This window comes from Colias croceus, chromosome 6 (assembly GCF_905220415.1).
Source record: "Colias croceus chromosome 6, ilColCroc2.1".
Classification (NCBI taxonomy): domain Eukaryota; kingdom Metazoa; phylum Arthropoda; class Insecta; order Lepidoptera; family Pieridae; genus Colias; species Colias croceus.
The window spans coordinates 4,154,054-4,293,447 of record NC_059542.1 but is presented as its reverse complement, the minus strand read 5'-3'; the positions used below and the strand labels follow the sequence as shown (position 1 = coordinate 4,293,447).

At 32.7% G+C, this 139,394-nt stretch overlaps 25 protein-coding genes and 1 long non-coding RNA gene across 34 annotated transcripts in view; 7 read left to right on the top strand and 19 right to left on the bottom strand.

Annotated features, from left to right (window-relative positions):
- The window catches only part of LOC123692867 (traB domain-containing protein-like), a 14,444-nt gene extending 9,433 nt beyond the window's left edge, over positions 1–5,011 (bottom strand). The window contains exons 1-9 of one of the 6 annotated variants that reach the window (XM_045637669.1): positions 4,961–5,011; positions 4,363–4,547; positions 3,823–3,915; positions 3,359–3,534; positions 2,754–2,878; positions 2,541–2,667; positions 2,137–2,276; positions 1,481–1,632; positions 1,050–1,155 (exon numbers count right to left, since the gene is read on the bottom strand). In XM_045637669.1, coding sequence (XP_045493625.1) covers positions 1,050–1,155; positions 1,481–1,632; positions 2,137–2,276; positions 2,541–2,667; positions 2,754–2,878; positions 3,359–3,534; positions 3,823–3,915; positions 4,363–4,540 — 1,097 coding nt within the window. In that variant the 5' untranslated portion in view covers positions 4,541–4,547; positions 4,961–5,011. The other 5 variants (XM_045637670.1, XM_045637668.1, XM_045637667.1 and 2 more) reach the window with 5 other exon arrangements.
- Positions 5,012–16,530: 11,519 nt separating this feature from the next.
- LOC123692768 (protein stunted-like) lies at positions 16,531–17,438 on the top strand. Of its 2 annotated transcripts, XM_045637554.1 has the most exons (4): positions 16,532–16,698; positions 16,778–16,908; positions 17,027–17,049; positions 17,341–17,438. In XM_045637554.1, exons 1-3 carry the CDS (start codon positions 16,670–16,672, stop codon positions 17,038–17,040), a joined length of 174 nt encoding a protein of 57 aa, XP_045493510.1. In that variant the 5' UTR covers positions 16,532–16,669; the 3' UTR covers positions 17,041–17,049; positions 17,341–17,438. The 2 variants fall into 2 exon arrangements, with proteins under 2 accessions (XP_045493509.1, XP_045493510.1); XM_045637553.1 differs by lacking the exon at positions 17,027–17,049 and having other exon boundaries at positions 16,531–16,698.
- Positions 17,439–17,621: 183 nt separating this feature from the next.
- Positions 17,622–19,380, bottom strand: LOC123692822 (probable tRNA N6-adenosine threonylcarbamoyltransferase, mitochondrial). Its single transcript, XM_045637615.1, has one exon. It carries the CDS (start codon positions 18,871–18,873, stop codon positions 17,632–17,634), a length of 1,242 nt encoding a protein of 413 aa, XP_045493571.1. The 5' UTR covers positions 18,874–19,380; the 3' UTR covers positions 17,622–17,631.
- A 1,662-nt stretch (positions 19,381–21,042) lies between these two features.
- LOC123692769 (1-acyl-sn-glycerol-3-phosphate acyltransferase gamma-like) lies at positions 21,043–30,767 on the top strand. Of its 2 annotated transcripts, none has more exons than XM_045637556.1 (8): positions 21,043–21,121; positions 21,596–21,810; positions 21,902–22,074; positions 27,753–27,914; positions 27,996–28,196; positions 28,995–29,132; positions 29,595–29,814; positions 30,027–30,767. In XM_045637556.1, the coding sequence occupies exons 2-8, from the start codon at positions 21,630–21,632 to the stop codon at positions 30,101–30,103; spliced, it is 1,152 nt and encodes a 383-aa protein (XP_045493512.1). In that variant the 5' UTR covers positions 21,043–21,121; positions 21,596–21,629; the 3' UTR covers positions 30,104–30,767. The 2 variants fall into 2 exon arrangements, with proteins under 2 accessions (XP_045493512.1, XP_045493511.1); XM_045637555.1 differs by having other exon boundaries at positions 21,060–21,340.
- A 1,253-nt stretch (positions 30,768–32,020) lies between these two features.
- LOC123692778 (gonadal protein gdl) lies at positions 32,021–34,200 on the bottom strand. The gene is made up of 4 exons (XM_045637569.1): positions 33,989–34,200; positions 32,688–32,848; positions 32,462–32,595; positions 32,021–32,189 (listed from the first exon to the last, which is right to left on the bottom strand). The coding sequence occupies exons 1-4, from the start codon at positions 34,078–34,080 to the stop codon at positions 32,049–32,051; spliced, it is 528 nt and encodes a 175-aa protein (XP_045493525.1). The 5' UTR covers positions 34,081–34,200; the 3' UTR covers positions 32,021–32,048.
- Positions 34,201–41,169: 6,969 nt separating this feature from the next.
- LOC123692253 (osteopetrosis-associated transmembrane protein 1) lies at positions 41,170–43,135 on the top strand. Of its 2 annotated transcripts, none has more exons than XM_045636976.1 (5): positions 41,170–41,381; positions 41,462–41,763; positions 41,856–42,082; positions 42,389–42,560; positions 42,940–43,135. In XM_045636976.1, the coding sequence occupies exons 1-5, from the start codon at positions 41,296–41,298 to the stop codon at positions 42,993–42,995; spliced, it is 843 nt and encodes a 280-aa protein (XP_045492932.1). In that variant the 5' UTR covers positions 41,170–41,295; the 3' UTR covers positions 42,996–43,135. The 2 variants fall into 2 exon arrangements, with proteins under 2 accessions (XP_045492932.1, XP_045492933.1); XM_045636977.1 differs by having other exon boundaries at positions 41,188–41,381; positions 41,473–41,763.
- Positions 42,666–44,370, bottom strand: LOC123692256 (chromatin modification-related protein MEAF6). Its single transcript, XM_045636980.1, has 4 exons — positions 44,069–44,370; positions 43,778–43,981; positions 43,640–43,676; positions 42,666–43,556 (listed from the first exon to the last, which is right to left on the bottom strand). The coding sequence occupies exons 1-4, from the start codon at positions 44,210–44,212 to the stop codon at positions 43,129–43,131; spliced, it is 813 nt and encodes a 270-aa protein (XP_045492936.1). The 5' UTR covers positions 44,213–44,370; the 3' UTR covers positions 42,666–43,128.
- Positions 44,371–45,803: 1,433 nt separating this feature from the next.
- Positions 45,804–47,732, top strand: LOC123692254 (peroxisome biogenesis factor 2). The gene is made up of 5 exons (XM_045636978.1): positions 45,804–46,119; positions 46,218–46,295; positions 46,376–46,801; positions 46,924–47,145; positions 47,553–47,732. Exons 1-5 carry the CDS (start codon positions 46,087–46,089, stop codon positions 47,634–47,636), a joined length of 843 nt encoding a protein of 280 aa, XP_045492934.1. The 5' UTR covers positions 45,804–46,086; the 3' UTR covers positions 47,637–47,732.
- A 61-nt stretch (positions 47,733–47,793) lies between these two features.
- LOC123692246 lies at positions 47,794–53,725 on the bottom strand. Its single transcript, XM_045636967.1, has 4 exons — positions 53,589–53,725; positions 52,173–53,309; positions 49,090–49,189; positions 47,794–48,385 (listed from the first exon to the last, which is right to left on the bottom strand). Exons 1-4 carry the CDS (start codon positions 53,595–53,597, stop codon positions 48,273–48,275), a joined length of 1,359 nt encoding a protein of 452 aa, XP_045492923.1. The 5' UTR covers positions 53,598–53,725; the 3' UTR covers positions 47,794–48,272.
- Positions 53,726–62,207: 8,482 nt separating this feature from the next.
- LOC123692252 (histidine-rich glycoprotein-like) lies at positions 62,208–64,074 on the bottom strand. Its single transcript, XM_045636974.1, has 4 exons — positions 63,937–64,074; positions 63,002–63,655; positions 62,732–62,901; positions 62,208–62,408 (listed from the first exon to the last, which is right to left on the bottom strand). The coding sequence occupies exons 1-4, from the start codon at positions 63,946–63,948 to the stop codon at positions 62,324–62,326; spliced, it is 921 nt and encodes a 306-aa protein (XP_045492930.1). The 5' UTR covers positions 63,949–64,074; the 3' UTR covers positions 62,208–62,323.
- A 945-nt stretch (positions 64,075–65,019) lies between these two features.
- On the bottom strand, positions 65,020–68,022 carry LOC123692245 (TBC1 domain family member 5 homolog A-like). The gene is made up of 4 exons (XM_045636966.1): positions 67,509–68,022; positions 67,306–67,434; positions 67,154–67,182; positions 65,020–67,054 (listed from the first exon to the last, which is right to left on the bottom strand). The coding sequence occupies exons 1-4, from the start codon at positions 67,515–67,517 to the stop codon at positions 65,122–65,124; spliced, it is 2,100 nt and encodes a 699-aa protein (XP_045492922.1). The 5' UTR covers positions 67,518–68,022; the 3' UTR covers positions 65,020–65,121.
- Positions 68,023–68,152: 130 nt separating this feature from the next.
- On the bottom strand, positions 68,153–69,609 carry LOC123692259 (histidine-rich glycoprotein-like). The gene is made up of 4 exons (XM_045636984.1): positions 69,493–69,609; positions 69,145–69,279; positions 68,904–68,941; positions 68,153–68,770 (listed from the first exon to the last, which is right to left on the bottom strand). Exons 1-4 carry the CDS (start codon positions 69,499–69,501, stop codon positions 68,296–68,298), a joined length of 657 nt encoding a protein of 218 aa, XP_045492940.1. The 5' UTR covers positions 69,502–69,609; the 3' UTR covers positions 68,153–68,295.
- Positions 69,610–70,515: 906 nt separating this feature from the next.
- On the bottom strand, positions 70,516–72,595 carry LOC123692264 (cuticle protein 8-like). Its single transcript, XM_045636989.1, has 4 exons — positions 72,495–72,595; positions 72,039–72,284; positions 71,521–71,687; positions 70,516–70,682 (listed from the first exon to the last, which is right to left on the bottom strand). The coding sequence occupies exons 1-4, from the start codon at positions 72,501–72,503 to the stop codon at positions 70,619–70,621; spliced, it is 486 nt and encodes a 161-aa protein (XP_045492945.1). The 5' UTR covers positions 72,504–72,595; the 3' UTR covers positions 70,516–70,618.
- Positions 72,596–75,325: 2,730 nt separating this feature from the next.
- Positions 75,326–76,982, bottom strand: LOC123692261 (cuticle protein 7-like). The gene is made up of 4 exons (XM_045636986.1): positions 76,758–76,982; positions 76,432–76,656; positions 76,046–76,212; positions 75,326–75,583 (listed from the first exon to the last, which is right to left on the bottom strand). The coding sequence occupies exons 1-4, from the start codon at positions 76,767–76,769 to the stop codon at positions 75,436–75,438; spliced, it is 552 nt and encodes a 183-aa protein (XP_045492942.1). The 5' UTR covers positions 76,770–76,982; the 3' UTR covers positions 75,326–75,435.
- LOC123692279 lies at positions 76,043–78,115 on the top strand. Its single transcript, XR_006751511.1, has 2 exons — positions 76,043–76,232; positions 76,440–78,115. It is a non-coding gene; the product is annotated as an uncharacterized LOC123692279 (long non-coding RNA).
- Positions 78,116–79,694: 1,579 nt separating this feature from the next.
- On the bottom strand, positions 79,695–81,808 carry LOC123692247 (sialidase-like). The gene is made up of 4 exons (XM_045636968.1): positions 81,782–81,808; positions 80,622–81,713; positions 80,322–80,488; positions 79,695–79,868 (listed from the first exon to the last, which is right to left on the bottom strand). The coding sequence occupies exons 1-4, from the start codon at positions 81,791–81,793 to the stop codon at positions 79,802–79,804; spliced, it is 1,338 nt and encodes a 445-aa protein (XP_045492924.1). The 5' UTR covers positions 81,794–81,808; the 3' UTR covers positions 79,695–79,801.
- A 5,798-nt stretch (positions 81,809–87,606) lies between these two features.
- LOC123692638 lies at positions 87,607–95,965 on the bottom strand. Its single transcript, XM_045637402.1, has 10 exons — positions 95,853–95,965; positions 95,323–95,562; positions 94,843–95,009; positions 94,539–94,593; positions 91,582–91,758; positions 91,278–91,444; positions 88,541–88,595; positions 88,228–88,404; positions 87,927–88,093; positions 87,607–87,720 (listed from the first exon to the last, which is right to left on the bottom strand). The coding sequence occupies exons 1-10, from the start codon at positions 95,862–95,864 to the stop codon at positions 87,651–87,653; spliced, it is 1,287 nt and encodes a 428-aa protein (XP_045493358.1). The 5' UTR covers positions 95,865–95,965; the 3' UTR covers positions 87,607–87,650.
- On the bottom strand, positions 91,040–91,901 carry LOC123692271 (cuticle protein 7-like). Its single transcript, XM_045636996.1, has 4 exons — positions 91,890–91,901; positions 91,582–91,758; positions 91,278–91,444; positions 91,040–91,109 (listed from the first exon to the last, which is right to left on the bottom strand). Exons 1-4 carry the CDS (start codon positions 91,899–91,901, stop codon positions 91,040–91,042), a joined length of 426 nt encoding a protein of 141 aa, XP_045492952.1.
- A 3,003-nt stretch (positions 95,966–98,968) lies between the features above and the next one.
- LOC123692637 lies at positions 98,969–102,776 on the bottom strand. Its single transcript, XM_045637401.1, has 8 exons — positions 102,459–102,776; positions 102,042–102,383; positions 101,793–101,959; positions 101,259–101,656; positions 99,954–100,015; positions 99,668–99,880; positions 99,424–99,590; positions 98,969–99,140 (listed from the first exon to the last, which is right to left on the bottom strand). The coding sequence occupies exons 1-8, from the start codon at positions 102,468–102,470 to the stop codon at positions 99,074–99,076; spliced, it is 1,428 nt and encodes a 475-aa protein (XP_045493357.1). The 5' UTR covers positions 102,471–102,776; the 3' UTR covers positions 98,969–99,073.
- A 3,095-nt stretch (positions 102,777–105,871) lies between these two features.
- On the bottom strand, positions 105,872–112,103 carry LOC123692270 (cuticle protein 19-like). Its single transcript, XM_045636995.1, has 4 exons — positions 111,984–112,103; positions 111,115–111,267; positions 108,682–108,848; positions 105,872–106,052 (listed from the first exon to the last, which is right to left on the bottom strand). Exons 1-4 carry the CDS (start codon positions 111,993–111,995, stop codon positions 105,998–106,000), a joined length of 387 nt encoding a protein of 128 aa, XP_045492951.1. The 5' UTR covers positions 111,996–112,103; the 3' UTR covers positions 105,872–105,997.
- A 5,395-nt stretch (positions 112,104–117,498) lies between these two features.
- Positions 117,499–120,286, bottom strand: LOC123692636 (cuticle protein 7-like). The gene is made up of 4 exons (XM_045637400.1): positions 120,252–120,286; positions 119,767–120,009; positions 118,376–118,542; positions 117,499–117,757 (listed from the first exon to the last, which is right to left on the bottom strand). Exons 1-4 carry the CDS (start codon positions 120,261–120,263, stop codon positions 117,499–117,501), a joined length of 681 nt encoding a protein of 226 aa, XP_045493356.1. The 5' UTR covers positions 120,264–120,286.
- Positions 120,287–124,394: 4,108 nt separating this feature from the next.
- Positions 124,395–126,506, bottom strand: LOC123692263 (cuticle protein 19-like). The gene is made up of 4 exons (XM_045636988.1): positions 126,477–126,506; positions 126,088–126,390; positions 125,729–125,895; positions 124,395–124,649 (listed from the first exon to the last, which is right to left on the bottom strand). Exons 1-4 carry the CDS (start codon positions 126,486–126,488, stop codon positions 124,601–124,603), a joined length of 531 nt encoding a protein of 176 aa, XP_045492944.1. The 5' UTR covers positions 126,489–126,506; the 3' UTR covers positions 124,395–124,600.
- Positions 126,507–130,337: 3,831 nt separating this feature from the next.
- On the bottom strand, positions 130,338–131,667 carry LOC123692635. Its single transcript, XM_045637399.1, has 4 exons — positions 131,656–131,667; positions 131,406–131,570; positions 130,998–131,164; positions 130,338–130,884 (listed from the first exon to the last, which is right to left on the bottom strand). Exons 1-4 carry the CDS (start codon positions 131,665–131,667, stop codon positions 130,338–130,340), a joined length of 891 nt encoding a protein of 296 aa, XP_045493355.1.
- An 858-nt stretch (positions 131,668–132,525) lies between these two features.
- LOC123692634 (cuticle protein 7-like) lies at positions 132,526–133,280 on the top strand. The gene is made up of 3 exons (XM_045637396.1): positions 132,526–132,537; positions 132,712–132,858; positions 132,993–133,280. The coding sequence occupies exons 1-3, from the start codon at positions 132,526–132,528 to the stop codon at positions 133,278–133,280; spliced, it is 447 nt and encodes a 148-aa protein (XP_045493352.1).
- A 1,097-nt stretch (positions 133,281–134,377) lies between these two features.
- On the bottom strand, positions 134,378–135,291 carry LOC123692260 (cuticle protein 7-like). Its single transcript, XM_045636985.1, has 3 exons — positions 135,279–135,291; positions 134,863–135,165; positions 134,378–134,774 (listed from the first exon to the last, which is right to left on the bottom strand). Exons 1-3 carry the CDS (start codon positions 135,288–135,290, stop codon positions 134,448–134,450), a joined length of 642 nt encoding a protein of 213 aa, XP_045492941.1. The 5' UTR covers position 135,291; the 3' UTR covers positions 134,378–134,447.
- Positions 135,292–136,104: 813 nt separating this feature from the next.
- Positions 136,105–137,110, top strand: LOC123692258 (cuticle protein 7-like). Its single transcript, XM_045636982.1, has 3 exons — positions 136,105–136,169; positions 136,255–136,581; positions 136,670–137,110. Exons 1-3 carry the CDS (start codon positions 136,158–136,160, stop codon positions 137,027–137,029), a joined length of 699 nt encoding a protein of 232 aa, XP_045492938.1. The 5' UTR covers positions 136,105–136,157; the 3' UTR covers positions 137,030–137,110.
- Positions 137,111–139,394: the final 2,284 nt, after the last annotated feature.

Genomic DNA, 139,394 nt, shown 5'->3' with positions numbered 1-139,394 from the left:
GTTAACAAGAAAATCCTCCGCACATACAGACACACGGACGTCCAAGACAGAACTTTTTTAAACTGTTTTTTAACTAGTTTAAATAACAAAAATGACATCAAAAATATCATGAATGTTAAAAATAGTGTTTTTTCTTAATATGTGTGTGTATGTATTATCTTACAAGTGCAATGTATGATACATAAAGACATTTTAAGTTTGAAAAATCAGATGTTTTGCGTGAAGTGACAGTAGTACCCACCTCAACGCTTCGCTTATGAGGCGTGCAATAAAATAACCCTTATTTACATGCAATAAGTATCACGCGTTACAGTTAAATATGTGAAAAAATATGATTTGATTTTAATTTTTTTCTCAGCTTATTTGTAACATTTTGATAGTTTTAGTTCCTACCTTTTTGAGTTGGACATGTCTGCCTACTTAAAATATTTTTAAATAAGTAAATTTATTTTAGTAAATAATAGAAAAATGCTTCTATATTCAGCACGATATTGTCAATTTTGTGTGAAGAGGCAAAGGAAATTATTTTTTACAATATTATAAACCAAAATTTTCGATTAAATAATTCCTACCATTTAAAGATTAAGGAGTGATCTATCTATGGTAATTATTAGTCAAAATTGGTTTTGTATTATTTTGCCGCAAAATGCATCGAAAAACTGCTTATTTTTGTCAGATTCGTAAACGCGTCCTTAATAGATAGAGTGATTCAAGAGGAAGATTTTAGTATATTTATAATTTATTAGGGTTTAGACAAAGCGGGCGGTAATCTAATTAGGTATAATAAAGAAATATTTGAAAATAAATGACATTATAAATAACACAAGAAGTATTTTTTACCCGTTCTTCTCTTCGAAACCGCTTTCTGAAACTGTTGATAAATTGTAATTTTTCTGTATTTTGACGATTTCAAAAGCTCTTCTAAACGAAGTCTAGTTAAATAAATAAAAGTTTGAGTTAATATATTTTTAACTATGTGAAGTGTCACTGACACAACGGCTATCCGTGCGACATGAAAACAAATATTCTCTTATGCTATAAATACTCACACAAGCAACGGCGTTATATCTTGCGGTGTGATCTTGCCCCAATAGTCGACGATACCGGCCACGTGACCGATACCAACCACACCCACAATACGACATGGTTCCCTACCTGCAAATATTTTATTAGATTAAAAAAAAACCTATTTTGGGTATATGAGATTGAGAAAAGTGCAGATTAAAACACAAATAAGTACTGATTGGTTTAATCTAATTCTTATTAAAATCAAAATATAAAACTGAATGAAAGAATGAATTTGAATATAAACAGATTTATTGGCTGTTTATAACATTTTATATAGTACAACCTCAAAAGTATTTAGTTTTAAAATTATTGGGTTTGAAAATATTGCTTAAAAAATTACAACTAGGTAAATTCACTTCTAAATAATATTATTTTTATTTTATTAAATAATAAAATTAATATATCAACTCACGTGTCTGCAAAGCGGCGACTTGCAGCGAGTGACACAGGTACATATCCCTCTCGACGACGAACACGCGCTTGAGCGCGGGAAACTCGCCCGCCATTTCTTCCAACATGTCTTCTAGCATTTTTTTCTGTTTGCATCTCTCTACTTCTTCTAAACTGCAATTGATTTTTTATATTATATATTGTTAGAGTTTATATATTTTTTTACATCCATACTAATAATATAAATGCAAAATTAACTCTGTCTGTCTGTCTGTTACTCAATCACGCCTAAACTACTGAACCAATTTTCATGAAATTTGGTATGAAGATATTTTGATACCCGAGAAAGGACATAGGCTACTTTTTATCCCGGGAAAATGACGCAATCCCGGAACGGGAACGGGAATTATCCGGGTTTGGGAACTTTGACTGCGCAGGCGAAGCCGCGGGCGGAAACCTAGTAATAAATATTTGATAAAGGTCTGACGCGTCACCACGGTAAAAAAACTGACGCGAGTTCAAGCTATTGTTGAAAATGCAATGCAATATAAATTTATAAATTACATTGTAATGCTATAAACATAAATCTTTATTACCTATCAATAATTATCAACACACTATTTTAACAAACCCTTCAATAGAAATAATAATTTCACAGATGATACACAAAAAACATACCTTATACTTTGGTTAGACGTAAGTAAATGCCAAATGAACCGAATTGTTTGTCCCCAGGACAGAGATGCGATTGCTCTGTGCAGGGTGATGTCAATAGCACGATCCCCTAATTGGACTATACAATTTGGAACTTTTTTAGCCTAAAACAAATTTTAACAATTAGATATTTAAGGCTTAAATGGATATAAACACAATACACATAATATTTGTTATAATATAATATTATCAACCCAACATTTTGCAGTTTGGTCACGGAGAGACACAGGGATACATTTAAAATCCATTAAAATTTAAAGTCTTTAATTTGTAAAATTTAACAATATAACTTGTAATTATAAATACATTGTACTAACTATGGTAATGGTATGGTATGTAACTGTGGTAGTAATTGAATTAAATATTACCTCAGCCATTGCTCTTCTAAACTCGCCACCAGGTGCCATTCCCAATTCCCTGGTGATATTTGCCGACATATTTAAAAGCAATATGTACATTAAACCATTGAATACTCCATTTTGAGCCATAGTTGCCCTAAAAACGTAAAACATTAGATGTAGAAAATAATATGTTATGATAAATCATGATTACAATTAATTTAAGAAAAATTGAATTCTTACCTAATTTTCTTAATATTAATATTTTTAGCTTCTCTTAAAATAACCTCTTCATCAAGTAATAAAATATTGGTCCTTTGCTCACAGAGTTCAACCATGACTATGTGTGGGGATACCTCTTGAATGACCTAAAAATAGTGCAATTGTTAACATTTTCCTAACATACAGTAAGAACATCATATTTCATATTACAATATGCACAAATTTTATATGCACCAATGTTTTAAATCCTACTTCCTACTAATATTATCTTACTATCCTACTAATATTATAAATGCGAAAGTTTGTGAGGATGGATGTGTGTGTGAATATGCTTGTTACTCTTTCATGCAAATACTACTGAACCGATTACAATGAAATTTAGCGCACATATAGAGGGTAACTTGGATTAACTCATAGGATAGGTATTATCCCAGAAATCCCGCAGGTACGGGAATTATGCAGGTTTTTCTTTTGAAAACGCGGGCGAAGCCACGGGCTGAAAGCTAGTATTTACATATTTATGAAACTTGATGTTATATTCTTAATTCTTGTTGAAAGAACAAGAATTCTACTTGAACATGTCATTACTATTATTTTTAATTTTAAAATGTATTTAACCAACTCACCCTTGAAACATCCTCTTGAGATTGCAAACTAAAATGTGCAGTTCCAACCAAGTACACTTTACCACCATTAGGTGCATCTAGCACTGTAACAGTATTTGGTAATCCATCTTGTCTTAAATCCGGGGACTCTGCCCCTTGAGCTTTAGCACTATCATTCAAAGACTGTCGGCCATTACCTATAATGTTTAAGGTCATTATTATAGGATATATTTTTATTGAAATTTATACAGAAGTTTAAAATTTGTATTCTTTTATAATCTCTATCTCAAGAGTTTGTAAAAGGATTTTTGTATAATATTATAATTTAGATATGTGATTTCATTCTAGTATAAATGCAGTCTATTAATAATACAGATTATTTAAATTGTAGTTCTAAATATTAAATTATTCCTTAAAAAATAATTAATTGAACATTTAAACACATAAAAATGTTATTCAAATAAAAATGATTCAATGTACTTCACCTTCATTCTCATTATCTGGATTTGAATGTAAGGCTTCCTCTGATGAAATTTCTTTACTTTCAGGCTGCGGTGGATTTATAAAGTTATTTTTACCTGAAAAAGAGCACTATTTTAACTTGTATTCATTGAAAAATTAATCATGCATACAACCAGTTTATACTTTTTTTTCTTCCATTTCTCCTTTTTAGAACCATAATTTATTTTATGCTATAACACTAGAAAGAACTCAAATACTGTTACTGTGATGTCTACTGAAAGACTGTGGGTGGGAAGCCTTATACATACCACATTTAGATAAGAGACATAATAAGCTTATTACTGTAAGACCTTCACAAATTCATAAATTATTACACACCAAACAATCTATGATATGTTATGTGGTCATTGAGTTTCTGTATAGTTTACGAAACCCATATTACCTACTTGCAATGTGTTAGCAGTTCCATATAAAATCTCGATATTCTATACAATATAATTTAATGACATACATTCATTATTCAGTATGCACAAAATTATATATAAAAAACTAAAGTATATTACTTTTTTCAGTCTCTGCTACAATATTATCCCCCATAATTTTGTGTGCATCTCCTCCACCTTCCTCAGCTTTTAAAAACATTTGACATTCATTCACAATATCGCATTTTACTCCAGCAGCCTTGGATGCTTGATTGATTAACAAATGTTCTTTTTCACCATCAGCTTCCATTTTATTCATCAAAATCCTGCAAATTAATAAAATGTGTTCAAGCCATAAAATAATTTATTTCATCAAATTTCGTGGCGGTTGCCTTCTTGTAAGTTTGCTACGTGGATATGCTAAAATTGAAATATAATTTTAAATGCATGTGTTTAGACACGTATCGATAGTTTATAAAATCTAACAATAAATTTATTTCGACTTATGTATAACACTGGTAGGTAAATCATCATTTAATTAAAATAATTTATGTGTTTATAAAAGATCCAGCTTGACGTTAAGAAAACTTTTGTATTTATGTACCAAAAAAGCAAAGCAAAGCAAATAAAACATAGTATATGTAAAATCTTACAAATTATGTAAAAAAAATGCGAGGATTAATTAGGTAAGTAATATTGGAGTCATGAGCAAAAAGAGAAAGAAAAATGTTATTTTTACTTTTCCAAAAATTAAATAGGTAGGTAGGTACCTACGTGCCAGTCACAAAACGACTTCAGACGTTATCCGATTAGTGTTGCAAGTATACAAAATGTTCCAATTCCAAAAACTATTGAAATTCTTGGAGGTTTTTATGTGTGGGAAATATAAGACTTGTTGAAAAGCACTTAAATAAAAGGATACACACTTAATATAAGGTGTTTAAGATGCTAGTTCTACCTTTACCAAAAACGTATGTGTTTAGATTTAGGAATTAAATGTGCTTAAAAAATGAGCTGGCAACACTAAATCTGAATGTAGTGTCACATGTGTCAAGTTTTTTTTTTCGAGTGGCAGCAAGGGCCTTTGGGCGGCCGTATTCAGAAAGAAAGCTGGAAACTCTTGGAAACATTTAACCCTTAATTACTCGCGTCCATATAGTTACACTTACGCTCGCGTGGGGTATATTTAACCCCAATTTTAAAGGTACAATAAAACATATTTTTAATGACATACTTTTATTTTTATTATAAAAATTAGAAAGGGACAACATTGTTCCAAATTATTAACTATCTTTAATCAATATAAATGTAATAAACTTTTAAAGATGAAACTTTAAATTTAGGAAGTTTTTAATCAATACATTTATCACATATCATAGTGGAATGGTCGTGACAAACTTGCTGGTGACATTTGGCACACATAAATCTTATTTTTTTATCCTTTGACCTTGGACAGATATGGCACCTTTTATAAGTTGTCGATGGACCACCTCTGGAAGTGGGGCTAGGATCCTGAACTTGAGCATTTTTTTGCCGTTTTTGTATGGCCCTAGGCAGTGTGGTAAATATAACCATAGGCCATATTTTGTACGTATTTTGCCGACGTTATAGCTAACACACATTTGGTTGAGTTGTGGTCACTCTGGATTACGTCCTCGTCTACCTCATCTTCATCGGGACTATCTATGATGCTTTCTACGTTGTCTTCCAAACGCTTAACAATCTGGTAGTCAGAAAGACGCTTAATTGCCATTTTAGGCGTTCTAACCTAAAACAAATAAACAAAAAACAAAGATAAGTAAAAAACGAACTATTTAGTATATGTACTGCACATTATATAATATAAAGTGAAAAAACTAAAACCCAACTACGACAATAACCGGCGCTGAAAAAGTATAAAACAAGATTTCAGAATACTGAACTGAACAAAGTTGCTAATGTAGTTGCAAGTAAATGGACACAGTAGACTCTACCAAGATGCCTTCGTTGTAAATTGACAATAATGTCATACAATACTATTCTGAAGTATGCAATATTCCACTATGTAAAGATAAATTTTCATGATTGGAAAGGCGTAGTCACACGTTACATAATATACCTATCTACCGTAGCACTTCAACAACGTGTGACTACGCCTTTCCAAACATGAAAATTTATCTTTACATAGTGGAATATTGCATACTTCAGAATAGTATTGTATGACATTATTGTCAATTTACAACGAAGGCATCTTGGTAGAGTCTACTGTGTCCATTTACTTGCAGCTACATTAGCAACTTTGTTCAGTTCAGTATTCTGAAATCTTGTTTTATACTTTTTCAGCGCCGGTTATTGTCGTAGTTGGGTTTTAGTTTTTTCACTTTATATTATTTGTACTATTTTGGTGTTAAAGTGTATTTGAGGGCATAACATTAACAAAAGTTAAACTGATGAACTAATAAAGAAGCTATGGACGAAAAGATGTGAATTATATGCAATCAGCCCATGAATACAGGTAAAGTCACGAGCAAATGCTAGTAATATATGTGGGAATAGGATAAAATATTAAGATGTATTTCATGATTACTAGTTTTATTTTTAGTCTGTGTTTTTCTATTATTTAATCTGTGGACATGTTATCTGTAGACTGTAGATTTTTGGTTGTCTATGACTTGACTTGGTGTTTTTTGGTACGATGTAATGGAGGATTGTTAAAATGTATTTTTGATATGTAACCGGTGTCTGGGAAATAAATCGATTGGGCGAATTTGGCTTTTCATTTACACCATCCCCACATAATTTGGGGGCTCGTCCGGGATACGGGATGGTGGAATAAAGAAAAAACAGACGAAGACTATGATGCCGGTGATTTAACCTGATTAAGAATTTACGAATTACGAACGAAGACTAAGATTTAAAGAAGCTTATGATTATACGATTACGACTTGAAGACTATAAAACTTTTTATTTACATTATTCAACATGCCGCCGAAACGAGTAAAAGATGATGATGATTGTGGTGAACCATCGCCGCGTATTTCCTTCAATGACTTAGAGAAATCAATGACGCCATTTTCGGGTGATGATGCCTATGGCATCGAAACATTCGTAAAAGATTTTGAAGATATTTCCTCTTTAATGCAATGGGGCGAAATAGAAAAACTCATATTTTCGAAGCGGCTTCTCGCGGGAACCGCCAAGCTATTTTTACGTTCACTAAGTGGGACCACCACGTGGGATACACTTAAGTCTGAGCTCCGTGAGGAATTTGGTAAGAAGTTGAACAGTGCAACTGTTCACAAGAGACTTTCAACTCGCCGGATGAAGATGAATGAGACTCATCAGCAATATTTTTTACATATGAAGGAACTTGCAGTACTTGGGAATGTTGAAGATGAAGCCCTGATGGAATATGTCATCGACGGTATTAAAGACAGTGAGTCCAACAAAAATATTTTATATGGCGCTTGTAACATTAAAGAATTCAGAAAGAAATTAGACATTTATTCAGAAATTAAGAAAAAATCATATTCACCTAATAAGATTCAAAGTAATTCAGTATCAAAGTCCATTGGCATGAAAATTCAAAAAACACTACGAGTAAAGAGATGTTTCAATTGTGGAGATTTAGATCATGAGTCGCCTAATTGTACTAAAGGCATTAAATGTTTTAAATGCAACTTGTTTGGCCATAAATCAACTGAATGTTCTAAAAGTATAAAAAAGAGTTTGGAAATTATGTCAACTAAAAATAATATTGATGTGAGACCTTTCAAGAAGCTGAAAATAAATAATATTGATGTAGAAGCCCTGATTGATACCGGAAGCGATGCTAATTTAATAATTATGTCTTATTTTAGGAAGATTCAAGGTGAAAAATTGTTATCTTATAGTTCAGGAACAACAGAAACTTTAACTGGAATAGCTGAAAAGGAAATTTATACAAAAGGATCTTTCACAGCAAAAATTGAAATTGATGATTGTTATTTTGAAACTTTATTTTATGTTGTTGATGATGGCGCTATCCCTGTCAACATTATATTAGGAAATCCTGTACTGAAAGAAGTAGAAATCAATTTTAAATCTGGAACTATCACTGCAACAAGAATATTACACCTTACAATGCTAGAGAATGAAAATGAAGATATCACAAATATTGAAAACAAAGAATATAAGAATAAAATACAGAATATTATAAAAGAATATAACCCCAAAAGATGTACTAAAGCATCAAATGTAAAACTTAAAATATTATTAACCGATGATGTACCAGTTTATCAGAATCCACGACGATTGTCACCTTTGGAGCTTAACATTGTTGACAAACAGATTAAAGAATGGCTTGATGAAGGAATAATAAAAACAAGTAAGTCTGATTATGCTAGTCCAATTGTGCTTGCAAAAAAGAAGAATGGAAACTATAGATTGTGTGTTGATTACAGGAAATTGAATAAGAAGATTATTAAAGAAAGATATCCACTACCACTCATTGAAGATCAATTAGACAGATTAACTTATGCAAAAATGTTTACCTCGCTTGATTTAAAAAATGGATTTTTACATGTGAATGTTCATATTAATAGTCAGAAGTATACATCATTTGTAACACCACGAGGTCAATATGAATTCATTAAGATGCCTTTTGGCTTATGCACTGCTCCTTCTGTTTTTCAGAGATTTATTAATGATATTTTTCAGGATCTTATTGTGGATGGTATTGTTCTATCATATCTTGACGATCTCATTTTACCATTTCAATCTGCAGAGGAAGGATTTGTTAATTTACGAAAAGTATTTGACAGAGCTGAAGAGTATGGTTTATTATTTAACTGGGATAAATGTTATTTTATGCAAAAAAGTATTAATTACTTGGGTTATATTGTTTCAGAAGGTGAAATTAAACCTTCAGTGGAGAAAATTGCCGCTGTAGAACATTTTCAGACTCCTCACAATATAAAGTCACTTCAAAGTTTCCTCGGACTAACAGGTTATTTTAGAAAGTTTATAAAGGATTATTCTTTAATAGCAAAACCTCTGACTGATTTACTAAAGAAAGGTACTGTTTTTAATTTTAACTTAGACTGTGAAAAAGCATTTCAGAAATTAAAGTTTATTTTATGTCAATCTCCAGTTTTGAAGATTTATGATCCGAATTTAGAAACAGAACTACACACAGATGCAAGTGCTGAAGGATATGGTGCTGTATTATTGCAAAGGAGTTTAACAGATAATAAGATGCATCCCGTTTACTACATGAGCAAGAAGACATCCGCTACTGAAAAAAAGTATCACAGTTATTATTTAGAAATATTAGCTATTGTTGAAGCTGTTAAAAAGTTTAGAGTATACTTGCTAGGTATTAAATTTAAAATTGTTACAGACTGCTCCGCCTTGACTATGACATTGCAGAAAAAAGACTTACCTCCGAGAGTAGCTCGCTGGGCGCTCTTACTTGAAGAATATGACTACACGATTGAACATCGGCCTGCAGCAAGGATGAAACATGCAGATGCTCTCAGCCGACAGCCTATAAAGAATATAATTGTACTTACCGATACCGCAGCACGCCTGCGAAGAGCTCAAGATGATGATCTGCAAATAAAACTAATAAAGAAAGTATTAGAAAAGGAATCTTATGATGACTATGTTTTAGAGAATGGAATGTTATGGAAGATTAAGGATGGAAATAAATTAATGGTTGTACCTAAGAAAATGCAAAATGAAATTATAAGAAAACATCATGAAAACGGACATTTTGGTTGTGTTAAGACTGAGGAATTAATAAATAGAAATTATTATATAGAGAATTTAAAGGAAAAGATTAAAACAAACATTGATAATTGCGTGGAATGTATACTTAATTCAAATAAAAGAGGAAAGAAGGAGGGATTTCTACATGTAATAGATAAAGGAGATTTACCATTGTCTACTTACCATATTGATCATTTAGGACCGTTGACATCCACCAATAAAAATTATAAATACATTCTTACCATTGTAGATGGATTCACAAAGTTTACATGGATTTATCCGACAAAGACACTATCCACCAATGAAGTAATAGATAAATTAAATATTCAACAACAGACGTTTGGCTCGCCGCAACGAATCATAAGCGATCGCAACACTTCATTTACATCCAACATGTTTAAAGAATACTGCGAAGAAGAAGGAATTATGCATCATACAATCACAACTGGTCAACCGAGAGGAAATGGTCAAGTTGAGAGAATACATAGAATTATTATTGAAGTTTTAAGCAAATTATCATCAGACGATCCTACAAAATGGTATAAACATATCAGTAAATTGCAAAGATGTTTGAATAACACATATCAGAGAAGTATAAAGATGTCACCTTTCCAACTTTTAACAGGAATCAAAATGAATGATAAAGATGATGATATTTACAATAAAATACAAGAAGAGTTTCAGCAACATTTTTACAACGACCGTGAAGAACTAAGAAGGATGGCGAAAGCAAATATTCAGAATATACAGGATGAAAACATTAAAAATTATAATAAAAGGAGAAAGAAGTCAAACAATTACGAAGTAGGTGATTTAGTAGCGATTAAAAGGACACAATTTGTACAAGGTTATAAACTTTATCCAAAATACCTCGGCCCGTATGAAGTTATTGAGAAGAAGAGAAATGAACGATATAATTTAAGGAAGATAGGTCAGGGTGAAGGCCCTCTGAGAACCTCAAGCTCAGCTGACATGATGAAGCCATGGGTAGCGACTGTTGACTCATCTGGGACAGATGATTCTGCAGGATGACCGTGTGGGAATAGGATAAAATATTAAGATGTATTTCATGATTACTAGTTTTATTTTTAGTCTGTGTTTTTCTATTATTTAATCTGTGGACATGTTATCTGTAGACTGTAGATTTTTGGTTGTCTATGACTTGACTTGGTGTTTTTTGGTACGATGTAATGGAGGATTGTTAAAATGTATTTTTGATATGTAACCGGTGTCTGGGAAATAAATCGATTGGGCGAATTTGGCTTTTCATTTACACCATCCCCACATATATATATTCAAAATGTACAAGAAAAGCGCTTTCAAATGATACCAAACACGGGATATTTATCTTAACTTTATTTTTTTACTTTGTATGTTTTGTCCGATAGAGGACGCCACATTAGATTTTGTGAAACCCTATATAGCCTATAACCAGCGGACAATTAAGACGCTTCTAATGATATGTCATTTGTCAAATTCTGATAAGTAGTTTAGACGTTACGAGGGAACAGATGAACATACATACATACATACATACATACATACATACATACATACATACATAGCCTGTCAAAATCATAACCCTCCTTTTGCTTTGCCGTAGTCGGGTAAAAATAAAAATACACATACTCACTCGTCCAAAAAAAGTTGCACGAATGCTCGCCTGGGGCAATATATACCCCAGACGCGATTTCCTGACACAATCACACGACATGGAGCGGCGCTCGCGACTGATTCGCGGCGGGGAAGGTATTTAGGCAGCTACTAAGAACGGCACGCAGGTAGCTTTAAAAATGGCGGAGATACGACGCTTCAAATACGCCGTGGGGTCAGATATACCCCACGCGAGTAATTAAGGGTTAAGCGCTTACCGGCGCTTGTCATCGCTAGTAACCCGCGCAGGAAATATTAGAGGATCTGGCAACTCTTTAATTGCTACACTTCAGCTCCCAATTCATAGTATTATTTTCATAGTAAAAGTCTATAAATTCAAAGTGATTGTGTTTGCACATTGTTATTAAAGTCACAAGGAATCACATCAGTTATTCTTCAAACAATACTGCAACTGCAAATGCGGATTTTCTTACGAAGATAAGTTACATTTATATACCCACTTTTGAAAAGTGCTGTGAATTCATTCCAGCTACCCTCGAAAATAATTCTAACACATTTGTCAAACTCAACTGACACTGTCAAATCCATCTGACAACGTCATTTCTTGTCTCTGATTGAGCAGTGGGGTTGCCATATTTTAAGAATTTACCAATTATTTGGGAATATTTGAAAAAATGAGCTCCTGCAAAAAATGCACTAAACAAATTAAAACTGGTGACCTCAAAACTTGTTCGAAGTGCAAAGCTGCGTTCCACTACCAATGCTTAGGAGTAACTGCAGAAAATTTCGCCAAAGAATCGAAGTCCTATAAATCTGCGTGGAAGTGTACTGACTGCAAGGTAGTTGACAGGCCTGGCGAGGGTCCCCTCACCAGTCCCTCGCACGCCGCTAATTTATCTAGCGCTAGCTCTCCTATTGCATGTAGCTTCGAAGATATAAAACAGTACTTTAATTGCAAACTTGAAGAAACCCTGAAAAAACACCACTGTGATATTCGCCGCGATCTCTCAGCTGAAATCTCCGATACCCGTGTAAAGATTCAGGAGCTTACTGAAAGTGTCAACTTTATGTCTGCTAAGTACGAACAATTGAGGGAAGCTTTGGAAAGTAAAACTAGAACTATCGAGCAATTGCAATCGGAAAACAAGGATTTGCACCTTGAAGTTGGAGGCCTGCGCACTCAAGTTGGGGACCTATCTTCCCGACTGGAACAATTTGAGCAACAGTCACGTGACTGCAACTTAGAAGTCCAGTGTGTCCCAGAACACAGATCAGAAAATCTTAAGACTGTGGTTTATCAACTCGCTGCCACTGTGGGACACAATCTGACGGAAAACCAAATAGTCAACTTTCACCGAGTTGCAAAACTTAACAAGGACTCTGCTAGGCCTAGGTCTATTATAGTAAAGCTCTCTAGCCCCCTGGTTCGCGATTCATTTATATCTGCTGTCAAGACTTTCAATAAAGTCCACAGTGACGATAAGTTGAATTCATCTCACTTGGGTATTGCCACCGATGAAAAAAGGCCTATCTACGTGTGTGAGCACCTAACCCCTGCTGGCAAACAACTACATGCTGCTGCTAGAAAGGTTGCTAGAGACAAAAAGTTCGACTTTGTGTGGGTGTGTAACGGCAAAATTTTTATGCGTAAAAACACAACCTCTAAGAGCTTTATCGTTAAGGACTTAAGCTCTTTAAATTCAATTTGATTTATCTCCTTTGCTGTTATTTTCACATATTTTCATGGTTTTATTAATCAACGATAATAATAAAGAGTGTAATCTTAAAATATTGTACCAAAATGTCAGAGGACTTAGGACTAAGACCGATGTTATGCTGACCAATGCATTAAAACAGGACACTGACATCATAATATTAACGGAAACGTGGTTGAATGATTCAGTGTACGACCATGAATTATTCGATAACAGGTATTCCATATTTAGACGTGACAGATCATCCACCAGCAGTATTAAACAAGAGGGGGGAGGGGTTCTTGTCGCTATTTTAAGTAAATATGAACCAGTGCGCTATTTTAAATGGGAAACAACTGATGAAGATCTCTGGGTAATCATTAAATTTAAAGACGGCGGTATAACTCGTACTCTATGCATAAACGCATTATATATACCTCCTCCCGCTAATTACGAACGCTTTGACAGAATTTTAACTAATATTTCACACATTATTCAGCATAAGCTGCCCTCTCATTGTCTTCTTCTGTTAGCTGGTGATTTTAATCTACCAAATTTATCATGGCACTTAGATCACAGTACTCATTCACTTTCACCAAGTTGTAACAATTCATCAATAGAAAATCTTTTTGTTGATACTCTCTCGTTTAATAATCTTCACCAAGTAAACTCTGTTCCTAACATAAACGGAAAGACGTTAGATCTTATTATAACGAATGTCACCAACGTTTTCATTGTTCGACAATGTGATAATCCTCTTGTAGGTACTGACAGATACCACCCTGCTCTAAGTATAACCATGAAATTTAAGCCGTCGAAACGAGTTAAGATTAAAGCATAACCATTTCTTAATTTTTCCAAAGCTAATATTTCACGCATCCTTGAAGAGTTGGATACTGTGGACTGGAATACGCATCTTAAATCTAATTATTCGGTTGATGACTCTGTTCATAATTTTTACTCTGTCCTAAACAACATTATACAAAAATATACTCCATTATCTAGTCCAAGAAAAAATAACTACCCTTCATGGTTTAGCCCTGCCTTAATAAAAGCGTTAAAAGAAAAGGCCAAATTTCATAAGCGATTCAAGGCGTATGGAAATCCTAGAGATCACATCACATTCAAAATGTTGCGCCAGCGATGTGACGACATGCTTTCTCATTGCTTATCTCAATTCAAAGCAAATGCTAAATCTCACATTAAAAAGAACCCTAAATATTTCTGGACCTATATAAAATCTTTGAGATCCAATAGCAATGAAATTCCGGATGAGATGTATCACAATAGTCAAGTGGCTAGGGGCGGGCAGCAGGTTTGTGATTTATTTGCGAAATACTTCCAAACAATTTACAACAATAATGCCAATAACTCTTCAGTACGTGTCAGTTCTGCTAGTCATGTTGAATCCCTCGGCTCCTGTACCCTTGCCAAATCTGAGATTTTAAAGTTCTTGAAGAATATCGACGCTGGTAAGGGTCCTGGACCCGACGCTATACCACCTATATTCATAAAAAATTGTGCCTCCCAGTTGGTCACTCCGCTGCATATTATTTTTAACAAATCATTAGATTCAGGTGTTTTTCCAAGTAAATGGAAAACTGCTTACGTCAAACCGATTCACAAGCATGGCGACCACAGTGATGTGACTAACTATAGACCGATTTCTATTCTCTCATCCTTTGGCAAAGTTTTCGAATCAATGATCCAAAAAATATTATATTCCCACTTCAGGTCCCAAATTAGCTGTCATCAACACGGGTTTCTACCAGGGAGGTCTACTACTTCGAACCTTATGGCATACGTCAGTCACATTTACAGAGCTCTTGAAAGTAAATTGGAAACACATGCGATTTACACCGATTTCTCTAAAGCGTTTGACGTTGTCAACCATGACATCCTCATAGATAAACTTGGCCGGGCTGGCATATGTGGTTCCCTCCTCAGGTGGTGTGAGTCCTACCTGCGAAATCGCTCCCAACTTATTGCCATTCGAGGCTATACTTCGCAGCCTATTTTAGTTCCCTCTGGCGTACCGCAGGGATCGCACCTCGGACCTCTTTTCTTTATTGTATTCATTGATGACCTCTGCTCTGTAATAAACTCAGAGTACAAACTTTATGCAGACGATTTAAAGATCTACAGAACCATTCGTGATAGCAAGGATGTTATTGCTTTGCAGAGCGATATTGATAATGTTACTAAATGGTGCGAATCAAATAAAATGATTCTCAATGCCTCCAAGTGTTACCACATCAAGTTCACTAGAAGCTCAAAATTAAATAGTGTTTCTTATAAAATAAACAACACACAAGTAAAGGAGGTCTCGAGTTTGCGAGACTTGGGTGTTATAGTTGATAGAAAATTGGATTTCAGAGAGCATATTGATCATATAACCCGTAAAGGGGCAAGACTTGCGGGATTTGTGATCCGACAAACTAAAGCCTTCAAGGATCCTGAAATTCCCGTCATACTCTTCAATTGTTACGTCCGCAGTCTGCTTGAATATTGTAGTCAGATCTGGTGCCCATCTTACGCAGTCCATGTCAATAGAATTGAAAAACTTCAAAAAAAATTCTTGTACCATCTTACGTATACTAATAACCTTTGCCGACGCTTAACCACCTATAATTCTAGACTAGAACACTATAATATGACTGCCCTAGTTATAAGGCGAAAGTCAGCGGACATGGTCTTCTTATACAAAATTCTTCATGGTTTGGTGGACAGTCCTGATCTGCTTAGTCTCCTCAATTTAAACACGCCAAGAATTGGTACCCGTATTCACACTCGTAAGACCTTTAACTTAATTCTATGTCGCACTAAATACGGCCAAAATTCACCTATCAACCGTATGTGTTCCACTTATAACACTGTATGCCATGATCTCGACCTGTTTAATGCATCGGTCAGTACTATCAAAAAATTTTTTTTTTAACAAATATGTAATTAACTAGTTATATGTTTTAAATTTTAGTTTTAATTATTGTTACAAGTGTAGGTTTATAATTGTTTGCATGTTGTGTTCGCTCCTAGAAGGCCGTCCAACTAAATGTCACAAAGATAAGATTATGATTGTATTTTCACAAAATGTTGGAACGTCCAGTTAGCGGACCGAATAAAGTAAAAAAAAAAAAAAAAAAATGAACACGTGCCGATAAGCGCTGCACGGCGCGGGCGCCGACAAGATCATAAATCATAAACCACGAACAACAATCTTTTACGAGTGAATGGCAACTTTAGAATTTTATAATCTGGGAATATTTTCATAGATTTTAAGTATTCTGTACATCACATCTGTTACATCATAGCGAGGATTCTTTTTTCAAGATTTTAATTTCAGAATCTTTAGACCTCGCTGTTTATCTACTGTACCAATTTATCGCTAAATACAGTAACAAAATTTTAAAATGAGTGCCTGGAGACAAGCGGGTTTAAAGTAAGGGTTATTACATGCTTTTAGTAGCGTTCTATTATTGGAGTTTAGTGAAATAGCCTAATCAAACCTTAATTTTTAGTTACATAAACTACTCAAACATTGCCGCTAAGATTTTGAGGAGATCTCTGAAGCCGCAACTCCGAACGGAGGCATTGCGTCGCGATGAATCCCACGTTCGTATAACACCCTGGGCTAATGGCAAACCAGCTCGTAAGTTTATTTTCATATATAAAAATAAAAATCTATCTGTTGAAAGGAATATTTTCAATTCGCAATAAGTATTCCAACCTTTTGATAGCAATTGCTAAAATTTATTCTTGACTTTCAGATGAGAAAGACTAAACTTCAGGTGTAAGTTAGGCTGTTAACCCGTGTGTTTCGTCAATCTTGTGCCAAATATAGAACTTAGCATGTACCTATTTAATTTTTAGTTTAGACTGTTCCTTACTGAATTGTGTGATTTTATTTTTGTTTAAATGTATGATAATCTTATGTAAAACATTATAACATAAAAATAAAATATGCCCATGTGATATTGTTTTGACAAAACCGATGACTAACAAGTTTTTGTCTTGTTTAACAAAGTGTTCAATATATATATACAGTTTAGATAGAAATGAATATACATATTTTATATTTCAGATCTTCAAAATGCTGCGGCTAAGTAGACTGAAGAAGGATGAAATCGCCATTATATTTTAGTCATATTTAAATAAATCTTGGTTTCAAATGTTACTCTATATCGTTGTTGTTATTTTAATTATATTGATTTATTCCTGATAGTGTATAGTTAAACTGTTGGTAAAAGCCTATAAGGTATACTTTTAACCCTTCTCATTCCTCACTCTCATAGTATGTTATAAACAAAGTGAGATAGGGCAGGGGAACAGTAGAAACAGGAACATAAAAATGAAATGTGCATATACTTAGAGACTACTTATATTTCAAAACATTTTTTAATCTTGTTGATTTTACATGTATGTTAGCATTTACAACATTATTCTTAATATTAATACCTAAAGGTGCAATGGGGTCAATTTCATTGAGAGTAAAATTGGTAGGAGTATATCCTGTTTTTAGTTTTTCTATGCCATTCCAGGCTATCATAATACCATTATCTGTGCACAACCTAGGGGGTGGTCTAAATATATTACAGCCCATACTCCGCAATGATTCTAAACATTCAAAAATGAAATTATTACAAGCAACACCACCAGATACCACAATGCTTTTATTTGCTTTAGGTAGATAATTATGGATTTCACAGAATTGCACAGCTCTTTCTGTTCTATGTACCAAATGCCTTGCAATTGCCATCTGAAACCCAGCACATAAGTCATTTATTTCTGGTATAATTTCATCACCTTGAATGCAATGCTCAGATTCTTTATTCAATAAGTGTCTTGTAAGAGCATCTTTCAATCCACTGAAACTAAAATTACAGTCCCGAATTTTATATAGAGGTAGTGGGAAAGAAAATAAATCTTTATTCATAGATTTTTGAGCAGCTAATTCTACAGCTCTACCACCGGCCAGTTGGGAGTATTCAGGTATATTTCTTAATTTCATTCTCCTTGCCACTTTATCTAATACTTCACCAGGTGCATTGTCTAAGGTTTCACCAAGTAATAGAAAATCATCCACACCTCTCACTAATGTTAATAAGCAATGTCCACCTGATATTAATAATGCCAGAAATGGGAAATCTATATTGTGACACATTCGAGCAGCTAATGCATGTGCTTCCATGTGGTGGATAGGTATAATAGGTTTTTGACTAGACTTGGACAGGTGCATAGCAAATTTTACACCTATTTGTAGGCTGAATAGCAATCCTGGCTTTACTGTCACTGCTATTGCATCAATATCTTTCATACTAAGCTGGGCTTTGGTAAGTGTCTCTTTTACTGCCAATTCTATATTGTCACGGTGCAAATCTCTAGCAATTAGAGGATTCACACCACCATATCTAAGATGAGTCACATTTTGAGAAAGTAAAGTTTCTCCTAGTATTCGGCCACTACTGTTGATTATTGCACATCCAGTATCATCACATGATGTTTCTATCCCAAGAACTATATTCTCAGAATGACTACAAAATTGAAAGAATGGAATGCGAACAAGAGAATTTCGCCTAAATTTTATCTTACTATAACTTAAACCAAAAAATCGCATTTTGTAATTATTTCTTTAAATAAATGAATCAAACTATGCCTACAAGTTTCAGTCAGACTTACAGAAGCCCATTTCAAATACTGATAATCATGAAGGTTTGATGTTTACCTAAACGATTTTATTCCTAGAGGTTATCCAAATGTCGGATTATATTAATCTAACTTCATTCTTTATCTTTTCAATCTTTATCAATAAAGCTTGCAGCAAGCACAGGCGTCAGGCAACAACTTTTTCAATGTTCATCTGAGGTATATTAATGTACTCTGTGTCTGAGGTGCATCGGTCATCCATCAATTATTCATACAAAGTTACCTACCTACTATACCTGTGTACTATACTCTTAACTCTGATAAAAGAGATAAAAACATTTTTAAGTAGGTAGTTATTTTGGATAGGTACTAGTTACTACACGTCATGTACTACAAAACAGTTTAGAAAAACTTGTAGATAATTTTTTTGTTTAACTTCGCAATACTTATGGACAATGTTATAATAAATGAAATTGGGTTATGAATAATTAGGTTTTAAAAACAAAAATAGGAACATGTGTTTATTGACAAATGACAATTGACAATTTCTATTTTGACATCGAGCGAAGGCTTTTTGCCGTTTTTGCCAGTGTCGTTAAAAACCTGTTTTTAAACATACCCAACATAGGTACCTTTAAAGTTAAAAACCACAGAGTAAAAAAATATAACTAAGTAATAGGTAAACCAGAATCTGATGGCAAATAGGGAAATCAAAATTTTGAGTGTGCAACCCTATGGAAAATGGACTGAACGATCTTGATACTGCTTACTTTTTATTTTGACCGCAATATCATTAGTCACATTACATAAGTGGATAATACTGTACTTAATAATGAGATATCCACGAAATATTATGTAGGCACTTATTACATATGTTTATATATTATTTTTATATAGGTACATAATACATATTATTTATTTATACATACCTATATTTGTATATAATTTCATTATGCCATGTGAAAATATGGATTTAATGATAATCCAGATCAAAACTCGATTGTTTATAAAATGTATGATATGATAAGTACGATGTATTATAAAATAAAACAACAATAAAATAAAATCATATTGTTTATTTTCGTTTTTCGTAGTATTTACACATTATAAAATTGAATTGGACTGCTTGGACTTGACAATTAATAGCCGTATTGTAAACGCCTGTAATAAGTTTCCATAAAATTATATTTTAATCAACCAACAATAGTATAGTTAAGTACCTACTTATAATATTTTTAATTTAAAGTATCAAAACGGTTAAGTCCAATTTAGCAATAAAATCTTTCACGCGCTTTAAAATTGAAAATTGTGATGTTTTTGATCCTTCTTCATGGAATGTTTTTCTATATACATGGGAAACAACTCCTATTGCTTGTGATCGCAGCGGTTTTATCGATATTTCGAAGATTTTGAAGACAAAATCCTAAAAATTAATCATCAACACAAATAATTTGACAACCAATTTGATAGTTGTCAAATAAAGTTGCCACATAAAAATCTTTTATTTTTGAAATATAAATATGCCATCAGATTCTGGTAGACCTATAAGAAAAAATATTTCAAAAATCACATACAAAGCAGTAATAAGGCTTCAGACATATCGGTCGTGGCCGAGGGTTCTAAATTAGTCAATCGTGCAGGAAATAAATTGATTTTTAAATATATCTGCGTACTTGGATAACATCATCACTGCTCAAATCGGTGAATGAAAACATAAACCTCAAATGTCTCAGATCAAAAACATATTATATAGCAACCACAATCCGTACTTGGCCAGCGTAGTGGATCTTGTCCTGAAACCTGATTGAAGGCCATGAGCCTGGCTTATTTGCGGACTTGCGGTCGCGACGCGGACGGCTCGAGCAGTCCGTGTACAGCAGTGAATGAATGTCCATATATAGTTCACATGATTGTATGTGGACATACAATCAGGTGAACTATGGATAGTTCACATGATTTTATATGTCATTGATTGAATAATTACACAGTAGGTTGCCTGGAAGAAATCACTCTTAGGTGATAAGGCCGCCTTCTGTGCTGTGGCTGGACTAGTTATAAGTTTTCTTAAATAATTATTATGGTAACTCTAAATCAGATTTAAATTTAATATTCAATAGTGGTAACATTGACCACGGCTAATCATAAATCATTTCATTACAGTAGCAGTGCCCTCTGTGGTTTTCGTTTTTGTAAAATTAACATTAAAATTAAATTTTGAGGTATTAAATTTATGTAAAGATACTAAAATTAAAATAATAAATTTAATTTGTCTTTAATGTAACGTTATCAAGTGTTAAAACTTTAAAGCATATTAAACAAATATATATATCTAATATTACCTTAGTATTACTAATTTGAATATCGCCGAATACATCTAAGTTATTATAAAATATTGCGTGGAGTGTAATAATTGTTATATCTTATATTTTATTTAATAGGTATGGCTAACACTTTGCTGATATTCTTCGTGGTATTAGGTTTATCGGCGTGAAGTATTTTTTGTCATTTAAATAGATAGTGATTTACCTACTTGTGAACTTTATTTGTTTAATAAAATTTAACTTTCATTTAATAATAGATTAGATTTATTACTTTAAATAAGTATTCTTGAATGAATTATATTATTATGTTCATCTTATTGTATGCTAATTGTTATGTCATTAGAATAAATATTAATTAATAATTATTTTAAGGATTACATGACCACAAAAGGAAGCTGACGCAAAAATGTATTTGTTAAGTGTGTTGAAGCAATCAACACTTGTTCATTTATGTTTTGCTATATCCTACTTCACTTCAGGATTACTGCTTAATTTCATTCAAGCTATATTATACTTTGGACTTCGCCCCTTTAATAAATCTTTGTATAGAAAAATTAATTACTACTTGTCATACTCTTTTGCATGCCGTAAGTATATTTGTATCTGTATGTAAATATAAATTTATATTATGTACATTAGCATTATGAATTATATTAAAATGTATTATTATGTTTTTAGAATTAGTGTTTATGTCAGAATGGTGGGCTGGAACGAAAATGTCAATTTACGTTAAAAAAGATGAATATGATAAATACTATGGCAAAGAGCATGGATATCTTATAATGAATCACAGCTATGAAATAGACTGGCTTATGGGATGGCACTTTTGTGACGGCATTAAAGTATTAGGAGTAAGTATAATTTAATATTAACATAATATCTATACTAATACTATAATATTATAAAGAGAAAAGGTTTGTTATTATGTATGTATGTATGGTTTTCACGCATAAACTACTGGACCAATTTCAAAAATTCTTTCACCATTAGAAAGCTGCATATTCATTGAGTAACATAGGCTAGGTTTTATCCCGGAAATCCCACTGGAACGGGAACTAAGTGGATGTTTTATGAAAACGCAGGTGAGGCCGCAGATGGAAAGCTACTAAGTACTATTATAATTAAAAAAAAACCTTAATAGTTACGATTTTATTTCATCATAGTTTTCAAGTTTGATCCAAAGAATAATTGTGCCTAGTTAGTCTTCCAAATATAGTTTTATTCTGTTGCTTATTCTCAACATTATCAACCTACATATTTACCAAAGATTTGGTTGGCTAGTCTCAATCAAGATTGGTCATTGTTGTCAATATTTAGTAAATTGACGAAAATTGATTAAAAATGAATTATAATATTTTGCTTTTTTATTATTTTTAATCATTTTGACTTTGATTTAACATTGATATTCTATTCATTTGTGATTAAAGGACTTATCTTTGATAATATTTACTGATGTAATATTTTGATAATTGTATATGTGTTGTCTTAAGAAGTATTATTACATCGTCTTATTATTACTGTATGTTTCTTTGAATTATACATTTTTAATTTAAGTAAAAACTATTGTCACAAAATACATGCAGGAATTGTAAAATTTCTAGCAGCCAGATAATGATTATATCTTTTGTGTCTTATTACACCTTAAAAAAATACAACTAACCCACTCAAGCTTTTTTTGTGATTGTTACGCAATAACGCTCATGGTCTGCATATAGCTACAGATTTTTTGTCAAGATTTTGTTAGATGGGAGAGTGTAGTTGTTTGTGATAACATTGAATTTAAATTAAAATTTAACTCTTGTCAAATAAGTTATGTTTTTTTTTTGCTAGCGGGCAGGTGATATTATATAGTATTTATTATATAGTAGTTAGTAGGGAGATGATAGTACTTGAAGGACTAAACATATTTCATAACTAGCTTCCGCCCGCGACTCCGTCCGCGCGGATGTCGGTCTTCGCGTGGATGGTTATTTCTCCATTTTTAGTACCTCTGTCAATAACATCTTTTAAATATCTATTGGACCCAATTCCCAAATACGGCTAGGCCTATAATAATACGCGACGTGTGTTCGCGGTTCTACGGAACAACGTCTATGGATAAAACTGAAAAATTAAGATTAATTTTTTTCTACGTATTTTTCCAGGATAAAAAGTTTCCTATTTTACACCCAGGATAATAAGGTATAATTATAACAAGTTTCATCGAAATCGAACCGCTAGTTTTCACGTGATGCCTTCACATACAGACAGACAGACAGACAAAAATTTTTTAATCACATATTTGGGTTTGGTATCGATCCTGTAACACCCCCTGCTATTTATTTTTTCAATATTTTCAATGTACAGAATTGACCCTTCTACAGATTTATTATATTACTAGCTTCCGCCCGCGACTCCGTCGGCGCGGATGTCGGTCTTCGCGTGGATGGTTTATTTCTCCATTTAGAGTAGGTACCTACCTCTGACAATAACATCTTATAAATATCTATTGGACCCAATTCCCAAATACGGCTAGGCCTATAATAATACGCAACGTGTGTTCGCGGTTCTACGGAACAACGTCTATGGATAAAACTGAAAAATTAAGATTAATTTTTTTCTACGTATTTTTCCAGGATAAAAAGTATCCTATTTTACGCCCAGGATAATAAGGTATAATTATACCAAGTTTCATCGAAATCGAACCGCTAGTTTTCACGTGATGCCTTCACATACAGACAGACAGACAGACAGACAGACAAAATTTTTTTTAATCACATATTTGGGTTTGGTATCGATCCAGTAACACCCCCTGGTATTTATTTTTTCAATATTTTCAATGTACAGAATTGACCCTTCTACAGATTTATTATATGTATAGATGTACTTATAGATATGTTAATAATTTTTAATACAAGTTTTTAGGTAAACATTTTTTGACAACCCAAATACAGATCTTTATGTCAATAACTTAATTTGATTAATAATCTTATTGTTTAATTTAAAGTGACTCATTAGTAATTATATTGGACTAGCTTTCCACCCGCGGCATCGCCGGCGCAGTCAAAGAAAAACCCGCATAGTTCCCATTCCCTTGGGATTTCTGGGATAAAACCTATCCTATGTCCTTTCTCGGGTATCAAAATATCTCTATACCAAATTTCATGCACATTGGTTCAGTAGGCGTGATTGAGTAACAGACAGACGAGAGTTACTTTCGCATTTATAATATTAGTATGGATATTATGATGATAATAATATATTATCAATTGTTCATTAATTTTATGTATGTAGGTAATTAAGTGCATTTGGTGAAGATATTACTCAAAATATGAGTACAGTAATACCCAAAAAAAAACGTTTTACGCGAATTCGGAGTTACGCGATTTTACTTGCTGACCGCCGCGCATCATCCAAATGGGAAATAACGAGTCATTTGACACAAAAAATACCATATTATGAAAGTAAACTAAATATAATAAATATTATCATCATTTTGAATGGAAAATAAGGATATGTGAATTACCAAACAGTTATTATCATTATTTTATGACTATCGATTTGGCTTTTCGTGTTCTGTTTGAAGATAAGAAGACTTTATGTCTGTGTATCATTGTATAATCTAATTAGGTACCAAATAGATTACATGCCCTTGTTAAATACTACCGTGTATTAATCCATGGTATCGGTCATATAGAACAGTGACTATGCAATCGTATTCATCGAAGAAACGGTACTTACAAATAAAAAAAATAACGCATGACAATTTAATTTTCTTTTGGGAAAAGCGTTCGCTAGTTTAAGTTAGCTGCTATTTTCTTAAGTTATATGTATAGGTACTTAATATAATATTATTATTATAAAAGTGTATTTTCATTAGAAATAATACAAGCGAATACTTTTACAATAGTATTTGTACATCACTCATTGAGATATACATATGGAGACGACACCGCCTACATCACTTATGTTCCGCTCACCATAAGCCATGGCTTAACTGCACGCTCATTTTTTATTTGTTTTAAAGTGAAACGCATCAAATAGGGTCATTGCGCCTGTTCGCGTCCACCTGCCTATTCGCGTCCATTTTGCGGATATCTTTTAGAAAATTCACGAAAATAAGTATACTTTATGTAAAATTGTAAAAAGAATAATTTCCGATAATACCTCAATGTATAAGAGACATGCACACTTATTCAAAATATGCCTGCGCACCGCCTATCCTATTTAAAAAAAAATATTTTATTTTGGCTATTAAACGAGAGAGCTAAAACGCGCGGGATTTTGAAAAAAAAATAGTGCGCAGCGTCGCGTTTGACGGTAAGTATCTTATTGTTAAATGTGAATTTTTGAATATGTAACTGTTTCTTTACTTTGCTAACAAAACATGGAATAGTGTGGATTATAAATCAGCTTATTTCTTTTACAATTAATAGCTAAAATAAGGTGGACGCGAATTACTACACCGAATTTGTACAACTTCCATTTTGCGTCCACGGTGGGCGCAAACTATACCTATAAGTGCATAACAATAAAACATATTGCGTCCACATTGTTTTTCATTACGTAGCAATGAATTGTTTGTTAAAATATGTAATTTATAATAGATTGTAAATTTTTTACTAAGACCACAAGTTGATAATTTAAATTTTCATTCAAATTAGCAAATTTTTATGCTATTTTTTCATTTTAAAATGGGTATTCCAAGAATGAGACTAGTATCTTTCAGAATGAGAGTCAATAAGTTTGTGGATAAGAAAATAATTTAAACAAAAAAGAAATTTAATTCATTAGAAACTAAAAAATAGGGTAGAGGTGTAGGTTCCAGTTTCCTTACAGTGAATTATATTAATAATAATGTTGATTTTAGGGTTCCGAACCTCAAAAGGAAAAACCGGAATCCTTGTAGGATCACTTTGATATCCGTCCGTCTGTATGTCCGTCTGCCGGTCTGTCTTTCTGTCAAGACGCTTTTTCTCAGTAACGCGTTCAGGTATAAAGCTGAAATTTATATTGAATAGGTACTCAAGTCTACGGTCCCTTGAAGCAGTGAAAAAATCAAACTTATAAGCCAAAGAATTCAAAAGATACAGCCGTTTATGCTGCAAATTTTCGCAAATTTCGACATTCGCAAGGGAATCAAAACCTACAGGGTACTTTACGTGAACACAGACATTTGAAGTTTGGTACGAAGCAACGTCTTATAGCACGAATAAGGGAGATATTGAAAAAATAATCATTTACAGTTAAAACATATGAAAAAAAAAACAGGTTAATACGGAACTCTCGTTGTGCGAGTTCCACTCGAATTTGGTCGGTTTTTATTAAATAACTATATTCGTAAATAAATAATTTATTAAAGTCTAATTTTTATTTGCATTTATCTGATAAAATATCACCCAATACACTCTTAATTCTTTTTCTAAGCTGGTGGACGCGAACTGGTCCACGGGTGGACGCAAACTGGAATTTTTGGACGCGAACTGGGTAAAACGCCTAATTCTGCTATTTATCTAGATAAATAAAAACCACATGATATTTCCAACACAATTGAAAGTAAATCTTATAATAGACTATGTAATGAACACGTTACATAAATTTTGCGTTGAAATTTGTTCTGGAACATTTTTATTTTCTCATTCAAATTTTCCAACTGCACTAAGTGGACGCGAACTGGCGCAATGACCCTATGCCTTCGTGTGTGTTACGATATTGCACAAATAATACAAATAATACGGAAAAGTGACTAACATAACTTTTCATCGGTAAGTAGTAAGTACCTAACTAGATAATAATTTTTAAAACTTAGTTAGAGCAAAAAAATGGCGCACAGATTTTGTTCGTGGTGTCTCCTCCATACTTAGTAATATTATCTCAATGATATCACTACACTATCACGCTATGTAACCAGACACTATTGAGTTGAAAAAATTATCACAGCATTATCAGTCAAATATGAATTTAATTAATTGTAACTTACATTAATCGTTTACCTCGATTTGTTTGTTATTATTATGACTTCGATTAGGTATATCAATGACTTCTTTATTGCAGCCATTAAAAATATACCTAACAGACGCAATATTTTTCCTTTTATTACGCCTCATTTTAATAAGAATGCGTTATTTGTTTATAATTAATCAAGCAAAACAGTATTAAGTTTATTCGTAACTGAAGTTAGTTAAAATCTGCTGATTCTTTCACAGACCTATTTCAGACACTAGTCCTTCACAACGAAAATGCTACACGTTTACAATTTACAAATTTAGTTGCTTTGTAATAGTTTTAAGTTGTGAATGAAAATAAATGAAGTTTTATTTATTTTTATTGTTTATTATTATTAGATAATGTCCATAACCTTAAACAAAAAGCAATGCATCGTTTTTATACAAAATAAAATAAATAAGGACGTCGCATCAAATCACGTACTTAAATCTTGAAAATTAAGAAAATCTTCCTACTCATTAATTAAACACTACTACGGGTCCCTATGCCTGCTATAATATTATTTATCATGAGACAATTTTGTTAAATAATAAAATTGTTTCAGAACTGTAAAGCCTACGCGAAAAAGTCCATTCAATACATGCCACCAATCGGTTGGATGTGGAAATTTTCCGAGTTCGTATTTTTAGAACGATCGTACGAAAAAGATAAGGAAATTATTAAGCAACAGATTGCGAAAATTTGTGAATATCCAGATCCAGTATGGGTGAGAATTTACAAATGAATATTAATTATTATTATGTGTATTTAATAATAAAAAAATGGTATTAATAATCACTTTTTTCAGCTATTATTGACGCCCGAAGGTACCCGTTTTACGGAGAAAAAACATGAAGCTTCATTGAAGTTTGCCAAGGAAAAGAATTTACCACTCCTCAAGCATCATCTAACACCCCGTACAAGAGGTTTCACGACCAGCTTACAGCATTTCCGCGGAAAAATACCAGTTATTTATAATATTCAATTGGCCTTCGAGAAAGATAGCAAGGTAAGATGTGTTTTAATTTAAATGCATACAAAAAATTGTGGTCAGGAATCATGCTGCATATCATTCGAAAATTAATCGTATAGTATATGCATTCTAAAGACTATGGAAATTTATTAAATGAGTAATTCATTACTTCCTTCACACGTAACTAAAAAAATGCAGTTATAATAATATCAATACATAATTACGATATCACACGATAATTATCATACTCGTTAGTCGTTACTAAGCAATTTTCAATACAGAAGATATAGTTACCCTACCCTATATATATAAAAAATGTTTTTTACACATTTCCAATAATAGTATTTATTTAAAGTAAGTATATTAATATACGTATAATCATGCGTATAAAGATAAAGCTAAATACATCTATACTTCGATAAATAAGTGCGTGTAAACAATGAATGATTCATTCGTAGCAAGGTGATATTCACTTTATTGTAATTGACGCTTCTCAATTATTCTGGTCATGAATAGGAGTTATATAGGAAATAGAACGTTGACAACCTAATTGGTTGACAACAAACGATGACACTATATGCACTCTGACTGTAATCTGTATGTCTGTACTGTTATATCATAAAGCCGATTTGCTTCTTTACTTTTAAGTTTCAAGTAGAGAACAGCTATAGAAAAAATATAATCAGCGGACGAATAAATGTTTCAAATTACGCGGGAAAAACTGCATCTAACGTCTTAATATCTGCGTCCCATGAGACCAAAGTCGCGGGAAAAACTTATTGTTAATTTACACACAAATTATAAATATGCTATTTATTCTTATTTTTCTAATAGGTTCCGCCTACATTGATGAGTATGTTGTATGGAAAACCGGTGCACGCACATCTGTATATTGAACGAATACCGGTTGAGAAAATTCCCGAGGGTGAGGCAGAGGGTGCAAAATGGTTGCACGATCTCTTCGTCGTAAAGGTATGATAGCATATTTCTATTTCTTGTTTTCTATCTTTAGAAAAAAACTTTAGAATGCGTACATTTAGTTATCAGGATGTGGGTGATTAAAGAGCAATTTGCGTCAAAAATGTACCTACTCGAATTTTTCAAATACATAAGTTATAAAATTGAAAGATTTTAAATTCAATATTTTGTAACTTAAGTACGTTTAAAGAATACGATAGGTGTGTCATGATCATGCCGCGACCGTGTCGTGTTGTGCACTAAAAAAATGCAGGTGATTTATTGTTTGGAAAATAATAAACACACAACTTGTTAATTCTACTAAAATTATAAATGCGAAAGTTTGTATGTTTGTTCGTGAAATTTGGTACTCACATAGAGTGTAACTCATAAGAGGATAGTTTTTATCCCGAAAATCCAACGGGAACGAGAACTGTGCGGGTGGACAAAAAGCTAGTAAATAATATGATTTTTCAGGACAAAATGATGGAATCGTTCATGAATACGGGCGACTTCTTCCAAGAGTCTGGTGTGGAGAGAGTGGAGCCGTTCTACAGACCTCGTCGTGTGTATTCCCTTCTCAATACCGTGGGGTGGGCGATCGTCACACTAACGCCTATGTTGTATTACCTCATGGGACTGATTTTTAGCGGCCGATTGATATATTTATCCATTGGAGGGGCAATTATCGCTGCTTGTGAGTATTAAAAAATTAAATAAATTGTTTTTAATTACATTACATTTTTTAGAGATTTTTTTATTGGAAGAAAGAAAGTACATATGTTTAATAAGGACACATACATTTTTCATTGAAGTTAAGTTATAAAATAATTTGAATGAATAAATGGTGATTTTGCGATAAAAAATATTTCAAGCTTCAATGTTTTAAACATTTTTTTTTATTTCCAGTCTATGTTTTGCTTCAAAAGTCGATTGGAATGTCTCAGATCAGCCATGGGTCTTCATATGGGACAGAAAAGAAGTAACGTTATTAAAAATGTAGACCAAGTGAACTATTTTTTATACCTACTTAAAAATTGACAAAAGTACATGCCTAGCATACTGATACATGATATTTGAATGTCTATTTATTTTAGTGATTGTTGAATATTTGTTTTATATTTATTCTTTACAACACTTTATGTTAAAAATAGTTAAATTTGAAACCCAAAAGGAAATTATTTAATTTTGTACTAGCTGTTCAATTGGATGGATTCAAATTCTATTTTCACACTTGGTAAGTACTGCACAAACTGAACAAAATTTTGAAATGTTGTATTCTAATATATTTTTTCACAGTAAATTTTTAATAAAAATCCTTGAATATTATAAGAATAGTCCTTTATTTTACAAATGTTGCGTATTTTATAATCTTATAGGTAGCATTGATGTATTTTTTTGTCTTCACAATAATAACCGCTATAATAATATAACGGTAGGTTCAATATACTTAGTACATAATCGTAACTTCAAAGAGAACTTTATAGAAAATTCATCACAAATGGAAAAAGCTCAAATAAGAACAGGATTTTTAAATATCTTTTTGTAGTTTATTTTATATACAGGGTTACTTGTAAAACACCAGCAATCTCGCAGGACAAGATAGCTAACATCGTAAGTAACAACATTAATTGTTCTACGACTTTTGATAATTTGTTATATTTTTTTCATACAAAAATAAATATTAATTTAATTTTCCGTTTGAATCTTAGAAACTCTACGCGCATCCCAAAAATTACGTAAACAAGAAGCGAAGGAGAGGGAGGGGAAGGGGGCGTCGCGTCGTCCTTTCGATAATGAATAGATCAATAGAACATAGACTTATAAATGTTAGGAGAGTACAATAACGCTTAAAAAACATTTAAAATAATTTATTGCGTTATGCCAAAAGTCGTAGAACAAATGTTGTTACAGTTTATGATGTTAGCTATCTTGTCCTGCGAGGTTGGTGTTTTACAAGTAACCCTGTATAAATGTAACCTATTTTTATGGACTGTGTGTAAATGTGACTAATTCTTTATAAAATATATACTGGTGAGTGCCGTTTTTAAATGTCTTTGTTCATCTGTAAGTAATTCAGTTAATAAAAAAAATGAGTTGACAGACAGTATTTAAGTGTGCGTGTGAAACCTATAACAATGGCATTATGGTAATGGTATTAATAATTAATATTGTAAAAACTCTGTCCACATACAAGACAAATATATTCTGTGTGTAAAATGTTTGTTACAGTATAACTCTGGTGGTTTGAATTGTTTAATAATTTATATTTGTGTAACATGTGGCTTAAACCTATGCATTATTATAAGATGATACTCTATATTTTACAGTAAGATAAATATGTAATTTAGCACAAAATAAATATTACATATGTGCAACTTTTTAAAACTTTTTGTGATTTCTCTCGTATTTTTAGATATTGTTTATAATTTTTGGTTCTTTAATTGTATTGTAAACAAAAAATACCAATTTGGAAATTCGTTTGTGATTACATGTTAAAAATGTATGAAGGACATGTTAAAACTGAAGTTAATAGTGTAAAAAATGATGATTTACTGGAGAAATACTATATAGTAGTATATGTTATTTATTAGGTGGTTAAACTCCAGAAAATTATTTGCTTGTAATGTCAGAGTTAAGTAATCAATACTTGTATAATATTTGTGTAAACTTGTTTTGCAATTATTGTTGATGTAGTCATTTTTACTAAAACCTTTCCAAATAATAATTTGTTTTATTCTTACCTAAATTAATAAAATGGCAGTAAAAAATGAGAAAATATCTTAACTATTTATAGATATCATTAATCTGAAGTATTAAAAAAAATCCTATAACTTTATCATGGTCCCCTCCATGAGATTATTTTTTTTTAAATATTAGGAAAAAAAAAAGAGAAACAATGATATGTATGTACAATATTTAACCTTAAATTCAAACTTGTGGAATATCCATTTTACTCAGTCTTAAAATAAAATCTAACAGGTACATTTGTACTTTGATTTCTATTGGTTTTGTGGTAACGAAGAATCCAGGGACTCCAGCTTTTTCTAGTGTATCCTGTTGGTCACTGACCTGTAAATATTGTTTTCATTAATTGAAAGTATCTCATTAAAACTATTATTGATGTTATTAAGCATTATTTGTGATATAGATTGGCATGGAGGGTGATACACAAAATGTGTACATGGCAATTATTATGATATTTCTATAGTACAAAAAGTAGTTGAAGTGTTATCTAATTTAAATCAGAATGTTTTGGTTAAGTATGAATGATAAGAAATACATCTTTGATTGAGTTATAACTTCTCTATTTTTTATTAAAGAAAATTTAAAATATTAAATACCTTTTGATCTAATTGTATAACTAATTTCATATCAGTCTGCTTCATTTCTTCTTTGTGTCTCTTTAATAAAATGTGTTTTTGTAATTCCTGATCTTCTGGATTTGGAGTAGAGTTAATCATATTTTGAATTTCAGCTGTAAAAAGTCATTGTATTATTATTTTACTTATATAGCAGCAGCTTTGAATAAATTTGCTACTTTTATCTAAGTAGAGATTATTAACTTACTTGTATGTTTATTAACAACTTGCAGCCTTTGTTGAAATAAATGTTTTTCAGTGACATGTTGAATTTCCATAAGACCTTTGACTATTTCGAAAACTGTATCATTAAGAAGGCAATTAGCAAGCCCTGATAATAATTCTATTGGGACTCGCATTTGATATTTGCTGCAAAAAAATGCTTCAATATTAACCCTTAGCAGGTATCGTGGGTCAAATTTGACCCAGAAGCGAACATTTTCGGTTATAATTCTTTAAATATTTATGCAACGACTGTGCGCTTCTAAGTATTCTCAGTGCGTCGCTAGCTGCAGCGGGGGGTAGATGTGTAGAACTGTGACTATCTTAGGAGCGGAGGTAAGTAGCTTTCTGGGTCACGTTCGACCCACGACACCAAATAAGTAACTTTTTTCACTGGGTGTAATTACTTACTTTTTTGGTTTTATTGTTTATTTGTACTACATTGGAGGGCTTTTTGAACGACAGACAAATCGAGGAGTTGATGAATGACTTAAGTGATGATTTGGAATTGAAAAATGAAAGAATACCTAATGTAAACCAACTTTGTGACGACGAAATCTTTAGCGATCGAGACAATCCCTAATCTGTTAGTTGCTTAGAAGACAATGTATTTGGAGTAAGTTCTGACGACGATGAAAACGAAGAGGAGATACGAGAATAATAGAAAATATACGAGGAACGAAAATACGAGAGATGAGAGTGAAGAAGATGAGGATGATAGTTGATGGTAGAAGTCATTTTGGTTTTGGTTGTCATTTTTTTTATTTTATGCTGATTTCAGAAGCAATTTGTTTTTTTGTTATAATAAAGATATGAGAAGTGCCATAAATATATTTTAGTTAAAGTTTTTCTAACATTTCTATTTTTTTTTATGTTTTAAGTTCACATTAACCAAAAAGTGCCAAAAAATAAGGTTATTTACAAATGTATGTAAACATGATGTTTTTTTTTTATATTCTAAAATTAAATAAGGTTATTTTGTAAAAAAATATTTTTTTATTTCATATCTAACCATATTTTATACAAATAATAAAAAATCTACGTTCTACAACAAATTGTTTGGTATGGGTAGAATTTGACCCACGATACCGGTAGTGTTGCCAAAAAAGGCGATACCAGCTAAGGGTTAAAACAGTCTGTATTTTATAAATTCAAAGTAAATTTTCTAATTATATGATAGCTATTGAATGGCTATGTTTATATTTTCATCTGCAATGTCCATATAAACAAATAAGCATTTTACAAAAATTATATTAAGGAGGATTTTATTAAATTGAAAATACAAACGGTGGTAATTCTCTAGCCATGTCTTGTAGCTGTTCCAAAAGGAAATATAATTTTCTCTGCAACGCTTCCGGTGTAGGTTCAACAAAATCCATTTTCAAACACTGAATATAATTGTTTGCATTGCTCAACACTTATTATTTTTTTACAACTACTTTGCCAAATTATTTAGTAAACAAAATCTTTGCATTTTTCCAATCTCTGTCAAGTGTCAACTACTCTAGAGTCAGATGTCAAAATTACAGCTGTTATTTGCATCAGATAATCAATTTTTTTCAATTTATAGTACAAGATTGGAGTACTATATTATCTGTGTAAGTACAGGTTTCTTCTCTCATTCCCTTTGATCATCTCCAAACAAATTGCTCCGACCGCCGCGCCGACCAACCGAGATTGTATATCAATAACCAATATCGCCCCTATTGCCCCAATATACCCTGTATTGTGTAAGGATTCATACGCACTATGCGGGTAGCCGTCCGGCTGACCGCAGGATGCTGTTGCGAATGCGGCCACTCGGCCAGCCGGACGGCTACCCGCAATGCGGTTACCCGCATAGTGCGGTTGAAGAACCGTTGCGATTTGCGGTCATGTCGAATTGTCGATCCATTTCAAAGATGGAAATGGAAGAAGTTGCAGCTATTCACTATATTTACACACGTTACGTAAAGAAGAAAAGCAAAGAAAGAAGTACTGGGTGCATCCCACAGAACTATATCGAGATAGAAGGAAATAGTTCGTCGATTTATATGAGAACCGAGCGTGTAACATTTTGGGCGCTTGTGCACTACAAGGAATTTTACCGTCCGGCATTCCGATTTTTTACGGTCCGGTGTGGCATGAAAAAACCGATGAATTGCTTGTGCACCTGTCCGTCTTTACTAGGATCAGTGCGGTACAGTTCAAGGAAGATTGGCGGTATAATGCTATCATAAATGATTGTTTTTGCATTTTACAAGAAACTAGTAAAAAATATAGAAGGTGAAATATTATATTACTTCTTTATAATAAAAAGTAAAGTTTCGAAGAGATTTAAAATGCGTGTTTCACTAATTTATTTTAATCGGTGACGAGGAGCTAAAGCTATTCCCACTTGAACTTTAACTTACCAACACTTACTTAGATAATAATTATTATAGGTCAATGTATATAAAATAACAATACCGACTTCTCAAATCTCATTGCCAACTAAAAGAAAGTAAAACAAGAGCTTGCTTTCAATTGGCGTATGCAGTAAAAAGAGTAAAATCCAAGCAAGTGGGCATTCGAAAACAATAATTATACCTACAGCGGCTCGTAGATACAAAAAACCATCCGGAATAAGGAAAAGTAAAATGTCGGACAGTAATATTACGTATAGTGCACAAGCTAGTATTTAGATTAATGGCGTGCCATGCCGGACCGTAAAAAATCGGAATGCCGGACCGTAAAATTCCTTGTAGTGGACAAACGCCCTTTGCGTAGGTACTTTGTCGTCACGCGAGTCTTTTAGTGATGTTCACAACGTCAAAATAATTGTCTCCTAATAAATAGAAACTAAGTAGGTAGTTAAAACATTTTATGGAATCGAATTGGGAATTAGTCTGGGATACATCGCCCATTTTTGCGAGTGATTACTATCAAGCCAATTTTCCGTGAGTAGCTTTATTTTGATGAGACGCCCAATAATTTCCTGTACGGAACTCTCGATTGTGGTAGCTAACAGAGGTAACAAGGATAAAATATGTCGATTCTATGGTTCTCAAATATTTATTACTAACTGATTTTTTTTTGTTCAATCTCAAGATAATTATCTAAATTATTCGAAAAAATGTTTGTCCTACAAAATCTATGGTTTGATCAAAGAGTCCCCTCTTTCCAATGTGTATCGATAACGAGGTCATCATAAATGATTATAGGTAAACCAGAATCTGATGGCAATTAGGGAAATCAAAATTTAGAGTGTGCAACCCTGGGGAAAATGGACTGAACGATCTTGATACTGCTTATTTTTTATTTTGATCTCAATATAATTAGTCACATTACATAAGTGGACAATACTGTTCTTAATAATGAGATATCCACTTAATATTATGTAGGTACATACTTACATGTATAATATACAATTATACATATTACTTTTATACAGGTAATACATATTATTATATTTTACACATACCTATATTTGTATATTCATTACCAGTATGCCATGTGAAAATATCGATATAATGATAATGTAGATCAAAACTGCTTATAATTTTTTTATAAAATAAAATAAAAATAAAATAAAACTATGTTTATTTTCGTAAGTATTAACAGATACACACATTATAAAATTGACTTGGACAGCTTGGACTTGACGAATAGCCGTATTGGAAACTCCTGTAATAAGTTTTCATAAAATTAAATTCTAATCAACAAACAATATTATAGTTACCTACATATAATATTTTGTAATTTAAAGTATCAAAACGGGTAAGTCCAATTTACCAATAAAATCTTCAAAATTGAAAATTGTGATGTGTTTGACCCTTCTTCATCGAATGTTTTTCTATAGACATTATAAACAAGACCTCTTGCTTGTGATCGCAGCGGCTTTTTCGACATTTTCGAAGATTTTTTAGACAAAATCCTAAAAATTATTCATCAACTGCAAAAAAGACAAATAATTTGACAAACAATTTGATAGTTGTCAAATAAGTTGCCACATGAAAATCTTTTATTTCTTAAATATAAATATGCCATCAGATTCTGGTAGACCTATACTAACCAGCTGATTTTTTTTTGTTCACTTAGTTAATATTTATATAATTCAACAGACATATTGTCCTACAAATTGCGTGGTACGTTATCCTGGTCCTACGCTTAGAAATTGTTGATATCACAAGACCATTTTTTTCATTACTAACTGTAGGACAAAAATATTACATAATAGGTTAGGGGCCATCCATAAAGTACGTCACACGTAAAGAGGGGGGGAGGGGGTCGACAAAGTGTGACACGGTGTGACAAGGGGTGGGAGGGGTCCTAAGTTTCGTGACATCACATTTAAAAATCTAGAGGTACTAATCGCGTAATTTGAATTATAAATTAAACTAAAAAATATGTCCAACCTATATGCAATATAGGTCTACCAGAATCTGATGGCATATTTATATTTAAGAAATAAAAGATTTTCATGTGGCAACTTATTTGACAACTATCAAATTGGTTGTCAAATTATTTGTCTTTTTTGCAGTTGATAAATAATTTTTAGGATTTTGTCTAAAAAATCTTCGAAAATGTCGAAAAAGCCGCTGTGATCACAAGCAAGAGTTGTTGTTTATAATGTGTATAGAAAAATATTTGATGAAGAAGGGTCAAACACATCACAATTTTCAATTTAGAAGATTTTATTGGTAAATTGGACTTACCCGCTTTGATACTTTTAATTAAAAAATATTATATGTAGGTAACTATAATATTGTTTGTTGATTGGAATATAATTTTATGAAAACTTATTACAGGAGTTTCCAATACGGCTATTCGTCAAGTCCAAGCTGTCCAAGTCAATTTTATAATGTGTGTATCTGTTAATACTTACGAAAATAAACATAGTTTTATTTTACTTTTATTTTATTTTATAAAAAATTATAAGCAGTCTAGTTTTCTATCGATATAACATCGATATTTTCACATGGCATAATGATAATGAACATACAAATATAGGTATGTGTAAATAATAATATGTATTACCTGTGTAAAAGTAATATGTATATTATACATGTAAGTATGTACCTACATAATATTAAGTGGATATCTCATTATTAAGTACAGTATTGTCCACTTATGTAATGTGACTAATGATATTGAGAACAAACTAAAAAATAAGCAGTATCAAGATCGTTCAGTCCATTTTCCCTAGGGTTGCACACTCAAAATTTTGATTTCCCTAATTGCCATCAGATTCTGGTTTACCTATACGGTTTAAATTGTTTTGTTGACAATTAATATGACAATAACAAAAAAAAATAGACTAATGAATAACATTAGTTTATTTTTTTGTTATTGTTTCAAATATTAGATATTATGTTGATTTCATAAAAAAGTACTTAATTTAAATGGAAATAAAACTAATTTCGGAACTGCTGTTTTAATTTAATAATTTTTCGATGTTAAATTGGAAAACAAGTGACGTCACACTAGGGAGGGGGGGGTCTTAGAAATGTGACCACTTGTGACAAGGACGGGGGGGTGCTCAAAATCTCATGAAATTAGTGTGACGTACTTTATGGATGGCCCCTTAGTGTGTTCTCTGCCCAAATGAAACAACGTCCTACAAGAAAACAGGTATGTATCACTAGTCCGACAAGAATTGTAATTTTTTCGTTTTCCTATTTGTAAAATAAGATACAGTGAAAAAAGCTTTTTAAAATTTAAACAACTTTATTTTTTAGTAAACCAGGTACAAAAATTTGTGAACATAAAAGTTAATCTTCATCAGATTCATCTGATAAATCTTCGCTACTAACATCGCTGTCATTTTCATCTGTTTCACTTTCTTCACTCGTGATATCTGACTCTGTAATAACATGAAAAAAATTAAGTAAATTATATAATAATGAATAATCAATCATTAAATAATAATAGTAATATTAGGGTACCTTGTAAGTCAGAGGATAATTCTTCAAATGATGGACTTTGGGGACCATCAAACCAATAATATTGATATTTACCATAAATTATTGTCCATCCAAAATTTTCTGGCAATTTTTCCGTGGGGCACCGCAAGTGTGCATTACACCATACATTGCAGATGAAGAAACATTATTAATTGTTTATTTGAGAAACATGCAAATAAATACAGTATCTACATGAATATCACATAGCATCATCGATATTGAAAAAATTATCCCATATTAATTTAATATTTACATTTACAAAAAATTTAATAAAAATATAATTATACTAGCTTTCCACCCGCGGCTTCGTCCGCGCAGTCAAAGAAAAACCCGCATAGCTCCTGTTCCCGTGGGATTTCCGGGATAAAACCTATCTTAAGTCCCGGGGTAAAAAGTAGCCTATGTCCTTTCTCGGGTATCAAAATATCTCTATACCAAATTTCATGCAAATTGGTTCAGTAGTTAAGGCGTGATTGAGTATCAGACAGACAGATAGAGTTACTTTCGCATTTATAATATTAGTATGGATAATATACTATCAAAAATTATTGTTTAAAGAATGTAACAATGATACAATGCTACAATAGAATGTTACAATGCTAATGTAATATGTTGTCACTCAGCTGCTGTAGTAGCAAAATACAGAAACGCAAGCAACACAATTTTTTTTTTCAATTTTTTGTTGAATTTAAATTGACGATTATTAATTTTTCTAACTTCTTTTAAATTTTTGAAAATAATCAAATCGAGATATTGTATCATTGCTAGGTACCTCTGTTAGCTACCACAATTGAGAATTTTCGCATAGGAAATAGTTGGGCGACTCATCGAAACGAAGCTATTCACGAAGATTCAGCTTGATAGTAATTATTTTTATATCAAGGATCTGTACTACAACTTTTTAGCGTAGGACCGGGATAACGTACCACGCAATTTGTAGGACAATATGTCTGTTGAATTATATATATATATATATACTAGCGGTCCGCCCCGGCTTCGCCCGTGGTACATATTAACGTTTTCTCTACATAAGAACCATCCTCGTACTTCAAGGAATATAATAAAAAAAGAATTATCGAAATCGGTTCAGCCGTTCTCGAGTTATGGAATTACAACGAAAAGTGGCATTGATTTTTATATATTAGATATATATATATATATTAACTAAGTGAACAAAAAAAAAAATCAGCTGGTTAGTAATCATTTATGATGACCTCGTTATCGATACACATTGGAAAGAGGGGACTCTTTGATCAAACCATAGATTTTGTAGGACAAACATTTTTTCGAATAATTTAGATAATTATCTTGAGATTGAAAAAAAAAAAAAATCAGTTAGTAATAAATATTTGAAAACCATAGAATCGACATATTATTTTATCCTTGTTACCTCTGTTAGCTACCACAATCGAGAGTTCCGTACAGGAAATTATTGGGCGTCTCATCAAAATAAAGCTACTCACGGAAAATTAGCTTGATAGTAATCACTCGCAAAAATGGGCGATGTATCCCAGACTAAATCGATTTTGACCTTGACAGAAGAATGATAATAAAAATGTATATTAATTTTTACAAGCTTTTTATTAACTTAAACTGTATGTATATGAATGTATGTATGTATGTTCGGATCAAATCTTGCAATTGAATATTAAAGTAGTTTTACTCAACTTATTGAGCACAAACTTTGCATACATGTGCAAGTCAGGTGACAATATAAAATTCTATTATCATGGTGCTGAGCTTATGATGGAGACGGAAGGAACTCCTCAACCACTTAACATTATTCGCCGAAACTTTGATGGGCCTCAAACTCGTTGCTTCAATCCATTTATTTTTCACAAGAGAATCTTTCGGAAAACTGAAACAAAGCAATAAGTATAAGTATAGTAAATATATTTTAAACCATCGATATACCTAACAATAATAGGTATTATAGGATTAAAAAATAATTATCATTTTTCTGTTTTCAATAGGTATCGATTTGAATCGACTAAGAAATCGGCATTGAAAATCGTGGCGTACAACTCTATATGCTTACTTTTGACAGAAAAATGAGAAATCAACCTTTACCGCGTTTCGACAGTTTGGAATGTTTTATTTTCATTGCTGGTTTTCAATGCATGTTCAGTCTGGCGTGTAAAATTAAAGCCGTAATGGAAAAGTAGCATCATTCCGTTACCGTTTACATTAAATTAATACGGAGCACAAAAATAAATTGTTTTATAAGTAATAACAGATATTTTAGGGCATACATAAAAGTACTTACCGGTGAAAGGAAATATTTTCATTGACACCTTCAACTTTTTTGGTGGTGTTTGCACAGTTAATTATCGAGCACGGGGCCATTTTCTGTTTGCATTAGTACGTCACACACGGAGGGCGGTCGCGTCCGGCTGGCCGTCACTCGGGCCTATATATATATACAGTATACAGTTCAGAAGGCGAATTCGCCGCGCTATTCGCGTCACATTCGCGCAAGCGCAAATGTGTGAATGCACCATTGCAGTTTGCACTGTCAAAATAATAAATATGTCAATGTCCCTTAATCTGACGTTTGATTAGCATTTCGTAAAAGTTGTCAAAGTAAATTTGCAATCAAATAAAAACAAAGAGTACATTGGAATTTGGATACTCTCAATATTCCTGGCTTATTTCGATAGATCTTGTAAAATGTTAAAATTCAGTGTGGTGCTATTTTTTCAATTGACTTTGCTTCATGCTAATTTAAGCTACGATCTTCCACAACTTACATCAGTGTAAGATTTTGTATTTGATTAAAACCTATTATAATAAGTATTGTCTGAAATATATTTTAACAGAAATATTAATTTTCAAGGGAGTTTGCAGGACAAGGTTATTTATATCCTTACCCAGAGGAGTGTTTTGAGATATTAAAAGCATTTGCTGATTCAGCATCAAATTTCACTTTGTGTTCAATCATAAATGCACGGCCTATTAGATTATGTGAAAACTGTGTAAAGCACTATGTCAAGTTTCATGATAAGTATAAAGAATTGTTAAATACCGCAGTGAATGGAACTTCCTGTGGTTCAATTTTTATGTCCCAGGATAGATTGAATGTAATACAGCGACACCATGATGGTATGTTAGGCATTTGGGATAAAGGGAATTGTAATGGTAAGTAAAGTTTATCCATTTATAATAAATTATATATGATTTAATAGATAAGTAACACAAACTGCTATTCATGATACTCATGCATATTTCAGATTGCTTCATATGGTCTAATGAAACTGCAACACTAAAAAATAGTACAACAAAATTTTATGAGAAGTTTAATGACACAATGCAATGTATTGTTTCAAATATAAACACAGATGAAAAAATTGTATGCGAGAAATGCATGCAAAAATATGTTGAATTGGATGAGTTTTATAAAACTTTAAGTAAAGATAAAATAGGAGTGGATAGTGTCTGCATGGATATTGTGGATTCTGTGAGTATGACTGATTGGATATTGCATTTTATTTCTTTTATGTGATATGTCCTTGCAGTAGATTTATAAAACACATTAACATGGTTTTATTAATAATATAATATATGGCTTCACAATGCCAACTGTTATTTGTTTTCAATGTAATCTAATTTATTTTCAATACAATTTATAATGAACTTTTAATAGTATTTTTTTCTAGTTTCAATGAATTCAAGTTATTCAAGAATTAAAGTTAATAATATAATATTGCACGCCTAGAGAGGAAGTGCTCTATTTCAAAGTATTTTGATTCATTGTTTATTATAGATGAATAGAACAAGATCTATTTGGAGCAAGACATTGAGTTGTTGCAATTTACGCCGGACCCCTGAAGTTGTATTTCTGTGCTGCACTGGGATTATATCGTTCCTTCCCATTTTGTTCTACATAGCACTGAGATATTGCGCACCAATCAAAGATTTGCCCAATGTTTTAAAGCGTAAGTATGTTCCAAAATAAAATACCTATATTAATATTATTTTGAGTAACAAAATAAAAGCACAAAAATGCTTGGGAATAATAGTTACAAAATAAAATGCTGCTAAATTGTTTGAACATTTATTTGGCTAATTATTATTATACCTTAATTACATACTAATTTGCTGTTAAGCTATTGCATAGCTTCTATCACGGGCCTTGAGCGCGGGGACCGAATCCAAAAATTCCATAAGGAAAAAAAAGCTCACACTCCCCACTCTGACAGGCACAGAGGTGTGGCTTGAAGGCATGCTATGCATATAGCTTTACCGCGGCAGTCCCAGAGTGCCACACATCTTTTTATGTTATTTATGGATCTTAAAGTATATTTTCTCTTCCAGAGTCAAGATTTAAGCAGTCACTTATGAGGTCTATCGATAGCCGCAGAAGCAGCTGACAATTCAATATAAATTAAAATACCAAAGACAATCATTTATAAATTGTAACATTTATTTTCATTAAGTATTTCATATAATTACTTCATAGAGATCATTAAATGGTTAGAGATAATTGTTAAGAATAAAGATATTCTATCGATTTCTGGCTTTCTTATTACTATTTTTCTTAACATTACTATTGCTACTGCTATTCGATAATTTATGTTTTAATGCATTAGGTGTTAAATCTCCTTTGCTCATAAGACTCATCCCTCCGTCTTTGTCTTTTGGCGTGCCAGGCCTGCTGTCCAAACCCATACTAGACAACATTTTAGAATCCGCAGTGAAGGACTTTTGTAATAAACCACTTGTTACTATTTTTGGAGTAGGAGTTTTTGTTAATGACATACTTTTTTCAATGCTTCCATTGGTTTGCTGTTTTCCAGAAGGCTTTGACGCTAGACTTTCAGTTGAACCATGTATGGTTGTGTGATTTAAAGTTCCAATACTCAAGCCAGTGCTTATTTGTGTGTCTGACGAGTCTTCATTAGTTTGGGATTCAGTCTCACTATTTCGCTCATCTGGAAAAATATTTGGTTTATATAATAGTATAAAGAAAAGAACATTTGGAATATTTATCATAAATATTTGTAGTTCTACTCACTTTTTGTTTCAGCGGCATCAACCAATCCACTTACGGCCTGAAATAACAAATTCAACATGTTGTATATCAAAAGCATAGGTACATAATAAGCTTGTAATTTATAATTCAAGTAATAAATAATATTGAGTTTTAACTCACGGCCATAGAAGTTATAGAGGATTTTGAGAACAATCTTTCTGCTTCCTTGAATTTTCTGTTTCTTTTGTCTGCTTTAGAATTTGTGCTTTTATTAGTTGTGAGATATCTGTCCCAACCTCTAATTATATTGCCATAAAGTTGTGTGTCTTCTAGATATGAACCTTCAAAAGCATAAATTTGTCTTTCTAAATTAGCTAGTGTCTCCTAAAAAAAAGCGGCAAATTTTAATTAATTTGTATAAAGACATGAAAAATACGTAAATTTTGTATTTATTCAAAGAAGTGTACTAACAGCCACTTCTGCTTTTCTTTTTACTAGCTCTGCTAACTCTGCCCTTGTATCTGCGACTGATTGCGATGGTTTCGTCGCCATATTGAGGTTTTTAGATTTTACACTTTGGGTTTCACTAGCGGGGCTTTGTGGAGAGACAACCATTTTGATGCTTTAACTAAAACTTTTTAATTTAATAAACAACACAAATAACGAATTTGAATTATTATAAGTACAATAACTATGGATTAATGTTGAATAACAAACAAATAAACGCAGAACATGTGTAAGCTGCACAAAACTGTCAAATCCAGTGCTGCCATGTTAAGTCTATGGTAGTATGCTGTATGGTAGCACTAATAATGTACTCTGTGGGTAGCATAAAGCATTGCCATTCACGTAGTATTACAGTGTTTTTTTTTTTATTTTCACCTGCGTATGCATTTCTGAAGGACTTCCAGTTTAGCGTGCCTTTAGCGGATTACAGCTTGTAGGAAACAAATTAGTCCATTTGTACAAAAGGTTACTCAAAACCTCTGATACTCGATACATTCGCTATTTGGGAAGATCGGCACTGAATCTCAGGCCGAGATTCATAGATCGCACTTTAACTTTACTTTGATGGAAAGATCTACTTTCAACCAAAAATATATTTCTTAGTCGTGTCAAGCTCATCTTTACTTTCCAGAAACTATACTTTACTTAGTAAAGGCTAAGGAGCCGATAATCATGACTTTGGTCTCAAAGTAAACTTTACATGACTATGCGTATAAATTATGTAGGCCTTCATTTTAAACCAATTTCCTAGAACAGAAACACATTTTAATATGGTTGGGTTATAGATCGAAACGTCATGTCGAGGAACATTTTTTTGTTGATGTGTTGATCGTTGCATTGTTTCGTTTGTCTTTTAACATTATTATAATATTTTTCTGACGAATTTTGCGGTGTCTACCGGTTTTTGATATTTCTACTATAATCTTCCTACATAATGGTTTTTTTGTAAACATTTCATTTTTCATATAAAATAATAATGTTATTATTATATAATATGTTTTTTTTTATGGAAATATAACTTAATTTAATAATAATAAAAACATAAATTATGCGTATAAAGTAACAGTTACACGTCTTACCCTGTACTTTACTTTGGGACCGTACTTTTCTAAGGAAAGTCAAGCAATTCTTTCTGAAATTAAATATGTTGAAAGTAAACTTCGGTCATACAAAGTTTACTTTGTGAAGACTCTTTTGCTCTGAAGTAAAGTCACGACTGTGAATCTGGGCCTCAATATATATGTATGCTGGTAGTCGCTTGGAGACTGAATTCGTAGAGTATCTGAGATTTGAATAGCCTTGTTGAGTACGAAAGGAGTTACGAGTGGTTACGAGTTAGGTAGAGTACGCGTCACGTAAAAAGAACGCTGGATGAAAGTGATGGCGTGTGTTTGCACATGGATCGAGTTTTGCACGAAAGCTATGTGCCGATTATTTTATTTTAAAACTAGGCTCGCGAATCGTGGCTTCGCAACTACCTATTTGTTATTCTTATAACCACCTCATAACACCAAATAGACTGATAAATCGCCAATGCGCAGCCATCCGTCAGCGTTCTTTTTACTTGACATGACTTGTACGACTTGGATACGATATGGTGTGGATATGGTGATACTATTTTATTTACTCTGTGAGGGTAACGACGTGCGCTATGTCAAGTGTCAACTGTCAACTGTCAGTAATCATTTGTCAAATGTCAAACTACAATAACAAAAATGGAATGGAAATTGGAAAGGTGTAATTTGTAAACAGGAGATACTGTAATGAGGAAAGTAATAATTATTCCTAAATGACGGCTATTTTATCTAATTTTAACACTAAGAAAGATATAAAAGCCCATACATATTTAATAAAGGGAAAACCTTTTATACCATTAGCCAAATTTGTGTGTTAAAAAGCAAAGTTCAAACCAACTCATCATAAAGATAACTTGGTTACCTACCAATTAAATAGGTATAGTCTCAATTTTTACACTTTTCAAAATGTCTATTACATACATTCCACGCGTGACCCAGGTAAAAGAATTTACTTCAATTTTAAAGTATGTGTTTTGTGCTATACAACATGCATTGCATTATGAACATTAAACCGCAATTTTTATTTTAATTGTTAGTTGGATTCCATACAACTCGATACGGAATTGGAGGAGCTATTCAAAAACATACTTCTTCAGGCTACAAAGTATTTAGAGGTATGTGTGAGGTTCTTGCACAATTTTCTTAAATATCGTTAGGTATATATAATATTCAATTAATCATAATTATCTTTCAGCCTGGAATCCTCCAACCAATTTATCCAGAGCTTGAACTTTTGATAAGAACATGGATTTTCAAATATTCTGTATGTAATAAAAAATGTACTTTTGGCCAAGAAATGTTGTCATTAAAATATAGAGCAGACAATTTTTCAAAAAGCAAACTGTATTGGTACTATGGTTACACAATAGGTCTTAAATATTTAAAGGAAAGGGCTTTGTACAGTTTTACATCTAATACAAAAGTTCAAAATATGTTACATACATTGGAAACTTATCAAATAGTGGGTGATATATTGAATTTTCTTCGCTTTATCCAAAGTGGGAAGCATCCTGCCTTGATTGACTTTGTTCTGGGTTTAGAATTAACTGCAGATAAAGTTGTAAGAGAGAATTTAACTGATTTATCATGGACAAGAGAACTTCTGTGGCATAATTCTATTGTAAGTGATTGTTTCTGTTTATTTTTTCAAACATAATGTAAAAAGCTAGTAAAATGAAAAAAGTAACTTTAAATACAGTATTAAAACACAGACATATTTATCATTATTTTCTGTTATTTTAGGAATTATTTGGAACAGTACTTTCATTGGTCAACATGTTTGGATTGAGGCAAAAATTGGCAAAGATCTTGAAATACATGTGGTGGAGAAATTACGTCAGATCTGCGTCTTCTTCAAAACAAGCAGTAATGACGGTGAACACAGTGTGTGCTTCTTGCTCGGAAAAACCTATCCTACCTCATGTTATGGGCTGCGCTCATATATTTTGTTACTACTGTTTACAGGTAATTTATACTATTAAATGTGCTATTAAGAAGTGGTTAATTAAGATAGTGGTTTTGTACCAAAGAAATAAATTTATCCACATCATAATTTGTAATGGTAAAAAAAAAAATAATGTAATAGGTACAAATTTTTTCGTCACTGAACAAGAATGTCAATTTTATGATTTATGAGACATAGCTGTGCTTCGTGGATTTACCCCAATGAAATAATTTTGCAAATCGGACCAGTAGTTTCTGAGATTAGCGCGTTCAAACAAACAAACAAGCTCTTCTGCTTTATAATATTAGTATAGATTATATAAGACGCAACTTCTCTCATGGTTATTATTTTTTGACAAAATCACCTTTATTTTTACAGATAATGTATAATCCAAAAATATGCATTATCAGTATATTTTATTTTTCAGGCCAATAAGATTGCCGACTCCGATTTCGCGTGTCCAAAGTGCTATTATAATGGTAAAGAAATTACGAAGTTGGTTATCAATTAATATTCATTATATTTTATGACAAATGTTATTAATAATTAGTATGTAAGTATTTTAATAAAATATACAAAGGGTGCTAGGCTGTGTTCATAAATAAAATATTGGCATTGTTACAATCAGTGTTTTATTTAATTTATATACAATATTTATAAAATTAACAACCTAAATTATTTACATCTTCGTTATTCGAGTAAATCATTAAAAATACATGCTATACATAGGCATTTTCATTAAATTTTTAATTTAAATTAGGTTTACTTACTAATTAAAATGTGATGCGGATTTCGAGCTAGAAGTAAAAAATAGGACATAAAATTTATGGCACGAATAAAGCAAGTAACAACCATCAGTTAGTTTTTAAAAGGTATTAAAAATTACGAGAAAAAATTTAACCAATAAAATTTAAATGCTATGACACAAAAAGTTTAAAACATACATACATAGGTAGTAGGTCATTTTGTGACATGATTTCCTGGTCTCTTTAGATATTAACTAAAAAAATTGAATTATTCTCGAATGTTCCAACTGTTACAGCCTTGTTACAGCGTTCTAAATTTAAACCTTAGCAAATTTTTTTAAATCTTAACCTATAGTCCTGACTCGGCTTCGCATTTGGTCGTATTTAGTATCTAGGAATTTTCAATGTTTCCTGTATTTGCTATTGTGTACGTCAGCGTGGAAACCAGTTTCCCAATCGGCGACGTAGTTCACAGTACGCACGGAGCCGTCCGGTTCTACCAGTGAATATTGACCTGAATAAATCAAATTTTATCGATAAGATTCATGGTGATGCAATATGGAGTTAGTGGCGTATGTCAATTATTATTATTTTATGGAACGTGTTAGTTAAGTACTATATGTATTACGTACTAAGTATACCGCAATTAAAAGTACATATATCTATACTTTTATTTTAATCTTATCACCTTTTAGCGGTCCGCCTTGGCTTGTTTTCAGTTCTGTGGTCCATAGATATAATTATATCAATATTTGAAATAAGTGATAACTGCGTTAGAAACAACCGACTTCAAACTTGCACTTGCACTGTGCTTGCAACATTTACAAATACAGACAAAAATGCTCATAAAATAAAAACTACTGGGCCTATCCGAATGAAATCCGAAAATTTTTTATGGGACCAATTCGACACCATCCCGCGTCGAACAAAAAAAGAATCACGTAAATCGGTTCAGAAACCTCGGAGTAATCGGTGTACATACAAAAAAAAAACATACCGGCCGAATTGATAACCTCCTCCTTTTTTTGAAGTCGGTTAATAATTGTTTAAATCGATCCAGTAGTTCCTGATATTAGCGCGTTAAAAGTTAAAACACACAAACTCTTCACCTATTTAAGTAGGTACCTAGGTAGTATTTATAGCGGTAAATAGTGTTGAATAATTATTAAAAAGTAAAAGTAGTATTTATTTTTAAAGCTTTAATATTATAATGATTACCTTTGACGACATCTCCATCACGTTCTTCTTTTTGCTGTTTGATGTCACCAGTATGTGGGTCATTTACGCCGTACTCAAAAGCATACCGAGGGTGAGCATCCTAATAAAATAAAAAAATTATCAAACAGGTATAATCATAATCTAAGTTCATTGCTTAATCTATACCTAGTGATCAAATAAGAAGACGGCTAAATACTTTTGAATGCGGATTTGCCTTTTGATGGTTTCGTGCCAATTATCTCCTTTCTTCTCTCCTCCCTTTTCTTTCTCTCTCTTTTATCCTCTCTCGTAAAAGTTTCTTATTTGCCAATACATTTTGTAATGAAATGGACATGACGTCATTGTCATTTCTTCGCCTGCACAAGGTAACTTAGGAACTGTTTATGGCTCTGATCATGCTCTGACCGTACTTACTGCTGTATAGGAACAAATTAAATACGAATGCCTCTAAAACAACGCAGATCGGCCTCAATATATCAGATAAATAATTTTTATTAATCAATTTATTTATTAAAGGTTTATAACTACGAATAGGTACGCGATTAATGGATTTTCTATATATGAGTTATGTGGCCTTAACGCTAACTTTTATGTATCCAGGTCAACGGAAAATATTCTAGAATTATTCGCGTGTTAGAAAAACTACAAAACCAGCATTTTTTGGTCATGTACATAGGTATTTTATTCAATTTCTTTTATAATGGAATGGCTCGTTGCCTGTTGGTTTTAAGCTATTGCATAGCTTCTATCGCGGGCCTTGAGCGCGGGGACCGAATCCAGAAATTCCGTAACGAAAAAACCTCACGCTCCTCACTCCGACGGGCGGAGGTGTGGCTTGAAGGCATGCAATAGCTTTACCGCGGCAGTCCCCGAATGCCACACGTTTTTTTTGGTCTTTCTGGTACTTAACAAACTAAAGTACCTAACGAATAATATTCTTTTTTTCTTCAGAGAACAAAATATGTAATATGACTCTATGAACCTATACTTACTATTCTCTTGTACCTCTGTTTACTGTGGAAACGGAATAGGAACGATGCACTTTTTCATATTCTAAGAAAGGATATGAAAATAATCCTCATCGTTGATAAAATGTTATTCTTCCAATATATTTTGAAATAATCGTACAATAACTATATTATGTTATATTACTTGAAGAATAAAAGTTACATACATGAATAACATAAACTATTTTTTGTTTTATACCTACCCCGTGCCAATCCGGGACAAGAAGCTAGCGAACTTAAAACTTATAATTCAGTTTCAGTGAAAGCCATTACAATATAAACTGGGTAAACAGTGTATAAATTTAACATAAAGCACCAACAGCTCATATAAATCAAAATGTGGTTTGCTAACAACACGGACATTGAACATGATATTCTAAGAGAATTTAGCAATCTGCAAATTCTTGAATATTAATGCAATAATATGGAAGTAAATTAAATAACACACTTAATCAATAACAAATAGCTTTGATGGTCAGTTTTAGTAAGTATTTTCATTCATAAAAAATATACTTAAGAATTCTAAGAATTCTTTGCTCGCAATCACTATATAAAACAGACTTTAGCATGGCGCAAAACAAATTTCGAAATAAAAGTTTAGCGTTAAACTTAATAGTCCGTATAGTTAAACAGTTCTTGTATTTGCTCTCAATAAGGAATTGTTAACAATCGAAATTTCGTAAGTTAAATACTGGCAATGGTGCGTAAAACTGTTGGAATGGGGCATTTCGAAAATAAAGTCCATTCGAAAGATAAAATCTGTTAATAGTATTTATCCTCGCCGTGTCCAGTTTCGCCAGACCTTAATTTCTAAGTGGATGTTAATGAATTTTGGTGTTGCGTTAAGATTTATTATTTTATAACAAAACATTTTGTAATTTAATTTAATTAAAGAGCCAAGCTAAAATTATGATTTAAAGATAAACTACTTAATGAAACTCGAAATATTTTAATCAGCATAATTTGTAATAATTTGTAAAACATTTAAATGCACTGGAATATAACTGGAATATAATAATAATTTTTATACATAATTTATTATGCATTTCGATGCATTGTAGTAACGTTTCCACTCGTTTCCTAAACCGATTTTGAATTTTTTTTTGTATCTAAAAGGTGGATTCCAGATTGTTCTACTAGGTATACCTACCTACATACTTCGAACGCGAGGGAAGTTAGCCAAGGGAAATTTTTATCATAATCTGTATTTTAAAAACAACGGAGATTTTGCATCTATAATTCTATAGGTAAGCTTTCGTAATCTGCCAAAAAAAATATATTTAGAAAGGGTTAAATAATTAATTAGGAAAAATTTCAAAAATGTCCTGGTGAATGATGAATACAAAACCAATTACAAAACGTTGAAATATAGAAACGTGACTATTTCAGTTTTTATTTTAAAATTTAAACAAACACACATTATGTACACATAATAATATATTATAGGTCCTCCGATTGTATATTTGAAAAATTGCATTAAAATAAAAAATAAAAGAAGATACTTTCATATTGTTACATAGTCGCTCGTTTAAATATTTATTCACTTCCGGTCAAATGACGCACATAATATCTAATATCAACACTTACAATTTACATGCGCTATTATGTTGGTTTTGTTTTTCAATTAATATAAAAGAAAGGCTAAGCTATTCTTAAGCTATTGCTTAAAAATATCGATACAAATTGATAGTCTATCAAAACTGGATCTAGTTTTTTTTTATCGGGGTCATGTCATAGCCATGTCACAGAACTTGTTCATGGCATATTCTGGTCCGATCTATTTCCATTACATCACGTATGTGTATGTGATTGCTTGGACATGACGAAATTACTAAGGTTTTTACGGATCGAAATGTATAATATCTCAAAATGTTTATTATTTATTTATATCTAAATGATTCAACTTCCGGAGACTAACATCACCTTTTAATGTAAGAGATAAATATTGCATAAATTATAGCTTCGGCGATAAGCAATTCATTTTCGGGTTTTAGATTAAAGAAATCGGATATTTTAATTTGACTTTTAGACTTTAGTTTAGTTTAGAATATACATTCAAAAAATTTTGTTACTTACGTAGTTTTCCAAAAATTCCGTGTGCACATTCTTAGAATGATGTGCGGAAGATCCAGAGGCCACACTTAGATGAGAGACTTGCTGTACTGCAGGGACGACCTGTTGTACCGCAGCCGGTGTGTAGTGGCCGATGTTGGATGCACTTTGGGAAACCGGAGCATATTGAATTGCAGGTGCGACGTGCTGAGTGATCACGGGAGCCTTGTATTGTACTAAAGCCGGCTGTGAATACTGCACTACAGGCTGTGCAGAGTACTGTACAGCTGCATGTTGGTTGATTTGTCTATGATTTACAGAATATTGAGCTGCTTGCGGGGCTCTATAAACTGGAGGGGCACTGTACAATGTTTGTACTTTTGCTGCATTCAAGGATCCTTGATTGTACTGGTTATAAGTTGATGTATAACCAGTATTTGTATAACCTTGATTGTATTGGTTTGACGCTGAAGCGAAAATAGCGGGATTTGCTTGTTGAACCCTTAATGCGGGTGAAGTTTGGTAACCGGCACTGGGAGCGGCGAACACTTGAGATACCACTGGTCCAATTGATTGGGCACTGTAAGAATTTAAAGATGCCTTGGCTAATGAGCCCGTGGCAATTACATTTCCTTGGGATACAAAGTTTTGAGTGTTGTAGGTTGTTTTCGCTGGTGCCAAAGAGAATTTGGCATGCAATGGAGCTGCTGTTATTTTCGCTATTATAGGAGCTTGAGCGTAAGTAGCCGATGGGATCACAGTTCTAGTTTGCGCCGCAGATGACAGTCCTTCAGAAGTTGCATAACCATGCTGTTCGCTCTGTGCACTACTGTACGGTTGGTCGCCAAAATTTTGGGGGCCTTGGTAACCCGGATGGGATTGATATGACACTTGTTGAGGAGCTGGTTCGAAGAAGGTTGTTTTTGCGTATCCACCTTGAGTATTGTACGCATTTCCTGCTGATTGTTGAATTGGTTGAAAGAATTGTTGTGCTGCTGTTGCCTGTACACCGGCTGTAGTTAATTGCACAGATGGAGTGGGATATGAGTAGCCGCCATCGCCACAGCCTTGTATAGTTTGCACTTGGCTTAAATGGTAGTTAAGGTCCGGGTCGTGATAAGCGTAGGCATTTGAAAGGAACACAAATGCTAAGAGTATAACCTGAAAATAAACATTTTAAATAACTAATTGGAAATTGAATAGGCTCTATGGTAAGTCTATTTGATGTTCAGGTTTTAAAGTAGTTATATTTTATAGTTATAAAATAAGGATCATCTAATTTTTTTATAGATTTTTTTGTTAGCAGAAAACTGTATTTCGACAATAGTCTAACTATTCATAAAAATGAAGTAAGATAACTAATTTTTTTGTAAAAAATGAATCATAATTTGATCTTGTGTGTGTGAATTATTAAAATGTAATCGTGTCTATGATACTTACTGGCATCATGATTGTCCGATAGCAAATCCTTGATTCACGTCTATTGTTATAAGTGCATATCACTTAGATAGTAATTGAAAACTTGAATAGTATTTGGCAAAGCGTAAATTGAAATGAGAGCAAAGTGGGCCCGCTAACTCTTATATAGCAATCTCATATGTGTAAGAACAGGTCATACTTTTTCACATTCGCTGTTAGTAAAGTGGGCGCGGTTTAGTGCTTTAATCTAAATATACTGGTTAAATGAGTAACGATATAGTATATATAACTATAATTTTCTTGACAAAAATATATCAAGTAAGAAACAGTAAAATGTATAATTAATAAAATACTTACGATCATGTACGTTTTAATTAATTTGTAATATTTTGAAAAAGAGCGTTCTACAAGGAAATAGATATTTAGTTTTGAATGTTAATTATATTCAGATATTATAATGTAATTAGAGTAATTATACAATATACACACTTAAATTATTTGGTAATAATATTTTAGACCTGAAATTGTTTTTAGCTTGCATTATAGCGGCCTTATATCGATATTGCATACATAATTATATTATTTTTTAATTGCGTAGTAGTTATAGACCATCAATAATTTATAAAAATAGGGAATTTTTGAAATGAAAATTTCGAAACCAACCGTTTTTTAGAAAATTATTTTTTTTCCCAGTTTTGTGTTTATTGTGAAGAACGAGTGCCAATTATGAGGGAACTTTATTTCCCTTTGACATACCGATACTTACGAACAAATATTAGAAAATTAGATGGTATATAAAATTGGAAATTTAAATAATAAAGACATTTTCAGAGTAATGATAATACAAGGATTTAATTCCTACAGGTTACATAAATTTATTTTCAGAATACGCTTATCCGTTTATTGTATTTAAAAGTTCAGAAATTTTCTTTTGTATAAGTTCTTAAGAATAAATAGAAATAAATGGGCGGGTGTGCAATAATATCTAAATGGGTATAGATAAATAATAGCCATTAACAGATGTTATCGATAACTATGCATTCTCACAACGTGACCTCTTGGCTCCCACGGACACGAAAGATGTCGATTCTAATGACAATCTATGCAATTAGTACCTATAGGGCTAAAATAAACATGACTCTTGGCTTTAAAGGCTTTTTCTCCATTTTCTTTTTTTTTCTACCCATATGTTTGTTCAAATATGACGATAATATTTTTTTTTACATAATATGTACATAATATATTAACCTAGCCCTAAAAAGTATGCAGTGACTTAGGTCAAAAATAGGATCATTTGTGTCGAGATATAAGTTATATAAACTAACAATATAAAGAGGAAAATTTTGTATTTTTGTATATGAAAATAATAAAATCTACATCTCAAAAATATAAAAAAGCTTTTACCGAAAGCTCATCACAATTTTTTACCTAGGTTCCCGGCAAAGTCAGAGCAAGTACCTAGCTAGTTTTATTCATTTTCGCAAAAACATTTATTGAGCACGAATTTCCCACATAATCTCTGCAGCTTATATAACAGTTTTCTGCTTTAATTTACGCGTGAGTTATCAATAACTAGATTGATTTTATCTTTTCCACTAATTCTATATTTAGTTCATAACTGGCTGTAAATAAATTAGCTGTGGAAATTTAAATAAGCCAATAAAAGTTACTTCTCTCTCAAAACTAAATTGACATACTTCCCTTCCCATTCAATTTATATATAATACAAAGGTGTTTGATATTTAGTTTTATAGCATCCAAATGCTTTATAAATGACTAGCTTTCCGCCTGCGGCTTCGCCCGCGTTTTCAAAGAAAAACCCGCATAGTTCCCGTTCCCGTGGGATTTCCGGGATAAAACCTAGCCTATGTTACTCGTGGATAATGTAGCTTGCAAATGGTGAAAGAATTTTTAAAATCGGTCCAGTAGTTTATGAGCCTATTCGTTACAATCAATCAAACAAACAAACAAACAAAGTTTTCCTCTTTATAATATTAGTGTAGATAAATATTTACAGAATAAAAAGAAAACGATCATGTGGTGTGATTAGATTTTTCTTCTTTTTTTATAAATTTATCGTAACACAGGTGGCATCAATCAATCAGCGGCAAAAATTTATGAATCTGGCTCTTCTTTTACTATATGAGTGTTGCTAGGTTACATTAATTAAATGTTGTAAATAATATGAATATTTGAAATGCAAATTGCAATTATAGTAAGTTTGGAAATTAATTATATTATTCACAAAGGTGTGTTTAGCACATAGGGTGAATTGGAATATGTGAACTTATATCGATTAAACTAGCAATAATTTACATAACATAACGTCCTGCTCTAGTTTTACAAGAGAACCTATTTGTAATACTTAATGTCTCCTAAACACATTATTCTAATATTAGTTATATTTCTCAAACGTATAAGATCACTAAATAGATCTATATATGCATAATTTATGATAATAATAAATGTGTCTGTTTGTAATATTAAAATAACTGCTTTTTACTAAATGCATATGAATGTATGAACGGCATTAAATAACACTAAGATTTAAATACCACCTAATTTATGCGGGTAAAACCGCAGGACGCAACTAGTAGGTATTTATATAAGAATACTATCTAGTTAATTAGAAATATCACCGTAATTCAAGTAATAGTAATTGGCAAACATCAAGAACATATATCAAAAATTCAAGAATACATTCAAAATATATTCGCACTCGATTCGCAACAATAATAAAACGTATAAATCTTCTCTAATATATAAAAATCAATGCCACTTTTCGTTGTAATTCCATAACTCGAGAACGGCTGAACCGATTTCGATAATTCTTTTTTTATTATATTCCTTGAAGTACGAGGATGGTTCTTATGTAGAGAAAACGTTAATATGTACCACGGGCGAAGCCGGGGCGGACCGCTAGTCTAATATATAAAAATCAATGCCACTTTTCGTTGTAATTCCATAACTCGAGAACGGCTGAACCGATTTCGATAATTCTTTTTTTATTATATTCCTTGAAGTACGAGGATGGTTCTTATGTAGAGAAAACGTTAATATGTACCACGGGCGAAGCCGGGGCGGACCGCTAGTAAATTATGATTACGTACTTGACATCATAATTCATATTACATCAATGGAGGTTTTATTTCCGCTTTATCGATTCAGTTTATGTGAAGCACAGTCGAGCAATTAATCAGTTAGGACTTGCTATTAATGCGAATAGAAGTGTTTATACTTTATACAATGGTGCTTACTATGGATTTATACAGGGTGTCCCACTGTTGGTATACTAAGCTCAAAGGAGGTTATAATTTTGCATACGCTGTGTACGAAAAAAAATACTTATAAAATTCCAGACGCTTTTTTTTTCAAATAGATGAATTCTTAAAACTCTACGTGTACAGTGTACACCAATAACAAGCAACCCGCCCAACTTTGCCACTAGCACGTGAGCTATCGATTAAGATTATGTTTTCATAGATAAAATGCTTACATTAGAGAAGCGGTATATGCGGCTGCACGAAGCTAGAGAAGAAAAGAAGGATTTTCAGGAAAAATTTAGCAAAAAGTTTTTGACATAATTTTGTTGTTTAAGAATTTTTTACGTGATCAGTGTATGCAAAATTACAAATCCCTTCGCGCTTAATATACCAATAGTGGGACACCCTGTACCTTTAAGTGAATTAATCAAATTTATTTTAGATAATCGGTATTTACTAGATATGCGTATTCAAAAATATACCTTATTTGTCATACAGTTTTATCAACGCTGTTTAGAGCTTAATTATAAGTAAAGTAGCATACTATACAGGTTGCTCAACTCTTTTTCAGCAGCTTTATCGTAGATTTCGATATCCGTTTCAAATTTGTAAAAATTTTAGATTGTATTTCATTGATTGATTTTTAGAGTAGAGACGGCATAATTAACACACGACAATAATTAAGTCAAACTCTACATATTCGTTTTAATACTAAAGTATGATTCTGGATTCAAAATTTTTATAAAATTTATCACCAATAAACTTCTGTATTTAAATCGGTATTGCGTAAAATATAATGTCATTTTGCAAACATATAGTACGTTAGTTATTAAGTGACCCTACGTAGTTACACATGTGCTGTAATTTACGTAGGTAAAGGAGGTTAGATAAGGACAGTAGTGCCTTGCACAAGTACTAAGCTCTTAAGCTCACAACTCAATACAAATTATGCAACTCTCACGTCTAGGACTTGAAGTGTTTTGAGCTAATTGCTTTAAAATCTTACAACTTTAATAGTTAATTAATGTGCGCTTTGGAATTAAAGAATATGTTAGCTTTATTTTTCTATAAAATACAGTCTTATACCTTATAATTACTCCGATTGGAAGTACCTCTACACTTGAGTGTGGAAACTTTTTCTGTAAAAGATTAGGACAATGTTTATTGATTCTATGCAGTGCTCAAAGTTCATCGAAAGTTGAAACTTCGTAATATAATGTTGTAAATAGTTCAACAACATATTATCATATGGCGTACGTAACACAAGTAAATAAATCGATCGATCAATAACGAGTTTAAGATATATATTGTTTGATGACTAGTTTCTCGGCACGTACCAAGACAGGCGAGTAAAATGTAATAACTAATTCCTTTACGTAATATGCTCAAACTGGCGCGAGGCTTCAAATTCAATGTAATTTTGTATTTATTAAGTGTACAAGGTTAATATACTAAATAAATAAACGGGGAAAGGAACTAGAATCATTCAATATAACAACATTACTTAAATGTAATTACTTTAATGGGTTTACAAGTCTTCAACGAATTGGATTTTGCCCGCAACGTCGTCGGTGTTTTGTTTAGTTTTAATCTTTTTTTTTTACTCAATTCTATTAACTAATTCAAATATTCACAATTGCGCATTATTTGCTTGTTTGTCTACTTTTTTCTGACACAAATAGAGCACTACTCTTTTAATTATAATAATATACAACAATAGATTTCCGCCCGCGGCTTCGCCCGCGTTTGCAAAGGAAAACCCGCATAGTTCCCGTTCCCGTGGGATTTCCGGGATAAAAACTATCCTATGTGTTAATCCAAGTTACCCTCTATATATGTGCTAAATTTCATTGTAATCGGTTCAGTAGTTTTTACGTGAAAGAGTAACAAACATCCATACAAACTTTCGCATTTATAATATTAGTAGGATGACATACTGCAGTCTAAGCTTTTCTATAAACACGTTAAGAACTGGGATCATCCAGATTATTCGAAGTTGATTAAATCCAGTATTCGTTGTTATTAAGGCGTTAATTACCACTTTCACTATAAGCTTCAGATGACAAAAAGGCCAAGAGCGATTACTCAATAAACCTTTTACACCTGGACATACAAGTAAAGGTACAAGATTCGATCGTGAGTACGATGACAAACTGATCATTGGAACTTCGAACGGAAGGTCAACCGAGCTTTTATAAAAGCATTGAATTAACATTTATTTTTTTAAAAATGATTTATCGTTCTAAAAATAGTTGATACTTGAAAATTGATTTGCTTGTTCAGATTAAATATCGCTTCTAGAAAAATCGCATAAAATACATGAGTATATTAAGCCTTTCCATCATGCGAATTTATTCACAATCCTAGCAATGCCTTTGAATATCTTTGTTCCATGACGGTTACATAGTATTCAAATGTCACGGAACTAGACATTATAATAGGTCAAACTAGCTGTTTATGAGTGTCAGTAGGGCACTACCTAGAGTTGAACGAAGTAAATCACGTTATTGTCACCAAGTAATTAATAACAATATGGGTAAAATCTTATTTGCTTAGTTTTGGTACAGGTTAATTGAAATGCCTCTGAAAGAATACTAACGCGGTTGCTATTATGTTTTCGTAATTGTGACCCAAGTAGGTATCCATTGTCGGTGCCCCTTGATCAAAATGACATTTTAAAGGCGAGGATATATTATGTATACGCCTTGTCATTCTTCGACTACGCCTATATATTGTCAAAGGTGAATTGAAAGCACAGGGTCAAAGTTTATGCTTAGGCTCCTATAATATGGATTGGTTTTAAATATGTTTAAACTTACACGGATTCGGAGTATTCCTATTAAAATAACTTTCCTTTAATTTTAACATAAAATTCATTCCGATCATTTTATAATTTATTTTAAATGTACAAATGGCGGCCTTATAGCTCAAAGCCATCTCTGCCAGGCAACCTTTAGGCAAAGGACAAATTATAACTTAAGAAAAAAATATTGAATTAAAACAAAGCATAATACATAAAATACTATAAGTACCTATATAACTACATGTTTATAGTTGTCCGAACTTTGTTGTTCTTAAACATTTTGCACACAAACTTTTACGTGTGTAATTTATATGTAATAAAAAACGGCACATATTATTTGCACTTTCAAAATTTATTCAAACACTTATCACTATCAGTAGATGTTAGAAGGGTATTTATCTCGATTCGAAAAGTGGTTGTATCAGACTGATTAATCTTGTTAAGTAATCATATAATCTATGATCTGCATAGTGAGTAATTCATATGCGTATTACGTACGTGCCTGTCGCGACTTCAATTTAATTTGGTCCAGAAAAAGTTGCATTTTGACAGTTCTTCGGAGTCTGTATGGCGCATGCCTTGTTAAATAGCCTCAAGGTACGTAAAAGTGTAAGTATATGATGTTGAATATGTGTAACACTTCTAATGCTTTTCGTAAGTTTAGGAGTATGTTATATGTGTTTGTAATATTTTAATTTCAAGTAATGATTGCTCTTTGATCTGGCTACCTTCCGAAACTAAACTACTTTTAGCAATTTACCATTAACTATCAGTTTGTACAAATTGTTTAAAACAAAAAAATTCCGTATATTTATGGCACTTGAGCCATATTTCGTAACTTAGTACTCAATCTATAATTTACTAGCTAAACTACAATATCCCTAGCGTAGGGATAGAGTCGAATATTTCCTTATCTCTGTACCATATAAGGTTGGGTTCAAATGGTGAATTACAATACTGGCTGAACTGTTGTATTATGTGGTATTATAAATTATATTTTAGGTTAAAACGTGCAGCTTGCTTGAACGTAGTCACAAGTGCGTTGTTTTCGGGTCACAAGGAAATACCAGTCCTTTTTATCTCAGTGCTATAAGTACCAATATCCGACTTAGATACTTTTAATGACACTTACATATTTTTTTATAAAATATTCATCTATGTTATGTATTTTTGGACTGTAATTGCTAGTAGTTATTGCGTTATAAGGAAAGGAAATCGCAAAAAATATCCTCAGCTGACGCCTCTATGGTATTTTAGTCCTAGAGGTCTTGTTTTTAATACCAACCTTGCAAATATATAAGAGACATTTAGCAAAATGTTGTTGTCTCATCTCTGTACATTAAATGTTTCTGTACATAATATCTTGTATCTACCAAGAATACGGAAATAACTATTTATTTATAATTTACTTGTAAAAGCACTGTTTCTTCATCACCCTATGAAGAATAAAAACGGCAATTAAATTAATGTGTTACTCCTATCGTTATAACATTACTGATTTGGATAACTTTACTGCAATTAACAAATAGAATAGTATAGATACTACTGAAAATACACACTAATTTCATTAGCACCTATGAATTATTTTCTCGCCTAAAGGATTTTTAACTTTTATAAAGGGAAACTTTATCTTGGTTTTAAGTTTGTTATGATGACTTTTAAAATAGTTTCTGAATTATTAAGATATAAGTAGGTAGGCAGGTATATGAGATATTACTTAAGTCCATATATCTTATCCTTCCGTAAAGGACAGATGCATTTGTAAGTTACTTTTACTCAGTTTTGACTCCAACTGCTGAAAGTGACCAGCCTTCTGTGCTCTGCTTTGCTGAGACTTTCTATAAAAGTAATGTAAAAATAATAAAAATATCTAAAATAAACATGACATATGGTTATAGCTATAAAATTCTTCGTAATTGAATATCTATTAGAAATTGGTGTGCAATAAAGTCCTTGTAAAAACAAGATTAATCTCGTGTTTAATTAGTATTACAATCAATTAATCGGGCAGCAAGATTTGATTACCTATAGTATTAATTGAAATTGTGTTTATGACTTGAACTTTTTACTACCAAACTATTTAGTAATCTGTGCTTAACTTAGCATGAAGAAGTTGCACCCATACGAAGTTTTATGGTTCCTCCTTACAAATTTACAATATTATGGAAAATATTTTTTCACGTTAATAGCATGAATTAAAATTTAATAGGCGTCATTTTGTCTTGCGGGATTGAGCGCGATTATCCGATATCGATTATTTACAGAAAGTTCTTAACCACTTATTTAATTTATTATTTATCTCCTTTATAATCACGCCATCTATTGAAATAAATACAAATTACAATGCTGTACATTTGCGCCAAAGTGAAACGGTGAAAGGCATATGCACTTTAATCATTCGCATAAAAGTTCTTTATCATACACATAGATGATACGATATTAAAACTCTCCACTTCTATTTAATAGATTCAAAATAAAAGAAAAAAAACAGGAGAAAAGAGGAATCTATTAAATCCTTAAAAAATGTCCAGGTAGGAATTTAATAAGGGACTTATTAGGAAATAAAAGACAATATTTTGTTTTTTTCAATGCTTTTAATAAAAAGCCTTTGCAACTTTGTAAATTTAAAGTAGCTAATAATTTCTTTTCCATACTCGAGGTCAAATAAAAAGTTGGCGAAGTCGATATTCTTAATTGGCGTAGCCATGGCCATGATGTCGATCATGATGATGATAATGTGGATGAACAGACTTGTAGTGGACATTAGCGCGGAAGCTGCAGACAAAAGCATTATATTTTTAATTGCACTGTAAATGTAAGTTAAGAAAACATTTTTAATCTTTTTCGTGTTCGATAAATCGTTTATTATATAGTTAAAACTATCATCATAAACTATATGAGTCCTTCTAAGTAAGAAATTAGCAAATTATAAGTATAACATGGTATAACTCATATTTTGTTCGATGAAAATTCATTTAAATTTTAATCAATAATCGCGTCCATTCGTCCGCCTAGCAAGCCGCTAAAAGTTTTGAACATAACATTTATTGGTTAAATTGAATTCATATGTTCTAATAAATTTAAACAATAATAATTACCCATGGTGATCATCAGCCTTGTAGTCCACGTGACGGACATGGCCGTCAGGTTGCAGAAGGTGGTAGTTACCAACGACTTGGTCTCCGTGGCGGGTCTCATGCTGACCCTTGACGTCACCAGTGTGAGGGTCGTGCACAGAGTAGGAGAAACTGTACTCCGGGAATGCATGCTGAAAATTGAAATTTTATTAAAAGTCTTTGGATTGCCAAAATATCGTTCATATATCGGGGAAAGTATATAAAAAAATATTTTGATAAAATTGAACTTACGTGTTCCTTATGTTCATGAACATTATGGGCGGGCTCATGATAGCCATGGGCCAAATGTCCGACATTGTGTCCATGATTGTCATGATGTAGATTATCAACGCGATGAACGTGATGAACAGGCGCATGGTGATAACCGTGGTGTTCATGACGAAGAGGTCCGTAGTAGCCGTGGTGTCCATGATGAACGGGCGTGTGATGGTGGCCATAGTTGTATCCGTGGTTATATCCATGAAGCAAATGAGAGTATCCGTGGCGCAGGGGAACGTAGTGGCCGTGATAGCCATGTCCGTGACCGTGATAACCATGATTCAAATGACCGTGGTAGCCGAGGTGTCCCAGGTAGCCGTGGTGACCGTGATGGCTCACGTAACCGTGGTGGCCCAGGTATCCGTGATGTCCGTAGTGACCCAAATGTCCCAGATGACCTAAATTGTATCCATGGTATCCATGGTTATAGTTATGGCCATAGTTGTGACCGTGGTGACTACCATGGCTCAGATAATGACCATAGTTGCCATGAGACAGATGTGGATAACTGTAGTATCCATAACGTTGGGCGTACGGGTAGAGGCCGTGGTGCCCGAGACCGTGAGAATGAGTGTCTAAAACTGCATTACTCTGTACTCCTATAGCCAGGAGGCAGAGAGCGGTTATCTGAAATCAGAAAATTTGAGAAATTAATTAAACTTGCAAAATTTTTATAGCCTGATTATGATATTAAAGTTGTATTAAAATAACTTCGGGGTATGGTAAATAGAAAAGCATGAAATCCGTCTTCACTTAGACATGGTTCACACTGTCACAATGAATTCACTTTTATCTATATTTCTTTCAAAATTAGAATGATGTTAAAATTTTATTAAATTACATAGTTATTAAGTTGCATTGCGCAAATTAGTACGAATAATCTTTAAATACAATATAATAAAACAAACCTGTAACCACATGTCTGTTAATAGCGCTGAAACTTGTAACACTATAATGCAGTCTCTGAAATCAGGCGATCTTTATACTGATGCATCTACTGCAAAAATTAGTGTTTTATATGTGTTAATAAAGACACTTACTGAATTATATCCTGCCTGAAGAGAATTTATCATAACGAGTTTAATTCGTGAAACGTTGATGAGTTTCCTTTGCTACCGTCAAGGGCGGGCGTTATGTTTCTAAACACGCATTGAAAACTGGTCATTAATTAATTATTGATATAATTATTGACACGAGTCTCGCTAATGTTTTCCTAATATTATTTATTGCTTATCTAAGGTTAAACACAATGTCTGTTATACCAGATTTAGTACAAATTAAGAGGAAAATTGTGTCAATGTGATTTGAAATGTTGTTTCAAGATCTAACGTAGTCTGATATACCTTAGTACACACGAAAGAAATTAGTTTATAGAATTTCTTGTTGTTGTTATCAATTGGATTATAGATTATGACGATATTAGATTGTCAATCATTCAAAATTCTTAAACAACTGTACTCATCAAAGTTAAAAATAAAACGCAGTTTAAGTAGGTATCTATTAAAGCAGAGAAGTGAAGATTTTTGTATATCTATATCCAAAAAAAAAGACATGGCATTAATGTAAGGGTCTGTGATTAGAAACAGCTATCATTATTATTATCTCTACTAAGGGTTCAATGAGTGAGCTAAAGAGAGTACATAATTTTGTCTTATGTCTAAATTGATTTGTGGTTAGTTATAAGTATAATTATTATATCGAAGATAATATTTTTCCTATTTTAATTTATATTCTTTTATCAATATTTAACATCATATTTAGCCTAGATAAAAATGAAATAGAGCTCGAATTTTCCATGTGAATGGATATATTTCAGTGTTAGAAAAATTGCAGATATTTCTTATGTGTATTACAAATGGTTAGGGTTTAAATTTTATTATTTATTTTCTTTTATTATATAGGTAGAGCTAGTTAAAAAAGTTAAAATATTTGGACGTATGTGCTCAGATATAAAGCCTCGATTGTGAAAAAGGTTAACAATAAAATGAAAATTGACATATTTAATACATTTATTTATAATATTTTACATAAAAATTATAATCTAGTGTGACATTAGAAATTAATTTACATTTTATTATTTATTATACTTTATATCACTGTACTTCATCATTATAACTTCCGTTATGGCGTCTGTACTCAGGAAGTACATATGGTGGAGGAACTCTTTTTACAGGCATCAAAGTGCCGACAGTATAAAATGAACCATACTCTAACTTAGGCTTATTGGGCTCTTCGTCTTGTTTCGTACTTTCTTGGGGAGGATTAATACCATATTCAAGGTTTCCAGGATTTTTTTCAATGTGTCCACCATATTCTAAAGTATAATCCGATGGTACTGCTAAATTATCTATTGTTGCTATATTTCTTTGAAAACGTTGTATCTGCGGATTGTTACTTTTAACAGTATATGCGATATTTTCATTATAAATATTTTCATCATCATCATTGCCTAATACAGGATGTTGTTGTACACGTAAATCTACTATAGATGCAGCATTTCTCATATATTTCGGCCTATTTAAACTTCTTATATCAATTTCTGGTTCTTTATTATTGTGATTATAACTGCTCTCAGGTCGTGCAATATTGGCGTCATTATTCATTTCATAACCTTTGTTTGTTAATTCATAGTATATTGGTTCAAACAATTCTTTAACTGGATTCACATTCTTTAAAAAATCGGCAACGTACTTTTTATTAGAAAAAATAACCTGGATTATACGTTTTAGGTATGCAATATAATTATTGTCCTCAGCTTCAGGAACATTTCCTTTTAAATTTTGCCTGTAACCATTATTTCGAGGTTGCTGATTTCTATAATTATTATTGGTTCTACGTTCATGTTGTGGGTAATTTGAAGGGTTGCGATCGTAATTCTTCGATAGCAAATTTCTATCCTTATTTGTACTAGGACCAACTCTGCCGAGCGTTTTAGAATCTTTATATCTATTACTATCGGGCGACCCGTTGTAATTATTTTTTTCAACTTCTTCACGGGGTTTGTGAACGACCGCAGGCACATAAATTACTTCGGACAAATTTTCAGGTTCCTTTAAACGTTTGTTATCATATTGTCGGTAGTCAATGTCTTTAGAAACAGAATGTTGCGCTTTTGATTTTATACTATTTTTTACTTCTTCACGAGGTTTATAAACAACTGTAGGCTCGTAAACTTCTTCGGACAAATTTTCAGGTTCCTTTAAACGTTTGTTATCATGTTGTCGGTAATCAATGTCTTCAGAAACAGAATGTTGCGTTTTTGATTTTATACTATTTTTTACTTCTTCACGAGGTTTATAAAAAACCTCAGGCACGTAAACTTGTTTGGACAAATCTTCTGGTTCCTTAAAACGTTTGTTATCATATTGTCGATAATCAATATCTTCAGAAACAGGTTTTGATTTTATATTGTCTTCAAAACGTGCATAGCTGTTACTTACAGGTAACTCTTGTCCAGTTTTAAAAGGATGTTGATTATTATTATTAGTTTCATCAATATCATCTTCCACGTTCGCGTTAATTTTCTTTTTTAAAAGTACTTCTTGTACAACATCTTTGAAATGTATACCACTTTGTTTTGCGTTATTGTTAGATATAATATTTGCCACATCTTTAAATTGAAAACCACTTCGTTGTGCGTTATTGTTAGATCTCATATTCCCATTACTTAATTCAGTCTTCTCAGCAAGATTCGGGTAGTTGTTATTATTAGGTAAATTTATTATTTTGATTGGTTGTATCTGGTCGTGATAGAAATTACGTTGTGTATTAAATAACGCATCATTAACTCTATGTTCTTTATGAAATATATTGTTCTTTTTCGGAAAAAACAACGGTCCAGGATAATTTGCTAAACTTGGAACTATTTCGCTGTGTGGTAAAATGTTATTATCTGATTGAATTGAACCACCGTTTAAGTAGCTGTTATCATTAAAACCATAGTTGTTAAATATATAACTTGGATTTATATTATTCTGGTTATTTTCATTATTATTAGCCCAGTATGGTATGTTGATTGGAGGTGATCTGTAAAATTTGAAATGTATTAGAAACATTGTTTATGATGCAGGAAATTGAGAAGTCAGGATTACTATTTATTTAATCATTAATAAGTAAAATACATACATATGATCCACGTCAACGTTCCATTTGTTCTGTAAAAGTTAGAAGGAGGTTATCTTTAAAACACAATGGAATAGCTTTTCTGGTTATTAATTATTAAGAGATATAATATAATGGCCAAGTTAAAGGATAAAATTGGTTAAAAATAAACTTACTGTTATATCACGATTATAATTTAGCAATAATCCGTCGGTTACATCCTCTGTGCTGTAACTATTACCATACGCATTAAGTTCCGTATCAATGGCAATACACCTTGTTACTATGGCAGCAAATATCAGGAACTGAAAGACGATTCAACAGCATTAATAATCCAAACACATTATTATTTTTATTATTTTTTTAGCACGTGTCTTACTTGAATCATGATTCAGAAGTATATTGCATGTTCGATTCGCTGATAATGTGTGTATTAAGAACGGTAATACTACGTATGGTGATTAACGATCTCAATTACTTATTACAAAAAAATATCTGCCACAATCTCAAGCATAATTGTTATGTTAAACGTTAAATCGCGTGAACAAAATAGATACTTAATTAGGAATATTTAGCATAACTCAAATGAAGAGCTACCTAACGTAGTATAACAATGTACATAATACATATACCTGTGTACAAATATGGAAACTGAATTTCTCTATCAGTCTAATTATAGCCGTTTGCTCATAATATGGATAATTATTCAATCAGATTTTTTAATTGGCTTAATTTTATGATGAGGAACAAAAATATGTATCTAATATATAATTTATATACTTAATATTATCCTCATGAACGTTAAACGTTATCTGAGTGATAGGGAAATTCTACCTTGTTATTTTTTAATATTTATGCTTTTCAGTTTTTATTCCCAGAATAATACCTACTCATAGTTTGATATCTTTTCTCTATTTGATCATTTTAAGAAATAAATAACTACCTTGTAACTACTATAATGACATAATATTATCTAATATCACATAAATTGTGAAAAATTAATTTTGAAAATAAAACATAATATAAGTATTTTTAATTTTTAATGCAACAATTTATAAAAAAATAAGTGATACAAATATATAGAAACAAAATATCAAATTTAAAAACAATTAGCGTTAAAATTAAAGCTGGCCGGAGAATATATCGTTCAGTCAAGATTTATTCATCTAATAATAATTGTCGTATCCTCTATACGAGTCGTAACTACCATATGGATTGTAATAGTTGTATGGTTCGACTTCAGGTTCTTTAACAGGAATGTAGTCTCTTTCAGGGTAGCTGTATCCATAGTTGTGTTCATAGCTATTTTCATATTTCCGTTCTGCATAAGGATAATGACTGTATGATTCTTTTACGGGTGAATAATGACTGATTCCATAGTTTGGTGTAGCGTAGTTTCTTTCTACGTAGGGAGTGTGATGAACAGGAGGTACATAGGGTTTAGGCACGACAGGAACGTGACTGTCATGATAATGTACAGCTTTCGAATAGCCACTGTGTCCAACGTCGTGGTTCAAGTAATTGACTTCTACTTTAGGAACTACATATGGAGTGGGAGGATGGTATGGGATGTATTCATGTCTGTCGCGGTGATCGTGCCTGTCACGGTGGTGGCGGTCGTCGTGGCCTCTATGTCTGTGCCTGTAACATAAAATTGTGTTATCAAACGAGTTTCTACCACTCTGCTCGTTTTTATTTATAGGCGCGATTTAATTTTGGAATATTAAAGTTGAAGAATTTACATCGGATGCTATGAGGATATGGTTAAACTTACGAATGGTGACGATCATGATGGTGTCTATCATGTCTATTCTGAAAATAAAATATTACATTAAAACATTTGCAGATAATAATCTGAAACAATTGATATTCGTAGTTCACATGCAATAAGAAGTTTGCAGTAAGCAATGTCGAGTTTAAGCGAAATATTCTACCAGTGACAAATAAAGATTATAAGCACATTGTAAGATATTTCGGAGATCTTTAGTTTTGGTTTTCGTTGTAGAAATACATACATCTCTCCTGTCGTGATAAGGGTATGGTTCATAATGTCTTATGTAGTCTGTGCTCTCATAGTTTTGAGACAGTTGTGCAACTTGTTCCTCGGCGCTTACAACCCCTGCTACGACTACAGCGGTGAAAAGAAGTAACTGAAATGGTATTAAATATATGTCTTATGAAATATTTAACAATGAAGAATTGAGTTTAATTAAAAAGAACAAGGCCCATCAATCTTCCTCTATTTAAAATATACCTATAACTATGAGGTTGGCGATACACATAATAAGAAAAAATAGTCGAATATTTTCAACGAAAAAAGTATAGGTATTACTCGATTGATTGGAACATTGAAGACGACTTACCTTAATCATGTTGAACGTTTACTGATTGAGCCTCTATTACGCAAAATAACAGATTATCGGTATCTTAAATAGGCATAAAAAGATCAGTTTCAACTATTAGCTTTAATGATTTGCGTGCACGTCCCGGAAATAAGGTATTAATTTATAATGACCAAATGACTTAAAAATATTACCATAACATTCAATAAATCTACGTATGTATAATATTTATGTATGTATTTTACATGATATTCAATAATGTCATTATTTCGTTTTATCTATGTGTACTGTGGCAAATGCATATACTTATGTAATTAAAAAGAAAAATACAGTTATAATTCTAAGGTACTACTTTTCCTGTTCATAATATCTCCAGTAACCATGAAAAGACCTTATTAAAAGATGTTTTTGTCTAAAATACCTATGCGTATGATACCTATGCGTGCGGAAGAGGAAAATTCACATGAAGAAAATTTTAGAAAAAAAAGCTACATTTTAAGCTCCTGCTCATAATATCGCAGCACAGTTAAGTGCATAAAAAGCTACAGGAAATATGAATCTCCTTTACGGTATATGTACGGTACATGTGTTTTATACAGGGTGTAATCGTTAAGTGTGCACAGGCGATTATTCCGTAACTATTGCAGATATCAAAATACTTTAAACTGATACCGAAAGCCCTTAACCTAATGAGTAAAATGACAATAATAACTTAAAAAAAAAAACGGGAAATATCCATAAAAGTTACATTAACGATTACACCCTGTATAGCAAATGGCAGCTTGGTGCAAAAATGAGTGATTAATTTATTTTTCATAAATCACTATTTCTGACACATAAAAATACAAAACAATAAATACATTTGTATTATGAACTTTTTGATGTAGATTGAAAACTTCATAAAAATTCATTGGATATCTTTTCATGATTCTTATAATTCTAATTATAATGAGTCTGTCTTAAACATTTGTTGCTTACTCTACGAAACATATTATATACTACATAGGCTCCAGTTCTTGTACCTTCATACAAAAGAAAAAACAATTTAGCGCTAATTCTTTATTCTCATTTGATTGCTTTTACATACTTAATTTAAAAAATTCATTACAGAGGTGTTCGCGATATTGTAATACTTTATGATAAACATTTATAAATGATGCTGTACATGGATATGGTGATGAGGTGATGAATGATGGACAACCGCATTAAACCTGAAAAAGAAATAAAAAATAATTAAAACACAAGTTTGACAAGAAACGTTGTGGTCAAATATAATTTTTGTTGAAAGAACCGCGGAAAAGGTGTTTGAAGAGATAACTTAGAATGGAATGAAATACCCAAGTATGTAGGCAACCAATTTATTTTTGCAATAACATAATATTATCTAATTTATTATGAAAGTTCCATTCGACTCCTTATTAAGATTCGATGGCCAATATAAATAATATGATATTAACATGTGCCATGTAGCACATCAAATCGTTATCATTACTCTCGATATTTATAAACGATTGATTAAAGATTAATCCTTGATTTATTGCCTATTTTAAACAAAGAAATATTTCATTACAAATTCGATATGGCTCGTCAGTTGAGGTGGGTTGACGACAAGGCTCATTTGTTATGTTACCGTCTAATATATTTCTCAATGTAATTTACTGTTCTCATACATTTAGAATATTCGAAGCCCTTCGAAGGAGGATATGAAATAGTTAGGTATAAGCTTCAGCCCGCGGCTTTGCTTGCGTTTTTACTTTTTACCAGATTTCTTAGATATTTTTGGGTAGACAAAGCAACAAATTAGGGAAACAAAAACAAACAAATGTTTACTAATAGCAGAATAGTAATAACAGTATTAATACGTGTATTTTTATAATGAATTAATGAAAACGATTACCAGAACAATTATTTCACAATTATCTCATTTGTTTCAATTATTCAATGTGCTACTATAAACTAAGAGGAGGTAATGTTTTTGCAATTATTAGACTGTGACATCTTCGACATGTTCCACTCCATAATAATCTTTATAAATATGCTATGCCTTACCCGGTATGGTCGTCAGCTTTGTACTCCACCTTCCTGGTCCTGCCGTCGGGTTCAACGAGCTCATAGCCTCCTTGGACGAGGTCCCCATGACGGAACTCATGCTGGGACTTCACATCTCCCGTGTGGTGGTCGTGCACTGAGTATACGAACTTGTACTCTGGGAAGGCCTAAGAGAACATATAATAAACGTAATTTAAATATGGGAATAAATGTTGGTAAAATTGGGTTCAATTAAGATAACGCTTAATCTATTGTTGAATGAATACAGAATAATGAGTGAAATTTTCCGCTAACGCTGAAAATATTATTTACAATACAATTCATATATAAACATATACATTTAAAACTGATTTGTAATAAATATATCATTTTAAAGATTCTATTCACAGCAATCAGTAATTATCTAATTGTTGACTTTGATCTTAATAATACATTACAGAAATGTTAACACTTAGGTATACAGAAGTTAATTAAATAACGTTTTATATATTTCGCACAATAAAGAGGTTTAAACTTACGTAATGATCATGATGAATTTGGTGAGGCACATGTGGTACATGTGGAATATGATGGGGAATGTGGTGATGAACGGGAATCGGGTGATGAATTGGTATGGGATGATGAATCGGTATCGGGTGATGAGGTCCGTCATGCTTCACTATCTCTTGGTGGGATATCGCCGGTGGGATGTGATGATGTGGGTGATGATGATGAAGAGGAAACAGCGCGTCACATGCTGACAGGATTGCACAGAATGCTAGTAACTGAAATAAAAACAAATATTATATGATAGGTATGAATTAGTTTTTAAGGTGGCGATAAACAAGATCTTTGAAATCTTATGGAGTCTTATATAGATCGATGAATTTGACAGTTAACTCTTATCAATTTTCGGAAGATATCCTTGAGAGTTGTCCTGTGTAGTTTAATTAGGATTATATAGGTAAGACACAAGAAATAGATATTTCACTTACCCTATACATTTTGTATTTTGTACTTATAAATTTAAACTACACAGTCGTAATTTCCAATCCTATGAGATCGGGGACATGAGTGACGGAATTAGCTAACTTTATTAGCTTATATACAAGTTATAATTGTGGGAATTATTGGAGCAAAAATCTATTGATTAATTTCTCAGAGTTTGTTTATACGAATATCGTAACGTGTTGGTAATAGCAATAATTGAACTATTATCGCGTGTTCACACCCTAATCCCGCGAAGTGCCAAGATGAAATATGGGTAGTTGTTGCAAAATGATGTTCCGTTTTTTAATTTTTGCTATAATATTATGTTTTGTGAGGATATATTGGTCGATATAATAATAAAGCTCTTGCATATTATTGCCTTTGTTTTGTATTTTGTTTTATGTTAAGCAATAACGCATCCATTAATTAAAAAATAAAATCATAGTCTCTTAGTTAAGTATTGCTTTTATATTGAATAAGAGAAAATACATTCATGTACCTATATAACATCCTAACAATGTAAATAGTCCCTACATTAGTTTATTTAATATATATTATCACATAATTTCCATGTGAGTACGATTATGGGAACCAATATGAAATACTAAGCCATTTAACAATACGGACAATACAATAATTATGAAACGAGCTCAGTGCAAAAGTATGTAAAAAGGTTGTCTATGTTATGTACTCATAAAAATGCTAACACCTAAATATTAACACATTTTATTTTTTATGGACGAATTTAATCTGTCTTATTTTCTTATGCTTGAAGCGAGTAGGTATCATACATTTAGAAATTAAAGACTTGAGCTAATGGTTCCACTTTCGCTGTAAAGTGTTCGAAACGTATGGATAAATAATATAATGAATATCGCATTTAAAATCCCTTAAAGTCTTGAATCTCTTCAGCCATCTTTGATAATAATATGATAAAAAATTTAAACTTCAGATGATAAGAAAAAAATATCAAATACTTTTTATATATTTTTTGACATATTACAACTGTACATTTTATGTTACACAAAGGTAAATTGGTTGTTATACATAGTAAAATCTCATGTGAACCAGCAACAATGTTAATAACACTTGTGCCATAACGAACCTCGAAAAAGCGTGTTATGAGCGCGAATAAACTAAACAATTGAAATTACATAGTATCATTGGACGCAAGGGGCCGTATACATTCGGTGTATCTATTACTTACCTCGATGAATGATGATGTTGCTTGCACACCACTTTTATTAACGTTTATGTAAAATGTTAACGCAATTTTGTTATTATGACGTATTTATTATGTTATAAATATTATATATTATGTTGTCGTTAATTACTGGATTAATTAATGTAAAACAGTATGAAAAAAAATAACATAATTATCTAACGCCAAGGTACTTTTGGCCGCGGCCGTCTTTGATAAAAAAGGTCGTCATTAGAAACTAGATGAGCGTGCAAGACCCGAATTTATATGCATATTAGGTATCTACATCACTACAGCTTTATCCGGTGATGAAAAATATCAAGAATGTAGAAACGATTCAAAGTTTGTCTTTGTCATCTATTTGAACAGTTGTACTTTTCAAATAGATGACAAAGACAAGTTGAAAGTGCCATGTCGTATTTGGCCAAGCTTCTGGGAGCTAAGTACGAACATCAAAACCAGTTCAGTGAAAATGTAGCTTTATGTTCGGTATTGAGGTAGTGCAATAGTAAGTTTTTTCAAGGCTTTTATAATCTTGATTAAACTTTAAACTTGAAAACTCTTCTAAAGCCCTATAGAGGCAATTATGATTTATTAAGAGACAATAGCTTGTAATTTAGCCGATATATTGATGAACGATTGACATAATACGATTAGTACGTTATACCTAGTACGTTCATAAAAACATACGATAATTTCCATACATTATAAATTATTGTAGTATTGACATTTGACATTAATTTAACAAAACAATTACATTAGAGGTGTCATTTTGTATACAATAATAACATTTTATTTGATAATGATGTTTTATGAATAAAAAACAGCATACATATATCCATTTGAATTGTATTTTAATTCCACCAATAATGACATAAAATATTGCAAAACATAACCTGCACCACGCGTAGGAAATTGGTAGCAATTTGTTTCTTGACAATTTTGCACATAATGGGACACATGTATGTGCGACCGGGGGACGCATACTTGTACCTTGTATAATGATTGCGTTTAAATTGGCCTTTATGTGTCGAGAAATTACTGTCGTACAAGTGTCGAAATAAGTACGCTCTATGTTATGAATTTGTGGTACGATCAAAAATTATACGCGTATATCAAGAACAGACAAGGTCGGTCCCGAGGTAAGTAATCGCATATCTAAAATTTATCGATTTAGAATATAATAAGAACCATTACGCAAGGATAAGTTGAATGTTTAATTATATTGTTAAAAAAATGTAAAGTCCAAAGAATGGAGCACGCGAGCACGCGTGTCTGGTAATTACTATATTAATAATCACTTTTTGGGCTATTAATCTATCGCAATGTTCCAAGGGTAATACTTGAATATTAATGTGAAATAATCTACGCTTAATAAGAAGAAAAAATTCTAATATTATAAAGCTGAAGAGTTTGTTTGTTTGTTTGTTTGAACGCGCTAATTTCATTAACTACTAGTCCGATTTGGAAAATTCTTTCAATGCTAGATAGCCCATTTATCGAGGAAGGTTATAGGCTATATATCATCACGCTAAGACCAACAAGAGTGGAGTACTGTGAGTAAAACCGCAGGGCACAGCTAGTGAAGATATATAGTGAATTATATATTATAGATTTATCAATAAAACGAGTATATACTGATCAGTAAATTGTATATTTATTTACAAGAGTATTCACACAGAAGTTCTATACACATAAATATCACAACTCATTCATTCAACGCGATCACAACCTATTTTATTCGTTTAGTAGTGGAGACCATGATGGCCATGAGCGAGGGGAGCGACGTGGATGGGGGCAGCGTGGACCACGGGGGCGGCGTGGACGGCGTGGACGGCGTGGACTACCGGGGCGGGGTGGTGGCCGGGGGTCTTGTGGACCACAGCGTTGAAACTGCAAGTACAATCAATCGTTAATATGATAATAGTTAATGAGGTAAGGTAATGACATAAGTTTCAGGGGATTAGCTACATTTAATTAGTGTTCTTATGGAGTACTAATAAGCATGTTACTTTGCAGCGCTATTATATTAAAAAGGTGAAAAAGTGGTTAAGAAATACGTTTGAGAAGCTTCATTAAATCAACGATAGTTATTTAGTTGCTAATTGTTAAGTATTGTTTAGTTAAATCAAAATTGATGTTGCATTTCACACTATATTATGACAATGCTAATTAGTTATTTATATAAGCAGATAGGCGTGGTAAAGTTGAATCTACGGCGTTATCTTGATAGGATTGTTTTTGTTTAAGTAATTCCTGTTGTTACAGCTTTTTGGATTTCGACTCAAAATTTACAAAATATTCTAACTTAATTATTAAGGTTTTAGGCTGGTTGTTTATTTGTGTTTAGCTTACCCATGGTGGTCGTCAGCGGTGTAGTCAACCTTGCGGACGGAACCGTCGGGTTCAACCAGAGAGTAGGATCCGTGGACAGCACCACCGTCGCGGCTCTCGTGCTGGGACTTGTGGTCGCCGGTGTGGGGGTCAGCGACGGAGTAAGAGTAGTCGTATCTTGGGTGAGACTGCAAAATCAATAAATTAGGTGATATATTTTTATGAAAATTATGCACGTCTAGTCTGTATGACGAACTGTTTTATATTCTATTGATTTTGTAAAATATTTTAAAAGATTCAGAAGCTTTCTTGTAACATTCTGTTACGAAGTCCTTATTAGATTCCAAACTTTGTGTGTAAAACAGGATTTCAATTAATATGTAAATACATTATTTTATTTAACTCACGTATTCAGCATGTACTGGGGCAGCATGGACGGCATGGACGATGGGAGCGTGTACGACGGGAGCGTGAACTACGGGGGCGGCGTGAACCACTGGGGCGGCATAGTACGAAGCTCCGTAGTGTACGGGGGTGTCATGGCGGACGATGCTCTGGGAGGACACGGCTCCATGGTGCACTGGAAGGAAGCCAGCGTTGACGGCTGCCAACACGGCGCTTATAGCGACAATCTGTAAAACAAACGACGAATTAGAATATTGATATCCTGCACCTTTTGTAATCTTTAACGAAAAAATAACTTAAAGGGTTAAAGTTAGTTCTAAAGGCTTACTTTGGAGAACATTTTGCTGTACTAATCAGAGCAGGTGACTGATATCATTATCGTGGTCGCCTGGACTTTTATATGAAATCCAAAACCAACTGGACAGCCCTAGTGGTGGGGTGTACGGTCAGTGAGTTCCGTAAGTTTGACACAGCGAGGTCATATGTTTCGCGCCTTCGATAATAGGCCTCCTTCCTCAATCTTGTCATTTGCGCCCTGCAGCCACGACTATGTGTACGAACCACAAGCTCTGTTATTTGACATTCGAGCTTTGATATATTACGATTTGATAGAACAGCCAGATCATGTATTATAGTTTCAGTTAAATCAAATAGCATTCTGATGTAAATGGAAGTAATATCACTAAAAATATTTTTACCGGGAAAATGTACACGCATCAGTGATAAAGGATGTTTTTTAATTCAAAACAGTTTAATATTTCGATATACATGACTTTTAAAAATATAAAGGTTACATTTGAAAAAAATTGGCTTATCTAAATAATCCATACCAATGTCGTTAAATCGAAAAAATATCCTGAAATAGTGTAGTAAGTTTTGCGTAATCGCAAATTGTTCAAAATTTTGACAAATACGTAAATTATATCGATAATTGCAGATAAAATTATGGGTGTAATAAATTTCTTTAAGTGTACCACGTAACGTAATCGAAATAAATTAAATTTTGTTTTTGGTTCAAAAAACCTTTTAAGTAATAAATATCGGGAAAAGGCAAACAATTCTTAAATTTCACGGATACTATGCATATTAGAAACAAAAAACAATATTTTGTTAACAATTCTAAAAAAACATTATTGTGCAATGCATACTTATCCTAATCTGTATAACATTGTCCGAATCTAAAATATTACGGACATAGAGTGATAGATAACATTCTCCCGATAAAAACATTGTCAGTGGGTCAAATATTACTTCAAGGCTATCCAAAAATTAGCAATCAATTAAAGGCGTCAACCCACTGATACGAAGCGGTAAAATCGATCTCATTATTGCATTATGCGTTACAAAACTGAATATCGTGTGCACTTTATAAACCACATGGGGGTCACTTATCTAAAATTGTCAGGTATTTGGTTTCCTAACTACGTTCGTAATGCGATCATAAGGGTCGATATAACTAATTGTGTAATGAACTTATTGAAATAATGAAAAAAACCATTGTTTAGACACGCCTTGACTCAGTAACCCTGTGTCGACATCTACTCTAATGTTTTTCTGAGTGAATGGTATGTGTGGACATAAATCTGATAGAAAACGAACTACTTAATAAGCATGTAAATATAGTTCAATTATGCATCTAAGTTTGTAAATTGAGATCGTAATTATACACCTATTTTTATTAATTTACTTACGCTATTTCATTTGTTTACTCTATTTTTCTTGCTATGTTAGCATGTTAAACATACGTCAATAGGCAAAATACTTGGATACCTTTTACTACTAGAGAAAATTTGTAATTCTAGACGAAAGAACAATAGCAAAACCACAAATCAATACGGATATAGTAACAATATATCGAAAATCCGTTTTCTAAGTTGTTTCCGATATATCATTATTATATTCAACTAGCTTCCGCCCACGACTTTGTACGTGCATCCCCGTTTTTCCCCGTTCCCGCAAGAATTTCGGGAAATCCTTTCTTAGGGGACGCCTACGTTATGACATCTACCTGCATGCCAAATTTCAGCCCGATACGTCCAGTGGTTTGGGCTGTGCGTTGATAGATCACTATATCAGTCACCATTGAGTTTTATATATATAGATTAACATCTTGTTTATTGATGTGTTAACGAACTTTACGTTTATGAAATTCGATTCTAAATTCGAGAACTACAATGATTCGTTGATTTACAAATAAATATGTCAGTAATTAGTTGGACTGTGATTCCTTGGAGTTATTTAACAAGCTCGTGAGTTGTGACACTGTTGAACAGTTAAATTAGATATTTATCTCTAGGGCATGGGCGTTTTAAGTGATTTTATTGCACGCAATTTCTCTACGCTATAATTACGATACGTATTTTTGTGTAAGTACTTACTTTTACAACATATTAAACGCAATTAAGATTTACTCCAGATTTATATATATTAAAATGGTAATTAATTTCGAAACATTTTTGGAAAACTTAACTAAATTGTGATATATTCAGAAAATATAGATGTTGTATGCTATAATAATTTGTTAAAAAAAAATAAGGACATATTTTTCGAAAGAGACAATTCCGCCTGAAAAGATTTGCAAAGTTATATGATGGTCATAAAATTGAGAAAGTAGTGGTGTAGGTTATGAAAAGATATTAAAATTAAATGCAAAAATGCAGTGACGAAAGTGTTTCAATTAAACATTATCCAAAGCGCTACCGGAGTAATGTTGCGTATACAAACCCGACCAGCATAACTCGGACACGATCTTACGTATATCAATTATACCAACTAAATATATAAAATAGACTATAATATATCATACACCTTGTGCAAATATAACTAATTATATTAAATGTTAAATATATTTAACCGAGTGGATTATTAACTATTTTTATTTTTAATTTTTGATTTTTATTTTTGATCTTGATTTTTTATTTTTATTTTTATTTTATTTTAATGCATGCATAATTATTAAATAGGTAATACAATAATCAATAATAATGTATAATTTGAAATGTAACAAATAATATTATAATAAATTATGTCTAATAAGCTGAATAAACTCGTGTATGTATACGCCATTGTAACAGTGATAATAAATTAGTGTGAACACAGGCTCCTGAAAAACAGTTTACAACTATATTAGGAGCCTGGGTCATTAAATTTTTGTAACTCAAAATGGTGCAAATAAATGATTTATTTATTTATTTATTTTAAAATCGCATGTAATATACGTTTATCAATGATCAAACTTCGGATTTCAGGAATAACAACGCAAGTATTATTTTAATAACTTTATAGTCTTATTTCATATTTGTACATTCAGTTTTAGTAATCACAGCGAAAACAATACGGCATAACATTTCATTAGCTAATGAGATTTGATCTTTAATGGTGGTGTTGCGAAGAGTACACATGATGGCTTGGTCCTGAGTTGTGCACGACTGCATTGAAACTGCAACAATGACATGATTTCATCAACTGCACAGATATTAATAAAATAAATAAAACTGGTTCGTAACGGGTTTAGGATACACTTGTTTATCAACATACTACAACTTCAAAGGTCGTGTGAGGTCGTTACTCATATGATACGCAAACAGGTTTGACCACCACATGGTTTGCAAGTGCATTATATTTTACTATACATTGAAGCTTCTTCGTAGGATATCGAGCAACATTATTGAGTTTGTAAACTTGTATATGAATTAGATTATGCAGTAATCTAATTCATATACAAGTTTACAGAACAAGTCCGGGTCACTGTGGACAAACAAGGAAAATTTGTAGTGAATATAAATTCCGCGTTATCAGATATCATCATCATCAATTAGATGTTTCCTGATCAATGTTTATGGGACAAATTGTCATTTATCAGTCGATACTCTTAATATATTTAAAAATTTACCCATGGTGGTCGTCAGCGGCGTAAGATACTTTTCTGTAGGAGCCATCAGGTTGCAGCAGCGAGTATTCTCCCTTCACAACATCACCATCGCGGCTTTCGTGTTGCGCCTTGTGATCACCAGTGTGAGGGTCTTCAACGGAGTACGTGTACTCGTACTTCGGGTATGACTGAAAAGTTATTTCTGATTAATAAATATAAACAATATTTGTCGGTGAATAAAAAGGAGCAGAGGATTTTTTATGAAAATATATCAAATGATAGATAATACTATATAGCTGCTGTATTTATTTTTATACTTACGAAGTAATCTTGAGCTCTGGCGTATTGGCTGGCGTATCCATAAGTTCCGAGATTTCCGTGAGCATGACTCAAGGGAGCAATTTGATTTAAAGATGAGTGTACGTTATGGGATAAGGGACCAGCGTGGGCCAAAGGAGCAGGGTGAGCTAAAGGAGCAGGGTGAGCTAAAGGAGCAGGGTGAGCTAAAGGTGCAGGATGGGCTACAGGACCAGCTTGCGCTAATGGACCAGCATGCGCTAGAGGGCCAGCATGCGCTAAAGATGCGGCGTGCGCTAAATGACGAGCATAGGCAGCAGGTCCAGCGTGAGATAAAAGACCAGCGTGGGTCAAAGGACCAGCGTGGGCATAAGGACCAGAGTGAGCATAAGGACCAGCGTGAGCATAAGGACCGGCGTGGGCAAAAGGACCTGCGTGACCTAACGGACTACCATGGGCAATGTATCCAGAATTGGAAAAAGAACCAGCGTTGGCGAAAGAACCAGGGTGAGCTAAGGGACCCGCATTAGCAACAGGAGCTCTTTGAATAATATCGGTTCTATCCACGTGGGAAATAGCGGACCCAAAAGAGCCAGCATGGCCAAGAGGTCTTGAGTGAGCATGACCGGCAGCTGCGTTATTCAAAGCTGCTGCATGGGCCAAGGGAGAACCATGGCCTATCAGACCTGCTTGCGCTTGAGGGCTGGCTTGTGCATGAGCAAAGGGATTAACATGTCCGACACGACTAGATTGGAAAACATCTGTTCTATCAACTTTAGATATTGCGTGAGCAACAGGAGCTGCCTGACCTAATTGAGAAGGGTATGCATGTACGTTACGGCCAAAATCGAAGTTATGACCTATTGGTGCAGCCAGAGGTGCACCATGGCCTAGAAGATTGGCATGGAGGCCAGCTTGTGGGAAAGATGAAGCATGTGCCAAAGGACCTGCAGCTGCTAGGCCTCCAGGATGTCCAAATGGTGCACTATACAGGTTATATCCAGGTGCTCCATACGGACCAGCGTAGGGTGAGACGCCTTGTTGAGCATAACCTCCACGGCCATGTCCTAAAAGACCAGCTTGCGCCGCGGCTATGACAGCACCTATCACGATAATCTGAAAAATAAATTAAATTAGTATTTATTTTTTTAAACAAATTGTTATTTTTGGTCTATGAAACTCACTTTAGCAAACATTTTTTGTGTTGCACGTGAAACTGTGACTGACATACCTTTGATAATTAATCGTGGGTTTTATAAGAAATTCTCATCATAAATCGGTGGGGCGTCGAGAGCGCATCTTAGATCGTCCTCTTACTACAAGGCCGCTTTGCTTTGTCTTCACCGTTCTCTCATTACACATTATCAATTGAATGGTAGTTAGTTAACAATAATACCATGCGAACTAGTTGAGACGGTTCTAATCAGGCCATGATAAGATGTCATTATTGTTTGTACTTTTGTTATCTTGCAGGTGAGGTAAGAATGAGGAACAAATAGATTGCAAAGCTTAAGGGTTCACATATTTTTAACTCTATGAACTCAAACATAAAAACATTATTGTCTCATAGCTGAAATTAGTTAAACGCATAGTTTCATATCAAATGCATAGCGAGAATAACTGAACGGCATAGTACAAACTATTCAACATTCTTGTAAGCTTACGTACTAATAGGAAGAAACGGGTGATAGATAAGTTATTTATAAAATCTCACACATTTTTTTATTTCAAAAACAGTGTTTTGAATGACATAAAAATAAAAAAAACATTCTGTAATCAGTGATTAAATATATCTCTACACGAGAACGATTCCTTATTCTGGTAGGGTAAGAGGATAAATAAACAAATTATGTGAAATACTAATAACTATGGGCATACTCTAAGCTATGGCCCATTATTCAAATACATATTATAATCTAAAAATCAAACCATGCTTGAATGTTTCTCTACATACAACTCTACATTTACGAAAGATTCAGTAGCTTTTTCAATTTTTTTCTTTTGGTATGACCAACCGAAAGAATTGAATTGTTCATTGATAAAGTGCAAAGCTTTCTTTCAATTTTATTATCAAATGAAAGTATGTATATGTGTATGTGTAAGTATTTTAAAATATAACATTTTTAATACGTATTTTTTAAAGTATGGCGGTAACAGAAGGTTAATTAATTTATTATGGATGTGTCTAATTTCAAATTCTAATAAAGCGCGAGATGGCCTTACATTGTGTAATAGTGCCTTCTTAATTTACAAAAATCCTCATTATTTCGCGTTACAGTCCATAAAATTTTTATAGATCTTTAAGAGATAAGATTATAGAATTTCTGTAATAGATGTGATAGTTTGCAACACATAGTTTTTGTGTACGGATTTGCTCTTTTGATGTTCGTTAAGAAATTTATAATTTGCACCTGTAACATAAAATTACTGTTACTACAGCGTTGAGGCATAGTTTTTGTGATGTCCTGCATCACCATTTACTTAATGGAATCGCACTCCGATATAATTTTATTATATCACTAGCTTTCCGCCCGCGGCTTCGCCCGCTTTGTCTAAAACCTAATAAGTTATATAAAAATCCTCTTGAACTTGACTCTATTTATAAAAAGACCGCACCAAAATCCGTTGCGTAGTTTTAAAGATTTAAGCATACTTAGGGACATAGGGACAGAGAAAACAAAAACGATTTTGTTTTATACTATGTAGTGAAACTTTACAGTTTTACGTCCATATTACATTAATTACGTTGAATTGTTTCCTTTATTGCTATGCTTGTTAGCTTTTAAGAGCTTATACTGCTAGATAATAAGTAAGTAATTTGTGTGTTTCTAATTTGCTTTATTTATAAAATGCGTATCGATATAGAAACAAACATTATTTACCGTAAATGTTTATTTTTTCAACTATCAAAATAGTTAAAAGCTTTTTTTTTATTGTTGGCATCAGTGCATTTATCGAGAAAGGCTTTATAAGCTCTATCTAATATCACCTATAGGAGCGAAACACTACTTTTTGAGGGCGTATAAGGTTAGATATTATCAATATGTACCAATCTTGTAGTTTATTTTCCTCAAATTAATGCTGATAAAACCGCGGGGCACAGCAAGTCTCTACTAGCCTGTAAACCTGTTGCTTAAAAAACGATTATTTTATGACTCTTCATAAAATAATCGTTTTTTAAGCAACAGGTACTATTCTTTACTTTAAGTTTAATGTACTTTTAACTTACGAATCAAATGTAAAAATATGTACATATACTAGATGTTCCCGCAAACGTTGTTCCGCCTTTACTCTTAGCACCTTAACTTTTAGCTGATTGTCAGATCTAGCTGTGCTAATTGGCACACAAAAGTTCATGAGAATCGTTGTCAAGTCGTTATGGTAACTATCTATCATATAAATGTAATATACTCGTGACCCTACCCTGGGTCACGAGTGGCTGAGTTGGTCAGGCATCCGCCCCGGAATGACGTCTGTAAAGCTAGAAAGGTCAAGTCGGCAGAATCACTCGTTTTATATCTCAAAATTTAGTGCTCATTTAGTGCTAATTTAGTGCTGAAAACAGATATTTGGTGCTGTGATAGGGGGACTGAAAATGAGAACACTGCTAACTTTTCATTAAGCTAGCAGTACGTCTGTAAAGCAAGAAAGGTCAAGTCGGCCGAATCACTCGTTTTATATCTCAAAATATAGTGCTCATTTAGTGCTAATTTAGTGCTGAAAACAGATATTTGGTGCTGTGATGGGGGGGACTGAAAATGAGAACACTGCTAACTTTTCATTAAGCTAGCAGTGTACCATTCGTGACCGCGCTGTGATACAGTTGGAGCCAGAGGCACATCAGCTAATAATTTAGTGCTCAATTAGTGCTGCCTGTACAAGCAAACAGATTTTTCAAAAAAACATTTTTTCAATTTTTAAGTATAGATAACTGCTGACATAACGATACGAGCAATCATAGAGCTGAAAGATGACTTTAAAATCGGCATTGGTGAAATTGAAAAGAGTTACTAATTAGTGCTAAATGAATGCTACCGATGAACCCAGAAAAAATTTTTGGGAAAATCATTTTTCAACTGCCCGCTAGAAAATAATCATTATAATCGAAAAGTTATAGGCATTATTCTGTATTGCAAATATCGAGTTTTCATCAAATCTCAACGTTATAAGATCACAGGAAACGACCCTGACTCCCCTAGCGATGTAGCCGCTGTGTGTGTGTGTGTGTTAAATTTTTTTTTTTCAAATCAACAACAGCTGCTAGTATAACGACGCCAGCAGTCTTAAGAGCTAGAAGAAGACTCTAAAACGGGAACTAATGGAATTGAAAGACGTCACCATTTAGTGCTCAATTCGTGCTGCCAGTACAGCAAAAGATTTTTGAAAAATATTTTTTTTTATTTTTTTTTCAAAGCAGCTACTGCTAGTATAGCGACTCCAGTAGTCTCAAGAGCGAGGAAAGTAGTATAAGACGGGAACTCATGAAATTGAAAGGCGTCACCATTTAGTGCTCATTATTATTGAAGTTTTTAAGTAATTTTAAATAAATATTTGTTAGTCGCTTGTTTTATCTTTCGGTGTCAAGTTGCTATCGTTTGCTTTTTGCCGTTTTATTTGAAAGGGCTTGGCGAAACTTAGATTTTCTGTGAATTTTAACCGATTTTACCGACAGATTTCGAGAAATGTTGAGAAATCTTAAAAAAACTTGCGGCTCAAAAAACTGCGTCAAACGCCGCCAACCCCGTGAAAATCGGTTCCTTCATTCCAAAGTTATTGCGATTCGAAAATTCAAAAAATAGTGTTCTGTGAAACGGTTATCAAAATATCATCTGTAAACAGTTATAATATTTGAGCTCGGAGAGCTCAAAATAATACAGAAATTGTATTGTTATGGGTTATTTTTCTTAAGCACACGATGATATGAATTTGGAAACAAACAACTATGCTATTATAAAGAAAACGTTTTATTTCATTGACGTACACAATCACTACATGCACTTATTATAAAAAAACGGTTAGACTTAACCACAGGATAATAATTAGTTAAGTGGTAGGTAGTAACTAACTAGCTTATTTCAACATTATCTAAGTAATCTTAGCAAATTAATGAGGGCGCCAGGAGGATTTTATTCATTAAACGGGATCCTTCCAATCCCTGCCTTGAGTTAGCTCCGGTAGTAATAAACAGTCGTATGGATATCGAATGCGTATAATTTTGATCGTGAGATCGAAGGCGTTTCATATAGGCTACAAACAAAACACAATTTTATTTACTTTTGAGTTTTAATAATCTTAACATTATAGTACTAAAACTAAGACTTACCCCTACTCGCACGAAAATAATAGCACAAACTTAGGATAATAACACTTATATTATATATTATTATTTCAAACAAATTAAACCAACAACCAGTGTACCGAGATCCACTGCTCAACGGCCACTGACCTTTCAATGACAATCCGATAAAGATTTCCAGACGTTTCTAAAAATATTAATAATTATAAAAAATGCATTGAGATTTGTGTGGATTTGAACTCACGACCCGCGGATCGATGCTCCACGTTAGTTCCACTGAGCCACTCGTACGATAGCTCAAGTTGTGAAACTGCGTTACAATTATTGTTAGTTTACCAAACATAACAGTATGTTTGAGCTCGAAGTTGTACGGTTGAGCTCAGAAATTGTATGTTTGAGCTCAAAAACATCATAAGTGCAATTTTAAGCGTCTAGGCCGCCGAGGTATGGAATTAGTGGGAAGTTGCAGGGATGGCCTGTATGGTCAACCGTTTTTCTAATTTTTCCTCTCTTAAAGTTAATCAGAAGTAGAATACTCCAATAAAAAAAAAAATAAAAGTCAATTTTTTTATTGAATGAATGAATGAATAAATATCTGTTTTCAGCACTAAATTAGCACTAAATGAGCACTAAATTTTGAGATATAAAACGAGTGATTCGGCCGACTTGACCTTTCTTGCTTTACAGACGTACTGCTAGCTTAATGAAAAGTTAGCAGTGTTCTCATTTTCAGTCCCCCTATCACAGCACCAAATATCTGTTTTCAGCACTAAATTAGCACTAAATGAGCACTAAATTTTGAGATATAAAACGAGTGATTCGGCCGACTTGACCTTTCTTGCTTTACAGACGTACTGCTAGCTTAATGAAAAGTTAGCAGTGTTCTCATTTTCAGTCCCCCTATCACAGCACCAAATATCTGTTTTCAGCACTAAATTAGCACTAAATGAGCACTAAATTATGAGATATAAAACGAGTGATTCTGCCGACTTGACCTTTCTAGCTTTACAGACGTCCCGGAATGGCGCGAAAGGTGCGGGTTCGTGTCCCGCCTCGTGATCGAATTTTTTCTATTCTTTATAAATTTATATTTATAAAGCATTTGAATGCCATAAAACCAAAAAAATATAAATTCAACTATCTATCATTGTGATACGAGAATTAAATTAACTAAAATAATAATATGAAGGGAATATTATATATTTTTAATAAATCTGTTTATACATTTAAAGTTAAACAAATTATTATGGGTTGATCTACACTGTATAACAATTAAATACCTTACCTATTGCACTAAAATTACTTAATTTTTTTTTATCCGGCGATATTAATTACATGAATAAAATGAGCCAGCCGGTAATATGTATTCATCTAAATCAATAATAATATTAACAAAAAGAGGAAAGACTTGTTGACCCATTTCGTAAATAAGTGAGTTAAATTAATTTTATTTTTCATGAGGGTGAAATCGCGCGGCTTGGATGCAAGCTGCTAGTAGGTAATAAATTTAAGAAAGATTTTTTTAAATTCAGTACGTAATTTCTCTAATCAATTTTCTCCTTCTCTATCAGATAATATAATTATAATAGGAATTATAAATTTTTCGAATTTATCTTATTTTAATGACAATAATCATAAAAAGTAAATATAATTTATCTATCTGATATTTATAATCAACGTGATTATCTACTGTATAAATGAAAAATACAAATATTAGTTTAATATAGTTTAATAAATAACTTTGGTTGTTAATTTATTCAGTAGTGATGACCGTAGGCGGCGTGAGGGTGCACGGAAGGCGCGGAGTTGTGCACTACGGCGTTGAAACTGTAACAAAGATAAATAAAAAATGTTATTTGTGCTATTTAAAGAAATATATACATAAGTTGAATATGCCTTAGTATTGTTGCAGATGAAGAATGGCTTAGAATTAAATTTAGGATGCAGACAAATCTATTTCTAGAAAATTATTTGATGCGTAAAAGCTTTATTAACGTATACACGCAAATAAAAGTTATTTTTACGACACTTACCCGTGGTGATCATCAGCGGTGTAGTGCACGTTGCGCACGGAGCCGTCGGGCTGCACCAGCGAGTAGGAGCCGTGCACCGCGTCGCCGTCGCGGCTCTCGTGCTGCGACTTGTGGTCGCCCGTGTGCGGGTCAGCCACGGAGTACGCGAAGTCGTATTTCGGGTGCGCCTGTTCGGGTCATATCGATATAATTAGAGCATTAGATGAAAGAGAACAGTATTTTTATTCATATTGACTTATAATTTAAAAATTGAAAAGACCAATCAAGAAGGAATTCGTAAAACATATACTTTTAAACTCACGTAGGTGTCGTGTCCTTCATATTGGTGAGCAGGGGCGGCGTAATGGCTGTAAGCCAATGGGGCCGCCGCGAGGGGAGCGTAGTGTCCCGCTCCGTGATGCACGATGCTTTGGGACGACACGGCGTGTCCGTGCAGACCGGCCTTAGCGGCGGCTAGGAACGCTCCGAAAGCAATGATCTGTAAAAGTTACAAAAATTACATATTGCTGCATTATTTTTCTTAAGATGAATTAAGATTAGAAGTGAAGTAATCGATCTTAATGAATCTTCTCAATACAAAGCGCCTGTAAATCAATGTAAGGCAATGAACTTACTTTGCTGAACATTTTGTTTGGTTTGTTATGTTTGGTTGTAAGAGTTGATAAGATTTGATATCAGATACTGGTTGCAGAGTACTTTTTATATTATTTTGACGAATAATAAGTGGGGAGAAAGGAACCACGTGGTAAACTATAAATTAGAGGTCAATTAAAATCACGTTAATGTATCGCAATATTGTATTTCGTCACGAATACCGACTATTTATAATAATTAAGAGTTATATTTACACTTGTATTTATTAAGGTATAAGAAATATTAATAATAAATCGTTAAGTGAGCTCGTTGCATAAATATCTACATTCTACCACTTTCTCCCAAAAACATACTGTTTTGAATAACGGAGTTTAACTGTCCAAAACTATTTAAATCTATGTTTCAGCATCTAAATCTTCATATTTTAAATTATAATGTACACCAGTAAAAATTATGTACTTACACGATAAAATATAATTAAGTAAATGAAAACTGCTCTATTAGGATGCTCTGTGAAAATTAGAAATGGTTTGAAGGATGAACATAGACTTAAAAGATATACCTACTGGTTTTATACTGTTTATTTAGTCCACTAATAATAATCTCGCCATAGCTTTTACTACCTTTGTATTTATCTTAGAATTTGTAATTTTAATCCATTTGATACAAACATTTTAAATATTTCCTTGAGCTTAATCACTGCACTAGTTATGGATATTTCGTTCGTTTAATTGAAGAGTAAAGGATTAGGTGTTAATTTGCATTTGCGCATACATAATTATGTACTGCAATAAGATGTATTAGATTAGCCGTCATGGCCCAAATTCAGGAGGTCAATGTCAATTCTAAATATCTGAGTAAGTATAAAAAATTGTATAGTAAAAATATTACAGGCCGGAATTGACTTGATCAATACCAATACTCAAGTCTTAAAATATATCATATTACTAATTAGTTGCTATTAATAAATTAACAAAGAATTTATCATAAAATTGCAACTCATCAATGACACCCACGTACACACAATTAGAGATCAAAGTCAGATGGCATGATTCATATTTCGTGACCTCTTTATATTTTCTGTGTTTTTTACTTTAACGTTCGTCAATGAAAACCTTAAAAACACTTTTGCTGATTATACATATTTGTATTTATTACCTGTTATATTTTTCTTCTATCTTTACTGCATTCTTGTATTATTGCCAAATAAATGAATATGAATTTTAATTTGAAAATATTTCTCAATTTTCACAGGATAACAACTAACCACATCAAGAAATCTTTTAACAATTCAATTTTTACAAAGGGGTCGCTTACATAACGAAGAACTTAATCGTGAGTTTTTTCATCCTTCAAAATACAAGATTTTGTATATTTAAGCGTTTTCTAATACCTTTTTTAAACCGTTTGATTAGAAAGTAAGATGAATAAAGTGCTTTCTTTATAAAATTACAATCGACATTCATTTCTGTAACGTTTTCACTTCATTAAAAACTTATCATAAATAAATATCATAAACTCTTTCCCATTTTTCTCAGAATAATTAATAACAGATTTTGAAATAAATGACGGTCATTCAGTTTTACTGTTAATCTCTTATAGATCAAGAGCCCACGACGGCCAGACATTCCTTATTTTAGAAAAGTTGAAAGTTCAATCAAAACTATCAAGTTTGGGTTGTGGTTACTTTGACAGGAAACAGGAAGTAAAGGTCTATAAAATAGTACCTAACTTTCATTATAGTTTAAAAACTAAATTTTATATATGGGACTGGGGGACCTATAAAAAGATGGTTGGTACCTAAAGAGCCGGACAGTTTTCATGGTTCTTACATCTTGCCAGACACATTTAAAAATAACTATCATATCATCAATTTAACGTTACTACCTAAAAGTGTATCAAATATGAAATAACCCACTAAAAACATTTGTTTACTATAATTATTAAAAAACAATAGTTATAATATATAAGTAATAAAGTTATTACTTATCTTTTACGGGGACTTATGTTGATGGAATTCCACGTATCTCGATGAATTTTTAGTTATCGTTCTTATCTGTATCGGAGACATATACAGAGAAACTTTCAATTTTTCTAAAATAAGGAATGTCTGGACGTCGTGGGCTCTTGGGTTATTAATAAGATCTATACATTACTATATTATATATTGTTTTTATATTTTTCATCATTGTTGTCAAATTATCAAAACTCAATTGTTAAAAAAAATCGGTTTCGTTAGAATGATTTATTTAATACTACCTGAAAAGCTGCTCTACCAGGAAGCAGACATAAAGTCCTTTCCAAAGTTTATGGCAACCACTTTGACACAATATTTCAAAATTTTAGATATGGATTAAAATCCAATTTATGAAATGCTTATAGAAGGTAAAAACTCAAAGAAAATAAAAACGGGAAAATAAACAAATTAATAATTGAATTTGATTTTCAATTTAATATCATAAATAAACGTTTTGCTATAAACAGCTTTGGTCTTCTCAATTTAATTGGTTGTTTATTATTCAGTAGTGATGACCGTAGGCGGCTTGAGGATGCACGGAAGGGGCGGAGTTGTGGACTACGGCGTTGAAACTGAAAAAAAACATGAAGCGGAAAAATATATAATAAGAAAGAACGGACACTTACAAGAGCTTAATAATATATTGAATACAGTTCATATGTTAAAATTATTATGTCGAGTATTATATAGATAGTAGGTACAACTTTGTACAACAGAACAAAATGATGACAATATATTACCCGTGGTGGTCATCAGCGGTGTAGTGCACGTTGCGCACGGAGCCGTCGGGCTGCACCAGCGAGTAGGAGCCGTGCACCGCGTCGCCGTCGCGGCTCTCGTGCTGCGACTTGTGGTCGCCCGTGTGCGGGTCAGCCACGGAGTACGCGAAGTCGTATTTCGGGTGCGCCTGTTCGTGTCATATCGATATAATTAGAGCATTAGATGAATGAGAACAGTATGTTTATTCATATTGTCTTATAATAATTTAAAAATTGAAAAGACCAATCAAGAAGGGAGTCGTAAAACATATACTCTTAAACTCACGTAGGTGTCGTGTCCTTCATATTGGTGAGCAGGGGCGGCGTAATGGCTGTAAGCCAATGGGGCCGCCGCGAGGGGAGCGTAGTGTCCCGCTCCGTGATGCACGATGCTTTGGGACGACACGGCGTGTCCATGAAGACCAGCCTTAGCGGCGGCTAGGAACGCACCGAAAGCAATGATCTGTAAAAGTTAGAAACATTATATAGAATTAATGTTTAAAAAAAAATTAAGAAAGTAGGTAGTTAATCTTACTGAATCTTCAATACAAAGCGCCTGTAAATTGTAAGTAAAATTTAAGGCAACAAACTTACTTTGCTGAACATTTTGTTTGGTTTGTTATGTTTGGTTGTAAGAGTTGATAAGATTTGATATCAGATAGTGGTTGCAGAGTAGTTTTATATTATTTTAAAGAACAATAAGTGGGGAGAAAGGAACTGCACACCACGTGGTAAACTATAAATTAGAGGTCAATTAAAATCATGTTAATGTATCGCAATAATGTGTTTCGTCACGCAAAACTTATAAACATAGAAATATTTCTTTCATAAATTATGTATATTTTTAAAATTATAAAATTATATATTATATTATATATATTTAAAAAAAAAAATTTGCCCTTATTTTCTTAAAAGTTGTTGTTACTATCTGCATTCAATAAAACCGAGTTTGGATTTTTTTTTGTTTTAAATCGCAAATAGCTAACTACATTGATATCATGAATCATTGACCATGAGTTATAACGTCTTAAACTTTATAGGAAACACTTTAGTTTTAAGACGATTAAAAGTTTGTAGCCAGATTATTGAACTCAATTTTTATCTATATAATTTATCTCAAGCGTAACGAAATACTTATATACGAAGTATTAACTTTATATTTACCTACTAAGTAACATTATTTTACGAATCCTCATTTAGTTGTTGAGTGAGTTGAACGAGTTATCAGTTATAGATGTTTTATTTCAGGACAAAAACTTATAAAAGAGCGTGTTTGCCGAGCACACGTATCAGCAGTAAAACTTCTTTGGCATAATTCAAAGATAACAAAATCTTACTCCATGACGATATTGCCATAAGGCGACCTTGTAATTTTACTCTCAACGCGCCTACAGAAGTTTCACTGCAAAAGTTCTATAAATGTTTAATTGATGAAAATTTTCAGATTAACTTATTACTTATTAGTAATCAAGTAATACATAATTGGAAATTAGCCAGCTATTGATACGTAATAATTGAAAAGATCTCAAATCAATTTCGTTTTGTATTTGACTAGCATCCCGCCGCGCCGGCTGGGCTTGCAATTATAATTTTTTTTTAATTATACATAATATATTACACCGTAAGTCTAAGGATATTTAGATATATTTATATTATGCAGAATTTTCATACTGCGATAAGCTTGACGTGAAATAACGTCGATAAGAATGAACTAGATATCTATGCGCATATTCTTACTAACTACCTATATTATGTATTTATTACCTGCTCTTATTACCTATTTATTACCTGCTCGTATTCCACTATCAAGAAGGGTTATGTTTTTCGCTTATATTATCTTACAATTATTTGGGAACAGCCAATGAGGTCAATTTGGATATAATTCAGGCAGGTGGTTAAGCTTTGTAAATTATTCTTATTTACTCCATGTCTCCATATCCGGAACGATGTATACAAGGGTCCCACTATCGGTATACTAAGGCCTAAGGGCGAAGGTCCTTGTTGTCTTGCATACACAGATCACGTAACGTTCGTTCCTTAAAATTCAGGTTTTATTCTCTAGCTTCGCGCAGCCGGCATATTACGCTTTGCAGCATTCGTGAGCATTTTGTCTATGAAACATAATCTTAAACAATAGCTCACGTGCGGGTGGCAAAGTCGCTTGTTAGGGGTGTACACAAAGAGTTTTAAGAATTCATCTATTTGAAAAAAAATGCGTCTGGATTTTTATAAGTATTTTTTAAGTAGTCAGATACTACTTGCTGTTAGATAAAGTAACATGAAACGGTTTAAATAAAAATAATAAATACTAGAAGAAAATCTTTATTTTTTATTAAAAATACGTGAAGCGGTTTACAAGGTAGGTAGGTATATTTTTAAACTATACATCTTTCTTTTAAGTCAGTGATTAATTAAAAAATGTTTGTTTGGTCGGTTGTTGGTTGCCAAGAGGTCTTGTTCAATATATGGCGAGTTTTTGCAGATTAGTATAACTATGAACTATCCATACAAGTGGTGTATTCTACTATCCTAATTATGAATTATTTTATTTTATCTCAATAAAATTTCCGATGTTAGCAGATGCACTGAAAGTTTCCGATTTCATATTTGTGATCTTGATTTCACTTAATTACTGCAGAAACAAATTAAATTAATTTAAATATCGAGGAAGATTTCAGTAGTTTTTTTTATAAAAATATAAACATACGTAACGTTTTGTATAAAAATACACAGTCTACGAGATGATAAAGTCTCAAAAATATGATTGGTTATTATTTTTGAGATTGGAAATCAGCGTAAGTTAGGTAGCTTGTTACCACAGGGGTTGGTTAAATGATTTGCTATAAATTGAACAATGAAAATATAGAATTGAATCTGTATGATAAATTTTCACGAATTTATTATAAAATAGTCCATCGTCAAGATTCAGTAATTATCAAGGTTCAGTAGTTTATATCATGAAAAGAACCAAACAATATACCATTTGAAAAAGTTCAGTCGAAGGTTATGATTTTTTTTATCCGATTATATATATATATATATATTTTTGGATTAGAAAGATGACAAAATTTTACAGAATTAATATTAACACTTAGTTTTAAAACTCCATATAACTATAAAGTTAAATATACTGTGCTCTCAAAAATAAAACGTTTAAAATTCGTCATAACTCTTTTAATTGTGAATGTTACAAATATAATAAATAAATAAATAATTTTATTTTAACACTTTTCAATAATGATGATAGGCGGGCTGGGGGTGTAGAGAGGGACCAGATGTGTGGACAACGGCGTTGAATCTGTAATAGAAAATATTAATGCATTTATTAAATCATCAATTATTAAGTATTGAAGTTTTTAATTTTCCAAGATAATATGTAGATTGATATTAATGCCCGCAAAGCTTATATTTTCAAGTTTGAGAGGGCCACGGCATAAGTCCTTGTAGGGTGAAGAAGGCTAATTAAAAGATGAAATGTTTTAGCCGCTTGTTCGACTACTAATACAGGGCATCAATTTGCAGTTAACATTTGAACATAGGTAGTTACCCAGTATGGTCGTCAGCTGTATAATCAACCTGACGCACGGAGCCGTCGGGCTGCACCAGCGAGTAGGAGCCGTGCACCGCGTCGCCGTCGCGGCTCTCGTGCTGCGACTTGTGGTCGCCCGTGTGCGGGTCAGCCACGGAGTACGCGAAGTCGTATTTCGGGTGCGCCTGAAAATATAATATTAGGTTTAATTTACTATTCTAGAGGATCTACGCAGCGTACACTTGTAAAATAACTGAGGTACCAATTTTTGCTCGAAGTTCATAATATATTTTCTATCTATAGGATTAGCATTAATCTTTAGCATTCCAACAATTAGTAATCTACATGCCAATATAATAACAATCCTCTGGTTGTTGAAAATCAATGGCTAGATCAATTAAAACTGAGACTTTTGGATGAGGGTTGTTTTTTCACACCTGGCATTATAGAACTATCATCTAATCTGCTGTGAATTTGAACATCCAAATTGATACATACATATTCATCATGGCCATCATACGCTCCATTTGCTCCATATCCTCCGTATGCTCCATAAGCTACTGGGGCAGCATAATGAGCGAGTGGTGCAGCGTAAGCCAAAGGTGCAGCGTAGTGCGCTGGAGCGGCGAAGTGGCCCAGGCCCTCGTCATGACGCACGATGCTCTGGGAGGAATAGGCTGGGCCATGCGCGTAGTAGCCAGCGTTGGCTGCCGCTATCATGGCTCCAAAAGCTACGATCTGAAAAGGTAAAGTTTAATATTAAAGTGATGACCACATTTAAATTATGTCGAAACATTTCCAAAGATTTGCTTAATGACAAGGAATTAAATGTTATATTATAAAAGTTATATTACAAAAGTTATTTTATATTTGCGACTTCTATCGGAAATCTTAAATTGATTCATTTCCAACGACACTTTATCTGTTTCACTATAGAAGATTAGAGCGATTGTCTTATAACGAATTTTTAAATTAAAAATTTAATATTTTCCGGAAAAATCTTGTTAAAGCGTAATGCAAAAACTCACTTTGCTGAACATTTTGTATTGTTTATGGAACGTTGGTCAGTGATTGATGTCAACCGCAATCGAACATAGCTTTTTATACATTTAACATTCAATAATAATAAGTGGGGTGTTCGATCATGCAGACCTTGCTTCGATTATTACAATAGATGAGGTCAATCTAAACCCCATTATTAAAAAAACACTAATATGTGTCATGGTGTAAACGTTTGATCGATATTAGACATTGATTCTTGTAATTTGATAATATTAAATTTCAAAATTGATCAATTAACCATAGGTACAAGTTAAAGTAATACCTAACATGGATTTTTGTTCTTTGAGAACGGTTTCGATTCATTGAATCTACCTAATTGTATTTGATTCATCTCAATTTAATATTTATTGAATTTAATATTTATTGAATAAAAAAAAGAGTGTGTGGGTCAAGCACACGTGTCAGAAGTGAAACATTTTTAGCTAGATACAAAGATACCAAATACGTCGCCTTACTCTAATTACGTGACGGTATTGCCATGACGTGACCTTGAATTTTTACTCTCAAAACACCTAAAGAAGTTTCACTCCAAAAATTGAATCAAGCAGCAGTTTATTATTAAAACAGCAGTTTTCATACAAAATATGGCGGATTAAAAAAAAAATTCCTTCCTTGTTTGATCTCATGTGAAATAAAATAGAATCTTAGCTGCAATTCAATATTTTTACGATTTCTTATCAATATCACATTTATTCTTAATTATAAACAAATAATCCCTAATATTTGTTTGTGATACGAAAGATAGATATGCATGCATATAAATAGTAAGTAATTAAACGAATTTCTTTTATGCAGCCATACCTACTTCAAAATCCACAATGTTAAAATTTTAAACTACATAATATTAATCAAATATAATATGAATTTCAATCTTATTACTTAAACTTCAAATTCGTCATATTATACCTAATTTTCACGAAATAAGTATTCATCGTCACTACATAGTATAAAACAAAGTCGCTTTCACTGTCCCTATGTCCCTTTGTACGCTTAAATCTTTAAAACTACGCAACGGATTTCGATGCGGTTTTTTTTAATAGGTAGAGTGATTCAAGAGGAAGGTTTTAGTATATAATTTATTAGATTTTAGACAAAGCGGGCGAAGCCGCGGGCGGTAAGCTATTTTTCGATAAAAATAACTAAAAATAATTATAACATTCCATTTAATGCAAGTCATTCACGCAGTCGTTCAGTGACCCATCTGTTTACCAAATAGTTTCTAAAATTAGTTCGTTTGTAAGCTAGAACATGCCATTGAGAAAATAATTTAAACAATGATAATGATCTACATCTATTTAATTGCCCAATGAAAGTGTAATTATTTGTTAATTGCAACATAACATTTACTGTACATTTTTGTTGTACCAGAAAGGTCACAAATACAATGAAATTTTTTATAGAGAGACGTGATGTGGATAAGTACGTTATTGCTCTCATTTATATATTTAGCTGCTTGGTTACCTACTTAATATGAAACAAGGCTGTGTGAAATACTTTATGCTGTATAAATTACAAAATTTGGAAAATGAGGAATGGGTTGGTTTTGTGCAATAATGGGGTACTTTAAAATTTTATATCGTTTATTTTTGTAAGCATTCATATTAAATAAATCATATCGAATTTCGAAAACTTTTTTACATAGTATTTGGAAATGAAAATCTTATAAGAGGGTTTAAACGCGATCAATTCATATTAAATTAAATATTATTTGACAAATATTATCAATGAAATTTAGTCATCTAAAAAAAGCAATCTAATTATAATCCATTGAATGCACAAATAGTCAAAAATAATGCATACAAATTCCGAAATTCTTAGAACGTAAATAAATATGATAGTATAATGCCAATCCAGTTTTTACATAGCCGGCACTTGTATAGAGCATTGTACTCGCTAAGAACCGTGAAAGACATGCCTCTTTTTGTTGATAGTTTTTGTCGTTAACCACAAATTTTATCAATACGCCATGATTACTTTGCGAGACCTCGTGTCATATTTTTATTGCTGAGTTATTTGTAAACCATCGTATATTTAGATTGATGCCATGCTTTGTTACCCGACTGCGAAAGGAGGGTTATGTTTATCGAGTGTATGTATATTTCATTGTCGTTACCTACCTATCTTTTATGGCACCAGTTTAAGAATCATAGCTACAAAATTGAGTTTTACAAAGAATTACTGTTATTATAGTTTGGATGCCATAAAACGAACAAATGTGATTTCCGTTAATAATTAATTAGTAAAATTAGATTTATTTGAGCTCTCTTATCTTTAAAGAGCTCCCCGATTTTGTAAGTCTATATTATGTTATTTCAGACACTAAACTTACAGTAAACATAATACCTGTTAACAGCGCAAGCAGCAGCGAATGATAAATGCAAAATACTTTCTTAAATAATTTAGAAGTCATAAAATCAAAGAGTTTGTCATAAAATGCAATTAATTCCTCTTTCTTGATATTGTTATAAAAATCAAACGTTTGAAAAGTTAGTTGTTTAACATTACAAATTTAATTCATAAATAAAATAACGTTTCAAGGCGGTTGCGTTGAGAATTTTATGAAAACCGTAATTTGAAAAATCGTTGCTGCATATCTACCTATGTAAGAGTCTATATTATGATATAATATAATGCGAATAAATATGAGTTGAAAATTCTCTCGGTCTTAGATAGCCCATTTATCGAGGAAGGCTTTTATAGGCTATAATAATATGTATGTGTTTTATGTTGTGTTTAAATTTTTAAATTGCATTAATTAGAATAAAAATTTCTGGGGTATTTACGATTTATTATGTACTGAAACATGTAGGCAATACAGAAGGATGTTTTCCCGTATAATACGCCATTTTGCATCAGGCCCTGCAACTTGAGACATATTATCATATTATATTCTTTAATGCTTAATACGCCCTGTAAATAATTTAATAATTTGCGAAGACTGGAAACAAATATTTTGTTCTTACGGTATTTAAGTATTTTTGAAATGTTAACTTTTTGGTGCGTTTCTCACTTTCTGTATTTAATAATAATTATTGTAGTTATTATATCACCACCAAGGAATACATAAATAATAATGACAAAGTTTCAATCATTCATACTTTATTTACAAATTCACAGCTTCAACAAGACATTACTGATATTTACAATATAATAAATTATTTGAGGGTCCTAAGTCACTGGTCATCGTTTAGTAATGGTGGTAAGCTGGGGCGGGGTGCACTGATGGGGCGGAGTTGTGGACAACCGCGTTAAATCTGGAAAAGAGAAGAAGAGTATTAGATTTTTTAGAACTATATCTGTACTGACATAAATCTGGAGAGTTTGTTTTTTTTTGTTTGAACACCCTAATCTCGAGAACCACGGTTCCGATTTGAAAAATGATATCACTGTTAGATAGTCTATTTATCGAGAAAGGCTAGATGCTATATATCATCATCCGAGACTAATAGGAGCGGAGCAATGCGGGTAAAACCGCGGGGCACAGCTAGTTACTTATTTTGCATTTTATTGTAATATAGCTTATGAAGGGAATTTTACCCATTGTGGTCATCAGCGGTGTAGTGCACGTTGCGCACGGAGCCGTCGGGCTGCACCAGCGAGTAGGAGCCGTGCACCGCGTCGCCGTCGCGGCTCTCGTGCTGCGACTTGTGGTCGCCCGTGTGCGGGTCAGCCACGGAGTACGCGAAGTCGTATTTCGGGTGCGCCTATTACACAAAGACAATTAGACGATGAACAAATCTTAAATATAGAACATGAAAACAGAAGATGTTTCTGTACGTACATAGGTGTCATGACCGTCGTAGTGAGCGACGGGAGCGGCGTACGCTACGGGAGCGTATGCCAAAGGTGTAGCATAACCGTAAGAGCCAGCATGGGCTAGAGGAGCGCCATAGTGGCCACCGTGGCCACCGTGGTGAACAATGCTTTGGGAAGACACAGCGTGGCCGTGTCCATAAGCGTTAGCCGCAGCCAAGAAGGCGCCGAAAGCTACGATCTGAAAGAAAGCAATTATTTTTAAACGTATTCTTTTTTATGATAGCTAAGTTTATTTTTAGAAAAGCACTCACTTTGCTGAACATATTGTGTGTTGTATGAAACAAATCAGAGTTGATTGATGTCAACGGTCCTGCTCAATGGTTTTATAGAACATGGTCGCGAAACTGTTTTGAGGTGGGGCAAAGAAATGCGTGCACGCACCTTGACTCTAACGTTGACCACTCAAGGTCATGATACAAATATGAAATGGTTAATCGTTGCCTGCACGGAAACAATGCTTCGTATGCTGGTTATTTAATTGGCATTTTAGGTGTTATTACAGTAATGGATACTTCCTAATTGATTATGAGTTACTCGCGTTGAAATTGATTGTAATTTGTTTTATTGAGGTCTTTTGTAGTACAAAGGTCATACTGAACTGATTGATATCTACTTTTATATACAGTATTATTTTTACTAATAGAATAGAGTGTGTATTATGAAAGTAATTGAAAGTAAATAGTTCATTATAAATACGATGAAAAATTACGTTTTAAAAACCTTATAATATGAGATGTATTTATACACTTTTTAAACATTAATTTAATGAAAATAATAATTAAATTAAAAGCCATGATTAAAAATTATGGCTTTTATGAATTTATAACTTTTGTAAAATTGTTAATGTTTATTTTGAATGAATGAATGTATGCAAAGGACAAATTTACGATATACAACGCCCTACGGTAACTATCAACCCTAGCAGTTATCAATTCTCAAAAATATGCCCTTAGTCAAAAGCGTCTGATTTTTGCAGCCAAAACTGGTCTTTATAGGCAATGAGTTCTGACTAGATTTAAGTTCAAATTAGTCCGAAGGCTGAGAATATTCATTTCATCAAAACTTTCAACATGTGTTTTTTTTTTCATTGATTAATCAAAATTAAGTTTCTTTCCCCATATTTACAAAACTTTAAGTTGTTTTGTATACGAATCAAACCTACAAAAAACTTCTGTATTGATAGAGAATTCGGACACGATACGGTTTCAACTACTTTTCCTCATTTTCAATGCAAACGTTGCTCTACGCATAACGAACGCATAACGAATTTCTGTTACCTAATCATTTGTTTATATATATCAGTAAATGCATGAACAGTTATTTATATTTTGTGCGCGTAATTAGACGTACAATAATTGTTCACATGATGTAAAAAAATAATAAAACACTTGTAAACATGCGTAAACATTTATTAGGAAGTTATAGTAGCAATTCAATTAATTCGTATAAATTTATTATAGGTTATAAGAACAGTATAAAATGTGTTTTGTAAAGTATTTTTCCTTTAGACTAGACAGTGATATTTGTGACACTGAATCTGTTAATAACAGTTTAACAAGATTTTTGTAGTCCATTCAAAGATGGAATGAGGATGTAAGTTAGAGGAGAAACGGCATTCTTTGCACTTGCTATTCTTTTAGATTGAAGACAGTTTACGAAATCGCTATAAGATACAACAACGTTTGGTTCTGGATTGGAAGGTGTTGATGCGTCTGTGCTAGGAGTGGGTACTTCTTCACTTGATTTTTCTCCACTCTTAGAGTCATCATTATCAACGGCTTCAGTAACTTCGTCTAACGACTCAATTGCTTTGTCATCGATTTTTGGTGCTTCTACTAATTGTTCTTTGTTTTGTTCCTTACAAGGTATATCTTTATTTTCAACTGATTCCACTGCTGCATCCTTATTGATAACTTCGGGTTCAGGTGACACCGTTTTTACAATGGCGTTAAATCTAAACGAAAAAATTAATAATCACTTATTTAAATACTTTTATTTTCATACATCCTTAAATAGACTAAACAAATTTAATTGTTTAAAAAAAGTAGTAAAATACATCAGACTACACAATGTATGAAAGTGATAATTACCCTTTCAAGTCATCAGCTGTGTAAACGACATCTCGTCTGTATCCATCTGGTTGGATAAAAGAGTATTGTCCTTGAACTACTGAGCCATCACTTTGTTCACTTTGTGTCTTTTTATCTCCTGTACCATCATCATACACTGCATACGAATATTGGTAGCCAAATGTATCCTGTAAATAAGTGATTGATATACTCAATATATTTGATAGCACAAAGTACGTTCAAGGCACATTGTTAAAGCTGCATACTTACATCCTTATTGGCTAATACGACAGGCACATTAGCGACCGGCGGCTTGTAGGCAACAATTTGAGCATTAGCTGCGGAACCTATTGGCGCCAACGCGGGGATCGGAGCGTTGATGACGCAAGGCGCCACACAAGGGTTCAGCGCATTTTGTAACGAAACTACCGATTCAATAGGAGCCGCGGATATTTGGGCTATTTGAGGACCACCATAAGCAACCGGGCCACCATAGTTGATGTATTCTAAAGGTAATACTTCAGAGCCACCACGAACGAAGACATTCGAGTATGTACCGCACAAATACCCGTCTAAAAGATTAAGGATTGAGAGCAAGCCTACAAATGCATTCTGAAACAAAAGTTAGGAAAAATATTAATAAAAATGTGTTAAAATTCGTGAAAAACCATATAAGTATCAACTTACTTTAGGAGTCATCTTTCTTGCTGATAGATGGAAGACAACTGATTTTTTTCAGCAGATCCGTCGTCTTATAAGACATTCTTTGTTCGTCCTAAAATATTCTGTTCTGTAATACCGAAACAAACCATCAATGTCGCTGAACACATGAATAGCGGTTTACAATTAATATGCAAATCAGCATTCAGTGGCAGCTCCGGTTCCTTCTCCTGTATTCAGTGCACGAAGTTTACAAAAACAATTCTAAATGCCGTGACAATTGCTTTTGTTTCAGAGTCCAGTTTATTTAAAGCAACATTCAAGGAATTATTTAACATCCTACGCATTTATCCAAGTACACGGAAACCTTTCGCGTAATTATGTAAATCGCCAATAAATGCGTGAGACAATATTTGTGCGTGAGCGCGCTTACTGCATAATGTGTAGTTTAAACTAACTACAAAGAAATCACATAACATTTGTTTAGTAACAACATTAAGGTATTGTTGTTATTTATAATTTTAACTTATTTAACTAATTAAAAATTAGTAACTTAACTATTTAAGTAATAATTGTAGCAGCTGAGATAGAGGTAAAACTGCAACGCATAAATAAAACACAGAGATGCTTTAATACAAAGTGAATTTTCCCCTTTATTATAACAATATTTATTGGTAGGTAAATAATTTTTTTTATCCTTTCAAACATTAAAGACAACTTACATAAAATAATATTTGCTATATGGTTTTATCGTGATAGTTTGAAAACTGGAGATCCTAAGCAAAATAATACATTTATATTAAAAAAATATAATATATTTCCGAATGTTCGTTTGTGTTTAAAATAATAATGTGACATTTCTATATATTTTTTCACGTAAAAAAAACTTATACATAATATCATAGAGTCCGGTCTCAATATCTCACATAGGCAGGCTAATATTATTGTGGTAGGCTAGATAAACTTTAATGAATTTTGAAGATAAAGCTTATTTCAATAATTTAATGAAATGTTTTATTTGGTGCACTAGAACAGGTACATGATTTTGTATACTTCACTAGGATTTTAAGTCGATTTTCGCATATAAAGAGGATAACATAAAGAACAGTGAGCAAAATTTCTCGTCACGGAACTTTTAATATTATTTTTTCATCAGGCGTCGTAATATTTCGTTCTTTGCAATATACCTAATTCATTGAAATTTGTGACAATCTTTAAACACCTCTTCTCTTGTCTAATTTGTGTTTGAGTGACTCTCTATGGTTTCAATTTCTATTTTTAATAATAGTTGATATTTTTATTTAGTAAATGGAGCTTTAAATTAAGTTTTACGTTACGTTATAGTACACATATCAGATTTAAGTAGTTTGATAATAATATGCACGAAAAAAGGTACATCTTTTACCACACGTCAAATACAGAGATTCCCTGAAATATAGAGATAAAAAAAATGTGTGCGTGTACTAGTGTACACACGTAAGAAGTGAAACTTCTTTATGAACTTATTTTTCAAAACATTACTATATGCAACTTTACAGAAATACAATCACGCGTGGTAGGAAAAAAAAAAGAAAAAGAGGGCGCGTAACGGAAAAATGTCACGCGTAACGAAAAAATGTTACACTAAATTTTTTTCCAACCCAAATAAAGAAGTTTCACTTCAAAAAATATCCTGTTTCTTATTAAAGATTTTTATCTTATTTTTTTAAAGCATAACGTATATTAAAGTCATTGTACAGTACAATTATGTTTTGATCACGTATCACTTATACAGTGCTTTATGTGAAAATAGGGTGTAAACTGATATCATTTTACGTGTGTCAAATCAATTGATATATTATTAACATTTCAGTAAAAGATTAGATGTACAATGTACATACGCGGTAAGTTTCTAAAATACTAAAACATAGAATTTAAGAAATTTATAAAGAGTGTGACTTTTCAGAATCACGATACCTAATGATAATTATTTTTAATTTGGTTTCTTTTCTTTGTTGAAGTATTCAGTAGATTTTCACTCATCAAAATTCTGAATATTTTTAATAAAAAAAAAATTATGTACCATTTTTAAGGGCAATCTTATATAATATACTAATATTATAAAGAGGAAATGTTTGTATGTATGTATGTATGTATGGTTTTGACGCATCAACTACTTAACCGATTACAATGAAATTTAGCACACATATAGAGGGTAACTTGGATTAACACATAGGATAGGTTTTATCCCGGAAATCCCACGGGAATGGGAACTATGCGGGTTTTCCTTTGAAAACGCGGGCGAAGCCGCAGGCGGAAATCTAGTCTATCTAGTAAACATATTTTTTGTATTTAACGAGAGACTTTCAATCTAATATCGATCATCAATCATCTCAGATGACTGTAATAAGTATATCCTATTTGTTAAATGCATGTGCGCCAAAAATAATTTTCTTTTCGAAGCTTATATTATATACCTATACTCTTTATTACTGTTACTATCACTTAAAAAATATTAAATACTTTAATAGACATAATTACGAATAATCAAGTTTATACGATCACATATAAAAAAATACACTATAATTCAATTTAATGCTTATGCTTCAGTAGGTAAATCGCGACATTTTGAATACCATTCATATTGACAGTTTCATCATCTATAAAGGAAGTTAATGTCATATCAATTTAAAACTTAGTTAGAGCAAAAAAATGGCGCACAGATTTTGTTCGTGGTGTCTCCTCCATAGTAATATTATCTCAATGGTGTGACTCCAAAATTTCAGTGGTGGCGTGGCTTTTTATATTTTTGAATATTTGGTTCTTTTGAATGCAGAATTTTTTAATATATCTATATACACGATATGCTCGCGCAATGTAACACGAATGCAATTATTCATTTTAATAATTAATAGCTTTTAACAGCACACAAATCAGTAGCAAATTATATTATGAAATATTCTCGCTCTATTAATAAGGATTTATAATTTGACAAATAGAAGCGTCAATTTAAATTATTGTTATATTATGTATTTGGGAATTATGTATTAAATATTAGTTTACTAATAACGATAGCAACAATATTTTTTTAAATATAAATCGCTAATTTAATTATTATAATATGACATTATAGTTACGAATTAGTCAATTTATTAGGATTATAAAAAAAATTACGCTATTAATCGATAGGTACTATTTTCAATTGGCTTTATATTATTAAAATATGGCATTGTTTTATTATTATTCATAAGCATACGGGCGGCTATATCGCAGGGTAACAATATAAAAAATAATAATAGAGATAGGATGGGGTCTTTTGGAGTATTTTTGAAATAATTGAATTTGTTTTATTATTTGGCATTAAATAGTATGAAAATATATGGAATGGTTTTATAGAAGTTTTCTAAAGGCTGATACTACTAATACATTGTGGGGTAAATATAATCAATAAAAAATCCATGTAAGTTTTGTAAAGTTTATTCGCCGCAGTCTTAAAACATAAAGTTCGTTGTCAACTAAAGACTATCTAAAGTATAAGGTACACGTAATATCACATAGGAGCTCTGCCTTCCGGCCAGTCTACCACCCTAGTGGTGGTACTCAGGGTGCACGGGCGCGGTGTTGTGGACTATCGCGTTGAAGCTGCAACAAACACACATAAATTAACAACCAATAACCAATAACCATCACTTAAATTACGCTCTATTTGACGACGCAGTGACCGGAACAACTAATTACTACATAGTGTTTAGTAATGTTGTATACATGTAAATTTGCAAACAAATTAAACGGATTAGGGTAAACGCAGCTATCAACGACCCATCGAAAATCTGAAGGTATTACCGACCTATAAAAGTAATTCGAAATTTAAACGTTTCCAGAACTATTCTAGCTATAGGTAGGCAAAGTTATACACGAATGTATTACTTGAGCATCGTATACTTTAACGTTAGAGTGAGTAACTGAGCAAAAAAGAGTTAAAATGCGTAAGTTGCTGCGGGGTAGCGTGGAAGCAGGACGTGTCGTACTGTTCCGTTGTTCCTTCGGGTAAGTACTGTGAGTATCTTTTTAAGACATTTACAAACAAATGACATCTATACTTTAATTTATATTACTAAATGTCAATGCATTTAAGTGTCAACTTTTCATTTCTTACAACATTTTATTAATAAAAAGTAATTTGAAACGATAAAACTTAAAATTAATATGGGACGGTGTTAGCTTCACCAGTTTAAGCCGCGGCAGGTATCAACGACCCGTAAGTCGGCAATGGCAGCAACGTAACTTTTTGTTTTATTTTCTTTTATGTTATTATATCACACTAACACAAGTGGTTTTATGGACCAGTTTAAATCTAAGCTATGAGTCTTCATAAAAATCTATTAGCGACTAAACTTTTTTGTCTAGTGTTGTGTCTTTTAGCGTTGTCAATTTATACAAAGTTATGATATTTTCGAGGATCCCTATCGAATAGTTACAGAAGTAAATCATTGTTTTTTTTTTGTTTAAACAATATGCATTTGTTCATATTTTGTATGACATTAATCAATTATAATCTATTTTATAGTCTGATGATCAAATGAATTAAAATAACCATTTTTTTATAGGTCGGTAATACAATTTAGGTTTATACTTACATACTTTAATACCGACCCATGTGGGTCGGCAATAGCAACTATAGGAAGATATTACCGATCGAATATAGATTGTTTAGTTTCTCATCTACAAATTCAAATTCAAATTGCTTTATTTGCAGAATGTAGAATAACGATGTTTGTATATACAGATAATATTGATCCTTAAACATTCTGCTCGTAATTGAGCGTGCAAATATATTTTTATTACTTTTATGACATAATAGGTGCCTATTAAAAATTATATTTTTAGGTTAAATTTAAAAAATTTAAAAAAATTATATTTTTAGGTTTTTAGGTTAAATTAACATAAAACATATTATAATTAGGTATATTTTTTCCAGAAATATGGAGCCACGAAAGCGGCGAAAAGTATTCAGTAAAACACAACTCGCCGAAGCAATCAATCAAATAGCATAACGAAATATCCTAGAGTTTGAAATCCTTAATTTAATATATGTACATATATTAATAGTATTATGTTGATTAATTTAAAAGTTTATAATAATTATTTAGTTCATTACTAAAAAGTACTCATTTGTTTTATTAAAAATAACTACAATTAAAAAATACGAATATATTTGCATTTTTATTTCATTTTATTAAGATCGGTAATCATCATCATCACTAGCTTCTATACATTCCATTGCTGGAAAAAGGCTTCCTCTCACATACGATCGGGAATAGCTGCATAAAAATCGTTAATAGCTTCACAGCCGTTTTTATGGGTCGGTAATAGCAACAATCGACTAAGTCACATTGTAAATTATTTTTTACAAGATAATCCTTTATTAGAATGTATTTGCTTCAATAAATACATTTTTTATACATAACACTAGCATATAAAATGAAATTATAAATCTTTAGAAGAACCAGTATACTTAAAAAATATGGTTGATTTTGAAATTGCCTTAGAGGGGTCGTTAATACCTGCGTTTACCTTAAGTGACACGGAAATTATTTAAAAATCAGGTATTGCGGTTCATTGGTTAAATTCGTTTCCGTTCGCAGTATTGAATTCCATTCGTAATAAGATACACATCGCTTTTATTGTTGCAATAGAACCGAATATTTGAGGCACTTTTTTATGAAGAAATAATTTTAATCTTGATAATCCATTCTAAACGTTATAATTCTATATGAACACTTTCACCAGTTTTTATACAGACACACCCACTAACTTATGACTTGTGTGTATACATTGTAAGTAATAAGATAGCCATTTATGACGTCCATACAATCCTCCGTTACGCACAGTTGTCAGGTCGTCACAGTCTCTTTATCAAACCACACAATAAAGTAATTGTACGACGACACACAGATGCTCACTAGACCGTCATTTTACTTTGCAAATATATGACTTTGTCGTGTTATAATCCCCATTCACACAGCTATCTAAAATATTTTTCTTATAGATTTAAGTGGGTTTCTTATAGGCACTAATAAAGGGTAAGTGTTTTAAAAATATTACTGGGATATTGTAATGACCACTATATGTTTCAATATATGTAAGGTATTGACATACTAATAATATGGTATAACTTACGTTCTCATATGAGAGTTATATCTTTTATTACAGAGACATAATCATAAATTGTCTGTTTAACCTATTGTTGTGTTTCAAAAAGAAGCCTTACCCATTGTGGTCATCAGCGGTGTACGTGACCTTGCGGAAGGAGCCATCAGGCTGGAGGAGGGAGTATTCGCCCTTAACGACGTCACCGTCGCGCGCCTCGTGCTGGGTCTTGTGGTCGCCGGTGTGGGGGTCCGATACGGAGTATGAATAGTCGTATTTAGGATGGGCCTGAGAATTATAAGGTAAAGTTAAGGGAGTGTAAGTAAATGAACAATACTTCTACGGCACTGTGTATGTATGGTTATGTGTTTGTAAAATGTATTTTTAATACAAACTAAACAGTTATTGTTTTTACATCTAGCTAAACTCACTTTAAATATGTGTGAATAAGTTTAGTTGTATTTTAAAAGTATAAGATGTCTATTTTCGATAGATTTTGGGACCTAATGATGCTTAAAATATCTAGTTGAATTTGATTATTATTGTTTTGTACATTATATAAAAGAAAACGAACACAGGCTTCTAAATGAACAAAATATTAGTACAAATCCGGTTAGATGTGTATAAAAAATAATCAGGTTGAAAAGACATCAACGCGTCAAGCGTTCATGTGAATAATTAAATACTTTGATTGAAATCGTTTCACTTTTTAATCGACTTCATGAAAAATATTTAAACGACCAACCGCTTACTTACTAACATTATTATCAACAACATTTTGTAGCATCCCACGCCTAAAACCCGTTGTTGAAATCTACGAGCAATCAAGACATCCTCCATTAAAAGTGTCGCTTTACGCAACTGTATTTGGGTCGGCGGCGGCCGCTAACAACCCATATCTGTTATTAAAACGAGCGTGCGCAGAACTGTTTATGCAAACAACGCTGGATTTCGTCCACATCATTCTAGTCATTATCCCTCGATTTCACAATGTCCTGGGAAAACGAGTTCAGTTATTGGAGCTTAAATCACGACTAGGATTCAATCATTACATAACAACTGTTTAGATCAAATTATTACTCACGCCGCGCTATTTATGACAACGTAAAACGTTGCTATCTCATACTTATTTGAACGATTTCATTTCCTTTGTTTTGTAACTAGGTGTTATCTAATTTTATATTATCAAGTTATTGTTAACAAACATTATAATATACTCTCGCTTGGGTGATATAACGTTTTATTAAGATAATTTCTTAATATATCTTTTTAATTACAGTTCACTTTTATTCAACGGTATTACATGTATTTTTTTCATAGTTACGTTCCATGTAGACTTTTTCTTGTGTAGATTTATATGTAGTTCTCTTTACGCGTATTTATTTGATATTTTAAATTGTATAACTCTAGTATATTACACAAAATTATAATATATTCATTTGTATTAATATTAATAATTTCATTTTTTGTCAAATTTATTAAAATATATTATTTTATTCAATCAACTCGTATGTTACATATATAGGATGTTAATACCCTAATAGTATGCAACAGCCAATGATTCGCGTGTCGATATTACGAGCGGGAATAAAATTAATATTTAGTGAGTTTAGCGAAAACTTCATTATGTAATATTGGTAAAAGTAAAGCTGGATTGTTCGCAGATATTTGCCCCGGAAGCGATACGATAATCGGGTAACAACACGTTCAGATTACGTAACTATCAATTAGTAACTATTGTATTACGCCATCCTCATTTTATGACTGTAACAAGAACTTTTATTAAGAACAGTTTAATGTTTAATCGAAAGCACAGCAAATGAAATGAAAATTTCATAGCGAATGACATCATTTGTTGGCTACTACGTAACTGTTTTACGTGAAGAAGCATATATTTATTTTCTGCATAATACCATGGACGAATAGATATAATATAATACGTAGCAGCAAAGATTTATAGCAAAAAGTAAGCCACGTTAAGAAGAATACATTTTTTTCTATAATAGAGAACAGATTGCTTTATTGCAAAAACGTAAAGCTTGCCTTACTAATCCTTTGTTTGTTTGTAATGATAGTGATTATCTCTTCAAGCGGAGTCTGTAAGTCTTGCGAAATGGCCTTGACCATGTTAGTATCTGGGCCTGAAGATTGTGAAATTTATTGTCTTAATGCATGTTCTCATTACTCGAGTCTCTGTGGTCATTATCCGCTGTTTATATCGTTACACCGAAACTAAATTGTGGGTCGAGTTCATTTATGTTTGCTCGTTGCGAAATGCATTGTGCTATTATAATATGCAATTATATTTATCGTGGTCGTCTCTTTGTAAGTTAATATGGTTGTTGTTTTGTTTTGTTATCCACTCTATCATTGTCTGATTGCGTTGATTTATATGTTTTGTTAAAATCATCAACGTTAGTTTTATATTATAGTTACGACTTGTTACAAGCATCTAATATAGGTTAAATATGTTCATATATAGGATAAATATATTTTCTTCAAGCAAAATCGATGACTTCTACTATGACTTAATAACCAATCTGAATATTCTTACATGATAGTCCACGTGTTGGTCGTGGGCTTCATAGGCGACGTGTTGTACGGGCGCGTACGCGACAGCCTCGTGGCCGTAGCTCTCGCCGGCATAGCCGTGCCCCGCCAGGAGCCCGGCGGCTGCCACTGCCACTACCGAGAGGATAACTGCGGCCTGTGAACAGATAATGAATAATTAAATGCTGGAATATATGGATCTTCCAGAAACCATTGATATGGTGCCGCTGACGAGATTTTTATAGAATTGGAATCTTTATAGAAGTTGGAGTCTTTATAGAACCTGTATTACGTAGGAATATAGTCCAGAATCTATAGGATGCTGCGGATATAGTTCTTAATGAAACCAGATAGTACTGCTTGAGTAGGTATTCAAAAACTTGTAAATAGGGTAAACTACATGCTCTTTTTATTCTCTGGTCTCTTAGAATTTGTCCTGTTAGTATTCAGGGTCTTATTAATCTGTAACTGACCATTGATGGATGGCACTGTAAATGAAACTAAATAAATTTTAATTATAAAATAATAAACTAAAAAGCGATAATAATAAAAAAGGATAGTTATTAAAGAAAAATGTGCGTATTAATGTGATAGCTAAGTAAATTGAAAATAGTTGTGATTGAATTTATGTTTATACAATAGAACTAAGTAACTATAGTACAAGACTGTTGCAGCAATAAAGAGGTAGGTATTGCAGGGCCCAGCTCTGTGCATTGCTCTATATTGTCAAATTCTATTTAGTAATCCTAGCTGGTACTACCGTCAGGCGTGAACAGACTTCTCGGAAAATGAAATCTCAACGCTCCATATATTCTCTGACGATTGTTATCTATCCTTTCACTTGCAACGGGATAGGACACGAATTGCACTTACTTTAGCGAACATTGCGTTTGAATAAGGTTTGCTTCGTTGGAACGATCACACACGACTGATACTCAGGAGGCACACCACCGACTTTTATATTGGTTCAACCACCAAGATGCGGCGCCGTACGCTGCGTCTACGCAAGAATATAGTGGTTTGATAATAATATGGCAATTACGTAAAATTATGTAGCACTGAATACAGTTCAAGGGGAATAATGTAGACAACATAGAAAAATGGAGCAGCTTGGTTAATGAATGATTTCTCGAGCCTGGTAAGTTATGAAAGCTCGTGTTCATTATAGATGTCGGAGCCATCGCACGACTGTTTGGCATCAATTGGTTACACACAATAGATTATGTGTACTTTGCACACAGACGATTTATTATAGACTATTTTCAAATATGTGTTTACGTTATAAATGTTTACCTAAATCATTTTTTTATTGAATTACAAAACTCGTATTTAAAGCTGTCACTTTATTCAGCTTTTAATTTGCAATGTATATCTATCGAATTGAGCATATTTTTTACACAAATCAAATGTATATTAAGATGTCATAAATACGCATGTTATGCGAATTCTTGCATACATTTATTTTCTGACATAATAATATTTTATCGTCATATTTTATTAAGTTTCTATCACGCTTTCTCTGCCTAAAAACCTTACATATATTTACATAACATGTTAAAATAATATGCACAATAATTCTTGCATTACCTCATAAAAGCGTTTAAAACATCCTTAATAGGGAAATAAATCACGAAAGATCTCCATCACGTCGTGTTTTCTCTAGTCCGACTTTTGTTTTACGTGACCAATATGAAACGATACATATCTTAACAAGGTACTGTTGATATTTGGTTAAGAAATGAGGCGGAATTGTTTTCTCATTAATATCTAGATAAAAATCTCAGCTTTTAACGTATACTCAATGCTATATAGCAGCTTTTAGGAAATTAGCCTTGAAAATATCTGTTTATCTATCATGTACTAATTGATTGATAATTTTAAACGCTTAATTGGAAGATCAAAATTAATTTGCATGTTTACAATTTTCGTAATTTGGCTTTTTATTTAGTTTTAGCATAGTAACGATAAAATTTGGAACACTTGTTAAAACATTATCTTAAAAATATATTATTGCCATATATTTTTAAGATAATAAATAAATATATTTTTGTTATATTATTGCACTGCTAATAATATAAACAAATGTTTTTATTTTGGCCAATATGACGAACAAACAAACGAATTCGAAAGGCACTAAACGTACTCAATAACAATACCTAAAAGTGGAACAACGAAATGTGATACCTCGCTCAAAAATAGGCAAGTCTAGGCTAGATTGTATTACATTACTATTGCACATGCTCAGTGATATGTGCTGAAATTTAATACAAAAAATAATTGACTAGGAGATAGATTGAGTATAAACATATCTGATAACCTTGAATATTTTAGTAAAATATTCGTGTACATCCTGGGTAGTTTTAAGATATAATATTGATCATCAATTTATTTAAGAGTGAATAATAAAGACTTACATTTTTTAAGTTTAGTGTAAAACAGAATTGCTTTTAAATTAATATTTATTTGGGTGTCTATAAGTTTTAAAGACCAAATTTTTGAGGAAAAATGTGTTCGACTTCGCTACCAACTCAAAAAAAAATATAGTAACTAATATTTTTACCATTAATCACAATAAATAACGAAAACTTATCCTTAAGGTTACGTCTCCGGAAATGCCTGATTTGAAAATCTCATTCAAATGTATCAGATATTAATACTACGAAATGTTAGCTGTTTTTAATTTTATTATCGATCAAAGTGTGCCGCCTAGACAAGATACTTAGTCTTTATTTAGAGCATGCATCTATTCCTTAAGTTATCTTTAGGTTTTTACATTTATTTCTCTTTTATTTTGATAAGTTAAGAAGATTTTGTTATTTCTTATGTTATTGATAAGATTTAATGTTAAGTATGAAAGGACAAGACATTTTGGAAATTCATACATAAGTATACCTTCGTATTATATTTACAATTTACATATGAAACAAATATTATTTTAACGCATTTATTAAACGACTTCAAAAAAAGGAGGAGGTATAATGTGCTTCGTATTAAAATTGTAATAACGTTTTTGTCCTTTATAACTAACTAGGGCTTATGGTATTCCGATTATCCAAGCTACTATTCACTCTTTTTTATTTGCTTCAAATTAACTGAATCACACACATACAAATTCATTGAATATTGTCGATTTAACTAGGACAAGTTTCATTTTAATTACTATTTTGGATAACAAAATTTACGATTACAAAAGAGCATCTTAGGAGAATCTTAAATGAGATGTCTAGTTGAATAAATTATCATTTTCTTAAATTAAAGTACCTACTATAAAAATGTGTTATATTGAGTTATATATCCCAACCTATTCTTTCCTAGGAAGGGATAGATTTATTGTGTATGTTATTTAAAATACTTATTTACCAACAATTATTTATGTCACATTTTCCAATAGATTATTAATTAAATATATCTAATATAAGATGCTTCTTTAAAAAGGGAGAAAAGAACTCTACAATTAACATTCAATGTTAACACGCTTATAGTAATTAATAGACTATAACAATTACATGCTTCTAATGCGTTTGTGCAATTTATGCTACTAAGATGAGTTTATAAGTAGATTAATTTTGAGGTTGAAAAGTATATTGATAATACTTTTTGGAGCATTGTAAAGAAACTTATATCATGCAACTAAACGCAAGTGGTAATTTAGGTGTAGATTTTGATTGATTGACGACGCGTGAATTTAACAGACAGATAATTTAGCACAATTATACCGAAGTTTGAAGTAAAAATTGGCAAAAATTTGTTGTTCTATAAAAGATAAGGTTATTTAGATAAATAAATTAGTAAGGTTTATTAGTGCATCTGTTGATGTTATTTAATTGTTAATTAATTTCGTTTGGTCCCCGACAGTATGTCTACAGTATATCTACATAACATTTAAACAGTTTATATGTATCTACTTCAAATTTGTATCGTGCGGGGTGAATTTTGATACTCTAGTTTTACTATAGTATGCTAATGTAATTGCTAAAATATTTAAATAAATGTTAATCAGTATCTAAAATTAAACTTAAATTTCTTACGCATATTATATCTCTACAATACATGTAATATTATACAATATAAAGAATATTAAATAATAAAGTGTATTATATGAAATTAAATTATTCGGCGAGACTTGGTGAAGTAAGTCACGGACAAATTTACTATAAAATGTAAGTGAATACGAAACTTTTTTCGTAAATTCGAGGCATTATGTAAGTAATGTGGTAATTAGGCATTGTTACTCAACTTCACACATCCGCGATTGAATTGATCGATGTAACATGTTTTTTTTAATAATTCAAGTGAACAATTTACTTCAATATGACATTATATGGATCAATTATTGGGCTTCTGCTTACTTCGGCTTACTGGATTTTACAATGTCATTATCGTCAAAATGTACATCATCATCATCATCATCCACAGCCCATGTTTGTCAACTGCTGGACATAGGCCTCAGTCATGGCACGCCATTGAGCCCGGTCATTCGCTCGTTGTCAGTTGGATTTGGATTTGGCGGCCTACCGTAACCCGGGGATTCTTCGCACCCCCTGTTCTACCGTTACCACGACCGTCGCCGTAGCCGGGAATAGTACAACTACCGGGAACTGGGGGGCCGTGGTTGGGAATAGCTTGCCATAATTGGTAAATGCCCATAGTCGCCACGCTGGGCATGCGGGTTGGCGACCGCAGTGCATAACATTTCGAAACAACAATTGCTGCCCATTGCTGTCCTGTTAGATTTTGTTATGCTGATTTGGATGGTTATACCGCCATCAGTCGGTCGTCAGAGCATTGTCCGTTGTTCAACAGGATGCACCGCGGGAAGGTGAGGTTGACTATTGGAGCACTGAGTTGTTATTGTAACTCCCTAACATCCCCTCCGTCAAAATGTACAATATATTTAAACATACATAATAATATTAAGTATCAATATTAATTATGTCTTATTATTTATTGTTATGTGTCTCATAATTAATATAAGAGTCATATTAATAGTATTTGTTATCACTTGTTCACTAATACATATGCCTCTGTTAGTGATTCTTATGTCAACATAAATAAAGAAGACGACATCAAAATATTAATCTTATAATACACTAACCTCTTTCTTGTAGATGACCTTAATTGCATACTTAACACGGGAGCTGATATTTAGAGTTGTAACATAAATTAGTTTTGCATAAATTAAGTTGCTTTATTCGGAACTCAAAGTAATCTAAGTATAGGTTTGATCAAATTACTTTGAAATGGCAGGAATAGCAATTTGCACCTCCACACCATAAATAAATAATTTTAATGTGCTTTTCTATATCTATACTAATATTATAAAGAGGAAAGGTTTGTAATTATGTATGTATGTATGGTTTTCACGCATAAACTACTGGACCGATTTTGATGAAATTTGGCACAGACAATCTTTAGACCCTGAGAAAGAACATAGGCTACCTTTTATTGCGAAATATGTACCACGGGCGAAGCCGGGGCGGACCACTAGTTATTCATATAAATAGAGACAAGTCGATGCAGAGATCATTTTTTTATACCTAAGCTTTATAAATTGTAAAGCTTATTAATAGTAAGATGCTATCAAAACACAATTGATGCGAAATTCTATGCAATGTATTTTGAGTTGAGATGATTCTGACCTCCGGTCATTATTTGGCAATTAAAATGCGGGTCACGGTTTTGGGAGTAGAATTAATGAAGTATTCGTTCAAGTTTAAAAACGAAGGTTCTTTTCTGGTATCTTAAAATTTACAGCCTATTCTCGTTAACGTATTTTTAGAGTACCTACCTATTATATAATATGTATTAAAAATTAGTATCATGGTTTTCATAACTTCCGAAATAAGTGATTGTTTCATTCATAGCAAAGATGCGTATAAATGAAATCAATTAGACAGACAGCTAAACCGTGATTGAAATTAATGATTTTTTCGTCGGATACCGTTACGTCTTCGTTGTTCTAATTCAAATATGCGTTGCATAAACCAATAATATATGCGGTTAGGAAGCCGAGAACAATAGAATACGAACAATGCAACAGAACGGGAGTACCTACTTCCGAAGTTATATTATCATATTGTAGTGGTTAAAAACACTAATTGGAATCTGTGTTTCATTAAATAGATATTGGCTTCGATGAAGTTATACATCATCGTGCTGTTATTGATGTTCTTATTGTATATATATCATCCACTTGAATTGTTTATTACTAAAATGTTAAAAGTGATCATTTTCTTTATAGGTGTTTTTATGTTTGAGATTGTAGATAAATATAATTATTACGAATACAAATGTCAATGTTTATGAAATTAAATAAAACCAAAACATAAGGAGAGCCTATAAATAATCTTTATTTCTATGACCATAGACTAAGGAGAGAAGTAATAAATTAATGGTGAGCGAGGATAGGAGTGGCGTGGACGATTTGGCCATGGACAAGGGGAGCGGCGTGGACAATGGGACCATGGGCAGCGTGAACGAGTTGAGCAGCGTGGATGACGGGGCCAGCGTGGACGACGGGGGCAGCGTGGACCACGGGGGTAGCGTGGACCAGGGCAGCACGGGCTTGGGCGTTGGCGTGGGCAGCGTTTGCCTGAGCAGCGGCAGCTTGTTCAGATGGGGCTGAGTTGTGGACTACGGCGTTGAAACTGTGGAGAAGAAGTCGGCAAGACATTGTAACGCGCGTATGTACGATATTCATTGTTACCTAGATAATATAGTTTGGTATCCTAAGATTAGCTAAGGCAATCAACGCTTAGAGCCTCGAAACAAGTGTGGGCTTTTAATTTACGTCAATTACAAAACTAGGGCTTATTCTTCGCTACGATTTTATCAAATCTATTAGCCGAAACAACGTCTGTAAAGATAAATCACATCGTCCTAAACGCAAGCTAGTTAGTCTCGCTAGCTGTATGAGTTATTCGGATCTGGTCAGAACACACATGGTTACAATTGCGCAACTACGCATTGGAAGCAAGTTCACACTAGTGATAATGTAACACTTTCGCGATCTAATCCATAAAACGTATGTCACTACATTTAATAATGTTATAATTTTTTTCATGAATAAGTAATGAGATTTAGAACAACTTTCCAAAATATCTCGTCGCAACACTGTTGATCGTAGTTATATAGTCTTATCAAAATCGCAAACGTAATCTGACAGTTTTAATTGCCCATACGCCCTTATTGTGGCTCGTTGATGATGTAACTGAAAATTCTGAAGTCTTTTTAGCTATGAAGAAACAATGTAAGTTTTAGTATACCCGTTGTGAGCATCGGCGGTGTATTCAACAGTTCTGACGGCACCATCGGGTTGGACCAGGGAATATTCGCCTCTCACGACGTCACCTTCGCGGCTCTCGTGCTGGGATTTGTGGTCACCGGTGTGAGGGTCTTCTACAGAGTAGGAGAACTCGTAGTGAGCGGGAGCCTGAAAAGAAAAATGATCGCTCAATACATGACAATAATAATGGCAAATATATATTTAAGTTGTTGGTTGTTTTGTGATGAAAATAAACATTTGAAATAGATTCAAATATATGTTCTAAATACCTTTATCTCTGTAGAATTTGAGAACAATTATAGTTCTTCAATTATTGCCTAGTGTTCCAGTTACAGTTTCACAAGCCATTATTTCGGTGTAAATATTGCACTATGGCTGGCTTGATTAACATTGATACATGTATTATTAGCAGCTATTACCAATTTCAGTTGTGCTACCATTGATGGCGTGATTGATAAGCAACGCGAGTTACAAAACGTTGTTATGTCAAGTTACTTGCACAAACTGTTTAATTGCGTTGTATTAGCGGTATTAATTTTTAATCAAGGCCTTTCACTTCTCTAGTTAAAATAGTTAAAGTTATATTGAACATGGAGTTGTTTCAAAAACAATTAGTTTATTTTCATATTAAGTCGCCGATACAACATCTGACAGGTTGATTCACAATCCCAGTAACCTCCTTCAACGCGACACCTTCTATCATTTAAAATTGCGAATGTTATTTAATCGCCATTTCCGGATATGCAAAGCCTACTTGCATCATAAATAGAGCGGTTGTTCGAATTTATCTAAGTCCCTTTATCTAATAGTATAGTTGCGATTATAAACGAGATCACTTCCCTATTGGTCAAGGAATGTGAAACTACCAATCTCCAATGGTGACTTATGTCTGAGGTGCAATTATTACTTAATTTATACAAACAGCGTGCATACGAATCTGTTAGAATTTAATAACGTTTAGCATTACTCTACATAGACGGGAATAAAACGTGAAATTTATTAGACTGTTGGTATTATTTTTCATATTATTCCACAATATAATAAATATAACTCTCTCAATAATCTATCAAGATCTCTATCAATCAAGAAGAGAGGCTATCGAGAAACTACTCTATAAAATAAGCAGATACTTCTAACAAAACGTTTAATATTGATAGTTATTGCCTTGCCTACATAAAGTTAACTGACCGACTTAAGTTAAAATTAATTGAATTGGCTCAATGATTTTATTTGCAATGATGTCTATTTAGATGTCATAATCACATTAATTATACCCTATGATTATACCTATTCGGCTTTTGTATAAAATATGCTTTTGTGTGAAGTTTTTCTTTACTAAACTATTCTAATATTATCTGTGCTTTATCTTACTTGTTCCTCAATGTGTTCGCGAGCAATCGCGATGGGGGCAGCGTGGGCTACATGTTGGACAAAAGGAGAGGCATGGATCAACGGAGCGGCATGGGCTACAACCGGGCCATCGGCTACAATGGGGGCATATGCCTGTTGCGTGGGCTGGTCGTGGCGCACGATGCTCTGGGAGGAGACAGCGGAGTGACCTTCCTGGATGAGTCCGGCTTGGCAGACCGCTACCAGGAGGCTGATGACTGCTACCTGGAAAATTATACAACATTGTATATAGAATAAAAATTGGGTTGGTTGGTAGATTTGTAGTAGGTAGTTGTTGATATTAGCGCGTCCAAATAATCATACTTTTCAGCTTTATAAAATTTGTTTATATTTTGAACATAAGATGTTTTGATGATGTTGTGATCTTCACTTTTTTATATTTTGAAAAGAGTTTATAAAAAGACCTTTCGCAATTTTTGTGAATAAATATTATATCGATATCTTACTTTGAAGTACATGTTGATGCTTTATTGAACTGTGCTCAATTGGTATGGATAAGGGTTTTGAGGTACTTTTTATACTTGAGATGAATGCATGTGTCATTTAACACCAAACCGGCTGGCTGACATACGACCCGCAAAGTTGTTACGTCATAGGTGCTTTTAAGCTTCTTTCAAGGTTAACTGTAAAATTTACAGATGCTCATTTTCTATAATTAATGTTAAGTGGTTGAACGTTTTAAGGATGACACGATGAATCTTGTCGTGAATGGTTGGGTAATAAGTACAGATACTTTTTGTTTCATGTTTCTTGTGTTTGTTTTATATGTTTTATGCGTCTTTATACGTTTGAAGATTTGAGAGATTATATTAATTATGTAACAAATTCACTTCAAATACATTTGAATATTAGATACGTAAATAAAAATCCTTGCAATTTACAGAATTAAAAGATGAGTTTGTAACCAACCTACGTACAAACTTTTTTTAAAGTTGCTTAAGAAAGTAAAATCTTATTGTATCATGATATCTGCAAAGATAATAATGTTAGCTCTAACAGAAGTAGCGGTAAATCCCGATTGACTTTTGAGATAAGGTAACTTTATGCCCTTTATCTTCAATATAACCATGGTGTATCATGAATTAATTATATTAGGAAGGTATAGCTTATAAGAACTAAGTATGAATAAAATTTGAGTATAAGGAATATTACGACTTAATACAATATATTTTTAATATAAGTAAAAGTACATTCAGAATCCACAACTTAAAATTGTAGAGTTCTTTTCATACCTCAAGATTTGTGAATATTTAGTTAATTTAACAAATTACTGTGTATTCAGCCTTATACTTATAAAATCACACAGTGTGAACGCGCCTTTAGATTCCGGTCCGGTAAGAAAGTAGCGCTCTGGGTTGCACCGAGTGATCCAGTAAACTGTTGTGTAATGTTAGGCTGGCAGCATACTGAGGATTTTTTTTCTGATATATTTAAATAAAATAAAATATGTGTTATGTGACCTATGTATCTGTTGACGATAACTGCGATATTTATTGTTATAAATGGAAAATTGTAAAGGTTTGACCGAAATTCCTGGAGGTAAAAAATAGTTTATAGGTTTCTGAGTAATACGATTAAATTAAAATATGACGATATAATAAAAAAACCACAATAATCTTAGTTATAGTATGGTATTTACATAATGCCAAATACAATGATGCCATTTGCGCAGTTTATATACCTAGCACAGACAATTAGTAAAACAATAACATCCAAACCCAGTGCATCACAACTTTACACATCAGCGTTTATTTCCCTCATGCATAGCAACGTAATGCAACCCTCGAAGGTCAGAAGTAACTCGATATCGGCAAAAACATAACGAGACCTTTCGATCCAAAAGTTAAATCGATTGCTATCTTCTCTGTATGTCATGTCAAGAAGAGCGGTATCGTTAAAAGAACGATTGCTCATTATTGTTAATACGCCAGCATTTTTAAGGCGAACGTTGTAATGGATTTTGTAAAATTTTGTGCAGATAAGATAATATTATATTATTGTAATTTTACGTAAAAACGATATAAGTAATATATGAAATTATTTCTTGTTAACGTAGTTGTGACTGGTTGTGAATTAGAAATCTATGAAGGATGAACGCGTATAACTTCTTCTACTAATATTATAGTACTAGTGTACTAGTTTGTGAGGATGGATGATGGATGGCTGTTTGTTATTCCTTCACGTAAAACAACTGAACCGATTACAATTGATATGAAGATAGCTGAAGAGCCAGAATAAGACATAGGCTACTAATAATTTGAAATATAATATCGACACTTATAATGATAATATATTATATTCTCATTATAAGTTCCGATTAATAAGACTTGTAAAAATAGAGCTTAACCATCTTATTTTAATAAATATTTTAATTAACATCATTCATTTTTTTAATTAATAACTTAATTAAAAGAAGAAACGATGACAGGCTTCAAGTATGGATTAAAATATATGATACTTTCATTGTGTCAAACCTTGAGCGTAATATTAAATTTGAGCGTATTGAATTACAATGAATATTTTTGGTATTAAGGCTTGAAATATCACGAAATATATATGATGAAGGATGAAAAAAGTTTATTTTATTAAATTAAAAAGAAAAAAAAAAACAATGCACACTTTTCGATCTGGTAATAACATAAAGAGGAGAGCATAAAGGTTTAACTTAACTCTTCCACGTAGAGTTTAAAAGCTATCGCTATATAATATATGTATATGCTGTGAAGCTATAATCACTATTATTAAAAATTCGAAAATTTTAATACATGAAATACTCTTTTAAATGCATTTTGTAATATTTATTTCACACGTACAACTGTCGGCAATTATGAATTGTATAAAAACGCGATACAAACAACCGCAAAGCACGCAAAAAGTTGCATTGAAAAATGAATTCAATGTCATTGCTACTGCCATTCGTTATTCAATCGAATGTAATTAGATAAATTCGATCACCCAATATTAAAATATAAGATACTTATTAATTATTACACTGGTTGTCTTTTTTGGAGGTTTCCAAAAGTATAACACAATTCAGATTTTTTCTATACTGGATGTCATCTTTTTGGATTTTATTTCAAACTGCTCTTCGATAGGAGTATCATAAATACATTTTATGTTATTTTTTTAATATCACGTAGATAGAGAGCAGATATTTAAAACTAGTAATGAAAGTCCTTTCGGGGATTTACTACATCGGACGATCAGAAAGATAACAAAACTTAGTTTTGAAAATGCGCTGTACTTATTTTAATGGTCCAAGATGAATTATGTATTAAGAAATTTAATTTAAAATTCTCATTGCAAGAATGAGAGAATTTTTAACCAAAACGATATTTCTGATTATCAAAAAAAAAAAAAAAACATACATAACATTAGAACAAATAAAAGGAAATTGATTTGCATAAATATAAAAAAAAACTTGTTCGATGTCGCATTTGATTTATTAAAATAATAATTTTATTATACATAATTTGCAATGTCGTTTACGGGACATTGCATAAAAAAGCGAACTTATGTAAAGCGTGCGATTAATATGCTTTCGATGTGAAATAATTTATCATTACCGGTGACCTTTCGATATTCTGCCCATTTATTGCACGATAAGGTAACCTTTTCTCTTTAAAATGAAGACGGTTTATTTTATAAATACTTGGAATATGTAAGTTCTGTATGTCTGCGGGGGATATATTTTTATCATATTATTGTGTCCAAAATTACTTTTGGAATCAAGAGAACTGCATATATTTTCTTCCAGATTTGAAGCATTGGCAAAATCAGAAATTATATACTTACACAAAAGAAAATCAAATTGTTACTTAGATTCTCTTGCTGCAAAAAGAAAATACCATCTACACTGTTCCTACTGTTATTGCCCGTTTCATGACCCCAATCCAAAAGTCTTTTAGTTTTTTACAATGACCACCGAGTAGTGTTAACTGAAAATCTATCTCAGTAAGTTATAATGTATTTCTTGTAATTCAATTCACGTCACAAATATATTTTACAAAAGTAACTTTAAAATATCCGTTTAGTTTTAATTTTTTCAATATCCTCATTTAATTATGATGTTCTTATTGATAAGCAAGCAGTAGCAAGATAGAAAACATTCATTAGCTGTATGTAGCACATAAGTTTATTTTCCTATTATATCTTAGCTGTATGATTAATTAAAATATTCGTAATTAATGAACTTTAGAGAGCAGATATATTACTGTGTAAGTTTAAACATATTGATGAAAAGCTATAAATCAATATATCAATAAGGAATAGCATAATAAATCATTACTACGTCGCTTATTTATATGGCTTATAGGCTTTATTATTTTAATCAATCGTTAAAATGAAGATATAAAAAATTAACTTTTTTAAGATATTGTGATTTTTTTCATATATACCTGGAGTTTGAAACATCGTAGATATCTACATTTTGATTGAACAATATAGCTGATGTTCCTCAACAATACTTTACAAAAATATAACAAATTTTATGAAGAAGTAAATCAATATAAAAATACAAGACGGTGTAGGTGTTGATATAGATAATGTTTAAAATAAGTACGACACAAGTTTTTGGTATCACGTTTATTCATATTATATACTAATCAACCAATCATCAATTGTACAGTGAAACAAAGAAACATACAACAAGATTGAAGAACAACACAAGAAGGCTAAGAATTTGAACTAATACTGTTAACATAACAATTTATAAGTCAGAGGTTGAAGAATATACGAAGATAGAGAAGATTCGAAGTATAAGCTAACATTTCCTAATCTAATATCACAGGTTAGTCTAATGATGATGGATGACCGGCGGCGAATTGTGTACCACGGCGTTGAATCTGTTGACAAAACAAAATTTAATATGTGATTGCCATGAGATGATGAAGCGTAGATCCTATTTGTAATTTGCTATGGTGAAATGGTTTACAACGGCAGCAACTATGTGTTGCGGAATTCGTATTTTAGGCAAGTTAGGATTTAGGATTTGTATAATTTTGGATGTAGAAAAGTGTTATTTGCATACAATGGATTTTAATTTAGGGGATCAAATTAATAATTAAGGGAAAAATAACGCTACGCAACACATTGCTAGTTCAGATGATATCTACATCATATTGTGTAAGTATTCTTCTTTATTTCTTACTAGCTTTCCACCCGCGGCATCACCCGCGCAGTCAAAGAAAAACCCGCATAGTTCCCGTTCCCGTGGGATTTCCGGGATAAAACCTATCCTATGTCCTTTCTCGAGTATCAAAATATCTCTATACCAACTTTCATGCAAATTGGTTCAGTAGTTAAGGCGTGATTGAGTAACAGACAGACAGACAGAGTTACTATCGCATTTATAATATTAGTATGGATTTTTCTTACTTTTAAATATTTCGATTGAAGTAAAAGTTTTCAGTAATAAAATAGGATTAATACTAATTACGAAATTAGTTTCGATGCTCGCAACGCGCTTGAGCAACACCATAGAAGTGGAACGTTGTGGTTCTCTAGATATCTAACACTTAATAATACACCTAGGTTCTCCTACTTTCATTATTACACGTTTCTGATATTTTTAGACAAAACAGGAAACCATAACTCACAATTAACTTAAATGCTGGGAAGTTATGAACCAAATATGTTTCTGTAGCTTTTCAAATTTTATGGTGTTAGTAAAATCGGTAAGTTTTAATACATTCTATAGTATCTTTTTTTAATTATTTTTCTCATCTTATAAATCATGAAGATAATGTAATTTTTAATACTGATCGGGTTAACTGTTTTAATAAATAAGTAAATTAATTTATATGGTTATGAATGATACAAAAAGATTCAAAGAGTTTTTAAGAAGGAATCAATAGTGTGTTTAAAACCCATATTACAATAATGATATTCTTCCCTAACATTTAAATTTACGATTGTTCCTTACCCATTGTGGTGGTCAGCGGTGTATGTGACCTTGCGGAAAGAGCCATCAGGCTGGAGGAGGGAGTATTCGCCCTTTACGACATCACCGTCGCGGGTCTCGTGCTGGGACTTGTGGTCGCCGGTGTGAGGGTCCTCAACGGAGTACGAGTAACCGTATTTAGGGTGCGCCTGTAATATATTGTCTAATTAATATGCAAAATTTATATTTCTTTATATGGTGCATAGCTTCAACTGTATTTATTTTTATTAAAAAAATATTGTTTTGTATCAGCAATCGTTGCGATAGAGGTTCTTTATTCTTATATGCTTGGCTCTATAGAGGACACTTATTTTTCTATTATAAAGTCATGTTATCCTTACGTATTCATCAACATAGTGGTCTTCATGAGCAGGGGCGGCGTGGACGGGAGCGGCGTGATAGGCGGGCGCGGCGTGGTAAGCAGGCTCAGCATGATATTGTGGGGCGGCGTGTACCACCTGGTTCTGGACTGGGGCAGCGTGGTATTGTTGGGCAGCGTGGTATTGTGGGGCGGCGTGTGCTTCATAGTGGACTGGTGTTTCGTGGACGTTGTCGTGACGGATGATGTTCTGGGAAGACACGGCAGGCGCGTGGTGCAAAAGACCAGCGCTCGACACCGCCACCACCGCACAGAGAACTGCAATCTTTAAATAACAAAAAATTTATCACTTCATGAACCGCCGTATTTAATCTCGACATCCACGTAAGGTCTAATTTGAAAGGTGCTTACTTTGGTAAACATTTTGTTTGATACTAATGCCTCGAGTTGACTGCTATCGTTTTGAATTGCAGTCTTTTTATATAACAAACAAAACATAAGTGACGACGTGGTGGGGCGTCTATTCCTGATGATATCCGATCGGATCAGAGTAATTGCGTTGCCAATCACACTATATCGAGTTGCAACATTTGATATGGGTCCGATGTGTAGTAAAATTGTATCTTGACCGAACACAATGCGATTTACATCTTTATGCACATTTTAGTAATTTTTAATGTTTACTTTTACAATTTTTATGTATTTATGGCTTAAAATTATGGATTATAGACTATGACAATGTATTACAAAAATTTTAACAGAGATTTTATGGGCGTAGTTGAATGCGTTCTTTTCATATGTACGTTATTTGTTATTAACTTTCAAATGTGAATGAAAATAGTTATTTTCGCAAAAATTACTTTGATCTTATTCTTACTCATGTAATAAATATAAAATTGTTGTTTTATTGTTATTTTTTGGGCGACAATGGAGATGTTTAGATAGAATTTTGTGTCTGGAGAGAGTAAGGAAGCTACAGGGTGACAAAAGCTGCTTTCTAAGGCAATGAAACATATAATTCACATGGGAATTATCTTTGAAAACGTGTGCGAAGCCGCGGGCATAAAACTAGTAGAATATAAAAAATGGATTTACAATTACAAATAGGCATTTGTCCTTAGAGTATGTATTAGCAAAGAATTTGTCATATTGTGCGGAATAGGTTTTGGTGATTGGGTCATAAATATATACAGTAATAAGTGTGATAAAAAGGTGTAACAAGGCTTATGAAAAGTAATATATTAAACCATATTTGAATGTAAAAATCTTAGAAACTAACGCAAAACTTCAAGCAGAATTTAAGATTTTGTAAATTCTGAACGATGCACTTCAGGGTCATACGAAATACCAATTAAATTGTTTAGATACACACGATTTAGATAACAACGGTTATATGATAGTGTAGATTGTAAGACGTTGAGCAATCCAGTGTTGAATATCATTACGACGTGCTCACAAGGCACTTGAGTTAAACAGACTTTACCTAATAAAAAGCTTCATAGTTCATGTTATTTATTGGTCAGTCGAAAGACCCTACCCTTATTCATAAAATTATTAATTTTAGGACGTTTAATGGATATGCTATTGTTCTAAAATAACGAAGCTTCAAGCTCGTTCTATTAAGAAGGTATAAAACAAACCCTGTGTATTAATATACATAAATAAATAAATAAAATTCATTTAATTCAGGCCACATAGCCCATAAAGTGTTAGTAAAATCTTATCCTAGTGTTAGTATAGGGTTTTTCATAGGGTTTGTCTTCTTATAAGTTATATAAGTTGTATAAGTAATTAAAAAGTAAATAGGTGCCTTTAAAATTATTAGCAGTGTATATGAAAACAACTTTATCACAATATTGTATAAGTATTTGTAGATAGAAACTATACACTCTACTCTCTAGCAAAAAGGTTTCAATCACAAAAATTGTCCTATCAGGGTAATGTTAAAATATGAGAAAAATGTCTAAACGGTTATGAATAAACCTTTAGTTATTTGAAAGAATTTATCAAGTTTTAAAAAAAAACATCGTCCATAAAATAACTTAATAGTTACCTTCAATACTATCTATTAAGAAAAATAAAATTGTAATTGAAAAGTGACGGAACTAGATACGTTTTAGTGAGGTTATATAAAATTCGAGGTAATTTATACATCTATTGAATTGTATCGTATAAAATAGTATATTTATAGCTCCTAATATATCTTGAAGTTTTAACGAAGCTAAAGTAGGTACTCTATCTAATATCATGTAAAATAAGACTTAATAAAATCAAATCCAAGTGTGTACCTAATCACAAAGTAACTTAGTAGGTACAATCTGATTTTATGATGTTTTGCCAATCGAAACTTTTTTATAATAAGTGTGTATACCGCTTAATTTTGTTAAATATTCAGTTTGTAATACTGCTTATTGTGTACATTTTTTTCCCAGAACAGTGTTTCCAATTCGTCGCATATTTAATTTATATAATACAAATTCACTTATCTACAGCTCTATCTATAGAAATTACTTTTAATTATTATATCATAGAGCTAAATTCTTCAATTTTAGTGCCAAAGAATTTACCTTACATAACTAGATAATTGTTAAATTATAATTAAACTGGCAGTTCGATGCATGTGTTAGGTAATATTCTTATAAAGAATACAAAGTAGATCACTTCGATCTATCTAATTTTAAATGTAAATGAAAAAGAAGAAAGTAAATTTTGCTTTTAATTGACGATTTGGAGAAAAAGAAGTACGCTTTCTTTGTCATTTAATTTCAGGAAAAAGTTTTTATAAATTTTATGCGAACCCGGATGTTGTGGAGTAAAGCATAATAATATTATGTAGAGTAATCAGGCGAACAATCTTTTGCACCCGTATCAAAGGGATACATTTTTTAAACCATATCGGGGATCAAACCTAGGCTCACTCGATTTTACACTTGCCTAAACCACTGGGCCAAGAAGGAGGTTCATATAATAACAAAAGAGTGACGCAGTGAACATTAAGAAATAGCTTCCCCAAATATAACGAAAATTATATTTTAAAATTTCATAGTTAGTCAAGTCGTTATTATCTCGGACAAAATTGTTTTAAGAAACGCATTTTATATGTTTGTCGAAATCATAAGTAGGTATCATTACAAAATAATTGTAACATGACCATGTTAAATTTAACTACGTGTTACATATTTGGCTACCCACCACCACTTACTACCTACAGGCAAAGTATTTTTTAAAAGAAATTGGTTGGAAATTGGAATGTTATTTTATCCCCTTCTAACTACTTTTTTTAGGTTTTTTTGAATTATGTATTTTTTTGGGTTTTGTAGTCGCAAGTGTTTATATTTCTTTTCTCATAATATTATCTTTAGAGCGCCTTTAATATTGAGAAGCGTATTTACGATTTTAATTACTACTAGGTTTCCGCCCGCGGCTTCGCCCGCGCAGTCAAAGAAAAACCCGCATATTTCCCGTTCCCGTTGGATTTCCGGGATTGCGTCATTTTCCAGGGATAAAAAGTAGCCTATGTCCTTTCTCGGGTATCAAAATATCTCCATACCAAATTTCATGAAAATTGGTTCTGTAGTTTAGGCGTGATTGAGTAACAGACAGACAGACAGAGTTACTTTCGCATTTATAATATTAGTATGGATTACTACTAATTAATCATAGATGTAGTTTCATATTGATTCAAAGTAAGAACTTGATTTATTTAATTACTTATTCTAGCTGTTTACGATCATGGAATTACAAAATTATTAAATATCACATACTGAAAGATTCTTTCTTACAATTATATTTATTTATATGCTCGATAAATCTTAACGGTTCTACCATATTATGAGCTTCGTATTTAATGCAAAATATTAATTTCGCAAAGCGCCATCTAGTTATGTTCTTTAGAATCAGGTTAAAAAATGTCGATTCATTACGAGAATGATTGCATTCATACGAGTGTACTTTCGAAATAAAAGATGGTGTTGTACATAACGACTTTAACATTTAACAATATTATTATATAATAATATATTTAGGGCCGATTTTTCAATGCATGGATAAAACTTATCCGTCCAATAAATTATTACACGATGATATTAAAATGTCACGTAAACTGTCAAATACGGGCAATTATTAGAATACGTTTTTAAAATGGTAGTTTTATACATTATTCGACGAATAAGTTTTATCCAAGCATTGAAAAATCGGCACTGAATAGGTTTAAATAACAATTTTGACTAACACTTAATTGGAAAAGTAACAAAAAAAATATATATTATTTAATTAAAAGCCGACGTAGTAGACTTTGGAATGATAGTAGGATGATGCTACATCGGAGTCGTGTATATGTTCCTGTGGACTTGTTACTGTTTCTGGCTTATGTTCTTCAACATTATCTGGAGACTTCTCTGTGACTGGAAGAACAACTTCGTTCTCTGCAGGCTTTTCAATCTCTTCATGATTAATCGATATCGTTGGCACGACTTTAAAATATGGTCCTTCCACTGCTTCCATTTTGACAATGGGAGATTCAGTGGTCGTAATTTCCTCTTCTTTTACAGGCTCCAAGCGAATCATTTTGTCTTCATTTGATATACTTTGAACTTCGTTTTCATACACGTTTGGCTCTTGTGTTGATTCCTGAACTGGTTTAGTATCTTTAATCTCGCTTTCTTTTGTCGAGGCTTCTTGGAATTTGTGGTTTGGATTTGGGAAAAAGTGATTTATTTTGATTCCATTTCCAATTGGTGAGAAGTGACGCGTGTGTTCATGAACGGAGTAAGCCTGGTTTCCATGGTTGAGGAAACTTTTACTTACAACTGCATTAAAGCTGAAAGAGAAGTTATGTTACATTATAATAATATATCAGGGAGAAAAGAATAAAAATTTCATCTGGGGTGTTTAGTTTCTTTGTAGTTACTAATATTGTGTAAGAAAATTTACCCTGAAAAGTCATCTGCGTTGTAATGGACTTCCCTTAAAGAGCCATCTGCTTCAACAAGACTATATTGCCCGCGAACTCTGTGTCCATCCCTTTCTTCGTGATGATGTTTTTGGTCACCGGTGTTTTTGTCCAATACAGCATATTCAAATTCATATTTTGGATAAGCCTTAAAATAAGAAGAAACAAGTTACAATTTTATAAATATACACATGTTGTTAATCCAGTTAAGTCGTCTTGACATGGATTGGAATATAATGTTTATTGATGAAGAACAATTGATTAAATTTAGATATTTTTTAATTTTCCTCCAAATAAATACTTTATTATGATCTCTTTAAAATTGTTTAAACAAGTGTTAGTAATTTTTTTGTTTAATAAACTTCTACATGCTTACAACTTCGACTCACATAAGTATCATATTTTTGAAACATTGGCGGCGAGGGTGGATGGTAAACTTTAATCGTCTGCCAATTATTATCGCCTCCATTCCGGTAAGAATCCTTGATGAGTCCCTGTGTATGATCGATGACAACTGCTGTAGCGAAACCAAAAAGGCTTATGACACAAAGAATCTGAAAAAGAAAACAGGGTAAAGAAATATATTTTAATGAATGCAAGAAACTATTCACGTTTTTTATGAATTTAAAGGGTCCTTACTTTACGGTACATTTTGTTAGATTTGGGATGTACCGTATTTAACTAAAGAAAAGAACTAACTGTTGCTGTCTCCAATACCACCAAGTATTTTATACTTTTCTAATCGGTATTATATAAATTCACTAAAAAAATTATCAAACCAACTTTGTCTTTACGATTGTGTAGAGAATAAACGCGGATCCGATATTTTTGATCTTATCAATGAAACGATAATTGTAAGCTTTTGTATAGTTTCGTTACTTTCATAAATGATTTTCTAGACTATATCATAGATTGTGCTAATTTTGTACGGACCATTTTGTTTAGATAAAGACCTCCTCCTTTGACTACAATAAAAGTATAGAGCTGAATGTAACGAGTTTGACCATCTGACTTTGCTTAGTTAAATAGAAACTACGATAAGAAATAGGCCCTTATTTGTATTTTGTGCGTATAGTCATCATATTTTTCTCTTTCTTATCTTAATATTATGGCAAACTACACAAATGATTTAAAGAAATCGTTAAATAATTTTCTTCAAAATCATAAATTCTAAGAATATAAATTCACAACACTCTAAGAATATAAATTTATAGGGATAGTAAAGATACAACCAAAATACAACCAAATGTTATTAACGATATTATGAAGTTCACCGGGTCATCTGGTTGCTAATAAAATGTTCTTTTTACACATCATCCTTTGTTTAAAGAGAAAAAGTAAGACATTCGTTTCTTTGAAGATATTGGGCTTTGATAAAATAAATATGCTGAGTCATAGAATTTGGTGTTGATTATTTCATTCAACATTTCCCCTACTTTTTTACTTAATAGAAAGGGACTATAAAGTTAGATATTTGCGATTGTGATTGACCATTAATATTATAGAATCATGTTCGTTCACGTAAGTTAATAACCAAAATAAGTAAGGCCCTATAAAATGGTTTATAAAGTATAATTGAAAGTAAAATGTAAAATTATATGAATGCAATTTTAAAGTTTATGCCTATGCCAAAGTAGGTAATTTAAACAGTTATATGGGTTTTAATTATTGTTCATTAAATCCTTGTATTTCTAGGTGCTGTTCTTTAGCGGCGTGGTTGCAAGTTGTGCATCGTCAGCAATATCCTCCCAGACGGTGGTGCGACATGATGTGCCTCAGGCGTATAGTACTGTTTCCATGTACCGCGGATCTAGAGCTAATTACGCTACTCCACAGGAAACTGTGAGTAAAGTTTATTATTTTTCAATTTCTATAAGAAAATAAATAAAGTGTTATGTAATTAAACACACATAAATGAAAAACTGGCTTGGGAATTTTTCTCGAATGACTTATTTGTACCTACTATTTTATTGTAGGTTTACCCTAAATATGAGTATACGTACTCCGTAGCTGATGACCATACTGGTGACAATAAACAACAACGAGAATATCGTAACGGTGATGTCGTGAAGGGCTCCTACTCATTCCATGAAGCCGACGGCTCCATCAGGACCGTGGAGTACACCGCTGACGACCACAACGGCTTCAACGCGGTCGTGCACAACAGTGCTCCCACCGCCGTCCCCGTTGTCTACAAGCAAGCGGCTGCTCCCGTCTACAAGCACGCCGCTCCCGTGCACCCTTACAAAACAAAACGTGTATGAATTGCTAAAGATATAACATAACATACCTAACTATTTTAAATCTTTTTTTGTAGGTACTATAAGTTATTTAATGTATAATGTTAACTTAGCACTTTTATGTCCAGATAGATAGGACTGCTCCTTATTATTGTGAAGATACAATTTGTAAGTATGTCAGTGTGCAACTGTGCAGTTAAAAAAATGCTGAACAGTTCTCTTCATTTTCTTCTTAAAAACTTAGTAATTCATTCAAGTAACGTAAATTTGTAATCTATAAAAATTATAGATTTTTGTTAAAAACAATTTTAATGCTTCTGTAGATATTATTATATTTATATTGAGTTTGATTCCTCACAAAAATACTGAAGTGATTTACACGTGTAAAGTTTTCTTTGTTAATTTTATTATTTGCTAGAGGAGAACTGAATAAAATTGTTTTCACGTCTGTTCGATCTGTTTTCTTTATTTATGTCTTGGATGCTGTATAACATAACAATGCTAAAAAATAGTTTTAACGTTTTTTTCAAAATGGTAGGTATTTAAAACGATAACATAAAACTGTCAACTTTTAAAAAAATATATCTTGCAATAAAATGTATTCATAAATGTTTCATGTTATCTTTTAAAATAAATCTCCCATCGGCGGATTTATAATTATAAAACAAAAATCATACAATACATAGTGCGACAATATACATACAGTAGGTACATATCTATGACAAAATGCGATGCTGTATTAAAGAAAGCCACAAAACGTGACTTTGTTCTAGTGCGAACTTAAATTATATAAATAAGTTCTTATCGTAGAACTGATGTCTTGCGATTTCCAAATGACACAGTGAATGCTATAAAACTTACTATAATCATTGCAGTAATGGTATGCTTAAAAATTAGCATCATGATTGCTATCCGTAAGTATTATTTTTGAAAAGAGGTTTGCAATTAGGATAATCTTGTCAACATTGAATCAATGCGATTTCTTTCATCTTCTATCTACTTTACTAGCAAAAAGCAGTGCTGTAAGAGGGTTCGCGAAGGTGTCTACTTCAATTGTAAAACTTTGGAGTTTTAGGATAAGGATAAGTGTTATAAAGCTTATAAAATGCATAGTATTCAATTGATAAAATTTATTTGCTAATTAATAAATAACTATATAACAATCATTTGGTGAGCATCACTTGGAATTCTTTAGTGGTAGTATTGGTGAGAGGGAGCGGCGTGCGCGTAGACGGGAGCGCCGTGGGTGTAGACGGGAGCGGCAGCTTGCTTGTAGACAACGGGAGCGACAGCTTGCTTGTACACGACAGGAGCGGCGGTGGGAGCGCTGTTGTGCACGACCGCGTTGAAGCCGTTGTGGTCGTCGGCGGTGTATTCTACGGTCCTGATGGAGCCGTCGGCTTCGTGGAACGAGTAGGAGCCCTTCACAACATCGCCGTCGCGGCTCTCCTGCTGTTGCTTGTCGTCACCGGTGTGAGGGTCGGACACGGCGTAGGAGAAGTCGTATTTGGGGTGAGCCTAGAATGCAGAAAACGCGATAAGATCGTATGATCGATATATTTTTGCACTTGCAAATTGTGTGAATGTGTGTGTATGGGATACTCACGAATTCCTCAGGTTGAGTGAGAACCTTAGCGACGGGGGCGGCGTAGTGCACGGGAGCGGCGTGGTAGGCGACGGGGGCGGGGGCAGCGTGGTACACTTGGGCGGGAGCGGCTTGGTACACGGCAGCGGGCGCGGCGTGGTACACAGCGGGAGTGGCGAGCTTGGCGACGGGAGCGGCGTAGGCCTGGGGCTGGTCGTGGCGGACGATGCTCTGGGAGGAGACAGCCGCAGCAGAAGAGTAGTGCACTGGAGCAGGCACAAGGCCAGCTGAGGCCACGGCCACGAATGCGCAGAGAGCTACCAGCTGAAAGTTACAGAATTAATTATTATGTATTTACATTATCTTAATTCAAAAAGAAATAGTAATAAACAAACTTAAAAGAAATGAAATAAATTAATGTTGTTTGTAAAACATACTTTGGAGAACATGTTGTTTGTATCTGTATAGTTTGCAGAATGTTTTTTCTGCGTTCACGGTTTCATTATATATACGAGTTCCATGTCATATCGTTATCACGAAGCACAACCTTGCCCCGGGCAATCGCAACTAATCTTTGGCACTTACTTACTACTTTCGTTGACATTCTCTCAGATATATTATGGAATCGTAATGATTTATGTGATTGAAACCTTAATTATTATAATTTGCAAGGGTCATTACACATTATTTATATAAAAGCCTGCTTTAATAATATTCAAAATATTGTATCTGTATTAAATTTATTTAAATGAATTTATAAAAGTTATACACATTACCATTTCCTATTTAACTCGTTTGAAGTTTTGTTTGACAAAACCTCTGTTCCAAATTTTATCAAAATCGGTTCAGTGATTCAGGTTTAGGTAGTGAAACATATCTATAAATTGTCATCAGTCAAATTACAAAAATGAAAAAAAGAGTTTCTTTTGATTGATTACTGCTATTTATTATATCATTTATCTTAAAGTGTTTTGGGATGCATTTATTTTAAACATGATACTTTTTAATTATTAACTATTATGTGTGTGATCAATGTTTACATCTATGCAATTTTTTACCATTGCAACTAATTTATTTGACGCCCACTATGACATATTTCAATAGCTCCATGTTGTAATCATTCGTTAAATAAATTAGTGAATGTACCAGTTCGCGAACCTATGGCGACCTAGAGCAAGGTCAGAGCGTTTTAATCTCGTTAGACAACTTCCACTACTTGACATCTGAAGTAATCTCAATCGAATTTTGGACTATAAAACCAGTGCCAAGTGTATCCCATACATCATTCATCAATTGAATAGTTCATCTTTATCAACATGTTTTGCAAAGTAGGATTTTTAAAATATATTCGTCTTTTTAAGTAATTCAATTTGTTAAGAGTGTATTTATATTTGGTTAATTTTTCTGTTACAGGTCGTTGTTCTTTGTGCTTTCGTAGCGGTTTCATCCGCTGGACTTTTACCTGCCCAAGGGCACTACTCTTCTGCAGCGGCCGTCTCCTCCCAGAGCATCGTTCGCCACGACCAGCCCCAGGCCTACGCCGCTCCCGTCGCTAAGCTCGCCGCTCCCGCTGTGTATCACGCCGCCCCCGCCTCCGTGTATCACGCCGCGCCCGCTGCCGTGTACCAAGCCGCTCCCGCCCAAGTATACCACTCTGCCCCCGCCCCCGTCGTCTACCACGCCGCTCCCGTGCACTACGCCGCCCCCGTCGCTAAGGTCGTCGCTCAGCCCGAGGAGTTCGTGAGTATTCCATTCACACACATTCACATAATTTGCAATTGACAAAATATTTCGAACACACGATCTTATCGCATTTTCTATATTGTAGGCGCACCCCAAATACGACTTCTCTTACGCTGTGTCCGACCCCCACACCGGTGACGACAAGCAACAGCAGGAGAGCCGCGATGGCGATGTCGTGAAGGGCTCCTACTCGTTCCACGAAGCTGACGGCTCCATCAGGACCGTGGAGTACACCGCTGACGACCACAACGGCTTCAACGCGGTCGTGCACAACAGTGCTCCCACCGCCGCCCCCGTGGTCTACAAGCAAGCTGTCACCCCCGTCGTCTACAAGCAAGCTGTCGCTCCCGTTGTCTACAAGCAAGCTGTCGCTCCTGTCGTCTACAAGCAAGCGGCCTCTCCCGTCTACGCGCACGCCGCTCCCGCTCATCAATACTACCATTAAATAATTTCCATATGTCTCTGCATTAGCTTATCAAATGATTGTTGGTTATTTATTTATTCAAATATACAATTAAGCACATAATACATCTTTTATTTAAGATGTTTAATATTCTCAATCGATCTGTTCTCTATATATTACTACAATAATGGCCAATTCAGGCCAACTCAGGTATTCGTCGAATAACATATCAAACAACCATTTGAAACATGACATAATATTATCTACATACATATTACATACAATTGTAATATTTTACGAGTGAGTTTTAAATGTAATCGTTTATTGGACGATAAGTTTTAACCAAAGATTGAATAATTTCCCTTCAAAGCATTAAATATTTATTAAGAAAACTAGCTTCCGCCCGCGACTCCGTCCGCGCGGATGTCGGTCTTCGCGTGGATGGTTTATTTCTCCATTTTGAGTAACTCTGACAATGACATCTTATAAATATCTATTGGACCCAAATACGGCTAGGCCTATAATAATACGCAACGTGTGTTCGCGGTTCTACTGAACAACGTCTATGGATAAAACTAAAAAATTAAGATTAATTTTTTTCTGCGTATTTTTCCAGGATAAAAAGTATCCTATTTTACGCCCAGGATAATAAGGTATAATTATACCAAGTTTCATCGAAATCGAACCGTTAGTTTTCACGTGATGCCTTAACATACAGACAGACAGACAGACAGACAGACAGACAGACAGACAGACAGACAGACAGACAGACAAAAATTTTTTTAATTACATATTTGGGTTTGGTATCGATCCAATAACACCCCCTGCTATTTATTTTTTCAATATTTTCAATGTACAGAATTGACCCTTCTACAGATTTATTATATACTAGCTGTGCCCGCGACTTCGTCCGCGTGGAATAGTGACTGCATAGTAGTTACTACTTATCTTAAATTATTGAGTAAACACAGACTACCATAAATAATTAAAAGAACTGTAAGTAAAATTTATTACTAAACTGAGCTAAACAATACAAAAAAAAATGCCTTATTAATTTTCTACGTAAAATTTCTTTTAAATTATGTCTTAATATTTTTAGGCACCAGGGGGGATGGGAGCAAATTTCTTTTCCTTCCTTCCTTGTATGGATGTTTTTAACTATGTATCGTGCAGCAACTGATCAGCTTAATCGATACTCAGTTTTTATCAAATCCAGCACAAAATCCAAATCAGATCTTTCCTGAATCCTGTCTCACGCCTGTAGGTTACCGTTTAGGTCTAAACCGTTTAGACCGTGCAATAAAAATTAAATAAAAAAAAACAGCGCTACGAAGAAAAGTGCATACATAGAAAAAGGAATAAATAATTTCACAAACTTCCCGAAGATTTTTAAAAATAAATACCATTTTATATATTTATAAAAAAAAAACAAAGTCATCGGGGCTGCCATGCCAACATCATCATAATATACCTCATTATCAAAATACATATATGGTACTTAATTTTAAAGATCGTCGGGAAGTTTGTAAAATAATTATTTATTCCTTTCGGTTTCTTATTTTCATGTAATATTTTCAAGTGAGCGAGACCTACCTCTACCTCCATATTACATTCCTACATCATATTGATATCTATAAGTTTGTTGCTCCTTGACATCTTTTAAGTTGGGCCGTAACCGTGCACAAATTGTAATGGACCACAGTGGCAAAAGAAGTGGTATACTTAGGAAAAAATATTGCCAAGGGCCAGGCCTATGTAGCTTTGAGTAGAGTTCAAAATTTCCAGGGTGTGGCTATCCTCTCGCTCCCATATCTCTTCTTTCACAGACTTTCAACCCTTCCCTTTCCATCCCTAGTAAATGGCAGAACCGATTTTGATGTAAACCATATCTAATTGTACCTATATGTACACGTCATATCCTGTAGTTTGATGCTCCATTTGGTTTATTTATCCCCACTGTCACCCCTAAAAAGCCCTAAATGTAATAAACGGATGAACCGATTTCGATAAAATATGACTAATTGTAATTCACACGTTGCCCTTTCATATTTTGATATGCCGCTTGAGTATATTATTTGACCACATTATTCATTCCCACTTTTACCGCTGTAATCTAATAAATGGATAAACCGAATTGGATAAAAATATAACTAAGTGTATTTCACCCGTTATGCACCTTTATTTGATATGTCACTTGGGTATATTTGACAACATTCGTTTTTTTTTCATTCCCACTTTTCCCATAAAAAGGTATAATAAATGGATGAACCGATTTTGATAAAACATGTCTAATTAAACTTTACACGTCATGCCCTTTCGTATGATATGTCACTTGAGTATATTTTTGACAAATTCATTTTTTTATTACCACTTTTATACCTATATTAAATAAATGGATGAACCGATT

What these genes read in the sequence shown, in the direction of transcription:
- LOC123692634 (XM_045637396.1), top strand. An exon ending in ACGCTACTCCACAGGAAACT is followed by an intron (nt 132,859 to 132,992) that starts GTGAGTAAAGTT and finishes ATTTTATTGTAG; the next exon opens with GTTTACCCTAAATATGAGTA.
- LOC123692259 (XM_045636984.1), bottom strand. An exon ending in CTTATCACGACAGGAGAGAT is followed by an intron (nt 68,942 to 69,144) that starts GTATGTATTTCT and finishes TTTTATTTTCAG; the next exon opens with AATAGACATGATAGACACCA. An exon ending in CATCATGATCGTCACCATTC is followed by an intron (nt 68,771 to 68,903) that starts GTAAGTTTAACC and finishes TTTATGTTACAG; the next exon opens with GCACAGACATAGAGGCCACG.
- LOC123692258 (XM_045636982.1), top strand. An exon ending in TCGCTCAGCCCGAGGAGTTC is followed by an intron (nt 136,582 to 136,669) that starts GTGAGTATTCCA and finishes TCTATATTGTAG; the next exon opens with GCGCACCCCAAATACGACTT.
- LOC123692261 (XM_045636986.1), bottom strand. An exon ending in CCCCAGTACATGCTGAATAC is followed by an intron (nt 76,213 to 76,431) that starts GTGAGTTAAATA and finishes TTGATTTTGCAG; the next exon opens with TCTCACCCAAGATACGACTA. An exon ending in ACCGCTGACGACCACCATGG is followed by an intron (nt 75,584 to 76,045) that starts GTAAGCTAAACA and finishes TTGTACTTGCAG; the next exon opens with TTTCAACGCTGTGGTCCACA.
- LOC123692769 (XM_045637556.1), top strand. Translation starts at nt 21,630, where the DNA reads ATGTATTTGTTAAGTGTGTTGAAGCAATCAACACTTGTTCATTTATGT. An exon ending in ACGATCTCTTCGTCGTAAAG is followed by an intron (nt 29,133 to 29,594) that starts GTATGATAGCAT and finishes ATGATTTTTCAG; the next exon opens with GACAAAATGATGGAATCGTT. An exon ending in AGGGGCAATTATCGCTGCTT is followed by an intron (nt 29,815 to 30,026) that starts GTGAGTATTAAA and finishes TTTTATTTCCAG; the next exon opens with TCTATGTTTTGCTTCAAAAG.
- LOC123692246 (XM_045636967.1), bottom strand. An exon ending in CGGAATTTTTGGAAAACTAC is followed by an intron (nt 49,190 to 52,172) that starts GTAAGTAACAAA and finishes TTATTTTATTAG; the next exon opens with GATGCTCACCCTCGGTATGC. An exon ending in TGATGGAGATGTCGTCAAAG is followed by an intron (nt 48,386 to 49,089) that starts GTAATCATTATA and finishes TGATTTATTCAG; the next exon opens with GTCAATATTCACTGGTAGAA.
- LOC123692264 (XM_045636989.1), bottom strand. An exon ending in AAATTCATCATGATCATTAC is followed by an intron (nt 71,688 to 72,038) that starts GTAAGTTTAAAC and finishes ATGTTCTCTTAG; the next exon opens with GCCTTCCCAGAGTACAAGTT. An exon ending in AAAGCTGACGACCATACCGG is followed by an intron (nt 70,683 to 71,520) that starts GTAAGGCATAGC and finishes TTTCTTTTTCAG; the next exon opens with GTTTAATGCGGTTGTCCATC.
- LOC123692260 (XM_045636985.1), bottom strand. An exon ending in TCACTCAACCTGAGGAATTC is followed by an intron (nt 134,775 to 134,862) that starts GTGAGTATCCCA and finishes TCTGCATTCTAG; the next exon opens with GCTCACCCCAAATACGACTT.
- LOC123692636 (XM_045637400.1), bottom strand. An exon ending in GCGAACACATTGAGGAACAA is followed by an intron (nt 118,543 to 119,766) that starts GTAAGATAAAGC and finishes TTTTCTTTTCAG; the next exon opens with GCTCCCGCTCACTACGAGTT. An exon ending in ACCGCCGATGCTCACAACGG is followed by an intron (nt 117,758 to 118,375) that starts GTATACTAAAAC and finishes TCTTCTCCACAG; the next exon opens with TTTCAACGCCGTAGTCCACA.
- LOC123692253 (XM_045636976.1), top strand. Translation starts at nt 41,296, where the DNA reads ATGTTAAAATTCAGTGTGGTGCTATTTTTTCAATTGACTTTGCTTCAT. An exon ending in GGATAAAGGGAATTGTAATG is followed by an intron (nt 41,764 to 41,855) that starts GTAAGTAAAGTT and finishes TGCATATTTCAG; the next exon opens with ATTGCTTCATATGGTCTAAT. An exon ending in TTTGCCCAATGTTTTAAAGC is followed by an intron (nt 42,561 to 42,939) that starts GTAAGTATGTTC and finishes TTTCTCTTCCAG; the next exon opens with AGTCAAGATTTAAGCAGTCA.
- LOC123692245 (XM_045636966.1), bottom strand. An exon ending in ATTATAATCGTGATATAACA is followed by an intron (nt 67,183 to 67,305) that starts GTAAGTTTATTT and finishes TAACTTTTACAG; the next exon opens with AACAAATGGAACGTTGACGT. An exon ending in AACGTTGACGTGGATCATAT is followed by an intron (nt 67,055 to 67,153) that starts GTATGTATTTTA and finishes CAAATTTTACAG; the next exon opens with ATCACCTCCAATCAACATAC.
- LOC123692768 (XM_045637553.1), top strand. Translation starts at nt 16,670, where the DNA reads ATGAGTGCCTGGAGACAAGCGGGTTTAAA. An exon ending in TGGAGACAAGCGGGTTTAAA is followed by an intron (nt 16,699 to 16,777) that starts GTAAGGGTTATT and finishes CTTAATTTTTAG; the next exon opens with TTACATAAACTACTCAAACA. An exon ending in GGCTAATGGCAAACCAGCTC is followed by an intron (nt 16,909 to 17,340) that starts GTAAGTTTATTT and finishes TTTATATTTCAG; the next exon opens with ATCTTCAAAATGCTGCGGCT.
- LOC123692247 (XM_045636968.1), bottom strand. An exon ending in CCAGAGCTCAAGATTACTTC is followed by an intron (nt 80,489 to 80,621) that starts GTAAGTATAAAA and finishes ATAACTTTTCAG; the next exon opens with TCATACCCGAAGTACGAGTA. An exon ending in GCCGCTGACGACCACCATGG is followed by an intron (nt 79,869 to 80,321) that starts GTAAATTTTTAA and finishes TCATTGTTGCAG; the next exon opens with TTTCAATGCAGTCGTGCACA.
- LOC123692637 (XM_045637401.1), bottom strand. An exon ending in GAATGGACTACAAAAATCTT is followed by an intron (nt 100,016 to 101,258) that starts GTTAAACTGTTA and finishes AAAACCATTGAG; the next exon opens with CAGGACCGTTGACATCAATC. An exon ending in ACGACGGTCATGACACCTAT is followed by an intron (nt 99,591 to 99,667) that starts GTACGTACAGAA and finishes TTTGTGTAATAG; the next exon opens with GCGCACCCGAAATACGACTT.
- LOC123692778 (XM_045637569.1), bottom strand. Translation starts at nt 34,080, where the DNA reads ATGGATTTTGTTGAACCTACACCGGAAGCGTTGCAGAGAAAATTATAT. An exon ending in ATGGCTAGAGAATTACCACC is followed by an intron (nt 32,849 to 33,988) that starts GTTTGTATTTTC and finishes ATTTTTTTGCAG; the next exon opens with CAAATATCAAATGCGAGTCC. An exon ending in TTATACAATTAGATCAAAAG is followed by an intron (nt 32,190 to 32,461) that starts GTATTTAATATT and finishes CAATATTTACAG; the next exon opens with GTCAGTGACCAACAGGATAC.
- LOC123692263 (XM_045636988.1), bottom strand. An exon ending in ACCACTATGTTGATGAATAC is followed by an intron (nt 125,896 to 126,087) that starts GTAAGGATAACA and finishes AATATATTACAG; the next exon opens with GCGCACCCTAAATACGGTTA. An exon ending in ACCGCTGACCACCACAATGG is followed by an intron (nt 124,650 to 125,728) that starts GTAAGGAACAAT and finishes TTTTGTCAACAG; the next exon opens with ATTCAACGCCGTGGTACACA.
- LOC123692254 (XM_045636978.1), top strand. Translation starts at nt 46,087, where the DNA reads ATGTCTATTACATACATTCCACGCGTGACCCAG. An exon ending in ACATTCCACGCGTGACCCAG is followed by an intron (nt 46,120 to 46,217) that starts GTAAAAGAATTT and finishes TTTAATTGTTAG; the next exon opens with TTGGATTCCATACAACTCGA. An exon ending in AGGCTACAAAGTATTTAGAG is followed by an intron (nt 46,296 to 46,375) that starts GTATGTGTGAGG and finishes ATTATCTTTCAG; the next exon opens with CCTGGAATCCTCCAACCAAT.
- LOC123692252 (XM_045636974.1), bottom strand. An exon ending in TTCATGAACATAAGGAACAC is followed by an intron (nt 62,902 to 63,001) that starts GTAAGTTCAATT and finishes TTCAATTTTCAG; the next exon opens with CATGCATTCCCGGAGTACAG. An exon ending in AAGGCTGATGATCACCATGG is followed by an intron (nt 62,409 to 62,731) that starts GTAATTATTATT and finishes TTTTGTCTGCAG; the next exon opens with CTTCCGCGCTAATGTCCACT.
- LOC123692822 (XM_045637615.1), bottom strand. Translation starts at nt 18,873, where the DNA reads ATGCGATTTTTTGGTTTAAGTTATAGTAAGATAAAATTTAGGCGAAAT.
- LOC123692270 (XM_045636995.1), bottom strand. An exon ending in ACCAACACGTGGACTATCAT is followed by an intron (nt 108,849 to 111,114) that starts GTAAGAATATTC and finishes TATAATTCTCAG; the next exon opens with GCCCATCCTAAATACGACTA. An exon ending in ACCGCTGATGACCACAATGG is followed by an intron (nt 106,053 to 108,681) that starts GTAAGGCTTCTT and finishes TGTTTGTTGCAG; the next exon opens with CTTCAACGCGATAGTCCACA.
- LOC123692638 (XM_045637402.1), bottom strand. An exon ending in ATGATGGCCATGATGAATAT is followed by an intron (nt 95,010 to 95,322) that starts GTATGTATCAAT and finishes TTATATTTTCAG; the next exon opens with GCGCACCCGAAATACGACTT. An exon ending in TACACCCCCAGCCCGCCTAT is followed by an intron (nt 91,759 to 94,538) that starts CATCATTATTGA and finishes TAACTTTTACAG; the next exon opens with ATCATTGCTTTCGGTGCGTT.
- LOC123692271 (XM_045636996.1), bottom strand. An exon ending in ATGAAGGACACGACACCTAC is followed by an intron (nt 91,445 to 91,581) that starts GTGAGTTTAAGA and finishes TGACACGAACAG; the next exon opens with GCGCACCCGAAATACGACTT. An exon ending in ACCGCTGATGACCACCACGG is followed by an intron (nt 91,110 to 91,277) that starts GTAATATATTGT and finishes GTTTTTTTTCAG; the next exon opens with TTTCAACGCCGTAGTCCACA.
- LOC123692635 (XM_045637399.1), bottom strand. An exon ending in TTCAAAAATATGATACTTAT is followed by an intron (nt 131,165 to 131,405) that starts GTGAGTCGAAGT and finishes TCTTATTTTAAG; the next exon opens with GCTTATCCAAAATATGAATT. An exon ending in AACGCAGATGACTTTTCAGG is followed by an intron (nt 130,885 to 130,997) that starts GTAAATTTTCTT and finishes CTTCTCTTTCAG; the next exon opens with CTTTAATGCAGTTGTAAGTA.
- LOC123692256 (XM_045636980.1), bottom strand. Translation starts at nt 44,212, where the DNA reads ATGGTTGTCTCTCCACAAAGCCCCGCTAGTGAAACCCAAAGTGTAAAA. An exon ending in AAAGAAAAGCAGAAGTGGCT is followed by an intron (nt 43,982 to 44,068) that starts GTTAGTACACTT and finishes GCTTTTTTTTAG; the next exon opens with GAGACACTAGCTAATTTAGA. An exon ending in CCTCTATAACTTCTATGGCC is followed by an intron (nt 43,677 to 43,777) that starts GTGAGTTAAAAC and finishes TTGTTATTTCAG; the next exon opens with GCCGTAAGTGGATTGGTTGA.